The 144,179-nt window shown below is 46.9% G+C and overlaps 3 protein-coding genes across 3 annotated transcripts; 2 read left to right on the top strand and 1 right to left on the bottom strand.

Annotated features, from left to right (window-relative positions):
* The first annotated feature begins 28,987 nt into the window (after positions 1-28,987).
* LOC127568705 (interleukin-17A-like) lies at positions 28,988-34,055 on the top strand. Its single transcript, XM_052012764.1, has 3 exons — positions 28,988-29,083; positions 31,156-31,382; positions 32,076-34,055. The coding sequence occupies exons 1-3, from the start codon at positions 29,060-29,062 to the stop codon at positions 32,311-32,313; spliced, it is 489 nt and encodes a 162-aa protein (XP_051868724.1). The 5' UTR covers positions 28,988-29,059; the 3' UTR covers positions 32,314-34,055.
* Positions 34,056-44,003: 9,948 nt separating this feature from the next.
* mcm3 (minichromosome maintenance complex component 3) lies at positions 44,004-106,928 on the bottom strand. The gene is made up of 17 exons (XM_052012666.1): positions 106,819-106,928; positions 105,319-105,431; positions 97,790-97,998; positions 95,511-95,641; positions 92,055-92,293; positions 89,020-89,128; positions 86,270-86,423; positions 81,904-82,035; positions 75,608-75,816; positions 73,648-73,822; positions 72,135-72,261; positions 52,917-53,067; positions 51,882-52,022; positions 49,082-49,176; positions 48,618-48,730; positions 47,783-47,870; positions 44,004-45,302 (listed from the first exon to the last, which is right to left on the bottom strand). Exons 1-17 carry the CDS (start codon positions 106,879-106,881, stop codon positions 45,104-45,106), a joined length of 2,448 nt encoding a protein of 815 aa, XP_051868626.1. The 5' UTR covers positions 106,882-106,928; the 3' UTR covers positions 44,004-45,103.
* Positions 106,929-127,268: 20,340 nt separating this feature from the next.
* Positions 127,269-130,435, top strand: LOC127568689 (membrane progestin receptor beta-like). Its single transcript, XM_052012727.1, has 2 exons — positions 127,269-127,286; positions 129,297-130,435. Exon 2 carries the CDS (start codon positions 129,306-129,308, stop codon positions 130,389-130,391), a length of 1,086 nt encoding a protein of 361 aa, XP_051868687.1. The 5' UTR covers positions 127,269-127,286; positions 129,297-129,305; the 3' UTR covers positions 130,392-130,435.
* Positions 130,436-144,179: the final 13,744 nt, after the last annotated feature.

The following is a 144,179-nucleotide window of genomic DNA, read 5'->3' as shown; positions in this document are numbered from 1 at the left end:
ACTGTGGTTGGCTCTGAGGTTCACCCTTCCCTTCTGAGCCTCAGAGCCAACCACAGTGCTACTGGCCTGGCTGCTGCTGCCTTGCCCAGATAGGTCATCCCCATCAGCAGTATCCAAAGGTGTTGCTGAGAGGAATGGCCACAGGGGGACCCTGCACTGACTTCTTTGTCCCCCTACCGCTTTCAGTGTTCACCCATCCACTACCTGAATCCTGCCCTCTGGGTGTAACCACCTGCTCAAAAGTCCTGTCTTCCAGGAGCTGAAGTTGGCTGCACTTCCCGCAGGTGTAGTCATCAGGGAGACCATCAAGCTCCCTGAATTCCCACATCCCACAGGAGGAGCATTCCACTGCCATATCTGCCACACTGCCTACACTGTCTAAAGCCACAGCAGCAACAATAAAAGGACAAACTTACCCTCCTTACCCTGTTCTTTTGCTTCAGCCTCGTCGAAGCCTCTTGAGTCAAAGCCACCAAACTACCACTCTAACTCTCGCTCATCCCAACCATAGCCGCTCCAAAGACGGCCGCTCTGCTACACACTACCTCCCCTTTATGGTTAAACACTACAAGCTCAATGGGGTAAGAAACAAAAACTCACCAGGTCAGGAGACTCTCCGCTCCCTTCCCGAAAGACACTTGGACAGGTACAGGGATAGGAAAGGTTTAGAGGGATATGGGCCAAACGTGGGCAAATGAGATTAGCTTAGATGGGAATCTTGGTCGGCATGGACTGGTTGGACCGAAGGGCCTGTTTCCGGTCTGAGTGACTCCATGACTCTATGAGAGGGAATGGGACTGTTGGGATTGTGCTGCTGGGAGCCACATGGAGCTGATGGGCTGAATGGCCTCCTTCCACTTCACAAGTAAGTAAGTAAGTTTATCTTGTTCTTTCTTCAATTTCAGCTCTTTCTAGTAAACACCCTTGGTAAGTCTACTGAGCTCAGATTTGAAACCACTGCCACATCGTGCAATTGCAGCACACCTGTTGTCGTAGCCCCACTGTTTCAGGCTGTTCACCAGTGTTTGCCAGTGACGTGCCAGCACTCTGGTTTCACTTGTAAATTACGCAGCTCGCCCTCAGAGGAACATTAAACCGAGCAGTCCCCTCTCAGGACTTCTGTGTAACTGACGCGCATCCTGCCCCCCTGCTCAGCTCGCTTCCCCTCATGGAGCATGTACAGCAAAACCCACACTTCCCCCTCAGCAGTGACTGGTTACAGTGGTTCTACCGGAATCCTCTGGGGTCCATGTCTAGGAAATGTTTTCTCCCTTCCTTCCTCTCTCTCTTCCTTACACCCCTCCCTCTCCTTATGTCTCTCTCTCATTTCTTTTTTCTCTCTCTCTTCTTGCCAAGTCACTGAACAGCTAAAACCTCTCAGTTTTTGTACATCGGTAAGACCATGTGAACTTCCATTCCTCTCGCTGCGAATCCCATCATTTCCTCTGTACTTTGATCTTCTTCCAAGGATCACTGGTCACCCACAGGTCCGAGGAACGGAGCAGTTTTATTGGATCACAGAGTAGTGACGGTTACCGTAGTTAACCTGCTATAACGTTAGAAATCAGGCAGAAGGTTTGTAACAGAGGTGACCACTCCCTCACGCTGGGTGGGTCAGGTGGACAGGGAACAGTGAAGTCCCTCAGAGTCAGTCACAGACAATGCTCTCCACCTTCTCCACTGGTCACGGTGTGAAGCCAAGACCAACGCAGAGAGTCCACTGCACAGCTCGCGGTAACTGCTTGGTTTTTACCCTGCATGTACAAGCTTAAATACACCAGTTCAAGGGTTCCCAGTCCGTTGGTATCCTAATTACCTCAACCCATAGATGAACCAATCACAAGTGATCAGGTACCTGACCTACTCCTCTTTGGGTGGGTCATGCCATAGTCACAGACAGATACAACACAGAAACAACAACTGTGGTGGTTGTGACCCTCTCCATCTTTGGCTTCACTCGGGTGGTCTTGGTGCGTCCAGTGTAGACAACTCCTCCTATAAACCCACGCTGACAGCTCCAACTTCATCGCTGAATGGACATCCAGGTGGGGGCACTGAGACCAGGATCTCACAGAGTCATAGAGAGATACAGCATGGAAACAGGCACTTCGGTCCACCGAGTCTGTGCTGACCATTAAACACTGATTTACATGAATCTCACCCTAACCCATTTTCTTCTGTCCACATTCCCATCAACCTCCACCCAGATTCCACCACTCATCTACATACTAAGGATCATTCACAGTGGCCAATTAATCCACCAGCCAGCATGTCTTTGGGATTTGGGAGGAAACCAGATCACCCGGGGAAACAACACACTGGGAGGACGTGCCAACTCCACAGAGACAGCACTGGAAATCAGGATTGAACCTGAATCACTGGAGCCCACTGGACATCCCATACTAGAGAGGGTTTAGAACCATTGCAGTCCTTCTGGTGAAGAGCTCCCACCATGCTATTGGGCAGGGTGTTCCAGGATTCAGATCCAATGACAATGAAGCAATATACTTCCAAGTCCAGGCGGTGCGCGGCTTGGAGGAGACCTTTAGGTGTTAGCGTTCCCAAGCACCTCTTGCCCTTGATAATAGAGGTGGCAGGTTTGGGAGGTGCTGTCAGAGTAATCTGCAGTGCATTTGTACGGTGCACATGCTGTGGAGGGAGAGGATGTTTAGTGTGGTGGATGGGGTGCCAATTGTCCTGGATGATGTATGGCATCACTCTCCTGACTTGTGCCTTGCTGATGAGGGTGTGAGGAGGTGAGTCACTCACTGAGGGATACCCAGTCTCTGCCTTGTTCTTGCAGCCATGGTATTTATGTGGTTGGTCCAGATATATCTCTGATCAATGGTGCCACCCAGAATATTGATGGTGGGCACTCAGCACATTAATGCCATTGAACATCAAACAACTACAACCATGACCATGAGGTACGATTCCAACCACTGGAGTACTTTCACCCTGATGCCCATTTTCTTCAGTTTTACCACCTTGCTGGTGATTGAAAGTGGACTGATTTGGTGCTAACTGGCTGGATTGGATCTGTCCTACTTTTTGTGAATGGGACATACCTGGGCGATTCTGCACATTGCCCATTGCCGGGTAGATGGCAGTGCCGTAACTGTCCTGGAACAGCTTGGCTAGAGGCATGGCTGGTCCTGGAGCACAGTACAGCTGGGACGTTGTCTAGTCCCCACAGCCGCTGCTGTATCCAGGGTTCTCAGCCATTTTTTGATATCTCCCGTCCAGTGAATCGGATTGGCTGGAGACGGGCTCCTGTGATGGAGGAAGTCGGCTGGGATGGATCACCCTCTCGGCACTTCTGGCTGAACCTGGTTGTGAACACTTCACCTTGTCTGTAGCACTCACATTGTGGACCTCACCATCAGTGAGGATAGGGTTGTTCTCAATGCCTCCTCCCCCCACTTGCTTTCCTAATTGTCCACCACCATCCATGTCTACATTGGATCTGACTGCAAGCTTGTTTGATCTGATCTGCTGGTTGCGAGATCTTTTGGTTCTTCTGCTTAGCTGCACATAGTCCTGTGTTACCCGACAGCACCTCACTTTCAGGTGTCCCTGCTCCTGCCCCCCTCACTGACCCAGGGTGGATCCCCTGCCCTGACAGTAACGGGGAGTGAGGGATACATCGGGACAGGAGGTTACAGGATGTGGGGGGAATGTATCTGCTGCTGCTGATGGTTCACAGTGTTCCACGGAGACCCTGCTCTGAGCTGTGGGATCTGTTCTGAGTCCGTCCCATTCAGCACAACTGTAGAGACTCACAACACGATGGAGGTATCCTCAGTGTGAAGACGGGACTTTGTCTTCTCCAGGATTGTGTGGTGGTCACCTCTACCACTGCTGCCACGGACAGACGCATCTGTCACAGGCAGGTTAGTAAGGATGAGGCCAGGTAGGTTTATCCCAGGTGCAGGTTCACATACTATCTGCTGCATTCTACAGCATGGTAGGCACTTCATTTCTCCAGAGCAATGTGGTCGGGCTTTACCTGATGTGACTGACCCGTGACTGCCTCACCAGTTCATTACCAGTGAGGGATGGACAGCAAATGCTGGCGCCAGCGATGTTGGCATCTCCTGAATGAATTAGGAAGCCACCTAATTCTCCTTTTTTATCCCCCTGTCTACATCAATGGAGCTGAGGTCGAGAGAGTTGAGAGCTTCAAGTTCCTGGCAGTGAACATCACCAACAGCCTGTCCTGGTCAAATCACGTAGAAGCCACGGCCAAGAAAGCTCACCAGCACCTCTACTTCCTCAGGAGGCTGAAGAAATTTGGTTTGTCCCCTTTGACGCTCACCAACTTTTACCGATGCACCATAGAAAGCATCCTATCTGGATGTATCACGGCTCGGTACGGCAACTGCTCTGCCCAGGACCGCAAGAAACTGTAGAGAGTTGTGGACACAGCCCAGCGCATCATGGACACCAGCCTCTCCTCCTTGGACTCTGTCTTTACCTCTCGCTGTCTTGGTGAAGCAGCCAGCATAATCAAAGACCCCACCCACCCGGGACATTCTCTCTTCTCTCCTCTTCCATCGGGTAGAAGATACAGGAGCCTGAGGGCACGTACCACCAGACTTAAGGACAGCTTCTACCCCACTGTGATAAGACTATTGAACGGTTCCCTTATACAATGAGATGGACTATGACCTCACGATCTACCTTGTTGTGACCTTGCGCCTTATTGCACTGCACTTTCTCTGTAGCTGTGACACTTTACTCTGTACTGTTACTGTTTTTACCTGTACTACATCAATGCACTCTGTACTAACTCAATGTAACTGCACTGTGTAATGAATTGACCTGTATGGTTGGTTTGTAAGACAAGCTTTTCACTGTACCTTGGTACAAGTGACAATAATAAACCAATACCAATACCCCTCTCTGTCTCAACTGGGAACCTTGGACCAGGAGCATTAAGGTACCGCTGCTTCTCAGGTTCAGTAACAGCTCCCACAACACACTCCCATGGTTCATCAGGCCAGCCCTGTTCACAGAAGCCAGTGCATTTGGGGAGCACCGCTACACATGGAAGAGACTCTCCTCACCTCCCCTCTATTCCCAAGCCTTCATTTCTCTCCTTTCCAAACCCTCCCGCTGATCCTCTGCCTCCTATTCCAGCTCTGCTCTTTCCCTCCGCCAACCTTTGCTCAGCCTTCCCCTCCCCCAGCTCTTCCTCTCCCTTCCCCCACTTCCCCTCCCCTCGCCCCAGCTGCCCTCCCCATGACCACTCCCCTTGCCTTGCCCGGCCAGTATGAACCCTCCCCACAGCATTGCAAACATTGCTCCCAGCTCTGTTGAGGCATGACTTGTCCACCTGCATGCCCCAGTCCCACTGCCCAGGAATTGCTAGATCTCCCTCCATCTCCCCTGCTACAGCTGGATTACACCATGTCTATACCAACCACCAAGCACCCAGCAACACTAATCCTACCTACCAGCACTTGGCCTGTAATCATCTCTGCCTTGTAAACTGAAGTGCTAATCCAGATCCTTTTTAAACATTGTGAGAGTCTCGGGCAGTGTGCTTCAGATCCCAACCACCCTCTGCACCATGAACACCTCACACTTCTCACCACTGCTCAAGCACCGCATTGGAACTTTCCTCAAAGGAGTGGAACATTGGTAAATTGGTTTATTATTGTCACATGTACCGAGGTACAGTGAAAAACTTGTCTTGCATACTGTTCGTACAGATTAATTCATTGCACAGTGCATTGAGGTAGTCCAGGGTAAAACAATACAGAATGCAGAGTAAAGTGTCACAGCTACAGAGAAAGTGCAGTGCAGGCAGATGATAAGATGCAAGGTCATGACGAGGTAGATTGTGAGGTCACAGTCTTTTTTCCAGGGTAAGGGAGTCTCAGACTAAAGGGCAGAGGTTTAACGTGAGAAGGGAAAGACTTAACCTACCCATACATCTTCAAAAGACGTACGGGTAGGTTAATTTGGGCGTTTAAAATGGGCGGCGCGGACTCGTTGGGCCGAAAGCGCCTGTTACCACGCTGTAAATAAAATTTTTTTAAAAATTTAAAAGAGAGCTGAGGGGCAATTTTTTCACACAGAGGGAATATAGAGCGAGCTGCCAGAGGCCGTGGCAGAGGCGGGCACAATTACATTTAAAAGACATTTAGACAAGTTCACGGATAGGAAATATTTAGGGGGATATGGGCCAAACGCAGGCAAATGGGACTAGCTCACATAGGCAACTTGGTTGGCATGGACAATTTGGGTTGAAGAGCCAGTTTCCTGCTGTACAACTCTATGACTCTAGTAGATAAACATGCAGAGGAATGCATAGAGATTGAGAAAACTAATACACCCATATACACAGAGGTATGCAGATTCATGGATTTACACATGACACACACACACACACACACACAGATAAACACACATGAATATACATCCACACAAATAACACCTATGTGCACACACATACAAGAATACACAAAGACAAACGCATGTATTTTCTCTGCACGCACTCCTACACATGAGACCTTACTCTACCTTTCATGGCTGGATTGGGAACTGCCTGACAGCAAATAGTTTTTAAAATTTTATAAAACTTTATTTATACAGCACGGTAACAGGCCCTTCCGGCTCAATGAGCTCACACCGCCCAATTACACCTGTGTTAACCTACTAACCCGTACATCTTTGAAATGTGGGAGGAAACCGGAGCACCCAGAGGAAACCCACGCAGACACGGGGAGAACGTACAAACTCCTTACAGACAGTGGCTGGAATTGAACCTGGTTCACTGGCGCTGTAATAGTGTTAGGTTAACTGCTACACTACTGTGACGCCCAGTTGCAGATGGATTGGGATCTATTTGGAGAGGTCCCTGGTGGGGATTGGTGTTGGGACAACTGGCCTTTATTCTGTTGTTATTAATCTGTCTGAGGAGACTTGAGTATCAGTGGTACATGTGGAACTCGTGACTCGTGAGGTGCTCAGTGTGGATGTAGGTGTGTTGGGAGGCTGGGCTCTCCATGGTCTATTTTGGAGTATGTTTTGCTGCCAGCGCCCATGATGTATGGCATTAGTACAGGAGTTGGGACATTATGCTGCAGTTGTACAAGTCACTGGTGAGGCTGCACTTGGAGCACTGGGTACAGTTTTGTTCACCCTGTTATAGGAAAGACGTGGTTAAACCAGAAAGAGTGCAGAGATTTACAAGGATGTTGCCAGGACTCGAGGGCCTGAGTTATAGGGAGAGGTTGCCCAGGCTAGAACTTTATTCCTCGGAACGTGGGAAAATTCCCTCCCCTCCTGACCCACCTGGGGACAGAGGCGGAGCAGGGTATCTGTTGGAGAATACAATGTTTGTCACGTCATATTGTAGACTATCCAGGGGGTATCTGAGATGCTATTCCCTTTGTCTGTGTTTAGTCTCAGCCTGGCAGTGGAGGAGGTCGAGGACAGTCGTATCATTGTAGGAATAGGGAAGGGAATTAAAATGGCTAGTAACCAGGGGCTCCAGAAGGCCATCACAGATGGAGCACATGTGTTCAGCAACACACTTGCCTAGTCTGTGCTTGGTCTCACTGATGTAAAGGAGGCCACATCGAGAGCACCAGATGCATTAAACAAGGTTGGAGGAAGTGTATGTGAATGTCTGCCTCACCTGGATGGTGGGGAGGGATGAGGTGTAGGGACAGGTTTTACACCTTCTGCCGGTACAGGGGGAGAGGGATGAACGAACCAGGGAGTTATGGAGGGAATGGTCCCTGCGGAACGCAGAAAGGGGTGGGGAGGGGAAGATGTGGCTGGTGCTGGGGTCATGTCGCTGACAGAAGTTTCAAAGGATGATGTGCTGGATGCGTCGGCTGGTGGGATGAAAGGTGAGGACGGGGAACCTCTGTCCCTGTTCTGTCTGGGGGAGGGGGGGTCAGTGCGGGAAATGGAGGAGGTGTGGGTGAGGGCTCCATCGACCGCAGTGGGGAGGAAGCCCGTTCTCCGGAAAAGGAGGACATCTCAGACGTCCCGGAGTGGAAGGCCTCGTCTTGAGCACAGATGTGGCAGAGACGGAGCAACTGGGAGAAAGGAATGGTGTCCTTACAGGAGACGGGGTGGGAGGAGGCGTAGACTTGGTCGCTGTGGCAGTCAGTGGGTTTGTAACCTGTTCTCCCTCATCAGCCCACCAACTCCCCTCCAGCCCACCGATTCTCCTTCCACCCACCTACATCAGGGGTAGGTGTACCGTGGCCGATTAACTTCCCAACCCACAAGCCTTTGGGATACGGGAGGGCACTGGAGCACTGGGGGGAAATCCACACACTCACAGAGAAAATGTGCCATCACCACACAAACACTGGAGGCTGGGATCAAACTTGGTCACAGGATCAAAGAGGCAGCAACTCTACTTGTGGCACCACTGTGTTCCCACCTCCCACTGATCCCAAACTGGTTCAGGGTCACACTTGTGCTGAGGGAGAAGGGGAAGTAACAAGGCTCCAGTTATCAGATCGACTGACGTCCGCAGGTCTGACCCTTTCTGCAAGGAAGCTGATGGTTTTCGTCACTCGATCCCCTGGGGCTACTCGCTCTGGACCACTGCCTGCCTGCCAGGAAGCTGCTCGCAGGCGAGGGTTGGGCGTATTTCTCAAAAGTTACCTTGACAGCTGCTGCTCGAGGGGCAGGGCCCTGCTGTGTCAGCCCCTGGCCTAGATTCAGGGCCTCGCAAGAAATTACTTCACCACAACCCACAGCTTCCACTGATCAGAAAGTGTTAACCAAGTCAGCACATAAAAACCAGGGCTTGGCCTCTGTCACTACGGCAGCTCAGAGAGTGATTCCCCCCACCCAGCCCCAACTCCCCCCACCAGCCACAACACAACCTCCTCTCTCTCTCTCTCTCTCATTGTTGCTGAACTTGCCAGATTCACAAGGTGAAGTTGCTGGGCTTTCTAGCAGCAAAGAGGTTGTGCTGAGTGGGAATGCCTCATTCCAGGGATGGCACTGTGCTCATAGTCCATGGCCCCAACTCCAGGGGTGGTTCAAACCGTGATGACTTGGTTGGGATTGGTACTTGCATTTATTAATCAGGGTATTGAGTACAGGAGTCAAGAAGTGATGATGCATCTCTACAGAACTCTGGTTAGGCCGCATTTAGAGTATTGCCTGCAATTCTGGTCACCTCACTGTAGGAAGGATGTCGAGGCGTTAAAGAGGGTGCAGAGGAGGTTTACTAGGATGCTGCCTGGATTAGAGGGCATGTGCTATCAGGAGAGGCTGGACAAACTTGGGCTCTTTTCTCTGGAGCGGGGTGAGAGGTAAGGGGTGATCTGTTGGAAGTGTATAAAATAAGATCAGATATCTTTATTAGTCATATGTACATAGAAACACACAGTGAAGTGCATCCTTTTTTGTGTAAAGTGTTCTGGGGGCAGCCCGCAAATGTTGCCACGCTTCCGGTGCCAACATTGATGCCCATAGCTTCCTAACCCGTACGTCTTTGGAATGTGGGAGGAAACCGGAGCACCCGGAGGAAACCCACGCAGACACGGGGAGAATGTACAATCTCCTTACAGACAGTGGTGGGAATTGAACCCAGGTAGCTGGCGCTGTAAAGCGCTACGCTAACCGCTACACTACTGTGCCTGCCCTATGATGATGAGGGGCACAGATAAGGTGGACAAGCAATATCTTTTTCCCATTATTGAGCGATCCAATACCAGAGGGCATGCACTTAAGGTGAGAGGGAGGTAGGTTCAGAACAGACGTGAGTGGTACGTTTTTTACTGAGAGATTGGTGGGTGCCTGGAATGTGTTGCCTGATAGGGTGGTGGAGGCAAATTCATTGGGGGCTTTTAAGAGGGGCTTGGATGGGCACATGAATGAGAGGAAGATGGAGGGATATGGACATTCTGTAGGTAGGGGGGATTAGCTATGTTGGCACAACATTGTGGGCTGAAGGGCCTGTTCTGTGCTGTACTGTTCTGTGTTCTATGTTCTATAAATGGTGATCTCGGTTGGGATTGGTGAGGAGGGAATTGCGATGACTCGGTTGGGATTGGCTCCATTTCCGTTGTGATTTTGACACAACAGAAGATCTACTGTATCTCTAAACACTAAGAATAAAATCAGATGGAAACCTGGAATCAGCCTTTTCACCAGAGTTGGAGAAGCATAGTCAGCCAGGAAGACTCCTCCTCAGGGCAGTCAGGGGCCTGTGGTGATTTGGTCAAACAACAGACTGAGGAAGCTGTACCAAAGCCCAGCATCATCAGCCCAGGGTAACGTCTGCCGCATTGGGCACACATCCCATGGTCCATCGCAACAGGTCAAACATGAGCAAGGAAACCTCCCCCGATTCCCACCTCCTGTCCTCCCTCAGCTCTGCTCCTCCACATTGAATGACACTTGGAAGAAACACTGAGAGCAGCAAGGACACAGGATGTCCCTTGGGTGGGGACCAGTGTCCATCCCTGGGTGAGTTGGTAGCCCCACCACTGACTGATCAGGCCGTGTTCTGAAGGACGGAGCTGCCAGACTGGGTCTACGGCAGGTAGTGAGTGACCAACACCAACTGGACCTTTTCCTCACTGGTCTCCCTGTGACAGATGCATCTGTCCGTGGCAGCAGTGGTAGAGGTGACCACCACACAGTCCCAGAGGAGACAAAGTCCCGTCTTCACACCGAGGACACCCTCCATTGTGTTGTGAGGCTCTACAGTTGTGCTGAATGGGACGGACTCAGAACAGATCCCACAGCTGAAAACTGGTCCTCATGAGGCACTGTGGACCACCAGCAGCAGCAGAAATATTCACCCCCCACAATCTGTAACCTCACAGCCCAGCATAAACCTTATGTGCTGGCAAAGAACATAGAATACAGAACATCAAACAGTACAGCACAGGAACAGGCCCTTCGGCCCACAATATCTGTGCCGAGCACATTGCCAAATTAAACTAAATCTCTTCTGCCTGAACATGATCCATATCACTCCATTCCCTGCATATTCATGTGTCTGTCTAACAGCCTCTTAAAACCCTCTATCGTATCTGCCTCCACCACCACCCCTGGCAGCCCGTTCCAGGTACCCACCGCTCTCTGTGTAAAAAAAACTTGCCCCATACATCTTCCTTAAACTTTCCCCTCTCACTTTAAATGCATGTCCTCTAGTATTTGACATTTCCACCCTGGAAGAAAGATACCAGCTGTCTACCCCATCTATCCCTCTCATAATTTTATAAATTTCTATCAGGTCTCCCCTCAGCCTCCATCACTCCAGAGAAAATAATCCAAGTTTGTCCAGCCTCTCATAGCTCATGCCCTCTAATCCAGGCAGCATCCTGGTGAACCTCTACTGCACCATCTCCACAGTCTCCACATCCTTCCTGTAACGGGACAACCAGAACTGAATGCAATACTCCAAGTGCATCCCGACCAAAGTTTTATACAGCTGCAGCATGACTCTTGTACATGACGCCCCATCCGATCCAGCTAGTGGGAGTCTTTTAACAGTGGGATGTGAGAGTTCAGGGCTAACATGTTCCTGGAAGGGTGAAAGGTAAGGATAGCGAGGTTAGAGAACTCTGGATGACAAGGGATGTTGAGGCATTGCTGAAGAAATCAAAGGAAGCATATGTCAGCATAGGTGACAGAAAATGGGAGAGACCCTTGTCAAGTAAAGAGAGTGCAGGAGAGAACTTAAAAAATAATTGAAGGAAGAGAGGGGCCATGAGATATCACTGGCAGACAAAATTAAGGAGAAAGCCATGGCATTGTGTAAGTATATTGGAGTAAGAGGGTAACCAGGAAATGAGTAGGTCCCTGTAGAGCCAGGGGATGTGAGTGAGGTCTTAGATGAATACTTCTCATCTGTATTCATTAAGAAGAAAGACATGGTCAACGGAGACTTCAGGAAAAGGAACGGTGATATTATAGAGCATGTTAGCATTAAGAAGGAGAAGGTGAGAGATGTTTTGTAGCACATAATAGCAGATAAATCCCCAGGGCCTGATGAGATGTATTCCTGCCTGCTATGGGAGGCAAGGGAGCAGATTGCTGGGGCCCTGACAGAGATTTTAACATCGTCACTGGTGAGGTTCCAGGTGACTAGAAGATAGCAACCGTAGTTCCTTTATTCGAGAAGCTACATCAGGGATATGCCAGGTAACTACAGGCCAGTGAGTCTTGCATCAGTGGCAGGGAAATTATTGGAAAAAATTCTAAGAGACAGGATTTATCCTCACTTGGAAAGGCAGGGATTGACCTGGGGATAACCAGCATGGCTTTGTTCGTGGGAAATCCTGGGAATGAATGGACTGACTTTTTTCCACACAGCAGAGGTTGAAGGGTAACCTGATAGAGGTATTTCAAATTATGGGGTGGATGGACAGGGTGGATAACAGGAATCTTTCTCCCTTGGTGGGAGAGTGTGAGACAAGAGGGAATGGGTAGAGGGTGAGAGGGAGGAGGTTAGAGGGGATCGAAGGGGGAAGATTCTCATTTAGAGAGTGGTTGGAATCTGGAACAGGTCAAATGGTGGTTCATGGGAATTAGTATAGATAAGTACAACAGCTAGCATGAATGTGGTGGGCGAAGGCCCTGTACTGTGCTGTATAACTCTATGTCCCAGCTCTATGTCCTTACATACATACACAGTTCACAACCAGTGGATCAGTTCTCAACAGTGCTGTCAAGGGGCACTTACTTGTCAATAACCTACATACTGAGGCATGGATCGATGTGGAAAATAGCATCTGCATCGCAAGTAATCTTCTCCAACAAGACAAAGGCTACCCTCGACTCTCAATAACATTATCATCACCAGATCTCCTACCATTGATATCCTGGGGATCATCACTGACTAGATAATCAGCTGGACTAATCGCATAAAGACCACGGCTACAAGAGCAGGGTACCATAGAACCATAGAACACCATAGCACAGAAAACAGGCCATTCCGCCCTTCTAGTCTGTGCTGAAACTTTAGTCCCATTGACCTGCACTCAGTCCATAACCCTCCAGACCTCTCTTGTCCATGTATCCAATTTATTCTTAAAACTCAAGAGTGAGCCCGCATTTACCATGTCAGATGGCAGCCCGTTCCACACTCCCACCACTCTCTGAGTGAAGTTCCCCCTAATGTTCCCCCTAAACCTTTCCCCTTTCACCCTAAAGCCATGTCCTCTCGTACTTATCTTTCCTAATCTAAGTGAAAAGAGCCTACTCGCATTTACTCTGTCTATACCCCTCATAATTTTGTAAACCTCTATCAAATCTCCCTTCATTCTTCTACGGTCCAAGGAATAAAGTCATGACCTGTTCAGTCTTTCCCTGTAACTCAACTCCTGAAGACCCGGCAACATTCTGGTAAATCTCCTCTGCACTCTTTCAATCTTACTGACATCCTTCCTATAGTTGGGTGACCAGAACTGCACAAAATACTCCAATTTTGGCCTCACCAATATCTTATACAACCTCACCAATAACATCCCAACTCCTGTACTCAATACTTTGATTTATAAATGCCAGGATGCCAAAAGCCTTCTTTACAACCCTGTCTACCTGTGACGCCACTTTCATGGAATTATGTATCTGAACTCCCAGATCCCTTTGTTCCTCCGCACTCCTCAGTGCCCTACCATTTACTGTGTATGTCCTCCCTTGATTTGTCCTTCCAAAATGCAACACCTCACACTTGTCTGCATTAAATTCCATCTGCCATTTTCTAGCCTATTCTTCCATTTGGTCCAGATCCCTCTGCAAGCTCTGAAAGCCTTCCTCACTGTCCACAACACCTCCAATCTTAGTGCATCCGCAAACTTGCTGATCCAATTTACCACGTTATCGTCCAGATCATTGATATAGACAACAAACAACACTGGCCCCAGCACAGATCCCTGAGGCACACCACTAGTCACAGGCCTCCAGTTTGAGAAACAACCATCCACAACCACTCTCTGTCTTCTCCCACTCAGCCAATTTCGAATCCAGTTTACAACCTCTCCATGGATACCCAGTGACTGAACCTTATGAACTAACCTGCCATGTGGGACCTTGTCAAAAACCTTACTAAAGTCCATGTAGACAACATCCACAGCCTTTCCTTCATCTACTTTCTTGGTAACCTCCTCAAAAAGCTCTACATGATTCGTTAAACACGATCTACCACACACAAAGCCATGCTGACTATCCTTAATCAACCCTTGGCTGTCCAAATACTTGTATATCCGATCTCTCAGAACACCTTCCAATAATTTACCCACTACTGATGTCAGGCTCACTGGCCTGTAATTACCTGGTTTACTTTTAGATCATTTTTTAAATAACAGAACAACATGAGCTACCCTCCAGTCCTCCGGCACCGCACCCGTGGCTAAGGACATTTTAAATATATCTGCCAGGGCCCCTGCAATTTCTACACTCGTCTCTCTCAAGGTCCAGGGGATTTATCTACCTTTATTCACTGTAAGGCAGCAAGCACCTCCTCCTCTTTAATCTCTATATGTTCCATGACACTAGTGCTTGTTTCCCTTCCTTCCATATCCACGATGCCAGTTTCCTGAGTAAATACTGATGCAAAAAAACTGTTTAAGACCTCCCCCATCTCCTGAGGCTCCAAACATAAATGACCACCCTGATCTTCTAGGGGACCAATTTTGTCCCTTACTATCCTTTTATTCTTCATATACTTGTAGAAACCCTTCAGGTTTACCTTCACATTATCTGCCAAAGCAGCCTCATGTCTTCTTTTTGCCTTCCTGATTTCCTTCTTTAGTATTTTCTTACATTTTTTATACTCTTCAAATACCTCATTTGTTCCTAGTTGCCTATACCTGCTATACACCTCTCTCTTTTTCTTACCCAGATCGTCAATATCCCTTGAAAACCAAGGTTCCCTATGCTTGTTAACTTTGTCTTTAATCCTGGCAGGAACATGCAAACTCTGCACTCTCAAAATTTCACCTTTGAAGGCCTTCCACTTATTGAGCACATCCTTGCCAGAAAACAACTTATCCCAATCCACTCTTCCTAGATCCTTTCTCATTTCCACAAAATTGGCCTTTCTCCAATTTAGAACCTCAGCTCGAGGACCAGACCTGTCCTTATCCATAATTAACTTGAAACTAATGACATTATGGTCACTGGACCCAAAATGCTCCCCTACACATACTTCTGTCACCTGACCTGTCTGGTTCCCTAATAGGAGATCAAGTATTGCATTCTCTCTCGTTGGTACTGCTAGATATTTATTTAGAAAACTTTCCTGAACACATTTGACAAACTCCAAGCCATCCAGCCCTTTCACAGTGTGGGAGTCCCAGTCAATATGTGGAAAGTTAAAATCCCCTACTATCACAACTTTCTGTTTCTTACATCGGTCTGCTATCTCCCTACAGATTTGTTCCTCCAATTCTCTCTGACTATTGGGTGGTCTATAATACAACCCTATTAGTGTGATCACACCTTTCCTGTTCCTCAGCTCCACCCATATGGCCTCTGTAGACGAGCCCTCCGGGCTGTCCTGTCTCCGCACAGCCGTGATCTGTTCCCTGACCAGTAATGCCACTCCTCCCCCTTTCATCCCTCCCCCTCTATCACGCCTGAAACAACGGAAGCCCGGAACATTAAGCTGCCAGTCCTGCCCCTCCTGCAACCATGTCTCACTAATAGCAATAACATGGTAATCCCACGTGCCAATCCACGCCCTAAACTCATCTGCTTTACCAACAATATTCCTTGCATTGAAATAGATGCACCTGAGAACATTTCTATCACATACAAACCTTTGATTTCTGTCTTTTCATGCAGTCCTCACATGACCTTTACCCTCCTCCACCTCACTATCTGCTCTAACGCTCTGGTTCCCCTCCCGCTGCAAATCTAGTGGAGGCTGGGTACCACAGCACAGGTGACCCAGCTTATGTTGAGAAGGTTTGTGCCTTCTTTGATGGGGAGGTAACAGACAGAATCTATCTCAAAGTAATCAGCTTACTATCACAGAATATTTTCTGAAATGAGTCAGTCATGGGTTCAGGAGCTCCACCTCAATCCTTTAATCAGTAAATCAGATCTGTAATTTTGATATTTTTATTTTTGCAATAGCAATCATAAAAGCCCTCAACACCTCATCTTCAACTACTAGAACAGGTTAGATATGGAGTGAAGTTCCTTCTACACTGTCCCACATACACAGACAGGACAGCTACAGCACAGGTCAGCCACAGAGTGAAGCTCCCCCTACACCGTCCCATCACACACTCACGGGATCAGACACAGGGTGAAGCTCCCTCCACACCGTCCCATCACACACTCCCAGGCTCAGACACAGGGTGAAGCTCCCTCCACACCGTCCCGTCACACACTCCCAGGCTCAGATACAGGGTGAAGCTCCCTCCGCACCGTCCCGTCACACACTCCCGGGGTCAGACACAGAGTGAAGCTCCCTCCACACCGTCCCATCACACATTCCCAGGCTCAGACACAGGGTGAAGCTCCCTCCGCACCGTCCCGTCACACACTCCAGGCTCAGACACAGGGTGAAGCTCCCTCCGCACCGTCCCGTCACACACTCACGGGGTCAGACACAGGGTGAAACTCCCTCTACACCGTCCCATCACACACTCCCAGGCTCAGACGCAGGGTGAAGCTCCCTCCACACCGTCCCGTCACACACTCCCAGGCTCAGACACAGGGTGAAGCTCCCTCCACACCGTCCCGTCACACACTCCCAGGCTCAGACACAGGGTGAAGCTCCCTCCACACCGTCCCATCACACACTCCCAGGCTCAGACACAGGGTGAAGCTCACTCTACACTGTCCCATCACACACTCCCGGGGTCAGACACAAAGTGAAGCTCCCTCCACACCGTCCCATCACACACTCACGGGGTCAGACACAGGGTGAGGCTCCCTCCACACCGTCCCATCACACACTCCCGGGGTCAGACACGGGGTGAAGCTCGCTCTACACCGTCCCATCACACACTCCTGGGGTCAGACACAGGGTGAAGCTCCCTCTGCACCATCCCATCACACACTCCCGGGGTCAGACACAGGGTGAAGCTCCCTCTACACCGTCCCATCACACACTCCTGGGGTCAGACACAGGGTGAAGCTCACTCTACACTGTCCCATCACACACTCCCAGGATGGAAACAGTACAGGGAAGATACAGATTAAAGTTCCTTCCACACTCTTGCATTACACACAGACAGAGACAGTATGGTTAGAATTCAGCTCTTTGGTCCATGCTTGGACCCAGGCTGTGATGAAGTTTGGAACCGAATGACCCTGGTGAATCCCAAGCTTGGCGTCAAGGAGCAGGTTACTGGTGAGGAAGCGCCTCGAAATAGCACTGACGATGACAGCTTCCATTGCCTGGCTGATGATTCAGAGAAGACTGATTATGCGGTTATTAGTTGGATTGGATTTTACCTGTAGTTTGTGAACAGGTCACACCCAGTCAATTCTCCACTTTGTCATGTAGATAGCAGTGTTGTAAATGTTTTGAGACAGCTTGGCTAGAGGCACAGCTAGTTCTGGAGCACAGGTCTTCAGTACTATAGCTGGGATGCTGTCTGGTCCCGGAGCTGAACACACCGTGTTACTGAATCTGTCTGCACTGTCCCCGACAATCCATTCCAGGTTCACCCAAAACATCTATTTCCCTCCACAGATGCTGCCTGACCCGCTGAGTTCCTCCAGCATCTTGTTTTTTTGCTCCAGATTCGGCAGGTCTGGCAGGCATCAATTTCAGGACAGACTGTTCACTCAAAGTAATGCTTCCTCTACAGTTTGCTGGAGCAGGCAACCAATCTCCCTGTGTGGCCACTACCAATCTCCCTTGCCCAAAGCGATGTGTTGAAGGCAATAACTGTTTTTCTATTGTTGGTAATGCCATCTCTATTACATAATTGGGGGTGGTGGTGCATGAGTAACTGATACCGATTATCAAAGCATCCACTTCACTGACTGAGGCGGGCTTGTTTAATGTGATTGCCAACTGGTCCCTTCAACCTTCCCCCCTGCTCTGAGTATTCAAGAATGGGCTTGTTATTGGCTTCTGCAAGGTGGTCACCCATCCTCCGCACTGTGTCAGGCAGCCTCCAGCTTGGTATGAGAAGCTGGGGTCTGAGGGGAAGCAGGGGCAGGCTGGCCCACATCTTGCACCAGTCCTCATCATCTGATACGATCTGATGCTTTACCTCTTGATAGCAGCTCTGAAGTAAACCCATTGGCTTATCTTCACCCGAACACAGGTTACAGAATGACTCATTCGGCAGTTAGATAAATGTGAGGTGAGTGTTTCTCATTGGTGGAAAAACCTGCCGCAGCCTTGGACAAGTTAATAGCGACAGGCTTGACCTGGTTGGCAGGAAGATGTTGTGAACAAAGAACATTTGTTGTCTATAATCCTGAGGTCCTTCTAAAACACTGACCTCCATGTCCAAACTCCCCCTTCATTCCCGATGGCTGCTGACTACCAGGCTCCTAGATAAGAAGCACCTTAACTTTAAAATTCTTAACTTGGTTTTGAAATTTCTCAGTGACTGCCTCGCACTATCTGTGAACCCTTCTTTGCACCCACAAGGTCTCTATCATTCCCCATCTCTGGTTCCCTCTTCACCTGTCATTTGTGGCCATGCCCTCAGCTACCAAGTCCCCAAGCTCTGGAATTTCTTCCATAAAGTGCTCCACACTTTCCTCCTCCTTTAGGATGATTCAGAAAGCCTACCACTTTGACCAATCTTCTGAAAATTAACTTGTTTTCTCATTCCACAAGTAACAACCCACTGGATAATATCAAATTCAACAACTTTAGATAACTTGTATCTCGGTGTGTATCAGAACTGGCCATTTCTGCTGTAAGTTGTCTGTCTGTGATAATGGTTCAGTCTCTTTCTCTCTCTCTCTCTCTCTCTCTCTCTCTCTCTCGCTCTCTCCCTCTCTCTCTCTCTCTCTCGCTCTCTCTCTCTCTCTCGCTCTCTCTCTCTCTCTCTCTCTCTCTCTCTGTCTCTCTCTGTACAGCCCAACCTCCTGCATAGGTCCACTGGCCATGCACTTCACAACGTTTGTCTTCCTTTGTTTGTAGTCTCTCTAAGTGCCCTCATTTCATACCTCTTGTTCATCTTCACTCTCTGTGACTGCCTCCATTAACCTATTGACAGGATGGACTCTACAACTTATCCCCAGGGCAACCTTGGCCTCACCCTATCAGAGATATTCCCTTTGCCTTGCTCTAGCTACATGTTGGTTTCCAGTGACCGGTGTCCATTGACACCCTTTGTATATCCACACTTCCCAATCTATCACCATTTAAATCATATTTAAATGACCATGCTGAAGGGCTCACTTCTGTGCTGTATGACTCCATGACTCCAATACTTTGTCTTTCTATTTTATCTGCCAGAGTGAATAACATCATATTTATGATACACTTGCCATGTTTTGCCCGCTTGCTCAATCTCTAAGTCGCCTCCTCATACTCACAATTTTACTCTGTTTAGAGCCAGCAGCAAACTTCTGAACATTACGTCTGGTTCCCTCATCCAAGGCATTAATGGTTATTGTGAGCAGCTGAGGCACAAGCACTGATCCCTGCAGTACCCCACTGCCACACAGAAAAGACCATTTATTCTTGTTCTCTGTTTCTTATCAGTCAACTAAACTTCAACCCATGCCAGTATATTACCTGCAACCCCATGTTCTTTAATTTTACAAACAACTTTTACGTGAAACTGGGCCTCTTCAAAACCTGGGCCTCTGTACCTCCCTCTGCAAGTGGATCCTTGACTTGCTAATCGGGAGACCACAGTCAGCTTGGATCGATAGTAACATCTCCTCCTCGCTGACAATCAACACAAACACACCTCAAGGATGCATGCTTAGCCCACTGCTCTACTCTCTCTACACTCATGATTGTGTGGGTAGGCACAGCTCAAACGCCATCTATAAATTCACTGATGACACCACTGTGGTTGGTAGAATCTCAGATAGCAATGAGGAGGCGTACAGGAGTGAGATAGATCGGCTGGTTGAGTGGTGTCGCAACAACAACCTCGCACTCAACATCAGCAAGACCAAGGAATGGACTGTGGACTTAGGGGAAGTCGGGAGAACGCACACCAGTCCTCACTGAGGGGTCAGTGGTGGAAAGGGTGAGCAGCTTCAAGTTCCTGGGCATCAACATCTTGGAAGATCTATCCTGGGCCCAACACACTGATGCAATCATGAAGAAGGCACGTCAGTGGCTCTACTTCGTTAGGAGTTTGAGGAGATTCGGTGTATCACCAAAGACTCTTGCAAATTTCTACAGATGTACGGTGGAGAGCATTCTGACTGGTTGCATCACCGCCTGGTATGGAGGCACCAATGCACAGGATCACAAGAGGCTGCAGAGTGTTGTAGACTCAGCCAGCTCCATCACGGGCACAACCCCCCCCCCCACCATCGAGGACATCTTCAAGAGGCTGTGCCAAAGAAGGCGGCATCCATCACTGAGGACACTCATCATCCGGGACATGCCCTCTTCTCGCTACTACCATCAGGGAGGAGGTATTGGAGCTTGAAGACCCACACTCAGCAATTCAGAAACAGCTTCTCCCCTCCGCCATCAGATTTCTGAATGGTCCATGAATCCATGAACACTGCCTCGTTACCCCTTTATTTTTTGTACTATTTATTATTTTTGTAATTTATAGTAATTTTATGTCTTTGCACTGTACTGCTGCCACCAAACAAATTTCATGTCATATAAGTCAGTGACAATAAATCTGATTCTGAAACTTAATCAAAGCTTTCTTGACAATCCTTACCTATTCTACATTCCACCTCCCAGGTACCAAACATACTGAGTCTGGGTGGGGCCCTTACAGCACACGTAAAGGAGGAAATAGGGACCATAGTGTCATAATCACAGAGCTCTATGGCACAGAAACAGCCCTTTGGGATGTGGGAAGAAACCAGAGCACCCGGGGGAAACCCACGCGGTCACAGGGAAAACATGCAAACTCCACACAGACAGCGCTGGAGATCGGGATCGAACCCGGCTCTCTGGAGCTGGGAGGCAGCAGCTCTACCAGCTGCGCCACTGAGCCATAAATAATCAATACATATCGGTGAGTACATAAACTGGGTGCACCTTTCATTTTGCCAGGAAGGTTTCGATTTACTCACATTTTGAAAATTTCTAGGAATTTACAAGTGACATTACGAATGCCCTGCAAAACCCACAGAGCGAAACAGGTGGTGGGAGGAATCAAAGCAACACACAACATAGCAAGCCTGAAACCTGCTATAATAACACCAAAAATAGGAACAGAAAATGCTAGAAACTCTCCGCAGGTCAGGCAGTGACTGCGGAACGAGAAACAGGATTAACTTTTCAAGTTGCTCCCAGCATTTGCTGGTTTTATTTCAATATTCCAACATCTGCAGTTGTTGATTTCCACGGTAATCTGGAGCTGTGAGTCTAGCAATGGAACAGCCAGAAACAATCAAGTGCAACCGGCTAACTGCTGCAGATGTGCTATAGGAAGTACCCTGACGGGTCGCATCTCAGCCTGGTACAGTAACTGCTCTGGACCGACAGACCCTGCAGAGACTGGTAAACACTGCCCCTTCTGTCACAGGATCCTCACCTCCTTTCATCCAGTCCACCCTCACCGTGCGTTGCTTCAGGAGGGCTGACAGTGTCGTCAGGGATACCTGCCCCCCTGGCCATTCCCTTTTCTCTCTTCTACTTCTGGGAGAAGATACAGGAGATTGAAAGCCCGGATGTCCAGACTCAGGAACAGCTTCTTCCTCACTGCTGTCAGACTCCAGAATCAATCACCTCTGTCACATCCTCTTCTCGGTGGTGCTGCTGTGTTCTCGGACTCTGAACTCTCCCTCTTCCGTTATTGTCACTTTAGTATTTTTTTGTTGCACTAATTCAGATTGCACTACAATCCGTGCACATTCTGTTGTATTTGCACTCGTTTTATTGTCATATTTACTATCACCATGTTTACTGTTCAAGCTGTGAGCTTCATGCGAGCAAGGAATTTCATTGCACCCTGGTGTTTATGACAATAAACTTATCTAATAGAACACAGAAACAGAACAGTACAGAACAGAACAGGCCCCTTGGCCCACGATGTTGTGCTGAATTAAATTAGTAATCAAAGTCTAATTAAACTAATCCCTTCTGCCTGCACAATGTCCATTATCTCTCCATTTCCTGCACATTCATGGGCCTGTCTAAGAGCTTTTTGAATGCCTCTATCATATCTGCCTCCACCAGCACCCCTGGCAGCACATTCCAGGCACCCATCACTCTCTGTGTAAAAAAACTTGCCCCACACATCTCCTTTGAACTTAGTCCCTCTCACCTTAAATGCATGCCCTCTGGTATTAGACATTTCAACCCTAGGAAAAAGATACTGGCTGTCTACTCTATCTGTGCCTCTCATAATATTATAAACCTCTCTCTCAGATCTGATCTAATCTAATCTAACACGGGTGAACGCGGGGCTCACATAGGCAGAGACTGGCAGACTCCAGGCCCTAGCAGTCAGACTGCTATACAAACTCATAAGCCCAATGCCCAGTCCAGGGAACCACACAACACCCTTGCCACACCCGTGAAGGTGCCATCTGCCAAATGGAGATGAGTTTGCACCATCCCTCAGGAACCCCAAGGTAATGATCACAATGACAACACATGCAGAATGTGCAAACAGGCCAACAGATACAAAAGGCACCTCCTCCCTCCACTCTCCCCACACAGGGCGACAATGGCTAACATGAGGGGACATAATTTTAAAGTGATTGGAGGAAGGTATTAGGGGGATGTCAGGGGTAAGTATTTTTTTACACAGAGAGTGGTGGGTGTGTGGAACGCACTGCCGGCAGAGGTTGTGGGGGCAGATACATTAGGGAGATTTAAGAAACTCTTAGATAGGCACATGAATGATAGAGAAATGGGGGGCTATGTGGGAGGGAAGGGTTAGATGGAGCAGGATAAAATGTTGGCACAACATTGTGGGCTGAAGGGCCTGTACTGTGCTGTAATGTTCTATGTTCTATACTATAGCTGCCTCACCCATACACTAACACAGACCCCTCCTGTAAGTGCACTGACCTCTGAATTCCAGGGACGAAGTCAGCATGTGCTGTTAACCAACATCACCAAAAACACTGGTCTCCATATTGGATAAGTCCACTTCTGGTGCCCGAAATGGACCCTGCATTGTCCTCATGCCAAGTGGCAGGAGGGATCACCAAAACGACGAGTGAGCCGGGACATCCACTGCTGAGCAATGTGCCGCTGTGTACCTCCCCCAGTGTGAAAGTGAGAAGCTGGCCTGTGTACCCACCCTCAGCAGCTACAGCTGGTTCCTCACTCGCTCTGGCCTGCACACACCGCTGGCACTACGTTTATCCCCCCTCACCGCACTGGTTCCACATTCATAGCTTCCTCCTGTGACTGGTCCTGTGCTGGGGTCAGACCCCGTGATTGGGCGGTGAGAAGTGGCTGTGCCCCGTGAATGATCACAGTCTTCTCCCCAGGGCAGGGCAGTATAAAACCAGAGGGCATAGATTTAAGGTGAGAGGGGAAAGATTTAAAGGGGACCTGAGGGGCAGGTTTTTCACACAGAGGGTGGTGGGTGTGTGGGATGAGCTGCCAGAGGAAGTGGTAGAGGTGGGTACATTTACAGCGTTTAAGAGGCATTTGGGAAGGTACGTGGATAGGAAAGGTTTAGAGGGATAGGGGTCAAAAGCAGGCAAATGGACATAGCTCAAGTAGACACTTATTTGGCATGGACGAGTTGGGCTGTTTCCGTGATGTGTAATCAACATGATACATGATGAACATGTGATCTTCATACAAAGGATCTACTCATGATTAGCAATGGATTTTAAATAAAGATCATCAGTTCCATGTGCGGACACACTACATTACGTGATATGTGGGTGCTTCTGCTTTCTGGGCATGGTAGAGCGATTCAGCACTGAGAGCCTGCGGAGGATCTGTATCTCAATATGAGGTGTAGGAATTTCTTTGATGCGGTGAGCTGTGATGTTGGAGGAGGTTGGCAGAGCTGGGCCGGACATTGGGGTCAGACCATTGAGCAATCCTGCACACCACCCCATTCTCACCTCTCAAGATTACGCTTCATTCCTTTCTTTAACTGGTTAATGAAAAAGGAATCCAGCCCCTGTACAACGTCGAGGCTGCTGGTCTACTGAATCTCTCTCACTGCCATGAGCTTGCTCCACCTACAGGACTGTCAGCCGGATGTGCTCCTGCATTGGTCTACTTTTGATGCATTGTCATCAGCCTCTTTCTAGCTGATGCAGCTGTCTAAATGCAGCGGTGGCCTATGCTGAGTTACCTTCCTTCCCCCGGCACAGAGGTGATGAGCTGAAACACTGAGGGAGGGGTCACTACAACAACAACTGTGAGAGGGTGCAACAGAAGAGAGTTGATATGAGACATGATGACCATGAGAGCAAGGCTGGATGAACCTGGAACAGCAGAACCTGGTCCAGCAGCCAGTATCTGATACAGCACCTGAACTTGTTGTACTCAGTGAAGAGGCTGGAAGGCACAATGTGTCATTGAAAGCTGAAAATAGATGAGATGTTGTTCCTCGAGTTTATGCTGAGTTTCATTGTGTGGGAGGCTGAGGTCAGGTGGAGGTAATGTGCTTGTTGGAAGGCAGGGAGTTCGACAGCGTTGTAGTGTTGTACACCCTGTCCAGGGAAAGCCCCAGACATTCCATCTGAGTGCAGCTTGATCAAACTGCTGACAGCAACTGAAGGACAACACTCGGCAGCCACCAAATCAATGTTCACAGGAACAAGCCGTTCTGCTTCTTGCACTTGTTCTGCCATTGGATAGCAAGAGAACACTGGGAGAAGGGTTTCTATTCTTCTTGTAGTGTCAGCAGCTCATTTACATTCAACTCAGAGAACAAAGGGACTGTAGTTTAAGGTCTCCTCCAAAAGTTGGTCCCCAATGGTGCAACACTGAAGGTATGATGCATTGTTAGGGTGTCTGACAGGACTAGTACCTGGAGTGGGCTTTGAATGTGTCTCAGAGGCAAGGGTGGTAGCACTGAGCTGAGCTTGACATTGGCACCAATCCACCAATGGTAACAAGCAGCGCACACCTTCCACTCAGTAGCTGTGGGGTCCATTGGTGAGGGGTCTCACCAATCCTGTCCAGATCATCAATCAGTTGAATATCATGGATGGAATTTTTCATTTGCCCACAATGTGTACCTACAGGAGGCACTGCCTCAAGAAGGCAACATCCATCACCAAAGATTCCCACCATCCAGGCTGTGCCATCTCCTCGCAGCTGCCATCGGGCAGGAGGTATAGAAGCCTGAAGGCCCACACCACCAGGTTCAGGAACAGCTCCTTCTCTGCAACCATTCAGTTCTTGAACCAACCAGCAAAACCCTAATCACTACAGTTTAGCAACACTATGACCACTTTGCACTGAAATGGACATTGATTTTTTTTGTTCTAATGGCGTACTTTCTGGTAAAAACTGTATAATTTACATTTATGTTTTTTTGTGAATGCTGCTTCTGCCATGTGTCTGTGATGCTGCTGCAAGTAAGTTTTTCATTGCACCTGTGCACACATGGACTTGTGCAGATGACAATAAACTTGACTTTGACAAGATTCATTGTCCCTGTAATTCTGCAGACATCTCCCTCCCATATCTGAACCTTGTTCTGTGCACAAAACCTTGGCTGATCCCAATGCTTAAACCCTTTACACTGAATAGCTAATATATTGTAGCCACACAGCAGAGAAGGTCTATTAACTGTCACTGGTTACAGAGTCTGCTCAACCAGGAGCTGAGACACCAAAGACCTGCTCTCTCATCGTGTCTCTGTGATCCCTGATCCCTGACAGACGGTGCAAGTGTTTGACCACATTACCGACACAGTGATCGGTTGTTCAACTGTCATAACTACCAGTGACTAATGCAGCTGACAGTGTAAGTTAAGAGTTCCCTCGAGAGCAGACACTGAACAAAGCACCATCCTGCAGATTCCCAGCCATTCATCAGCCTACAGGTTATTCTGTATGACAGTTTCTCTTCTGCTAAACACAGCCCGAGGTTTCCTCAGCTCTGCTTGATCCTTTGATCATTTTTACATCCAACGGACATGCAACTGCGATGGGACATTGATACTATGGTGGGATGGATCACAAGGATCAATGTCCATGTTGATTAACATCAGACACTCAAGGTGGGAACCAACCACAGCCCAGAACAGTCCATTTGCTAAGAGTTGGGTTCTAACCATTGGGCATAGACAAGACCATTTAGATTCCTGCTGAGATTGTCAGATGCTGAGGGTGGTTGATGGGGAAGAGGGGAGGGGGGGGGCGGGAAGCAGTGACTGGAATATGGAACCGGGAGAATGATCACCTCCCACAGTTTCAGCATAGAGTCAGTGAAGTGCGCAAACTTTCCGTAGAGGGGACCCTCTCACAGCCCTGTTAAAGCTCCTGTTTTGCCTGAAGAAACTGACTGTATAATTAACTGAATATGATGGGCTCAATTGTCAACAGCTTGTATTTATGTAGTGAACTTTGCACAGTAAAGTGTTTCATGGCACTTTGCAGAAGCATTACAAAACACACGACACCAAAGACTCTTGGAAGTTTCTAAAGATATACAGTGGAGAGCATTCTGACTGGTTGCATCACCGCCTAGTATGGAGGCTCCAATGTGTAGGATCGCAAGAGGCTGCAGAGTGTTGTAGACTCAGCCAGCTCCACCACGGGCACAACCCTCCCTACCATTGAGAACATCTTCAATAGGCTGTGCCTCAGGAAGGCAGCATCCATCACTAAGTACCCTCACCACCCAGGACATAACCTCTTCATGTTACTACCATCGGGGGGATGGGGGGGGGGGGGTGGTGGGGTCGGAAGGTACAGGAGCCTGGAGGCCCACACTCAACGATTCAGGAACAGCTTCTTCCCCTCCGGCATCAGATTTCTGAACAGCCCATGAACCCCTAACTGCCTCGTTATTCCTCTTTTGCACTATTTATTTATTTTTGTAACTTAAAGTAATTTTACATCTTGTACTGTGCTGCTGCCACAAAACAACACGTTTCACAACATATGTCAGTGAGGATAAACCTGATTCTGATAAATGCTTGGACAAAGGAGGAGGCTTTAAGGAACATCTTAAAGGAGGAGAAGCCAGATGCAGAGGTCTAAGGCGAGGAGTAAGAAGGTTAGAGGGGATCTGAGGAAAAACTTGCAATCTGGTTGGGTGGCAGAGGAAAAGACTCTCACAACTTTTAAAAAGTATCTGGATGAGCACTTGAATCACCAAGGCAGAGATGGATACGGACCAAGGGCTGGTAAATGGGATTAACGTAGATCGGTACCTGATGGGTAGCATGGACATGGTGGGTCAAAGGGCCTGTTTCTGAACTGTTAGACTCTATGACTGAGAGAGATAGTCAAAAGGTGTAGGGAGGGAATTCCTGAGCTTGAGGCCCAGGCAGCTGAAGGCACATCAAGCAACAGGGAGAGTGATGAGGTCAGAGTTAAAGCAGTACCGAGATCCTGAAGGTTTTTGGCCTGGATTAAGCTGCAAAGGTAGAAAGAAGCAAGCCATGAAATGATTTGCAAAACAAGAGTTTTAAAATTGAAATGTTGCTTGACCAGGAACTGATTAGCTCAGCAAGCAGAGTGATAGTGGTGAAGTGGTGAGTTTTGTCAAGGGGCTGATGCCCAGCTCCAGCACACACAGGGAGGATCCTTAACCAGTAGCTAGGTCGGAGAGAAGCAGACACACTGGAACCTCTGCTTTACCTCATTAATGGAGCACAGTAACACAGAGGTAACATGAAGTGGTTGCTGAAGTCACATTAAGATCATTGTGAAGGTTTCTGGGCATCTTCCCCTCTGCGAAGGTACAGGCCACAAAAGGGTTACATGGTGAAGGGTTTGGGGATGTGAAGTGTATAGAGACCTCATCGAGATGCTCAAGTGATTTGACTACATAAATGAGGAAAGATCACTCAGTGCAACTATTAGTTCGTCAATAAATGCAGGGAATCCAGGTGCACAGATGGGACGTAGAACACTGAGCGCAGCAGCGGTAGATGCAGAACCCATGGTAGGTTTTAAAAGGGAAGTGTATGAAGGTTTGGCAAAGTGTAGAAGGGGCTGAGGAAAGCACAAAGTTTGTGGAAGTTCTTCCAGAGGTGTTGTTAGATTTGAGCACAGCAAGCTCCTACATTGAGATAATGACAAGATCATCTTTTCTCATGACGTTAAGGGAATACTGACCAACTCCACTGCTCTTCTTCAAAACACTTCCAAGGGATCTTTCATGTCCTCCTGAAGGGACAGACGGGCCCAGGATTAACAACTCTTCTGAGAAACAGCAGCTCTGAGTCAGTACCTCTTGAGTTGTGCCTCGACAACGAGGCTTCTCGCCGAGTGCTGAGACTCCATCCATTCCCACCGTCTCTTCCTATGCTTCTCCGCAGCCCGGATGCTGGATGGGGATTAGGATTGGGAGCTTCGACCAACCTGCCTCTGCTGTTGAGTGTACCTCAATGATCCCTGAAGCTGAGGGCCGTGTCCCTATGTTCAATGTACACCCCAACAAGCAGTGAACTGTACCTAAGTAGCCATCTGCCAAAAAGTAAGGCACTCATTAGAAAGACCACAGAGAGTTAATCGGTTTGTTCTTTCACGCAGTGCAGGTCGCCGCTTTGATCCTGACTTTAAACTAGGTTAGATGTGGTTTTCAGATTAATTGTTTTTTAAATTATTAGTGGAGGAAAGTCCAGGAGTTTGGAGTGTCTGCATCTCAACCCCTGACTCAGTTAGCTCGTGATATCATTTTCCATGTGAAGCGGTACAAACCCCTCCACCTCTGCCAGTAACCTGCAGCAAGCCACGTGGATGCTGCCCTCTATAAAAAAAGGGTGTAGCAAGCATTCAAACAACCAGACTCAAGGCAGACCTCAGAGCATTCACTGCCTAGCGCAAGGAGACCAACCTCACAAGGCAATCCAGAAGAGGCTTCAAGATGTTTTGCAAGGACAGACTTGTGGTGAGTAACGGGCTTTTTAAGACAAGGAAGGGAAATGTATGCAGACACGAGACTGTAGATACTAGAACCTGGAGCAAAAAGCAAACTGCTGGAGGAACTCAGTGGGTCAGGCAGCATCTTTGGAGGCAGAGGGATGGTTGATGCATCTGGTCGAGACCCAGCATCAGGACATCGGGACAAATATGTGCAGCAAATTGAGGCAGCAAAGTACAGGTTTGGGTGTAACCCCTGAACAGGAGAGTTCCAAGGTAAGACCATAAGCCAAACCCTGTCTATCTTTAGCTTGGTTGAATTCTCAATGAATAGTCAGTAAACTGTAACACTGTAAAACTGTGGGCTGAGGATTACCTCCAACTGCAGAGTGCAGGCATTAACATGGCTCTCCGAAACAAAGCTACACTCCCAACTACATTTTTGTTTGCCCTGAATGCTCAGCTATTGAGGACAGCATTCACATAGTGAGAGAATTTTAGGACAGATTTTCCTGGATGTGTACAGACTACGGTAGAGCTGATGGTGTCAGCCCTGAACGTCGACCATCCCTCTGCCTCCACAGGTGCTGCCTGACCCATCGAGTTCCTCCAGCCATTTGTTTTTTTACTCCAGATTACAGCATCTGTAGTCTCTTGTATCTAGAATTTAAGGCAGGTTACTGTGTACAAGGAAAGATGTTAAATGCCCCAATTGTCAATGTAATAATAACCAGATTAACTGTTTATTGTGATGCTGGTTGAGGGTCAAACAATGGCCATGATACCAGGAGAGCTCTCCTGTCCTCTTTGAAACAATGCCATGGGATTTGGCAGGTCTAACTGGGAGAGCAGATGGGGCCCTGTTTAAGCGAACACTGCAAAGCTCCCCTCAGTAGCATCAGCCCGGATTTTGTGCTCACCTCCTTGGCATGTTTCTAAGTGCCAGAGTGAGGCAGAAGATAACTCCGATTTCAGCGCTGAGCACACGCTGAGTTAATGCGGAAGACGAGAGCTGACCAGTGGGTGTTCTGCAGTGGGAGGTGTGTGTGTGTGTGTGTGTGTGTGTGTGTGTGTGTGTGCCAGGGATGGTATCAGACACAGAGGGAGGTGAATCTCTGGAAATTCTCTGCCCCGGTGGGTGGTGGAAGCTGGATGATTAGAAGTGTTTAAAGTGGAGGTGGATAAATGTTTGATGGAGGAATAGAGGGATACAGAGAGAAGGCACAGATCAGCCACCATCTGATGGGGCAGGCTTGAAGGGACTGGCGGCCTACTCCTGCTCCTATCTTCCTGTGCCCTGTAAAAAGACCATGTTTGTCAGACTTGCCTGTAGTTTATGGCAGTTGGTTCAGTCAAGGACAGAGGAACCTGAAGATCAACCATTCTCTCTTGGTTAATGTATTATGTCTTTTCTGGCAGATATGGCCTTATGAATGATTAGACCTCTCACCACTCAACATGTTTCATTTCAGAGACCACAGAGAAACTGATCCTTGCAATAGAAAACAGTTGTGTTCTGCCCAATGCTTGAAAGTTGCCTTGCAGACTGTTGTTGCTGGCTCAGTAACTGTGCTACCCTGCCCTGTCAGAACTGAACTGTGATAATAAAGTGAGATACCACATAGGCTTCAGGGAGAGGGGAAAGAGCACATGGAGATAAATAAAGCAACATAGCAAGACCAGTTAAATGAGAGACAGCGGCCTGGATACAGGTTGATGGTAAAAGTGAGATGTTTCTTGTAGTGCTGCTTTAGTGACTAATACTGGAATAGCATCAAAGGAAAAATTCTCTAGACCTCCAGAAAAGTGCTGGAGAGTGGAATTAACTGGAAAGCCAAGAGCTAGCACTACACAATGGATTGAATGGCCTCTTAAAGTGTTACAAAATTCATTGATTTGGAAAGAAAGCTAGAAGATACTGTTAAAGAAGTCAATGGGCCCAAAATTGTAGAGAAGCACAAATAATGGTTATTTCTGCATGGGAAGCCGGGGGATAAATGCCCTCTCCACACACACAGATAGGTTACCAGCACCGACTAATTCACAGCCACTGACTGTCATCTGACTGGATGTGTTAACTGACACTGGGCTTTTCCTCAGGCATCTGCTGTACTGGTCATTTTGCTGTTCGCCACCATGACAGAACCTGCCACTGCGGCAAAAGGCAAGAACAACAGAAGGAAGGGGGAACATATGCGCTTAAGGAGGACCACAAAGTACACGCTGGAGCTGGGAAGCTTAAAGCTGCTCGCCGACTTCCCAACACACAGCAGGCACTTCCATGATGCTTCCTTCAGGAACCGCTCTCTGTCCCCTTGGATTTACAAGTAAGTTGCATTGCATATCCCCCCTCCATTATAAACCCACCATCTCCCCATAGCTAGCTAAACCTGCAATAAGTAACACCAGGTGCTCTGTCCATGTCTCCATCACTCCCTCCCTCCGTCACACTGCGGGCTGCCCATCACTGCAGGCTCTCTGTAACTGGGGGTTCTCCATCACTCTCTTCTTCAGCTTGGGCTGTGTGTCACACTCCTCACCACTCACTCCATCACTTACGATCTCCATCGCTCCAGCTCCCCATCTCTCCAGGTTCCCCAGCACTGCCATCTCTCTGTCACCGTGGTACCTCCCTCACTCTCTCCATCGCTGTGGGCTGTCGGTCTCTTCACCACACTAGGATCTCTATCACTCCTGGCTGCCTGTCACTGACAGCTCTCTGTCACCACAGGACCTCCGTCCCGGTCACTGTGGGCTCTTCATTGCTCTCTCTCTCTGTCACACCCCTCACTTCACATCTCTTCATCATCACTCCACCAGCCACCGGGCACGTACAATAGGTTTGCCACGTCCAGGGTGTTTCCCATCCCCTTCTACCACAGGACATAAGGGCACCGGCAGACCCTGTACATCCCCGGTTCAGGGCCAGTGACTGTTCCACTGCACTAACGGACAACGACAAAGGAAAGCAGAGCTGTCCCGACGACAATGTGATGTTTTACCCATTTCTCCTCTTGCAGGGAGGACTCTGACGCCAATCGCTACCCTTCTTCCATCTTTAAGGCAGAGTGTGTGAGCACACATTGCCTCAACAGTCGAGGTTTCCTGGATCCAGGTCTGAACACTCGTCTAGTCAAGCAGGAGATGCTCGTCCTCAGGAAGAAGAAGACACCTGGTGACAAGATTACTTTCCATGTGGAGAAACTCTTGGTCCCTGTCGCTTGTGTCTGTGTTCGCCCAGACATTCTGGGTGCCTGAGGGAGCCAGCTGTAGATGCGTCAAAGGATAAAGTCATGTTAAGCCAAGTCCAAATCAATTAGTAGCACGTCCTTTAGCATGTTAAACTAGAACCACAGTGAGGAAGGCAGTATTTGAATCGGAAGCCAGCCAAAAGTATTGCTTTAAAGCACCCACTCCTCTGCCAGTCCCAGGGTAACAGGAGGCACCATCACCTCAGCATTTAAATGACCACCAACCATCCTTTGTGTGAGTAGAACCCCACCCAGGAGATCCAGGAGCCTGTGTGGTTAGGATTTGGGACATCACAAAGAGCTTGGACGTCCCTTCCCTGTGCGGTCAGGAAATGCTGTGAAAACCCCAAGTTCTCCCAAGGTATAAATCAAATGGTTTCAAGTCCTCTTTGTAGCAAGCTGCCAGTCAAAAAACATGATGAACACCTGTACCTCCCCCCTCACTCCCTCCGCTTCTCACTCCTAAATGACTGCCGTAGGTATCAATCGTGCAACAAACAGACAGGGAAAATTACAGCAGGCTATTCAGCCCTTCCACCCTACCCCACCATTTAACATGGTCATGGCTGACTCTCAGTCTCAATACCACCTTCCCCGCCCCTTGATCTCCCTCAGTCTCCCAATCTCCACCATAATCCCTGGCGTTGCCTGAACCTTGCCTCAGGAAGAGCCTGGTGGCTCCTGTCATGTTGCTGGGCAGGAACACCTTTCTCCCTGTGGAATGGCTCTGCTCCAGATGGACTCACGCCCAGCCCCTTTCACCAGATACCAATTTCAGTCACACTGGGTGCCTGGGATCTTGCCATGTACAGCCTATTGTAGGTACCAGTCTCAGAAGTCTAGATCTCTGGCAGTTGGGTCATGCGCATTGGACTCGGGACTGGGTCGTTCCCTCAAGAGTGCAGACTATACACAGCAGGTATGTGTTGGAGCAAGTCAATCCTCGCTCTCCAACACCACAGCGTCACACGTCATTTGGTGCTGCTGTGCCCTGGTGTAAGAATGACAAGCAACATTCTGCAAATGAAACTCAAGGCAGAGGTACACTGGAATTTCCACACACTCTCCATGGGTCAGTGTTGCATCGAAGTGTTTGCTTCGGTTATTCTGTTTATGGCTGTGCCTTGGAATCTCCCAGTAACTAGACCGGGTCTGTGAATTCACACAGAACAATTTCAATGCAGCATATTCTGATCATTTGCTCCCTCTGCCTTTCTCCTCCTTGGTCTTCCAGCTGGGCCAGGGAACACAATGGCCTTAAGATTCCAGCACTCCCTGTACTGCAATAGAAGTCACAACCCATCAGTTGCTTGCCGGCAAATGCAGTCAACTGAATGTTCGCTTAGCAAGGCTTTGTTTTTTGCACCGTTTTACTGGTACTTTAGACTGAAAGGCGACTCTTGCCCAGATCAGTGAGACAGTATAATCTAAAGGCCTGATAACTGTAAGCCAAGATCGAGTGCATCACACCAGCGATAGAGCCAGCTGTTGTCCAGCGCTGACTTGGTACCAGCTGGAGTTGGGTACATTGGTCAAAGACATCAGCCCCAAGTCTGAGCTGACACAATCCTGGCTCATATCTGCTGATCAATGTGGCCTGCACTCTCCGATGTATCAGGGTGGGGAGCCAAGCAGGGTAGGGAAAACCTGAAGCAGGCCACTCGTGATCTGGGAAAGTGAAGCAAAGAGAAGTATGAGAATGTATTAATTATTAATTTATTAAGTTATTTTTAATATTTATATATAATGTTTCTGACTAAAGAGCCTCACTGTACCACTTAGTTTTAAAATAAAGATTCATGTGTTGAGCATCTGTGGCTTCCAGTTTGAATGTTTAATCTGGTTTCATGAGCACAGTAAATAGTGCACACTCTGGGAAAGGACAGATACAGCAGTCCAATCCCATCACTGGTCCAACCAGCGAAGAGTTCTGATTCTGATACCAGACACTGCAGGGAGCACAAGGACTCCCATTATTCACTTCACTTTTTAAGCACCCGAGACTCAAAGAACTGTGAAAGGAAGGGCCATTCAGCCTATCAAGTGACTAGTAGTGTTCCACGGGGATGCATACTGGGACTCTGCTGTTTGTGATATATGACTTGGATGAAAACGTGGATGGATAGGTTTGTTCATGACAAAGATTGGTGGTGATGTGGATAGTGTAGAAAGTTGCCAAATGATACAGTAGGAAAAAGATCAGTTGCAGAAAAAGGTGAAGAAATAGCAGATGAATTTTTAATCCAGCCAGAATCAGAATCAGGTTTACTGTCACTGACACGTTATGAAATTTGTTTTGCAGCAGCAGTACAGTGCAAGACATAAAAATTACTGTAAGTTACAAAATAAACAAGCAGTGCAAAATGAGGAATGACGAGGCAGTGTTCATGGACTATTCAGAAATCTGATGGCGGAGGGGAAGAAGCTGTTCCTGAAACATTGAGTGTAGGTCTTCAGGCTCCTCTACCTTCTACCTGATGGTAGTAACTGGAAGAGGGCATGTACCTGATGGTGAGGACCCTTAATGATGGATGCCACCTTCTTGAGGCACCACCTGGTGAAGATGTCTCAATGGTGGGGAGGGTTGTGCCCGTGATGGAGCTGGCTGAGTCTACAACACTCTGCAGCCTCTTGCGATCCTGTGCTTTGGAGCGTCCGTACCAGGTGGTGATGCAACCAGTCAGAAGAATGCTCTCCATCGTACATCTGTAGAAATTTGCAAGAGTTTTTGGTGACATACCAAATCTCTTCAAACTCCTAACAAAGTAGAGCCACTGGCGTGCCTCCTTTGTGATTGCATCAATGTGTTGTGCCCAAGATAGATCCGTAGAGATGTTGACACCCAGGAACTTGAAGCTGCTCATCCTTTCCACCGCTGACCCCTCAATGAGGACTGGTGTGTGTTCTCCGGACTTCCCCTTCCTGAAGTCCGCAATCAGTTCCCTGGTCTTGCTGACGTTGAGTGCGAGGTTGTTGTTGTGACACCACTCAACCAGCTGATCTATCTCACTCCTGTACGCCTCCTCATCGCCATCTGAGATTTTGCCAACAACAGTGGTGTCATTGGTGAATTTATAGATGGCGTTTGAGCTGTGCCTAGCCACACAGTCATGAGTGTAGAGAGAGCAGAGCAGTGGGCTAAGCACGCATCCTTGAGGTGTGTCTGTGTTGATTGTCAGCAAGGAGATGTTACTACTGATCTGTGCTGACTGTGGTCTCCCAATAAGGTAGGATCATGTGTCGTTAGAACTCTTTTCCTCAAAGGGCAGCAGAAGCAGAGTCTCTGATATTTTTTTGTTCTAAGCCTATGTTGGCTCCAGCAATGATGCCCAATAAACCTACAAGGGATTATCTCACCAATGCCTATCTAATTGCTCTGGTAAAGTCCTGATCATTTGCTTCACCACCCCGACAGATAGTGAGTGCCAGTTCCTCACCACACACTACTGAAACTCTTCCTCACCAGCTCCCCTACCCTCCACTCCACAAATATGGCTTTAGCTCTCCACTTCAAATCTATGCCCCTGGTCCGTGAAAGGGAACAACCTCCTCTGATCTCCCCTCTCGAAACTCCCCACGATTTTGCCCACGCCTTTTAAGCCTCCTGTCAACCTTCTTTGGTGCAAGTGAAATAACACAGCTTCCTTCTGCAGACTGATCCTGTCGCTGAAACCCTCATCCCAGGAACCCTTCCGGTAATTCAGGAGTTGAGGGGCAATCTGGTCACAGCAAATGAATCATAAAAAGATTCAGCAGAGGAACTAATTACACAGGTGGGTGCTTAAAAACAGGAAGTGTAATCTTAAACAGAGGTCAACAATGTCATAGTCATAGCACCACACAGCGCATTGGCCACCATGTCCATGCCAACCATCGTACCCATCCACACTAACCCTGTCACCAGCACTTCGTCTGTACCTTCGAGTCCTTGGCAATTCAAGTGCTCACCTGAACATCAAGAATCTCTGTCTCCAGAACCCCCTCAGGCAGCGAGTTCCAGATACCACCAATCCTCTGGGTGAAAATTTCTTCCTCAGATCGCCTCCAAACCTCTTACCCCTTATGCCAGCTAGTTTCAGATCCCTCTGCTAAGGGGGAAATGTTTCCTGCTATCTACTGAGTATGATTCAAATCCATATAAAGCAGGACAGCCATGTTTTCATAGAATCATAGAACAGTACAGCACAATACAGGCCCTTCGGCCCACAATGTTGTGCCGAACTTTAAACCTCACCTAAGACTATCTAACCCCTTCCTCCCACATATCCCTCTATATTAAATTCCTCCTTATGCTTATCTAGCAATCTCTTGAATTTGACCAATGTACCTGCATCCACCACCACACTAGGAAGCGGATTCCATGCACCAACCACTCTCTGGGTAAAAAACCTTCCTCTGATATCTCCTTTGAACTTCCCACCCATTACTTTAAAGCCATGCCCTCTTGTATTGAGCACTGGTGCCCTGGGAAAGAGGCGCTAGCTGTCCACTCTATCTATTCCTCTTAACATTTTGTATACCTCTACATCTTAATATTTTGTTCACCTCTTTTCCTCATTAACTCTCTCATTATTAAAAGCCCTACCAAATTAATTAAATGGACTTGATTTGCCTTTAACAAATTCACATTGTCTTTCTTTAATTAATCCACCTTGTCCAAGTGACTGTTAATTCTACCCTTTACTGTCATTTCTAGAACTTTCATTTACAGAACTAAGTTGCTGGGTTTTTTCTACAGATTTATGATCATGGGAGTAATGCATGCAATTTTCCAGTCCTCAGGTACCACATCAAGTCTATAGATCATGGCCAGGGCCTCTGTAATTTCCTTCCTTCCTATAATGCAACCCATCTGGCCCTGGTGGTTTATCCACATTAAGTTTAGTACCACTCTATTGCATTCTCTCTATTGATTTTTAGCCAATCCAGAATCTCAAGCACATCTTCTTTTGCTGAGTGTCTAGTAACATCACCTATAGTGGCAGTATTTTGTCCCACACATGCCCTCTGTCATCATGAGTACATTTCCCTTTCAGTCTCCGATCTCTTGCAGCCCTCTTCCCGTTCATGGGTGTATTTTTGTTTGCTGCCAGTTTCCTTTCAAGTTTCAAATATTTATTAATGACTTAGATGGGGGGGGGAGGGTGGGTTAGCAAGTTTGCAGATGACACAAAGATCGGTGGTGTTGTGGATAATGTGGAGGGCTGTAGAAGTTTGCAGAGGGATATTGATAGGATGCAGAGCTGGGCTGACAAGTGGCAGATAGAGTTCAATCCAGAGAAGTGTGAGGTGGTACACTTTGGAAGGACAAACTCCAAGGTGGAGTACAAGGTAAATGGCAGGATTCTGGGCAGTGTAGAGGAGCAGAGGGATCTGGGGGTTCATTTCCACAGATCACTGGAAGTTGCCACACAGGTGGATAGGGTAGTTAAGAAAGCTTATGGGATAGAACCATACGGCACAATACAGGCCCTTCAGCCCACCATGTTGTCCGGCCCTTCAAACCACACCTATGACTATCTAACCCCTTCCGCCCACATATCCCTTTTATCTTAAATTCCTCCATGTGCTTATCTAACAATCTCTTGAACAGCCCTCCACACTACCCACACCACCGATCTTTGTGTCATCTGCAAACTTGCTAACTCACCCTTCCACACCCTCATCTAAGTTGTTAATAAATATCACAAAAAGCAGAGGTCCCAGAACCGATCCCTGCAGGACACCACTAGTCACAGCCCTCCAATCTGAATGCACTCTCTCCACCACAACCCTCTGTTTTCCACAGGCTAGCCAATTTTGAATCCACACGGCCAAGCTTCCCTGGATCCCTTGGCTTTCATAAGTCGTGGGATCGAGTTTAAGAGCCACAAGGTAATGATGCAGCTTTACAAAACTCTGGTTAGACCACACTTAGAGTACTGTGTCCAGTTCTGATCGCCTCATTATAGGAAGGATGTGGAGGCATTGGAAAGGGTGCACAGGAGATTTACCAGGATGCTGCCTTGATTAGAGAGTATGGATTATGAAGAGAGACTAAAGGAGCTAGGGCTTTACTCATTGGAGAGGAGGAGGATGAGGGGAGACATGATAGAGGTATACAAAATATTAAGAGGAATAGAGTGGACAGCCAGCGCCTCTTTCCCAGGGCACCAATGCTCAATACAAGAGGGCATGGCTTTAAGGTATTGGGTGGGAAGTTCAAGGGAGATGTCAGTGGGAGGTTTTTCACCCAGAGAGTGGTTGGTGCATGGAATGCGCTGCCTGGGGTGTTGGTGGAGGCTGATACATTGGACAAGTTCAAGAGATTGTTAGATAAGCATATGGAGGAATTTAAGATAGGGGGATATGTGGGAGGAAGGGGTTAGTCTTAGGTGTGGTTTGAAGGTCGGCACAACATGGTGGGCCGAAGGGCCTGTATTGTTCTGTGGTTCTCTCTCTGGCTTTCTTACTTCCTCTCAGAACATTGTGATCAGCGGAGTTCTCACCGGCATTCACAACTCCATCGATGTGCTCTCTTATTCCCCACTTTAATTTTCTTTCTACTTTTTTTGTCACACATTGAGTGTGAGTTTCCCTAACATCTTCCGTCATGGCAATATACATAGACTATAAGTGAAACAGCTCTCCTATAACTGTACTTGTTCAATTACATCTGTGTGTGGAGAGTATAGATTCCAACTTACCTAGGCCCTATTTCTTCTCATCTCATTAAAATTCACCTTCCTCAGTTGACCATTTGTACCTTGGAGTGGTCCATTCTTCCCCATTGCTATTCCCTCAATGTTTCTCCATTGATATTTGCACCACTTGGTTTGGCTAAATACCCTGAGTCAGCTAATACTTCCATGTAGAAAGGATGCTGATAATCTGAAACACTCCCCACAAAAGAGTGGGGAGGGTCAACTGAACTGTGAGGTAAAAACAATGTATTTCAGGGAAATGGAGAAGAATTCAGAGACGAGGATGGTGAAGCCACAGTAGTATTTAAACAGGAGGGTAAGAATTTTAATCAAAGTGGTTGGGTGACCAAGAGGCAAAGTGGATTCCCAAGCAAGAGGATATGGGGGAGTGGGATGTGATGTCAGATACAGCTGAGTTCTGGGTGAGTTGAAGAGAAAGGGCAAGATAGTAGAACACTGGAATAGTTGAATGTGCAAGTGATGAAAGGCTGATAAAGCTCAGGTTTAAACAGATTGCCAAAACTACAAACAGGTTGGTTTAAGCCCAGGGAGAAGGGATGAAGTTAACTGCAGGACTATAGGGAAACAGTTGGATAATGGGATGGAATAGATTGTTTTACAAGGAGCCAGCATGGACCCCATGGTCCAAATATCCACCTGCTGGGCTGTAATCATTGTAGGAGTTTGTACATAACTGGAAGAAATGGCAGCTCTTCTAGGTCTGGATGCTTTTCAGTCTGACATCATCTCTGAATAATTGAACGCAAATCATCGAACCAGCAATGTAGAGGTTAAGTGACAGGACAAGCATGCAGAATTCCAGACCACTGCTGCATACACGTTCAAATCTCACACAGCAATGCAGAATTCAAAACTTAAAAACCTTCAAAATGTAATTTCTTAAGGTCTCAGTAATGGTGACCCACCTGGTTCACTTCATGGAAGGAGATCTGCTCAGCATACCTGGTCTGACTGACATGAGAGCTGTGGTGGAGTCTGAAATACCAGCATTGCCAGTGATGGCCACCTCCAATAAACAAACACATTGGAAGACTGGTGAGTAGCTGGTGTTGTGCCCTTGTTAAGGGCTGCAGGAACAAGCTCGGGAACTACAAGCTGCTGAGCCTGACATTAGCAGTGGGCAAGATACCAGAGGGGACCCTGAGAATAGGATCAAACTGCATTTGGAACGACAAAGACTGATGAGAGATAGTCAGCATAACTTTGTGTGTAGGAAATCAAGGCAGAGTTGTGGTAGTGAAGGGTTGTTATTCAAATTGGAGGCCTGTGACCAGTGGTGTGCTGCAGGGATTGGTGCTGGATCCACTATTGTCACCTATATTGACTTGGATGACAACATTGTTAATGTGGTTAGCAAGTTTGAGGATGACACCAGAATTGGTGGCACAGTGAAGGTTATCTGTAAGATTACAAGAGGATCTGGATGAACTGGGGAAGTTGTCAAGGAAAGGCAGATGGAATTTAACTCAAACAAGTGCAAAGTTAAACCAAGGCAGGACTTGCACAGTAAATGGTAGGGCCCTTGAGAGTAGAACAGAGACCTGAGATACTGTGGGGATACAGGTCGACAGGGTGGTGAATGTGGTGTTTGGCATGATTGCCTTCAGTCAGGGCAGTGAATACAGGAACTGAAACATGTTACAGCAGTACAAGTGATTTGGCCAGCAATACGAAGCTGGAAAGGTGCCGAAAAGGTTCACAAGGACGTTACCGAGACTGAAGGACTTGGGTTACAAGGAGAGGCTGAGGCTACCCCCCACCCCACAGCATAGGAGGTGGAGGGGTGACCTTACAGATGTTCATAAAATGAGGGGGATAGACAAGGTGGAGAGTCACATCTTTTCCCCAGGGTAGGGGAGTCAAACTAGAGAGCAAAAGTTTTAAGATTGAAAGGGGGAAGATTCAAAGGGGTCCTGACGGGCAAGTTTTTCCAGAGGGGGGAGCCAAAGGACCTGTCACATGCTGATTAACTTCATGACTTGACAGAATTGTTACAGCCCAGAAAGTCATTTGCTTGATTGAACCTATCCTGCAGCTTTCTTCTTAACAGGTATTCTCTTTGGATTTACACAATTCTACTGGAAAGTCAAAGCAGAATCTGCTTCCACTACAGTTTCAGGTAACGTGTGTTTACAATCAGTTTTCTTTCTTGTCACCTTTGTCAGAACCAATTACATTAAACTGTGCTATCTGATCCTCACCATTGTACCAACAGGAATAGTTTCTCTTCATTTTGTCTAGACCCTTAACCACTTGGTCACACAACCTCTCAATCTTTCTGCTTTAAGCTGCACATCTATCAAGAAATGAACCTGTGAGAACCTGCAATTCTCCTTTCTGCTGGGATCCAAACACAGATTATAGACAGCATCCATAATTATTTCTGCAGTATAAATGAAAGATATCTCCAAGATCATGTACTCTTCAGATCATTGACCTTACAATGGGTGGTGTGTAGTGGTGTAGATTCAATCTACAAAATAGTACACACACCCATGCTTCACCCCCAACTACACACTTACCCACACAAGGTCAATGGGAGCCGTCACACCCTCATGGGCTTGCTTTTTACATTTTCCCTACATTATGCTTCTTGTTAGTTCTATGCCCACTGACTTCACCCATCTATATCCGGTACTGGATGAGATGTACCCCAGGCTGCTGTGGGAGGTGAGGGAAGAGATTTTGGAGCCTCTGACGACGATCTTTGCATCATCAATGGAGACGGGAGAGGTCCCAGAAGATTGGAGAGTTGCGGATGTTGTTCCCTTACTCAAGAAAGGGAGTAGAGATAGCCCAGGGAATTATAGATCAGTGAGTCTTACTTCAGTGGTTGGTAAACTGATGGAGAAGATCCTGAGAGGCAGGATTTATGAACATTTGGAGAGGTATAATATGATTAGGAATAGTCAGCATGGCTTTGTTGAGGGCAGGGCCTGTCTTACGAGCCTGATTGAATTTTTTTGAGGATGTGACTAAGCACATCGATGAAGGGAGAGCAGTAGATGTAGTGTATATGGATTTCAGCAAGGCATTTGATAAGGTACCCCATGCAAGGCTTATTGAGAAAGTAAGGAGGCATGGAATCCAAGGGGACATTGCAGTGTGGATCCAGAACTGGCTGGCCCACAGAAGGCAAAGAGCAGTTGTTGAGGGGTCATATTCTGAGTGGAGGTCGGTGACCAGTGGTGGACCTCAGGGATCTGTACTGGGACCCTTACTCTTTGTGACTTTTATAAACGACCTGAATGAGGAAGTGGAGGGGTGCGTTAGTAAGTTTGCGGATGACATGAAGGTTGGGGGTGTTGTGGATAGTTTGGAGGGCTGTCAGAGGTTACAGAGGGACATAGAGAAGTGGCAGATGCAGTTCAACCGAGATAAGTGTGAAGTGGTTCATTTTGGTAGGTCAAATGTGATGGTATTGGTGTATTATCCTTCATCAATCAGGGAATTGAATTTAGGAGCCGTGAGGTAATGTTGCAGCTATATAGGTCCCTGGTCAGACCCCACTTGGAGTACTGTGCTCAGTTCTGGTCGCCTCACTACAGGAAGGATGTGGAAGCCATAGAGAGGGTGCAGAGGAGATTTACAAGCTGCCTGGATTGCAGGGTACACCTTATGAAAACAGGTTGAAGGAACTCGGCCTTTTCTCCTTGGAGCGACAGAGAATTGGGGGGGGGGAAAGAACCTGATAGAGATGTATAAGATGATGAGAGACATTGATCAGATAGAGGCTTTTCCCCAGGGCTGAAATGATTACCACAAGAGGACAGGTTTAAGGTGCTGGGGAATAGGTATAGAGGAGACGTCAAGGGTAAGTTTTTTTTACTCAGAGTGGTGAATGCGTTGAACGGGCTGCTGGCAACGGTGGTGGAGGCAGATACGATAGGGTCTTTTAAGAGACTTTTGGCTAGGTACACGGAGCTGAGAAAAATAGAGGGCTATGGGTAAGCCTAGTAATTTCAGAGGTAGGGACATGTTCGGCACAGCTTTGTGGGCCGAAGGGCCTGAATTGTGCTATAGGTTTTCTATATCCACTTCATACCCTAGTGACTTGATGTCAGCTTTTTGACGTTTAATATTCCCAAGCAATGCCAAAGGCCGCATTATTACATCATTACTTTGTCCAGCTCAAGCTCTTAAATTTGACTGTGAGCAACATAAACCTTCACCTCTCCGAGAGCAGCTGCTGTCTCATACCAAGACACATGCTGCCTTGATCTGGTGCGCCAGTCTCTACATGAGCACTGCATGCAAAGTCATTTCCAAAGTTGTTGTGATGCATGAAACTGCCGCTCAAGATTGTGTTAATTTGGTGCAATATTGATTACAAACACCATCTTTACACTGGTACTACAGCTGCTCAAAATGAAGGAATATTTGAGGAATCTGTAGAAAGTGTACTGAGATTGGGAGCCAAGGGTAGTTGGTGAGAAAAGCAGTGTGTTGTCAAATTGCATGTACAAGAACTTTTTCTTTCTGTACTTTCATTTACCTTATATTTGAGTGCAGATTTGGAAATAACAGTGCTTAACTTGGCATTGTGTCTGTACAATAGCTGAAGCAGGGATCTCAACTATTTTGAAAAAAAACATGGTTTACAAAGCAAAGATGAATCAAGATACAGCAAGGGTAATTTTCCACCTCAGCCTGAGATTTTTCTCCTTTAAACAAACTGGTGGAAAATCTCAGCCAATGTTCCTGGTTGACATTAGTGGCTGCAATGAAACTATGACTTCAGTACAGAAACTGCAACATGAAAACCCTGCCTCAAAAACCACATAATACAGAAGAAGTGAGACTAAGCTATTACAAATTAGCATAACGCAAGCAGAATGTAGAAAGTAGAACAAAAAAACAAGGTCAAATGCATGCTTGGTATTGGAAAATAAATGCCTCTTGTTCTACATTTCCATATCTAGCTTCATCTGTAGTTTGAATACCTCATACTGAAACTGAAGACAAGGGCTCCTTTGGTGAAGAATGGGCGCGATGAGAAAACAAATTCAATTTTATTACAAAAAATCTTTTCACAAGCAGTAACGCAATTCAACATGATGCAACTTCACTCAGCTGTTCATCCATTTCAGTGGAAATCAGGTTTACAGTGTGCTTGTAATTAACCTCCGCAGGTAGTCAACAAGGGAGGACCCAACGGTTTGCACCATCAGGTCAGAGGTCAGAGCCTTGACCTGCAGTGACTGCTGCAAGGCCACTCTTGCAATGTCAGGCCTAACCATTCTGAAGTCAAAAGGTGCTGCCATAAACTGGCATACAGCTTTCAGCAAAGTCCAATCACATGGGCAAAGTGTAGCACCAGACTGCTTCACTGAACCCCGATCTTCACACCAATGGAATGATTGATCATTGGCTGATGCAGCATTTGCCTTGGATGTCAAGGGGCCCTGAATTAGTGGGATACTGGGAAGGGTAAGAACAACCATGCCCAACCTATCCTGAGGTACAGCTTGGGTGCAAGACAAGGGAAACCAAAGTATGATGCAGCTCCTTCTGAATCTTCAGAAGGAAGAAGTGCCACTTTGCTCATCTACCTCAATCCAACCCTTTTAAACACTTCAACCACCTCTGGGACTTGCACAAGTGTAAAATCCAGAGTTTAGCCCTTCCATTTCGAAGAAAGATCCAAACCTACCCCTCAAAACAAACAGCAGCCCAGCTCTTCCTGCGCTGCTGGAAGTTCTGTCCTCACCAACATATCCCTGGATGTTGATCAGCAGCATTTGCAATGTCAACAGGACCTCAAACCCCATTTGAGCTGAACATAACCAGCTTCAACCATACCTGACAATAAGCAGCTGTGTAACCCTAAAGAAATTAGCTTGTGTACATATGATGATGTGCTTTCCTTCTTCAACCACCACTGGCAACCCCTCCCTGCAGTCTACCTACATGGCTACCTACATGGAACTCAAGCTCTTGAAGTGAATCGAAAATGATTGCGTGAAGCAGGGTCAGGAAAATCTAATTTATTTAAAATTTGGCTATATTTAAGCTATCAGAATGTCCCTCAGTCACACCCCACTGTGCCTTTAATTCTGTTTGATGCAGAGGTGGACATTGAAGCCCTCTGCTTTAGATTAGGAAGATGATGTGATCCGACACCATGATCTGGTTGTCTTCCTGCATCTTGTCAAGAGCAGTCTGCACCTCCTCCTCAGAGAATGGAACCTCATTTCCTTTGTTGATTGAAGCCATCAGAGTTTGCATTCCAAGGGACTGAGCATGTGCAGCCTTGAAAGCATCTAACAGGGCACTTTTGAATGCTTTGAACCTGTGCCAGGATTAAAGATAGGATTAGAACCACAAAACAGTGCAGTCATCCACAGGTGTGTACCCCAGGTCCAAACAAAATTACTTTAGCACCAGCTACAACCAATGCCAAGGCACGCAGCACTGTGATGCAATCAAATGTTTGACCACTGCACTAGTTCCCTGCCCCACCAGTCTTCAATCCAAGGATTAAAGGGGCCAACAATAAACTTCCAGCAAAGCAGCTGCTCTCTTTTAAAGTGTTGCAGTCTAAATTCTCATTCCAATCAATTCTGCACGAGCTTCTAACTAATTCTGCATCCAAATCAATCTTCTCCAACACAGTGCAAAATGGACTTGAAGCTCCTTAAATTAAAAAATCTGGAAACCTGATTTTTTTTTAAAAAAAGATAGCACTAGCTTCCCATTTTTAATATTTATCTAGTTTGCAAGTTGCATTCATTCCCACCCTAGGAATCTAACCCCAAATACACCAACAGGTTTAATTGGATATCATACCTTGTCACACTTCATTATATACGATGTTAACCATCATACCAATCCCTACATTTAAACCCAGCAAACATCTAGATCTTATGGCACTGATCAGCAAATGTTAAATCTTAGGTAACTCAGTAGCAGCCTAGGACACAGTGAAAGTGTACATCATATTAAAGTAATTTATGAAGTTAAAGATGGTGCAACTTTCAGTGGACAGATAACTATAGTATATAACAGTCTTGTACATTGACCTTAAATCAAAAGGAGAAATATGACCCACTGCTGACCGTGAACGCAACCTCCAGCACTCCCTGTATGGCCCGAGCTGCGGAAACAGCCACGCTGCTGCTAGCACAGCTCATGCCTCACTGGAAAAGAAAATTCCAAAAACCGTCCTGTTGCTGTGGCAACCTCTGCACCACGAAGTGACGGGGCTTGCAGTCACTGGGCCAAAGGACCATTGGCTATGCAGAGACCAGCCTAGGTCCACTTCATCCATGGGATACGCGGAGACAATGGGGATTGTCGTCAGCTGACTGGAAGGGGAAGGTTCAGGTGTTTGTTCACCCCGACCTCTGGGATCAGCAGGTGGGAGCCCATTGCGCAGGGTGAAGTGGTTGCAGTGAGCAACCTGGTTGTGTTCCCGCGTCCCACCTGCCTGGTGCTGCGTTTACACGCTCCGAATTCCTTTGGCTGAAGGAAGCAAGTCTTCCTGTCGTCATACCGGCACTGGCTTCCCCATGGCCTTGGCACTGGGCCAGTTCAGGGGGTGGTGGGGCACAGTCTGTCATCCTGTGTGCCGTTCTGTCACCTCATTACAGGAAGGATGTGGAGGCTTTGGAGAAGGTGCAGAAGAGGTTCACCAGGATGCTGCCTGGATTAGAGAGCATGTGCTATAAGGAGAGGTTGGACAAACTTGGGTTGTTTTCTCTGGACAGTGGAGGCTGAGGGGAGACCTGATAGAAATTTACAAGATTTTGAGAGGCAGAGATAGACAGCCGCTATCTTTTTTCCCCAGGGTGGAAATGTCTAATACTAGAGGACATGGGTTGACTGGCCTTCATCAGTCAGGGCATTGAGTATAAGAGTTGGGACGTTGTGTTACAGTTGTGTAAGTCGATGGTGAGGCAGCACTTGGAGCGCTCTACGGTTTTGGTTGCCCTATTAGAGAAAAGATGTGGTTAAACTGGGAAGAGTGCAGAAAAGATTTATGGGGATGTTGCCAGGATTCGAGGGCCTGAGTTACAGGGAGAGGTTGGCCAGGCTGGGTCTTTACTCCTTGGAACGTAGGAGAATGAGGGGCGACCTTATAGAGCATAAAATTGAGAGGTACACGTAAGGTGGACGGTAACAGTCTTTTCCCCAGGGTAGGGGAATCCAAAACTAGGGGGCACAGGTTTAGGGTGAGGGGAAAGATTTAGAAGGGACCTGAGGGGCAACTTTTTCCACACAGGGTGGTGAGTGTGTGGAACGAGCTGCCAGAGGAAGTGGGTGAAGCAGGTCCAACAGGATCATTTAAGAAGCACTTGGATAGGTACATGGAGGGGTGAGGCTTGGAGGGATATGGGCCGAATGCAGGAAATTGGGACTAGCTGGGTGGGTGGACACCATGGTTGGCATGGACTGGTTGGGCCGAAGGGCCTGTATCCATGCAGTATTGCTCTCTGGCTATCCACAGTACGAATGAAGGTGAAATGGGTTTAGTTTAAGGGAGATTTACGAGGCGAGGGAGGTGGCGTAGGGCCAGGTGTAGCACTGAGTGCGGTTACAGAGATAATTGCTGGGAGGGACAAGTGGACAAGGGATTCAAGGAGAGACTCCTGTGGAGGAGGGGGGTGGGGAGGGGAAGATGTGCCTGGTGCTCGAAGCCCGTTGTACATGCTGCTCCAGATTCCAGCATCTGCAGAATCTTTTGCACCATCAAACATCCTCTGTGCTTAGCATGAAAGTAAAAGCACATTTGTGAATTTGAGGGTGGTCTCAAGACACTGACAGACTGACCTTTGTTCACTCAGCATAGTCTTGGCAGTTCCGTCACTGGTGTCCACATGCTCGCCAGCTTCTGGGGTCTTTGGAGTGCGTGGCTGCACTGAGGAAAATCACATCAGATTGTTTTACCAACTTGGTTGCACATGTTGACTTTCTACATCCAAACTAAAGCAGCAGGCCTCAACGCAGATCCAGTCCTACGTATACCACTATAATAGCCTGAAGCTTCAAATCATCCAGCTCCCAAGTTCCCATTAAATATTTCCCCTCTGATCTTAAACCCATGCCCTCTAGTTCTAGATTCCCCAAATCTGGGGGAAAAAGACCAAGCGCTATGCCCCTCATGATTTTATACATCACTACAAGATCACCCCTCAATCTCGTATGCTCCAAGGAATAAAGTCTCAGCCTGCCCAACCTCTCCCCATGACTCAGTCCTTCAAGTCCTGGCAGCATCCTTGTAAATCTTTTCTGCACTCTTTCCAGTTTAATAACATCTTTCCTATAGCAAGGTGACCATTTGTGGGAACTTGCTGTGCAATGAGCCAACATTTCCCAGACCACAGTGAGTGTTAATCATGCATCTCTAGGGGAGATAAATGATGCCAAATAAATAGACGTCTTCATTTCCAAGGTGCATCAGGCTGCACTGTCTACCTAGACTTTCAATAAGCAACAGGATGTCCTAATTTCATGCATCGGCTAACTAAACTTAAACACCCAACTCTAGAGTCTGTGGCACTACAATGGCAACCCACTCACTGTCTGGAGTCGGTCTTTCTCAAGGCATGTTCTCCTACGCAGTCTTGAGATGTAACAGTAGTTCAAGACAAAAATGAGAACTTACTGTCTGGAGTCTCTTCCTCAGCATCGCTGAAGTCGTAGGGGTCATACTGTTCACCCTCCACCAGCTCCCGTCTCCGCTTCCTGCCTTCACCATGCTTCGCTTGAGGCTTCCTTCTGAGGATGCAAAGAAGAGTAAATAAAGGAGATTGCTCTTTTCCTGTCTCACTAACAGGGGCAAACATTTGATTGTTCAGTTGGGTTTGGGGGCAGGGGGCTGGAACAGCAGAGGCAAAAGTTCACAATGACCCTTCACCAGCAATTTCTCAAAGCACAATGTGGTTATAAACATGACGTGGCTATAGATGATTGATGTGGTGTGGATTTGGTTCTTCAAAGTTTCCAAGAAAAGAGAACTCTGCAATATCTGGAATGAGTCAAGAATAAAGAAGATCTTGCCCAGCAATCACGACATGCGCCAGTGACAAGTAAATGCACAATTCTGTACACTTACCACAAGGTTCTTACCTCTTCTTGCTGTCGCCACCTTCCTGGCTAACCTCCTCCTCCTCCGTCTCCATGTCACTCTCATCTTTGCGTGGCTTCTTCTGTCTCTCCAACACCTGCAGACAACAAGCCAACATTACCTTCACGGGGGATGGAGCAGCTTTGGTATTCATTGAATGTTTGAACAATGAGGTGTAAACTTGAGACATTAAAGATCCCAGGAGGCATGGCAAGGTAGACATTGAACGTCTCCACTCACGGGAGAGTCCCGAACGAGAGGATGTAGCTACAAGATGAGGGGGCAGACAATCAAAACTGAGGTGTGCAGCAATTTCCTCTTGCAGAGGGTGGTGAATCTCAGGAGGGTTGCAGAGGCTGGATCACTGGAGGTATTTAAAGAGAAGGAACTGGCACAGGGGTTGAGGGCTGGGGCAGATCACCCATCAGGTCACAGTAATACAGCATGGAAGCAGGCCTTTTGGCTCACCACGTCCTCCCCAACCAGTAAGGACCAATCTCTAATTAATCCCAACACAGTGAATGGCAGGGCAAGCTTGAAGGGTCGAGGGACCTATTCCTAATTTTTTTGTGCCTTTAAAGTAGTGTTTCTTCACGGATATGGTGAGCCTAAAAGGCCAGCATGAGACAGGACTGCCAGGCTAATGATGCTGATATTTGTGGCAGCATTCCAGACATGGGAGACTACACGCCCTTTTCCCAGCAAGTTAAGAGCAGATATGAATATAGGGAAGTTAGTCTAACAGACTAATTATACAGGAAAGAGTACCTGTGTCTTTCATTACTTTGGTACTTATTGCTCTATGAAGCCCACATCCCTTGAATGAATATATTTTAGAGGCTGAGGGAGCACTTAATTATTAAGGCAACAAGAGGTAGGAAAGCAGAGGGTGGTAGTAGATGAAGTGTATTCTGCCTGGTCAGTGACCAGTGGTGTTCTGCAGGGATCTGTTCTGGGACCACTGCTCTGTGAATTGTTATAAACGACTTGGATGAGAAAGTGGAGGAGTGGGTTAGTAAGTTGACAGATGACAAACATTGAAGGTGTTGTCGATAGTGTTCAAGGTTGTCATAAGTTACAACAGGATATAGACAGGATGCAGAGTTAGGCAAAGAAGTGACAGATGGAGTTCAATCTGGGAAAGTGTGAAGTGATACACTTTGGAACAAACATGAAGGCAGAGTACAAGGTTAATGGCAGGATTCTGAGCAGTGTGGAGGAACAGAGTGACCTTGGGGTCCATGTCCATATATCCCTCAAAGCTGCTGCACAAGTTAATAGGGTTGTTAAGAAGGCATATGGTGTGCTGGCCTTCATTAGTCAGGATATTGAGTTCGAGCCACGAGGTGATGTTGCAGCTCTATAGAACTCTGGTTAGACCACACTTGATTGTGTTCAGTTCTGGTCACCTCATTATAGGAAGATGTGGAAGCTTCAGAGAGGGTGCAGAGGAGATTTACCAGGACGTTGCCTGGATTAGAGAATACATGAGGATAGGTTGAATGATCTAGGGCTTTTCTTTTTGGAGCAACAGGAGGAGGAGAGGAGTCTTGATAGAGGTGTACATGATTGAGGAGCATAGATAGGACAGTGGATATGCCAGCACCTTTCCCCAGGGTGGCAATGGCCAATACCAGAGGACATCAATTTAAGGTCAGAGGAGGATGGTTTAAGGGAGCCATCAGAGGTAGGTGTTTTTTTTAAAAAAAAGCAGTGGTGGGTGTCTGGAACACACTGCCGGGGGTGGTGATAGAAGCTGATACAACAGCAACAATAAAAAAAACTCAGATAGGCACATGGATGTAAGAAAAATGGAGGGTTATGGGCTGCGTAGGAGGGGTTAGATTGATCGTAGAGTAGGTTTATATAGGTCAGCACATTGTGGGCCGAAGGTCCCGTACTGTTCTGTTCTCTGTTATGTTCTATGAAAGTGCACAACAGTACTCGTGGTATACAGCCACCCCAGATCCAATCAAGCTCCCTGCAGGATACCAAGATCAGAATTCCACAGGGATATTTAGATCTCTGCCAAGAATCACCCTAGTTACAAGTTAGCAACAGGAGCCAATTGTGGGAAGAGATTTCCTCCACTGGGATTTTCCTCAATAGCAACGCCAGACGCTCATGCTGCATACTAAATCAAACGATACATAAACTAACAGCAGAAGCCATTGCTTTAAAAGATGTAGGTGCTGTCTGCTGGAGGTGACACATTATGGATGGAAGCAGGCAGGAAGCCCCAGAGTAATAGAAATTAAATTTTAGGCAACTTCAGCAGTTTCCGTCCAAGGCATTCTGAAAAGGTACCTTTAGCTTTCAGGTCCCCCCCCTCCCCCCAATTATATGAGAGAGGTTATGGCACTGAAAGTTTAAATTCTGCTTGTCAGAGGCTGCCTACCTCCCCATCTCCATCACCAATACCAAAATGTGCAGCTGTTCTTGGAACCACTGTTTCTGGTTGCAATGGTGAATGTGGCATTCGATCGCATTAGACAGCATTAGCTAACAATTGTATATAACCACAGCCATTTAGGAATTGAGATTCACTTGATTAGTATAACCAGGTCCTCACTCAAGGCATGCAGCAAAATGGAAACCAGAATGAGAGTGTTTGTACCAGTGGTTTGCTTCCCCAGTGAAGCTGCCAGTGGTTCCTTCAGCAAGCACAGGTTTAGGGCACACATTGTGCTGGGTCCATAAAAGGCTTTTCCACCATCAGTGGATGGCCATAACGGGGGTTAAGCCCAGAGTACATCAGAGGAATACATTTGGAGGAACAGACAGATGCTCACAAGCACTTACCTTCTTAAAGTAAGCAAACTGAACCAGCTCAACTGCTGCTTCGGCATCCTGGAGGTCGATGGTCTTGCTCATCCGGGCTTTTGCATGAGCAGTTGACAGTCTGATCAAGGTCTCCAGAGTTCGGGCAGTGACAGGTGAAGTCTAAGTGGAAGGTGTGGTGGGAGAGGGAAGAGTAGGTTAGTTACTAAATCCTCAGCCTCCATGAGAAATCGACATCAAATCAAGATCAGTGCACCCAGTCTGACTAACATGACAAGCACAAAATGAACCGCCTCTCACTCCACAATATAGAGTGCTAGTTGTGGGAGGAAACAGCTCTGCTCACTTTCGGATGGGACCACTTCATCTTCACTTAGTGGAAGGCAAGGCTAAAACTTAGACTGTCATCACCAATCTGTTGCCAACATGTCAAAGGTAACAGAAGTAAGGAGCACAAATGGAAGACACTGGAAAGTTTCCTCCATGAAGAACTCCTTCCTTAGAACGCAATCTTAAACCATCGCTTGTGTTAGTGACCCTCTAACATCCACCAGAGTCTTGTAAAGAGCAAGGTACAATATGTAGCCAAATCAACTAGACAATGACCCTCCTTGCAGCTTGACTGTCAACAAGACCTAACATCAGAGTCCTAACAGAGGTTGGAGGGCTGGACAGGGTAAATCTGAGATGTTCCCATTCATGGGAGAGTACTGGACCAGGCAGTGTAGTGTCAGAATAAAAAATAAAATTGAGGATTGCAAGTCTTTCATACACCTAGCCACAGAGAACAGGGAGAGAGGGAGGCCTTGTGTATATGACATGGGTAGCTTTCTAATTAGAAAAAGGGTACGAAAGCAGAAAAGGGACTTTGGATCAGCAATGATCTGACTAAATGGCAGATCAGGCTTGAGGGGCTGAGTGTCCTCCTCCTGTTCCTACTGTACAATCAACACTAGAGCTACCAGAATCTCCCAGAGGAAACAGTCACATCAGGCAACAGCGATCAGAATGGGCATGAGAAAACCTGGTAGAAGAATTTCTACAAAGTCCACACACCCGAGCAACATCAGAACTCATCTGGTCCTGACTGCGCAGACTGGAATACTCCTCTGCAATGTAGTTCGCTGCCTCTGAGGTAAGTACAGGTTTGACGATCTTCGCAACGTGGATGTACTTGCGCATAAATTCCATACTAACGATCTTCTCCCTGAAACACAGGATAGTAGGTGGTCATTTGATAATCAGCTGGTGACTTTCATTTATTCTCAGAATAAGTGACACTGGCAAAGCAGCATTTATTACCCAACCTTTGTTGCTGAGTACTGGGAGACAATGGTCAATTCTGGGCTGGAATTGTATACCAACCATACTGGATGGAGGTGTCAGGTTCTTAGTGTCCTAATCAGAGCAATCCAGCAGATTTCATGGCCATGTTTCTGTGGCAGCCCGTGAATGACCAGAGTGGAATGGGTGATGCACGGAATGAAGTGTGAGGCAGAGATCTGTAGCAACTTCAGAAACCAGGGGTCAATCCTCACCTCCGGCCTGTGTGGAATGTGTACATTCTCTTTGACTGTGGGGGTTACTGCCAGGTGGACACTCCATTTCCCTTGATTGTTTTAACACCCAGAGATCTATTGATCTTTGTCACTGAGTCTATTCAAGAGTTTCCAAAGCCATCTAGGTAGAGAATACCAGAAGTTCAGTGCACCGTGTGAAGAAACTTCTGTCTGAATGGGCTTATGCTGACGTGGTGATCTTTGGTTCCGTTTCTTTGGCATTAAGATTCTAGAGAAGTGCCTCAATCTGTACAGTCTTTGCTGAAAGAACCCAAATTCTTGTAGCATTTTTAAATAAAAAGCAGCTCACCCCATATCCCCTTCATTCAATAGTGACCAGAAAATGCATGAAAATCAAAAACAAAACTGCAGATGCCTGAAGTCAAACAACAGAAAATGCTGTAAGATTCAGCAAGTCGGGCAGCATCTGTGCAGGGCAATGGTTAGTGCTTCAGGTCTGGGACCCTTTGTCAGAACAGTTCTGATCAAGGGTCTTCCACCTGACATCACCCATTTCTCTTTCCAGTGATGCTGCCTGACCCGAGTGTTTAGCCTTTTCGGTTGTTGAACAGAAAGTACAGTCTTTCAAATCTGTCATGCATGCATTCATTGACAACTTTGTGCAATATTCTTTAGGTTCTGTGCAATTCCCACAAGTAAATCAGAGCGCTAGTTCCATTGTCAGCACTGTTTGACTAACAGAGGGTAAATCAGCAACTTGTTGCGTAACTGCAAGTAAAATTCAGTATAGGCATGAGAGATGAACAGAGATAAGAACAGAACAGTACAGCACAGGAACAGGCCCTTCAGCCCATAATATTGTGCCAAACTAGTAATTAAACACTTAACTAAAGTAATCCTTACTGCTTACAGTGTCCATCTCCCTCCATTCTCTGCACATTCATGTGCCTGTCTAAGAGCCTCTTAAACACTTTTATTGTATTTGCTTCGACCACCTGCTCCAGCAGCACATTCCAGGCACCCACCACTAAAACTTGTCCTGCACATCTCCTTTGAACTTACCCCCCACACCTTAAATGCATACCCTCTGGTATTAGACATTTTGACCCTGGGAAAAAGATACCAGTTATGTACTCTATCTATGCATCTCAGTCTTATAAACTTCTATCAGGTCTCCCCTCAGCCTCTGCTGCTCCAGAGAAAACCAAGTTCATCCAACCTCTCTTTATAACACATACTCTCTAATCCAAGCAGCATCCTGGTAAACCTCTTCTGCACCCTCTCCAAAGCCTCCATATCTTTCCTATAATGGGGAGATCAGAATTGAATGCAACACTCCAGGTGTGGAGTAACCAGAGTTTTAAAGCTGCAACATAACTTCCTGACTCTTAACTTGAAGCCGACTAAGGCAAGCATGTCTTGCATCTTCTTTACCACCCTATCAACCTGTGCAGGAAGCTATCGACTTGGACCCCAAGATCTCTCTGAACAACACTGTTAAGGGTCCTGTTTTTGTCTGTGTACTGTCCCTTCACATTTGATCTCCCAAAGTGCAACACCTCACACTTGGCTGGATTAACTCCATCTGCCATATCTCCACCCATATCTACAATTAATCTAAATCCCGCTGCATCCTTTGGTAATCTTCCATGCAATGCACAATGCCACCAGTGCTTCTATCGTCTGCAAACTTACTAACACACCCATCACACTCATCCAGGTCATTTATATACATCACAAGCAGCAGAGGTCCCAGTGCAGATCCCTGTGGAACACTAGTCACAGGCCTCCAGCCAGAATAAATCCCATTGATCACTACCCTCAGTCTTCTACGAGAGAGTCAATTCTGAATCCAAATGGTCAAGTCACCATTGATCCTATACAGCGATCTTTTGGATGAGCCTCCTATGAGGGACCTTGTCAAATGCAACAAGGATTCCAGGAGACTATTTACAGTTTGGCCAAATTTAGCAGGCCTGAGGTTAAAAAAAATTCTTCGCACAAACACCAAATCATCTACACTCAAATCTGATGGATCTCTGGAGATCAGCTGGGAGATATAGAAGTTATTTCCACTTGCAAAGGCCAGAAGTAGACAATAATACAAGACAGTTATTAATATATCCAGTAAAGAATTTAGAAAAAACTTTACTCAGTGGGAAAAATATGGAACCTGCAGCATCAGCGAACTGAGACTAAGTGGCAGATGACTGAGGGACAACAGAACAAAGTGTCAATGGATTATGTCAACCACAAGCACCAGTGAAGTCAAATGGTATGTTTCTACACTGTAAATAATTCAGTGGTTTTGTCAAGACATTTGGAAAGGACAGCAAGTATTCTGGACTAAACCCTTGTCTGAACTTGAAGAGATGGATCTGGGCAAACTGGACCAAAACAGCACCAAGAAATCATTAAGAGCAGGTAGAAAACTTACTGATACACCCAAGATTGATAATCTCAACTAACCTTAGAGTCTTACGTACAGCACAGAAACAGGCTCCTGAGACAGTTCATGCCAACCATCAAGTACATTTACACTAATCCTACTTTTGTTCTCTCTGCATTCCCACCAAACCACCTGCACCAACCCCCCCCCCTACTTTTCACTTACACACTAGGGGTAACGTAAGGCATCCAATTAACCTATCAGCAGGTTTTGAGATGCAAGAGGAAAACAGAGCACCCATAAAAGACAACTTCACAGCACCGGAGGTCAGGACTGAACTTGTGTCATTGGAGCAGAGGCAGCAGCTCTCCTTGGCTACTGGGCTCTCCTCATCAAGAGGAGAATTCATACAATCAGTGCAGCCATTCAGCCCATCATGTCTATGCCAGCTCTCTACCAGTTTCACCCACCAGGCCTTTCCCTGCAGCCTTTTAAACTTTTCTCCAACCATACATTTATCCAATTCCTGCTTGAAGGCCAGAACAGATCCTGGCTCCACCACATCTAAAGGCAGTGCATGCCAAGTTCCAACCACAGCTTGTATAAAAAAAGTTAATTCTCTTCCCCCTTTTTCTTTAAACCTGTGACCCCCTCTACCAAAGAGCCTCCCACTATCCACTGTCCCAACCCCTCATTTTACATACTTCTGCAAATCTCCTCCAAGAAAAACTCCTCCTGCCTCCCTAATCTATTCCTCACCCCAGGAAACATTTGCACAAGTTTCTTCTGGACCCTCCCTTAGCCTACGTGTCCATTCTATAATGGGGCACCAGAAATGAACATAAGCCTGCAGTTGATGCTGAACACCACATCTGAAGTGCAGTTGACGCACTTCATTCCCTAGAACCAGCAACATCCTCTTCTTCACTGGACAAGAGGCATCCTGCTCTAGAAAGTTATCCCACACACATTCATCCTTTCTGCCCTTTACACCATTATCCAACTTTATATTAGGATCGAAGCTCCCCATTTGAACTACCCCATCTTTTGCACTTCTGTAACTTTCCTATTTGATCCACCACCTCGCCAACTCTTGGGTGATCTAAAGAACACCACCAATATTGGGTTATGTTCCCTCTATTGTTTCCTAGCAGGTTGTCCTTGATCTCTTTGCACCATCCTCCTTCCAGCACTGCAACATCCTCTTCAATACTGCTACCTCTCCTCCTCACTTCTTCCCTGCCCTTCCTGAACATCTGTATCAAGGGATGTCTTAATGCCCAACCCTGCACCAATTTGAGCTAGATTGCTGTCATCACCACATCATATTTCACATACGTCTGTGCATTAACTTTTCCATGGCCACTGACTCCACTAAAATTCTTAAACTGGCATAATCTAGCTTCTGCACTCGTTTGCCTAAATAGAAAAAACATGAAACAATTTTGATAGAATAAAGAGAGCTTCCAATACCTAGATAGTTAATAACCAAAGGGTAGAGATTTGAGGGGGTGGGCAAATAGGAAAACCAGTATCCAATGTTTGGAAATCACTGTTTGATAGGGCAGTGGACAGTGATTCAGACAACTCCAAAGGCGAACTGGAGAAAATGCAGGGACATAGGGAAAGAGTTGGAGACCAAGACATGAACAAGTGGTGGGTCAAATAGCCCCGTCCTGTTCTAATCTAGCACTCCGCTTACTCTTGCTGATAATCACCTGTTAGTGCCCTCCATCTCTCCACTTCAGTGGCTGCTAGACACTGCAGATATTTTGAATCATTCTTTTTGAAGGATGATGAGTTTTCATTGTGCATTCAAAGCTCCATTCTCAGATGGTGATTCAGTCCAAGAATTGACGAATAACTGTTGAAAGTCCGTGTGCGCCAGCATAACTCGCTGCCCAGAACATGAAGTGATTCAGTTTGTGCTGCTGGCCCAGAGGATGTATGGTTATCTGCTCAGCAATTTATGATCTGATAAAGAGCTGCTACACAGAAGTGGATGCAGCCAATGCTGACATCTAACCACATTAGATCAGGGACTCAGATTTCACTGCTGATACCATTTGTTTCAAGTTAATTGCACTAAAACTAGTCAAGATTTCATTCCTCTTTTGTGCAGTAACACTATACTCAAATTTCAAAATCACCCCTTAGATAGGCTGGACCTAGATCTGAGCACTGGAATTAATCTAAATAGCTGTTTTTTTTTTGAAAGCTAAAATGAAAATAAGCTGAATGGCCTCCTGTCTTCCAGCTTACCCATCTGTACATTAAAGTTCACAGTTGTTACAGTTTACACATCTGTACAACCTGGTTGGCATGGACTTGTTGGGCTGAAGGGCCTATATCCGTGCTGTATTTGCACTAGGACTAAGACACAACTACATGTCAAAATGCAGCAATCACATTACAGTCAAAAGTATAGTGAAATACCTCGCATGGGAGTAAAAATAATTGATCAACACTTTCACAGGCATGTTGGTTGATTAACACTCTCTCACAGACCAGCCTTTTGGTTCAAAAGTTGACAAATTTCAAGATGAAGATAAATAGCACTTCCATCAGACTGGAGTTACACTGCAACTCTATCAGATCGTAACCAATTACTCAAAGATTTGAGGGCAAGCTATCTTTGTCAAAGAATCCAGAGATGAAAGGGAGTGCAGGAGATGCAGCAGATATGGATTTTCAGAATGCTCTGTAAGTAGGTAGCAGCTGTTATGAACTGGAGGCAGTGTTGAGATCAATGGGAGGGTCAGACTGGGGAGGGTCTGCAGGTGTTGTGCTCTGTCGCATGAGGTTTATGCACAAGATTTTCCACAATATTTTAGGACCTTCTCAGCACTCAGAGTGGGTTCCCAATGGCACCAATGGAATCCCCATGGTAACACCCCCGAAGTAGGTCAATGGCCATTGAACCAGCTGGAGTGCAGAGCTGAACAGACACACTTTGCCCCAGGCCAGCTCAACAAGTCCTCACTGGCAGCCTCTGCACAATGGCGTGGTGGTTCACTCCACAGACTCCAGGGTGGAGACATCAGCTTCAATGCCACAGGAACACCAGTGAAGGAGGTTCTCAGCACAGCAGCTTGTTTTTAAAAATATAGAGTTATGTATCTGTGAGCGTTCAAACTCCAGGACCAAAATCACCACAATAAATCAGCGCTTTGCAGTGTCCAGAAGTTACACGAGTAAATAACACAGGCTAGAGTAACCAGAGGGAGACGAGACAGGAGCACACAACACGGTAAGTCTGATTTTCCTTTGCAAGGTGTCTCAGGGGAACAGTTATGATGCTAATAAACGCAGTTACATCATCCAGTTCCAAGAAGCAATTCAATTGTGCCTATCCTCCCACACTGTCAACACTTGGCAGTTATCCATTACCTTTAAGCAGAAGAATCTAACGGTCCAGTGTGACGTACAACAAACAGAATGCAGCCAGGAAGTCCAACTTGGTAAATTCCACCACCGACCCCCCCCCCCCCCCCCCACACACAAGAACGCCTGGGTCCGATTCTGCTATTTCCATTCAGTTCCCATACTGTTCAGTATTCATCTTCAAACTGCATGACAATAACATCACTGCCAACTCTCAAACACTCAGTGGACCAGGCTGACACTCGGTTTACTGGTACCACCTTGTTTAAACAGTGACCACCCGGCATCAACCTAGGCATTGGGTTGGGACTGCCCTGTGTCAAACATGGCAACGTCATTCCAAACCAGTCTGCCTTGCAAAGTCCTCTTCAAACATCTGGGGACTGTTATCGAGATTGAGAGTGCTGCCCCACACCCTGAGCCAATAGCCCGAAATGGTCACATGCACAGAATCGTACTGTACAGACAAATGTGGCAGACTGGTCATCACCCCTGCCTTGTCCACCCAACAGGACAGTCCCACCGAGGTGTCAGCACAGGCGAGAGGGAGTACCCCTCAGAGTCCCAAACTTCAACTCCAGACCGATTCGATTAACTCCACATGACATAAAGAAACAGAGCACTGGATACAGCAAAGGCTATGGGACCAGACAACATCCCAGTTGCAGTAATGAAGCCCTGTGTTTCTGAATTAGTGGCTCCTCTAGCTGAGCTGCTCCAGTACAGTCCAAACACTGGCATCTCTCAATGGGAGAAATTATCCTGACATCCTGTTCAATGCCCACTCACCAATAATCTGTGGACCAATGACATTTGGATTCCACCAGGACCACTCAGCTCTGGTCCAAATTATGGCCAGAGAGCCAAATCCCAGAGGTATAGAGGGACTGCCATTGATATCAAGACTGTATTTTGACCGGGTGTGACACAATGTTCTATTCTATTCCCAACTCCTCAGCAAGCAGGATATGCTGGCAGACAGCAGGACCTGGACAACATGCAGGCAGGGGCTGGGAAGTGGCAAGTCACCCTTGCACCACAAAGTGCCAAATATTGGGCATCCCCAACCACTTGCCCTTACTGTTCAATGGCATTACCATCACCATGTTCCCTACCATAAGAGACACAGATCAAGTGGACAGCCAGAGACTTTTTCCCCAGGATGAAAATGCCTAACATGAGAGGGCATAATTTTAAGGTGATTAGAGGAAGGTATTTTGGGGTTTGGGGGGGGGGGGGGGGGGGGGGGGGTGGTGGGGTGGTGGTGAAGAAAAGAGAAGAATGTCAGAGTTAAGTTTTTTCTTTAAATACAGTGGTGGGTGCATGGAACTCACTGCTGGCAGAGGTTGTAGGGGCAGATACATTAGGGACATTTAAGAGACTCTTAGACAGATACATGAATGATATAGAAATGGAGGGCTATGTGGGAGGGAAGCATTAGATAGATCTCAGAGCAGGATAAAATGCCAGCACATCATAGGCTGAAGGGCCTGTACTATGCTATAACGTTCTAACAATATCCCAGGTCGCCATTGACCAGAAACTCAACTGGTCCAGCCACATAAATATCTGGCTACAAGAGTAGATTACAACTGGCTATCCAATGCCAAGTGGCTCACCATTTCACACCCAAGGCTTTTCCACCATCTACCAGTTTGTTGGAAGACACTCCACTTGCCCACGAGTGCAATAACTCTCAGGAAACACCACACTATCCAGGAGAAAGAAGCCCACTTGATTGGCACTGTATTATTCATTACCCTAAACATTTACTCACTCCACACTCAGTACCAGGTGGCTGTCGTATCCCCATCTACAAAATGTACTGCATTTACTCACCTTGGCTTGTTAACACATCCCAAACCCCCACAAGCTCTACCACCAATAGGAAACAGGTGCATGGGAACACCACCTGCAGGTTCTCCACCAAGTCACACACTAGACTCACTTGGAAATATATCGCCATTCCTTCACTGGGTCGAAATCCTGGAACTCCCTCCTCACAGCACTTTGGGAGCCCCTTCACAAGAGGGACTGCAGGGGTTCACTATCACCTTCAAGGGCAATTTGGGATAGACAATAAATGCTGGCTTTGCCAGTGATTCCCTGATCCTAAAACCAAATAAAAACTACTGCAATCAGTGAGGATAGGCAGCAATACCTCCGGCACAATACCTCCGGCACGATTATTCTCAACACTGGTGCCCCACAAGGCTGTGTCCTCAGCCCCCTATTCTACTCCCTGTACACTCATGACTGTGTGGCCAGATTCTACTCTAACTCCATCCACAAGTTTGCAGATAATACCACCGTTGTAGGCTGTATCTCAAACAGCAATGAGTCAGAGTACAGGAGGGAGAGAGCACTTCATGGAATGGTGTCATGACAACAACCTTTTCCTCAATGTCAGCAGAACTAAAGAGCTGGTCATTGACTTCAGGAAAGGGGGCGGTGTACATATACCTATCTACATCAATGATGCTGAGGTCGAGAGGGTTGAGAGCTTCAAGATGCCAGGAGTGAACCCCACCAATAGCCTGTCCTGGTCCAATCACGTAGACACCATGGCAAGAAAGCCCATCAGCACCTCGACTTCCTCTGGAGGCTAAAGAAATTTGGCATGTCCCCTTAGACACTCACCAACTTTTATCGATGCACCATAGAAAGCATCCTATCTGGATGCATCTCGGCTTGCACCTCTCTACATCAGTGGTGCTGAGATTGAGAGCTTCAAGTTCCTGGGAGTGAACATCACCAACAGCCTGTCCTGGTCAATTCACGTAGAAGCCACAGCCAAGAAAGCTCACCAGAGCCTCTACTTCCTCAGGAGGCTGAAGAAATTTGGTTTGTCCCCTTTGACTCTCACCAACTTTTACCAATGCACCATAGAAAGCATCCTATCGGGATATAGCACGGCTTGGTACGGCAACTGCTCTGCCCAGGACTGCAAGAAACTGCAGAGAGTTGGGGACACAGCCCAGCGCATCACGGACACCAGCCTCCCCTCCTTGGACTCTCATTGTCTTGGTGAAGCAGCCAGCATAATCAAAGACTCCACTCACCCAGGACATTCTCTCTTCTCTCCTCTTCCATCGGGTAGAAGATACAGGAGCCTAAGGGCACGTACCACCAGACTTAAGGACAGCTTCTACCCCACTGTGATAAGACTATTGAACGGTTCCCTTATACAATGAGATGGACTCTGACCTCACGATCTACCTTGTTGTGACCTTGCACCTTATTGCACTGCACTTTCTCTGTAACTGTGGCACTTTACTCTGTACTGTTACTGTTTTTACCTGTACTGCATCAATGCACTCTGTACTAACTCAATGTAACTGCACTGTGTAATGAATTGACCTGTATGATTAGTTTGCAGGACAAGCTTTTCACTGTACCTTGGTACAAGTGACAATAATAAACCAACACCAATGAAGCAACAGACAATCTGCTGGAGGAACTCAGTGGGTCGAGCAGCATCTGTGGGGAGATGTTGTGTCAAAACCCTGCTGCTGGACTGAGGGGGGTGATGGCCAGTATCAAGAGGAGAGTTTCAATACCACCCTCTCCTCTCCATCCTGATGCAGGTTAAAACCCAAAATGTCGACAAATCCACACCCACCCCCACCCCCCCCCCCACCAACAGATGCTGCTCAACCCTGAGTTCCTCCAGCAGATTGTTTATGCTCCAGATTCCAGCATCTGCAGTCTCGTGTCTCCTGAAGATTACTGAAATTCTCTACAGAGACAGGACAATACTAAAATCCAGCAGAATTTAAAAATAGAATGAGCAGAGAAGCAACAGGAGTGCAGTTACAGCAGCAAATACAGAGAGGCACTGCAGATGGAAGATACAGTCATGAGGATACTGAAACAAAGATCTGTGCTGGGGTTGTGCTTGAGAGCATCCTTGGAACCAAAGATGGGTCAGAAGCATTTGGAAAATCACAGGAGAGGGGGGAATGCAATGAACAGATCAATGACAGCAGACAAAAACAAAAAACATCCCAGCTGCACTGACAGGATTTTGGTTAAAAACTGTTAAAAACAACAGAATTGAAAACTTGTAAACAAGGGTGTTAAATTCAAGTGGAAATGTTGGAACTGGGGGCCAAGTCATTAAAATGGATGCCAAGATCGGAGAGCTGCAGTGCACTAAAGGATGAGAGGATTGCACAGCATCCATTAGGTTTCATTATCATTAGGTTTGAACATGAAATTTAACACTTACTGCTTTATAGATGAGCAGTTAACCAGGACCTTTGCAAGAACATAGAACAGTACAGCACCAGACAGGCTACGTGGCCCATGACATTGTGCCAATCTTGATGCCAATTTATACTAAACGTCCTCCTCCTGTGCATCACCCATATCCCTCCATATTCATGGCTGTCTAAAAACCTCAAACTCCAGCATAAAGCAGAATATGCTGGCATATCCTACAAGGTTCATGAAGCAGAGAGGAGATGATCAAGCATTGAAAAAAGCAGGAGACCACCATTTGATGTTTCGACCCTGCACCATTCACCATGATCAGAGGCATAGAGAGGTACGTCACAGAGACACCATTCACTACGATCAGAGGCATAGAGGGGTACGTCACGGAGACAGGCTCTTCAACCCATGCCAACCATCAATCACCCATTGACATCAACCTGACACTCATCTTATTCTCCACATTAGCATCAACTCCTCCAGACTCTACCACTCACCTGCACACGAGACAAATTTACAGCAGCCAATTAACCTACCAGCCCACACGTCTTTGAGGTGTGGGAGGAAACTCGAGAACCTGGGGAAACCCAGTCACGGAGAACATGCAAACTCCACACACAGAATGGAAGTAGGGTCACTGGAGCTGTGAGGGAGCAACTGTGTCACTGATCATATTAGACAATAACATATTCCTGCTCTCTCCCCTTATTCTGATGCCTGTTATGTCTACAAATTGCCAAGAGACCAAACATTCAATAATCATGTTCACGTCTTGCATGATAGACAGTGCAGTGCACTTCCTCAGTACCACATCGAGACCAACAGCCTGGATCATGTTACGATATCCATCAACAGCATGGTTATCTGGGTAATCTCAAAGATTGCAAAGTGAAACTCACTGCTTCCTCTGGCAGGCAAGACTGAAGTACAATACAAAGATCAGAAACACTGCAAGGGGACTGGAGTGTAACAGTGGCAAAGCCTTGCTCCAACTACATGGGGACTTGGGCAGACAACAGTGAGTCAGTTATAGAGCACTGAAACAGGCCCTTCGGCTCAACTCGTCTGTGCCGACCAAGGCGCTTTCCTGAGCTAGTCACATTTGCCTGCATTTTGGCCCACATCCCACGATACCTTTCCTATACACTGATCTGTCCAAATGTCTTTTAAATATTGTAATTGTACCCGCTGTTCCACACACCCCATGTGGAAAAAACCTGCCCCTCAGATCCCCTTCAAATATTTCCCCCCTCACAAACCCAAGCCCTCTAGTTTTAGACTCCCCCACCCTGGTGAAAAGACAGTGCCCATCATGATTTTAGACACCTCTATAAGGCTACCCTTCAGACTCCTTTGCTCCACAGAATACAGTCCCAGCCTATCCAGTCTCTCCTTGAACTCAGGCCCTCCCGTCCCAGCAACATCCTTGTGAACCTTTTCTGCACCCTCCCCACCTTAATCACAGCCTTGCTCTGGTATGGTGACCAGAACTGCACACAATACTCTGGGTGCAGACTCAACAACATCCTGTACAGCTGAAACATGTCCCAACTCTTGTACTGAGTGGCCTAGCCAATGAAGGCAAGCCTGCTACACATCATCTTCACTACCTTGTCTACCTGTGTTGTCACTTTCAGGGAACTATGTACTTGTACCCCTAGACTTCTCTGTTCTCCAACACTCCCCAGAGCCCTGTCATTTACCGTGCAAGTCCTGCCCTGGTTTCTCTTCCCAAAATGCATCACCTCACCTTTGTCAGAGTTAAAGTCCATCTGCTGTTCCTTGGCCCACTTCCCCCAGTTGATCCAGATCCTGCTGTAACCCTAGACAAGCTTCACGGTCCACCACACCACCAACTTTGGTGTCATCTGCAAACTTACTAATCATATCACCTAACACTATCATCCACATAATTAACATACATGACAAACAGAAGGAGATCCAGCACCAATCCCTGCAGCACACCTCTGGTCACAGGCCTCCAGTCTGAAAAACAACCCTGCACAACCACCTTTAACTCCTTCCACCAAACCAATTTTGTATCCAGTTGGAGAGCTCACCCTGGATCCCATGTGATCTCACCTTCTGGACCAGTCTACCATGCAGGTTCTTGTCAAAAGCCCTGCTAAAGTTATTCAGCATGGAAACAGGCCTTTGACCCAACTCATCCATGCCAACCAAGATACCCATCTAAGCTTATCCCATTTGCCCATGTTTGGCCCATACCCTTCTATACCTTTTCTATCTTTCATCATTGAAAACACCTTCTCTGGCAGCTTGTCCCTACTCCCCACTCAGAACACTGCGCAGCTCTGATCTGTCTGCTGAGGAAGGAGATACTTGAGAAGGATGACAAGTTACTACTTGGAGAGTTTAGGCAGACCAAATCTATACTGTCCACAGTTTAGAACAATGAAAGGTCATCTCACTGCACTGTGTAGAACCCCTGTGGGACTTGATAGTGTAGATGCTATATTGCTGTGTGCCCTGGCTGAGGTGTCTGGAGCTCAAAATAAAATCAGCCAACAACATGCATGACCTTGATAACCCTGCAGGGTATTCCCTCTGTTCTCTCCAGTTCTTCCCCCTCCCTGCAACTTTCACCTTTCCCAGTTCTGAAGGATCATCGACTTGAAAGATTGGCCATTTCTCTTTCCACTGATGCAGTCTGATCTGCAGAGTTTCATCTGGCACATTGTTTTATTTCAGATTTCCAACATTTGCCCTATTACCGGAGCATTGCAAGATCTCTTTATTAGTCACATGTACATCGAAACAGTGAAATGCATCTTTTGCATAGTGTTCTGAGGGCAGCCCACAAGTGTCACCACGCTTCTGGCACCAACATAGCATGCCCACAACTTCCTGACCTGTACATCTTTGGAATGCGGGAGGAAACCAGAGCACTCGGGGAAACCCACGCAGACACGGGGAGAACATACAAACTTCTTACAGAAAGTGTGCCAGGATTGAACTGGGTCGCTGGCGCTGTAGTGTCATGGTAACCACTACACTACCATGCTTCCCTAAAAAAAAAAGCATTGTCTATAATGACTTGCATAAAACCTGCTAAATTTAACAAAACCTAGTCAGGACTCAAGGAAGACAAGCAAATACACCATCTTTGCAGCAGCTTGTGTCCTTGCCTTCTTTCAAACCCACCCTCAATGAACTCCATAAATGTAGCATCCACTACATTTAGCACGCCCCGCAGCACCACCAAGCTTGCTGCCCATACAACATCTCCCACTTCTCTTTGGGATTCCTAGCTTTGCACCTACCCACGTTTACACCCCACCAGTATTCCATTCCTCCAACTCCAGCCACTTTGTGCAATACCCTCTTCATGCCAAGGCTAGCAGCTATTTTCAGCCATCTTGCCACAATCTGAAGCAGGTTTACTATCACTGACTTTTCTGACGTGAAATGTTTTGCAGCAGCAGTGCAGTGCAAGACAAATTACTCAAAGTTACAAGAATAAATTAGTGCAAAAAAGTAATAATAAGGTACTGCTTATGGGTTCATGGACTGTTCAGAAATCTGATGGGGAGGAAGAAGCTGTTCCCAAATCGTTGAGGGTGAGTGTTCATTCTGTTCCTCCTCCCCAATGGTAGTGAGGGCATGCTGCAATCTTGAGGCACCACCTCCTGAAGATATCATCGATAGTTGGAAGGGTTATGTCTGTGATGGAGCTGGCTGAGTCTACAACCGTCTGTAGCATCTTCTGATCCTGTGCATTGGAGCCTCTGTACCAGGTGGTGATGCAAACAGTCAGAATAGTCTCCACTGTACGTCTATTGATATTTGCAAGAGTCTTTGGTGTCATACCAATCTCCTCAAACTCCCAATGAAGTAGCACAGCTGGTGTGCCTTCTTCATGACTGCATCAATGTGTTTGGACCTTGATCGATCCTCAGATGTTGGCACCCAGGAACTTGAAGCTGCTCACCCTTTCACCATTGACCCCTCAGTGAGGACTAGAATGTTCTCCCGACTTCTCCTTCCTGAAGTCGTCAATTCCTTGGTCTTTGCTGATGTTTGAGTGCGAGGTTGTTGTTGCGACACCACTCAACCAGCCGACCTCTCTCACTCCTGCACACCTCCGCGTCACCATCCAAGTTTGGCTCAACTACCTGACATTTCACAGCTGCTGATATTTGGCCCAATTCACCCTGGAACTATTCTGGGGCATTTTCCAATGTTAAAGACACTTTGTGCTTTTGGCTTTAAACAGCCTACATTTTATAAAGTTGAACCAAAGACCCCTCACCACAACTGACCTGGGGCTTGGAAGTCTGGCTAATGAACAAATCCAAGACCATCCATTACAGATCCCCTTAAATCATTATTGCTTCACAAGTCAATGCTCTGCAAAAACCTGCCCTTCAGCACCTTCACCAGGAGGACTGCACTAATTCAAGGCAGCAGCTCACCACCCACCATCCCGAGAGCAACAAGCTATGGACAATAATCGCTGACCCAACCTGCCTACCCTCACCCCACAAGAGAATTAAAAAAAGTGCTGTGCTGTATGAAGATGCCATGCAGCAAACTTTGCAAATCACGGCAAACTGGGCAAATCATTTTGCTTTTCAGAAAGAGCCGAGAGTTGTGGTACATCAGTATTACAAAGCCCTTTGTGGTTTCATTAGAAAGTATCATTTCATTAGAGACAACGGGACATTCACTTATCTCCCGGAAGTTCAGGCAATAGTGTACCCTTTGTATTTTCACAACAAGTGGAAACATGACACACTCTCCGCTTGATAAACAGCAGAACTGATCATCTAATTCTGGACAGTTGCTTCATGCAGATGCAGGAAGTAAACAACTTCGATACATTCAGATAACATTTGTAAAATGAGTGATTAAACCAGCCCAGACATTCAGCCCATTTTAATACAATATTAACATGAAACAGTGAAGTCACAACCCAATTAAACCTTGTTTCTCCAAACAGGTGTAATATGATTAGGAATAGTCAGCATGGCTTTGTCAAGGGCAGGTCCTGCCTTACGAGCCCGATTGAATTTTTTGAGGATGTGACTAAACACATCAATGAAGGGAGAGCAGTAGATGTAGTGTATATGGATTTCAGCAAGGCATTTGATAAGGTACCCCATGCAAGGCTTATTGAGAAAGTAAGGAAGCATGGGATCCAAGGACATACTGCAGTGTGGATCCAGAACTGGCTGGCCGACAGAAGGCAAAGAGTGGTTGTTGAAGGGTCGTATTCTGCATGGAGGTCGGTGACCGGTGGTGTAACTCAGGGATCTGTACTGGGACCCTTGCTTTTTGTGACTTTTATAAACTACCTGGATGAGGAAGTGGAGGGGTGGGTTAGTAAGTTTGTGGATGACACAAAGATTGGGGGTGTTGTGGATAGTTTGGAGGGCTGTCAGAGGTTACAGAGGGACATAGATAGGATGCAGAGTTGGGCTGAGAAGTGGCAGATGCAGTTCAACCCAGATAAGTGTGGAGTGGTTCATTTTGGTAGGTCAAATATGATGGCAGAATATAGTATTAATGGTAGGACTCTTGGCAGTGTGGAGGATCAGAGGGATCTTGGGGTCCGAGTCCACAGGATGCTCAAAGCGGCTGCGCAGGTTGACTGTGGTTAAGAAGGCATATGGTGTATTGTCCTTCATCAATCGGGGAATTGAATTTAGGAGTCAAGTGGTATTGTTGCAGCTATATAGGTCCCTGGTCAGACCCCACTTGGAGTACTGTGCTCAGTTCTGGTCACCTCACGACAGGAAGGATGTGGAAGCCATAGAGAGGGTGCAGAGGAGATTTACAAGGATGCTGCCTGGGATGAGGAGCATGCCTTATGAAAGCAGGTTGAGGGAACTCGGCCTTTTCTCCTTGGAGCAACAGAGGATGAGGGGGGACCTGATAGAGGTATATAAGATGATGAGAGGCATTGATCAGGTAGATAGTCAGAGGCTTTTTGCTAGGGCTGAAATTGTTGCCACAAGAGGACATAGGTTTAAGGTGCTGGGGAGTAGGTATAGGGGAGATGTCAGGGGGAAGTTTTTTTTTTACTCAGAGTGGTGAGTGCATGGAATGGGCTACTGGCAACGGTGGTGGAGGCGGATACGACAGGGTCTTTTAAGAGACTTTTGGATAGGTATGAGTAGCTGAGAAAAAGAAGGCTATGGGTCTCTAAGGTAGGGACATGTTCCGCACAGCTTTGTGGTCTGAAGGGCCTGAATTGTGCTGTAGATTTTCTATGTTTCTGGTTCAAAATCTCAAAGCCACGCACCTCCATCCAACTGGTACCTTAATCACCCCCCGACACAGACAGGAGGCAGAACAATTAAAGGCAGTTATGGTCAGCACAAAATTGTGTAAACCCCACTCCCAATACCATTCTCAACTCAGTAAGCCTCCAGCTCCTTCGTAGAAGCAACACAGATACATTCAGAGAACGAGTGTCCCCAGGCAGAGTCTGCTCACACTCAACATTCACACAGTGCTGGTTGCACACTTGAATTCAACCAACATTCATTTCAAACCCCACCCCTCAGCCAATCAAACCTTCCCCTCTTGTTCCAGAGGCACATTCCTTGGCCCAGAGGTACACTGGGCAAAATAATGTCAAACATTCCAAAGCTCTGCCCTGCCAGCCTTGTGTCCAAGATCAGATGTCACAGAACATAACAGCACAGTACAGGCCCTTCAGCCCACAATGTGGTGCTGACATTTTAACCTGCTCTAAGATCTATCTAACCCTTCCCTCCCACATAGATAGATACATGAAGGAGAGAAATGGAGGGCTAAGAGTCCGAATGTATCTACCCCCACAACATCTGCTAGCAGTGCACTCCATGAACCCACCACTCTTTAAAAAAAAAACAAGCCTGACATGCATCTTCTCCAATCACCTTAAAATTATGCCCCCTCATGTTAGCCATTTTCATCCTCAGAAAAAGTCTGAGTGCCCACTCGATCTATGCCTCTTATCATCTTGTACACCTCTATCAAGTCACCTCTCATCCTCCTTCTCTCCAAAGAGAAAAGCCCCAGCTCACTCAACCTATCCTCATTAGACATGCTGCCTGGATTAGAGAGCATCCTGGTAAATCTCCTCTGCACCCTCTCTAAAGCTTCCACATCCTTCCTATAATGAGGTGACCAGAACTGAACATAATACTCCCAAGTATGGTCTAACCAGAGTTCTATAAAGCTGCAACATTACCTCATGACTGTTGAGCTCAATACCCTGACCAATGAAGGCCAACACACCATACGTCTTAACAACCCTATCGACTTGCGCAGCAACCTTGAGGGATCTAGGGATGTGGACCCCAAGAACCCTCTGTTCCTCCACACTGCTAACCATTAATCCTGTATTTTGCCTTCAGATTTGATCTCCCAAAGTGCATCACTTCACACCTTTCTGGGCTGAACTCCATCTGCCACTTCTCAGCCCAGGTCTGCATTCTACCAATATCCTGTTGTAATCTACAGCAACCTTCTACACTATCCACAACACCACCATGTGTCCTGATGAATAATGAAATGATTCTGAAAATGGATGAAGGGATTGCTGTAAATCAAGGGGAACCAGTGAGAAGGGGGAAGATGAAGGACCAGCTGCAATCTTACTGAATGGATCAGAATCAGGTTTATTATCAGTGATGTATGCTGTGAAGTGTGTTGTTTTGCAGCAACCATACAGTGCAAGATATAATTACTATGAATTACAAAAATAAATTAGTGCAAAAGAAGAACAACAAGGTAGTGTTCATGGGCTGTTCAGAAATCTGACGGTGGAGGGAAAAAAGCTGTTCCTGAATCATTGAGTTTGAGTCTTTAGGCTCCTGTACCTCCTCCCCAGTGGTGGTAACGTGAAGAGAGCACCATCTCTTGAAGGCACAAGGAGCCACATGACCAATGCACACGTTATGAGCCCAGGTCTACAGACAAGAGGTCAGTGTTTAATCCAGTGAGCTGACTGAAAAGCAAACCATCCTGAGACAACAGCAAATACAACCCCCAGAGGCAGATCATATAAAGTGCCACACTGCAGGCTGTCCATGTGAAGGGCTCACACCCTTTGTAGCTCTCACTTCCAGTTTAACAGTACAGCACAGGAACATGCCCTTCAGCCCATAAGGCCTGTGCTGACCATGATGCCCATTTCAAGTAATCCTATCTGCCTCCACATAATCCATATCCCTCCATGCACCTGTTTAAATGCCTCACATCACCATCACGTTTCCACCACTTCCCCTGGAAGTGCGTTACAGGCACCTACTAGTTTTAAAAACCTTTCCTTGTAAATCTCTTCAAACTTTCTCCCTCTCACCTCAAAGCTAGCCCCACCCCCTCTCCAGTATCTAACATTTCCACTCCAGAGAAAAGAATCTGCCCAACGACCCTCTCCACGTCTCTCAAATTTTATAAATCTCTATCAGATCTCCCCTCAGCCTCCAACACTCCAGAGAAAACAAATTTGTCCAATTTCTGCTCATGGTAAATAATCTAATCCCAGCAACATCCCAGTGAAAATACTACAATTCTGACCAAATCCCAGCAATATTTTATCTGCAGGCACATTCAACACCAAGACTACTGTGTGCAGAGTCATGGCATAGAGGTCACTAGGGAGAGAGTTCAGCAAGAAGGTGGAGGGAAGAATTAACATCCAAGTAAAGTTGGTTACGTGATGCTTAGCTCCTAACTGGATCGCACACATGGACACTGGGAGCCATTTGACCACAATTACTCTACATTCCTTCATGTAACTGGCAGACTTACTTTCGTCTCCTGGCTCCATGAAGAAGGTTGTCGTGCTTCTCATAAACCTGGAGCTCCTGTTCCTCCTCCTGCAAGGCATCAGGATCCTCTGTCGCCAGGATGTCAACAGCACTGCCCAGGGGCAAGGCTAAAAAGATATCACACTTGTCAATGAGTGGTGGCAATACCAGCACTTCAGCCAAAACCAATCAAATCCACATTACCCATGAAAAGGGAGCCCACACACCCTCCAGCTCCAGTTACTGACAGGCAGACAACATACTGCAGACGCCACAAGTCTGAAAAAGGAACAAATGCCATAAGTACCCAGGTCAGGCAGCATCTGTGGAGAAAGAAAGTCATCTCACTGATTGATGACTCCGCATCAGAACGAGCTAGTTCTGATACAAACTTGCCCTGGTCCAACCACGTAGACGCCACGGTAAAAAACACACTAGCACCTCTACTGAAGATATTTGGCATGTCCCCTTTGACACTCAATTTTTATTGATGCACCACAGAAAGCATCCTATCTGGATGTAGCACGGCTTGGTACGGCAACTGCTCTGCCTGAGACCGCAAGAAACTGCAGAGAGTTGTGGACACAGCCCAGCACATCACTGAAACCAGCCTCCCCTCCATGGACTCTGTCTACACTACCCGCTGCCTTGATAAAGCAGACAGCATAATCAAAGACCCCTCCCACCCCGGACATTCTCTCTTCTCCCTGGATTGTTTTTCCCTCCCTCCAAGTATTTTTAGCATTCTGCACTTTTACACCAATGCAGCATCTGCAATGTTTGGCTTCTCCATAACTTTGCACCTGTCCTAGCATAGTTTTCCCTCCTTTTTCTCTTCCCTCCACTACCATATACATCTCTCAGATTTACTGAGAATAATGAACCCTCACCACCCACCTCATTTAGTCTCCCCTTATCTCCATCCTACCCCTCCCACTTCCCGACATCTAAAATCCTTTGATTTCTAAACTCTCAGTTCTGAGGAAAATTCATCAACTGGTAACTAGTTCTCTTTATAGAAGCTGCCTGACTTGCATATCATTCCAGCATTCCCAATTTCTAACGAGAGAGGAGATGACTGAAGCACAAGATCCTGAGTGGTCCGAACAGGATGGAAATGGAGGACATTTTCTCTTGTTGGAGAATCTAGAACTGGGTCACTGGTTTAAAGTGAAGGGGTTGCCCTTTCAAGGCACACGAGAGAAAATTCTCTTTTAAGTTGTCAATTCATTGAGCTCTTCCTTAAAGGAAGCAGAACCTGTGTATATTTAAGGCAGTGGTAGACCGATACTTGATAAACAAGGAGGTAAAAGGTTACTGGGGGAGGTAGTGACATGACGTTACGATTAATCAGCTACATATTATTAAATGGCAGAGCAGATTCGAAGCACCGAGTGGCCAGCTCCTCGTTCACACACTTGCATTACTGACAGATGGAATGGGGAGTACACCAGAAATAAGCCCTTCATCCCATCACGCACTCACAACTTCACCCTGCAGATCCGGGAACTTACCATCACCGTCCTGCTCGCCTGCAGCTCTGTACCTGTGCATTCGCAGCACGTGTTCAGAAACAGCCCGGTCCTGCTCTGGGTCCATCTGGTCCAGCATGATGAACAGCAGGTCAAAGCGGGACAGCAGCGAATCCTGCAGACCGATGTTCTCCATCGGGGTTTTATACTGGTTGTACTGGGAGAAAAAGGGAGGCACAGTTCAACAGGAGGAGAATGAGTCCACCCACTGAGAGCAGCAAGCACTAATGTAACTCGACAAGAGGGAAACCGATTCATTACAGAACAGCAGCGGCCTCACTACACCAGACGAGCCCAACACAAGGAATACCTCCCTGCCGTGCTTCCCACTGGATCCCAGATTTATTGGGCACCACAGGAGACTTTCAGCAAGCTTCCCGCCCACCACCATGACAAATGATCAATCTGGTTCAGTAACATTCGTACTGTGGATAGCCAGAGAGCAATACTGCATGGATACGGGCCCTTCGGCCCAACCAGTCCGTGCCAACCATGGTGTCCACCCACCCAGCTAGTCCCAATTTCCTGCATTCGGCCCATATCCCTCCAAGCCTCACCCCTCCATGTACCTATACGAGTGCTTCTTAAATGATCCTGTTGGACCTGCCTCACCCACTTCCTCTGGCAGCTCGTTCCACACACTCACCACCCTGTGTGAAAAAGCTGCCCCTCAGGTCCCTTCTAAATCTTTCCCCTCACCCTAAACCTGTGCCCCCTAGTTTTGGATTCCCCTTCCCTGGGGAAAAGGCTGGTACCGTCCACCTTACGTGTACCTCTCAACTTTATGCTCTATAAGGTCGCCCCTCATTCTCTTATGTTCCAAGGAGTAAAGACCCAGCCTGGCCAACCTCTCCCTGTAACTCAGGCCCTCGAATCCTGGCAACATCCCCATAAATCTTTTCTGCACTCTTCCCAGTTTAACCACATCTTTTCTCTAATAGGGCAATCAAAACCGTAGAGCGCTCCAAGTGCTGCCTCACCATCGACTTACACAACTGTAACACAACGTCCCAACTCCTATATTCAATGCCCCAACTGATGAAGGCCAGCATGCAAAACACCTCCACCACCCTGTCTACCCGTGATGCTGCTTTCAATGAGCTATGCACTTGTATCCCTAGGTCCCTGTTCAATTACACTCCCTAGTGCCCTACCATTCATAGTACAAGTCCTGCACTGGTTGCCCAACTTGTTGAATGTCTGTTTCATTTCAAACTTCTGGCATTTGTGCATTATCGGGATACGTTTATCAATAATGTCAATTTTAATCAAATAAGATAGGAAAGACTGCCATGTCATAACAACACTAATGCAATTATCCAAAGGTACACAAACAAGCAATTTTAGCCAATTCATTCCATGTTTTTCCCACAGGCCTCCAATCCCAATATGATATGCAGTTGAGCATTCGAACCAACATCACAGGTAACCGTGCATGCAACACAAGCTACAAGTACAGCACCCTATTCACTCCATGCAACACCATCCAGTGACAAGGCAGACATCTCAGCATACTTAGTGGTTAGCACAATGCTTTACAGCGCCAGCGACCCGGGTTCAAATCCGCCCACTGTAAGGAGTTTGTACGTTCTCCCCATGTCAGTGCGGGTTTCCTCCGGGTGCTCCGGTTTCCTCCCACATTCCAAAGACGTACAGGTTAGGAAGTTGTGGGCATGCTATGTTGGCGCCAGAAGTGTGGCGACACTTGCGGGCTGCCCCCCAAAAATCACTACGCAAAAGATGTATTTCACTGTGTTTCGATGTACATGTGACTAGTAAAGATCTTCTATCTTACACTTCTTGCTGAAACATTCCATATGCAGTGAGAATGTCAACAACTAAAACAAAACAGATGAAGGGATTAGATACCCTAACTGATGGACAAATGAACTTAAGCAGAGAAGTGGGATTGATCTTCTCCAATCCCCGGTCACACCCTCACCTTTCCATAGACAGGGTTAGCTGCAGCCAGCACACTGCACCTGGCATTGAGCCTGGCATGAATGCCAGCTTTAGCAATAGTCACTCGTCCTTGCTCCATCACTTCATGGATAGCGGTGCGGTCCAGGTCAGACATCTTGTCAAACTCATCTATACAGACGACACCTCGGTCAGCTAAAACCATGGCACCAGCCTCAAGGCGTCGCTCTCCTGGGAGACAGACAGAGAGCAGGCTGTCAGAACTTCACATCTAATTAACAGGCACAAACCAGAGAGGATGCAGCTCTGCTGCAGCTCTAACAGTTGGCAAATCACCAAGGATAAACAAATGAACCACCCACAGACACATTATAAATCACAATTAATAAATTACTCCAATAGTGTCAACAGGGTAATAAATGTCAGCCTTGCCAGTGATACCCATGTCGTATAAATGGATTAGGGGGAAAAAATCTCTTCTACGTAGCTTTTCTACAGCAACAGCAGAAACTCCAAACCCACCTCCACAACACAGAATATAAAACATCTTTAAACTTTCCTCCTCTCACCCTATGCCCTCTAGTATTTGACATTTCCACCCTGGGAAAAAGATTGACTGTCTACCCTATCTATGCCTCTCAATTTTATAAACCTCTATCAGGTCTCCCCTCAGCCTCCAATGCTCCAGAGATAACAACCCAAGTTTGACCAACCTCCCCTTGGAGTCATTATCCAGAAAACAAATAACCCATTAGACTGACTATTTTCCCTTACTGCAGAGAGTACTAAAAGCAACACTTTTCTTTCATTCCCCTTTGTTGGACCTTGGCAGAACCAGAGCTGTAACAAGTGGCTGAAGCATCTATGAATGGGGCCTCACGAGATATTTTTAAATAACCATCTTCAATACCTACTGCATACACAGGGGTTTGGGGGGAGGAGAAGTAGGTTTGCTATAAATAGGATGTTTTGATCAGCTGAGACAGTGGCTACACCCTGCCCCCACCCCTCAGCCACAAGGAAAGGCTCCGGCACAGTGGGCTCCTTATCACGGCAGGCAGCTTCCTTTAGATTTATTTTTATTCAATCAAGGGATGTGGCTTTGCAGGCCAAGCTAGCATTTAACTGTATCCCCAATTGCCTGAGGTGGTGAGCCACTTTCTTGAACCGCTGCAGTCCTTGAGATGTGGGTAAATCCACAATGCTGTTAGGGAAGAAGTTCAGTTTATCAAAAAGTAAATAATCCTGTTTGAAATTGTCCCCTCAGAAGTTGAGCTGTCCATTGAAATCCTGCTACACAGCTTTCATTGCTGCCCCAATGTGTTGCGATGCAGAAGCTCTATACAGGAACAGACCGAATCAACACACAAAATATCACAGAGCAATGGTGATAGTGCTATGAAATAACTGGGCACACTGCACCCTTGTGTGGCAGAAATAAACACTGCAAGCAAGCAGCAGAGACCCAAATAAACTGCCTCAGGTTCTGGCTTATTTCAGAGTGACACTCTAAAAGGGAGACTCCTCCAGCAAAAATACAAGGACTAGATCTATAGGGAACATTAGTATTGAAGTTTCTTCTGAACCAAACTCAACCATGATTCAGAGACGCGCATGTAGAAGACTGGTAGCCGAATTTAAGGCTCAGGAGCTGAAGGCAATTATTGGCCTCACTGAACTGGAGAAGACATCAGGAAGAACGGACCTCAACCCTACTGGTCAAATCACTTAGATGCCACAGCCAAGAAAGCTCACCAGCACCTCTACTTCCTCAGGAGGCTAAAGAAATTTGGTTTGTCCCCTTTGACTCTCACCAACTTTTACCAATGCACCATAGAAAGCATCCTATCTGGATGTATCACGGCTTGGTACGGCAACTGCTCTGCCCAGGACTGCAAGAAGCTGCAGAGAGTTGTGGACACAGCCCAGTGCATCACTGACACCAGACTCCCCTCCTTGTTCCAACGGGACGGTTTACACCTGAACTGGAGGGGTACTGACATTCTTGCAGGAAGGTTTGCTAATGCTGCTCGGTGGGGGGGGGGGGGGGGGGGGGGGTGTTTAAACTAAATTTGCAGGGGGAGGGGATCCAGAATGAGAGAGAAGATAGCGAGATGAAGGGTAGAGAACAGGTAGGAACTACACAATTTCGGAACATTAATACAATTGGAGAGAGGAGAAATGGGTTAAAAATCCTATATCTGAATGCACGGAGTGTCAGGAATAAGGTAGCTCAGATACGAATGGGTAAGTATCATGTTGTTGGGATAACAGAGACATGGCTGCAGGGAGATCAGACCTGGGAAATGAATTTTCAAGGGTATACATGCTATCGTAAGGACAGGAAGGTGGGCAGAGGGGGTGGGGTGACCCTGTTGGTGAGGAATGAGATTCAGTCCTTTGCAAGGGGGGACATTGAATCAGGAGAAGTAGAGTCAGTGTGGATAGAACTGAGGAACTGTAATGCTGGCATGTGGCAAGGGTAATGTCACAGTAGTTATGGGGGATTTCAATATGCAAGTGGACTGGGAAAATCAGGCTGGTACTGGACCCCAGGAAAGGGAGTTTATAGAGTGCCTGCGGGATGTGTTCTAGGAGCAGCTGGTATGACAGCTGACCAGGGAGAGGGCTATTCTGGATTTAGTGCTGTGTAATGAGCAGGATTTGATAAGAGAACTCGAAGTAAAGGAGCCATTGGGAGGTAGTGACCATAACATAAGTTTTTATCTGCAATTGGAGAGGGAAAAGGGCAAATCAGAAGGGTCAATTTTTCAGTTGAACAAAGGAGACGATGGAGCCATGAGGGAGGAGCTGGCTAAAGTTGACTGGGCGGGCATCCTAGCAGAATTGTCAGTGGAACAGCAATGGCAGGTATTCTTGGGAATAATGCACAAGGTGCAGGATCAGTTTATTCCCCAGAGAAGGAAAGACTCAGAGGGGAAAGGGGCCACCGTGGCTGAGAAAGGAAGTCAGAAATAGCATTGTGTTAAAAAGGAAGAGGTATGGCAGAGCCAAGCTGAGTGGGAAGATAGAAGATTGGGAAATTTTTAAGGTGCAGCAGAATTTAACTAAAAAGGTAATTCGGGAAGAAAAAATGAGGTACGAAGGCAAGCTAGCCAGGAATATTAAGGAGGATAGCAAAAGCTTTTTTTTTAAAAAGGTATGTGAAGGGAAAGAAGTTAGTTAGGAACAATGTTGGGCCCTTGAAGACCGAATCGGGTGAAATTATTACAGGAAACAGGGAGATGGCAGTCGAATTTAATAAGTACTTTGGATCTGTCTTCACGGGGGAAGACTTAAGAAATCTCCCAGAGGTAAGGATGGACAAAAGGCAGAGGGTGACAGAGGAACTGAAGTGGATTGACATTAGGAAAGAAATGGTGATGGGTAGACTAATGGGGCTGAAGACTGACAAATCCCCAGGTCCAGATGGTCTGCATCCCAGGGTACTAAAGGAGGTGGCTCTAGAAATTGTGGATGCATTGGTGATCATTTTCCGATGTTCCTTAGATTTGGGGTCAGTTCCTGAGGATTGGAGGATGGCCAATGTTATCCCACTTTTTAAGAAAGGAGGGAGGGAGAAACGGGGAACTATCGTCCAGTTAGCCTAACATCTGTGGTGGGGAAGATGCTAGAGTCCATTATTAAGGATGAAATAGCGGCATATTTGGATAGCAATGATAGGATTGGGTCGAGTCAACATGGATTTACCAAGAGCAAATCATGCTTGACTAATCTACTGGAGTTTTTTTTTGAGGGTGTAACCAGGAAAATAGACGAGGGAGATCAGTGGATGTTGTATACCTCGACTTTCAGAAGGCATTTGATAAAGTGCTGCACAAGAGATTGGTGGGTAAAATTAGGGCTCATGGAATTGGGGGCGGGTATTAACATGGATAGAAAACTGGTTGGCGGGTAGGAAACAAAGGGTAGGGGTGAATGGATGTTTCTCAGAATGGCAGGCCGTGACTAGTGGGGTGCCACAGGGCTCGGTGCTGGGACTGCAGCTGTTTACGATCTATGTTGATGATTTAGATGAAGGCATTGTGAATAACATTAGCAAGTTTGCTGATGATACAAAGTTGGGTGGCAGTGCGACATGTGTAGAGGAAGTTAGGAGAATTCAGGGTGATTTGGATAGGTTGGGTAAGTGGGCAGGTACTTGGCAGATGAAGTTTAATGTGGATAAGTGTGAGGTCATCCACTTTGGGAGCAGGAACAGGAAGGCGGATTATTATCTGAATGGTGTGGGGTTAGGTAAGGGGGAAATACAAAGGGATCTAGGAGTCCTTGTTCATCAGTCACTGAAAGTGAATGAGCAAGTGCAGCAGGCAGTGATGAAGGCTAATGGAATGTTGGCCTGTATTACAAGGGGAATTGAGTACAAAAGCAAGGAGGTTCTTTTGCATTTGTACAGGGCCCTGGTGAGACCACTCCTGGAGTATTGTGTACAGTTTTGGTCTCCAGAGTTAAGGAAGGATATCCTGGCTATAGAGGGTGTGCAGCGTAGGTTTACGAGGTTAATTCCGGGGATGTCGGGACTGTCTTATTGGAGGTTGGAGAGACTGGGATTGTACACACTGGAATTGAGAAGATTGAGAGGGAATCTGATTGAAACATACAGGATTATTAAGGGATTGGACAGGATAGAGACTGGAAATATGTTCCAGATGTTGGGGAAGTCCAGGACCAGGGGGCATGATCTAAGAATAAGGGCTAGGCCATTTAGGACAGAGGTGAGGAAAAACTTCTTCTCCCAGAGGGTTGAATTTGTGGAATGCACTGCCTCAGAGGGCAGCAGAGGCCAATTCTCTGGACACTTTCAAGAGGGAGCTAGATAGGTTTCTTGTAGATAGGGGAATCAAGGGATATGGGGACAAGGCAGGAACAGGATATTGATTGTTGAGGATCAGCCATGATCTCAAAATGGCGGTGCAGACTCGAAGGGCCAAATGGTCTACTTCTGCTCCTATTGTCTATTGACTCTGTCTTTACCTCTCATTTGTCTTGGTGAAACAGCCAGCATAATCAAAGACCCCACCCACCCAGGTCACTCTCTCTTCTCTCCTCTTCCATCGGGTAGAAGATACAGGTGCCTGAGGGCATGTACCACCAGACTTAGACAGTTTCTTCCCCACTGTGATAAGACTGTTGAACGGTTCCCTTATACAAGAAGATGGACTGACCTCACGATCTACCTCGTTGTGACCTTGCACCTTATTGCACTGCACTTTCTCTGTAGCTGTGACACTTCACTCTGTACTGTTATTGTTTTTACCTGTACTACCCTAACATAACTGCACTGTGTAATGAATTGATCTGTACGATTGGTATGCAAGACAAGTTTTTCACTGTACCTCTGTACAAGTGACAATAATAAACCAATACTGATAGCTGCAGGGCTTGCATCTTTATCATGAAATCACAAAGGGATGAACAGTTGAATGAATGGTCAAAAATTGTGGCAAACAAATGTCAAAATAGGCAAGTAAAAGTTACCCACTTTGGGCATAGAAAAGGAAAGTTTCCTAAATAGTAAAAGCAGTAGATATTCAAAAATACCTGGGAGTTCACATGCATAAATTAAAATATCACACAGGTGCAGAAAGTAACCTAGATTTCACACCTACTGGGCAGAAGTCATGTTGTAACTACACAAAGTCTGGCTGCAACTTAGACCAAACAGAACAGGCAGGAATGATGGGAGAAGGTGCCATATCTGTAACTTACAAGGCCACCATGACTTGGGTGTAACCAGCCAAGATGGTACAAGTCATGGTCCCAGGAAAGAACACCACACATTCACAGGAGATGGCATTGATCCTAGCAGCTCAGAGTTTGGAGAGGTGATGAGGCAAGTGGGTACACCAGAATGAGAACAGCCATGGAAAAGGAACACGTGGCCAGGAGCCGTGTGTGTGTGACCTTCTCCCAATACTTCAGCCTTTTCTAGTTTGTCCATGTCCAAAAATCAGTCACGCCTTCCAGAACAAGGTTCTTGGGGTTGATGGGGGGTGGGGGGGGGGGGGGGGGGTTGTTGTGGCAGCAAGCAGACATGTGGGGGAATGCTGATATAGGGAAAAGTAGGAATGTGGAATGTCTGAGAATATCCAGGGATGGCCCAACAGTCTGCAGGGTTTAGATAGTCTGCCCTGAAGTTCCCTCTCTTCTTAAACGTCCTTGAGCAACTGTTCAGGCCCCAATCATGCTTCAATCAACTCCAGCCAACTGAATCACCCTGTCCAACTGCCTGTTTAACAGTCACACTTTCAATATTCCCTCCCATGATATCAGTACATAGTCCAAACAATAACTTACCGGTTTCTTGGTCAGTGGTGACTGCTGCAGTTAAACCCACCCCAGTGGAACCACGGCCAGTGGTTGGGATAGCACGTGGAGCACTGAACAGCACGTAACGCAGGAGCTGCGATTTCGCCACTGACGGGTCACCTACAGAAGGAACACATGGGACAGCAAGTTGTACATACAGAAAGATGCTGCACAATCCGTTGAGTACTTCTAACATTTCCCAATTTAATCCAATGTTTACACAAGACTTGGTACCTGAATGAAAACGCACTATGCCACTACAGGCACACAGACCACACACCACAGACACAGTTACCCACCCAGCCTGGATTCACAATGGTGGTGTTGGAACCCAAGTCTGCAGATTCATTTACAAACAAGGCAACGCTACACTTGCCAAGTTCAAGGGTCATCAACCTTGAACAAGTCTACATCTCCAATGGAGATGTCAACTCGTTGAATGTTTTCTTTATTTTGAACTTCTAGCATTTGTGCATTATCAGTGTACTACAACTGCAGGAGTTGCAAGATACAATGTCACTGGCAACCCAGCTCCCTTTCCATTCATCTTACAGGATTTTGGTGCCTTGGTTTGCATTAACTACCCACAGAGCAGCAGTGAACCACTGAACACCTCTTGGCACTCTCAAGGTATTCCCACAGTCCAGTAGGCATTGAAGTTCAACAATTTATATCTAACAGTGATTAACAAGCAGGAATATATTTGCTGGTGTGCAACTTAGATGGGAAACTGCAATACTGCCTTGCCCTCCCTGGTGGTAGATAATATTAGACAAATATCACTGAGATAATCTGGGCAAGTAACTACAATGCAGTTTGTAGATGGTGCATATTAGAGCCAGTGGAGGAGGGAATGAATGTGTAGCCAGGCAGATGGGTGCCAAATTACTTTGCCCTAACAAATGTTAAGCTGCTTCAAGGAGCTGCACTCATCCAAGCAAGAGCATCCCATCACACTGCCGATTTGCATCTCGCAAAGGCTCGGGAGAAGCAGCATATCACTCTGATAGACACAGTGTGCTTGGGCCTGGTCCAACTGAGGTTTTGGTCAACATTGATCCCAAGGATATTGATGGTGAGCCAATTGGGGGGGGGGGGGGGGGGGAAAGAAGGAGGTGGCAGCTAGTGGAAAGGAGGCACAGGGAAGGTATCTCGGCAGTGGCAATGGCACTTAATATCAAGTATAGGTGGTTACATTCCACTGTGTTGGAGATGGTACATCAACGATGCTGAGGTGGAGATGGTTGACAGCTTAAATTCCAAGGACTAAGTATCACCAATAGCCTGTCCTGGTCCAAGTGCAGACACCATAGCCAAGAAAGCTCACCAGCTCCTCCATTTCCTCAGGAGGCTAAAGAAATTCAGCATGTCCCCCCCCCCCCCCACCCCCCCCGTTGATCCTCACCCTTCTTTTTTTTTTTAAAATCGATGCATCATAGAAAGCATTCTATCCAGATGCATCATGGTTTGGTATGCCAACTGCTCTGCCCGTGACCAAATGAAACTGCAGAGTTGTGGACACAGCTCAGCACATCACAGAAACTAGCCTCCCCTCTGTGGACTGTCAACACTTCTGACTGCCTCAGTAAAGCAGCCAGCATAATCAAAGACCTCACCCACCCCAGGCATTCTCTCTTCTCCCCTCTCCCATCAGGCAGAAGATACAAAAGCCTGAAAGCACATACCACCAGGCTCAGGGACAGCTTCTAACCTGCTGTTACAAGACTATTGAATGGTCCCCTAGTATAAGATGGACTTAACCTCACAATCTACCTCATTACAGCCTTGCACCTTATTGTCTGCCTGCACTGCACTCTCTCTGTGACTGTTGCACTTTATTCTGCCTTCTGTTATTGTTTTCCTTTGTACTGCCTCGATGCACTATGTAATGAATTGATCTGTACCTTGGTACATTTGATAATAAATGAAGTTACCAATTTGCTTGGCAGTTTAGTGGTGTGAATGTTACTTGACACATCAGGCCATGCCTGGTTGTTCTGTCTTGCTGCACGCACACACACTCAAGAGTTGTGTATTGAACATTGTTCAATAATCAATGAACATCCCCACTTCTAACATTATAATGGAAGAAAAGTCATTGATGAAGTAGCTGAAGATATGGATTATTTACAGGCAGAAGAGATTTAGTTTAATTCAGCACAGACAGTGGGTTGAAGAGCCTGCTCCTGTGCTGTGTTCTGTGGTTGGGCCTAGAACACTACCCTGGGAACTCCTGCAAATGCCTTGCAGTTGGGTCGAGTGACCTCCAACAACGACCACCTTCCTCTGCACAAGGTGCAACTCCAACTGGGTGTCTTGCCTTTAATGCCCATTGACCTCATTCATACCAGGGCACCTCGATACCACACTCAGTAAAATGCTCCTTTTATTTCAAGGCCATTGTTCTCTTTACCCCTTTGGTCCACATTTGAACCAAGGCTGTGATGAGGTCTGGAATCACACCAAGATCGACGAGTTAAGGATGGCAAATTTCCTGAAGGACAATTGCGAAACAGCCACTCTTATGACAATCCAGAGTTTTGTGGTCAGAAACCATTCCTTTAAATTTTCTATATTAATCCAAATTCCACAGCTCCTACAATGCATATTTAACTTCCATGTCAGGATTGCTAACCTGATAACTCAACCACTGCTTGCACAGCATACCTTTACAGTTAAGGATGCACCAACTCTTGCAGGGGCCTGGTGTTGAAGCCACTTCCCTGGGATACATTTATAGCACTGATCTACCTCCCAACTTCTACAAACATACAAACAGGGAATTATAGACGAGTAAGTCTTACCTCAGTGGTTGGTAAGCTAATGGAGAAGATCCCAAGAGGCAGGATTTATGAACATTTGGAGAGGTATAATATGATTAGGAATAGTCAGCATGGCTTTGTCAAGGGCAGGTCCTGCCTTACGAGCCTGATTGAATTTTGAGGATGTGACTAAACACATCGATGAAGGGAGAGCAGTAGATGTAGTGTATATGGATTTCAGCAAGGCATTTGATAAGGTACCCCATGCAAGGCTTATTGAGAGAGTAAGGAGGCATGGGATCCAAGGGGACATTGCAGTGTGGATCCAGAACTGATGGCCCACAGAAGGCAAAGAGTAGTTGTTGAAGGGTCGTATTCTGCGTGGAGGTCGGTGACCAGTGGTGTACCTCAGGGATCTGTACTGGGACCCTTACTATTTGTGATTTTTATAAATGACTTGGATGAGGAAGTGGAGGGATGGGTTAGTAAGTTTGTGGATGACACAAGGTTGGGGGTGTTGTGGATAGTTTGGAGGGCTGTCAGAGGTTAGAGAGGGACATTGATAGGATGCAAAGTTGGGCTGAGAAGTGGCAGATGCAGTTCAACCCAGATAAGTGTGAAGTGGTTCATTTTGGTATGTCAAATATGTTGGCGGAATATAGTATTAATGGTAGGACTCTTGGCAGTGTGGAGGATCAGAGGGATCTCGGGGTCCAAGTCCATAGGATGCTCAAAGCGGCTGTACAGGTTGACTCTGGTTAAGGCGGCATACGGTGTATTGTCCTTCATCAATCGTGGAATTGAATTTAGGAGCCGAGAGGTATTGTTGCAGCTATATAGGTCCCTGGTCAGACCCCACTTGGAGTACTGTGCTCAGTTCTGGTCACCTCACTACAGGAAGGATGTGGAAGCCATAGAAAGGGTGCAGAGGAGATTTACAAGGATGCTGCCTGCAATGCAGAGCATACCTTATGAAAGCAGATTGAGGGAACTCTGCCTTCTCTCCTTGGAGCGACGGAGGATGAGGGGGCGACCTGATAGAGGTATATAAGATGAGAGGTATTGATTGGGTAGATATTCAGAGGCTTTTCCCCAGGGCCGAAATGGTGGCCACAAGAGGACATAGGTTTAAGGTGCTGGGGAGTAGGTATAGGGGAGATGTCAGGGGTAAGTTTTTTTACTCAGTGGTGAGTGCGTGGAATGGGCTGCTGGCAATGGTGGTGGAGGTGGATGTGATAGGGTCTTTTAAGAGACAGTTGGATAGGTACATGGAGCTGAGAAAAATAGAGGGCTATGGGTAAGCCTAGTAATTTCTGGGGTAGGGACATGTTCGGCACAGCTTTGTGGGCTGAAGGGCCTGAATTGTGCTGTAGTTTTTCTATGTTCTAGGTTCTAACATAATCTCTCCAATATAAACTGCAAAGATCCAACCAAATGCTATGTGGGGAAACTCTCATCATCCAAGTACTTCCAATGACCCTACTGGGGGTGGGGCAAGAAATGAAATAAATTAACCTTAGGAGTCAATTTCAGATCAGTCAAGATTAGACAGAAATAAAATCCAAGAATACAATTACACATGCATACCGCACCTATTAATAGGATGTTGATATCACCGCGAATCCGGCTTCCGTTCTCCAGGAGTTTCTCTGAACCCCCCAGCAGCAGGCAGAGAATAGCCTTCTTGATGTATTCATGTCCATGAATACTAGGGGCCAAGGACCTGGCCAGCTGCTCAAAGATGTCCTAGAATAGAGCAGAGACCCTTGTGACTGAGGCAGAAACCAAGTCCACAACAAGAGTTGAAAGATGTCGTCAGAGCAAATAAGTACAGCAGAACCAAACCAAACCCAAAAGTTCACAAGAAACTTGGTCAATTCCCACTTTGATTGAGGCTTCAGCATTGACAATGTTCTGACTGGTACAAAGGTTGCCACCAAAACCCAAGGGAAGCATCATACATGAATGTGTCCAGGAACTGTCACACGCAGGGCACTGAACTAACTCTCAATAGGATGATATTACACGCTTAAGACAATGTACTTTGGGTCCATTGATGGGGCAGGTAGGTGGTTCAAGTTGGACCAATTACATCTTATCAGGAATAGAACCAATACTTGCACAGGGGAAGAGGGAGATGAAAAGTCAAGGGGAGTGTCAGAATCAAGAAAAACGTGTAGGAAATTGAAAATAGAAATGTACAAATAAAATAGAAACAAAATCAAAGGAAGCAGCCAAGAGGCAGAGTATGAAAATGATTAAAGGCCACATTTGAAGACATTTAAATGCAGCTGATCTACAAATGGATGAACTAGCAGCACATATGGGGTAAGAGCTAATTGTCATTACAGGAACGCAACAGCAGAGTTAACCAAAGCTGGGAACTAAATATTCCAGGGTATTCAACGTTTAGAAAGGAGGGCGGGTTAACAGAAGGGGGAGGGTAGCTGGATTAATGTGGGACAACATCAGTACAGTAGCTCAAAAGGATCTTGACATGTCCTTTTGTTTCTTTTCTGTCCAAATGCTCTCATTAATCTCTCAACCAGACAGCTTCGCAAACAATATCACCATGGCAATCGTGGCCTCACCCCATCAGACATTTTCTCCCTCCTCCCCATCTCTCCCCCACTCTCTGCAACTTAACACTAACTTTTCATCTCACTTTCCCAGTTCTCATGAGGGGTCTTTAACCTATTGCTCTTTCCACAGATGCTGGATGACTTGTATTTCTAGAACTTTGTATTTACTTCAGATTTCTCCAATTTGATTTTCAATTAGGGAAAATGTCTGACCAATCGATTTTTTTTTTGAAAATGAAGAGCAGTGAGGAACCAGTGAACTGGTATATTTAGATTTCTAGAAGCCTCCTGCATATAGTCCTGTTTCAAAGATGAGTAAGATTAGTCCACATGGAATAGAGGATAATAAACTAGTGTCGATCGAGAAGATTAAAGTAAAACAAAGGAATAAACTTTACTTTAATGGGAGGCTTTGACAGGCAGGATCAGGGCTTAGGTACAACCTCAAACTATAACAATTTGGTTGAGGGACCAAAATGTAAATTTCCAAATTTACCAATGATACAAAACTAAGTGGGAATGCGAGTAGTGACAGGGATTGAAGAGGATACAGGCACATTGAGCAAGTGGACAGATGAGGCACAACATGGAAACACAAGAGGCTACGTACAGCAGGGAAACAAATGCCGTGTATTTGGTAAATGGTGGAAGATGGGGAAATTCTTTCACTCTCCAGAAACAGGTGTCAGCAGTAAGACCAGCATTTATTGCCCATCCCTAACTGCCCTCGAGGTGGTGGTGAGTACTACCTTGAACCACTGCAGTCCCTCTATTGTAGGTACTCCCACATTGCTGCTAAAGAGTATGTTCCAGCATAGAGACTGAGCAATGAAGGAGAGGTGATATACTTCCAAATCAGGATGGTATGCAACACGAGGGGAACCTGTGGATGGTGGTGTTCCATGGATCACGCCCTTGTTCTTCCTGCTAGTCGGGGACTTTGGTTTGGGGGGTGCTGTTGGGATAGTCTTGCAAGGAACTGCAATGCATCTTGTATGTGGTACACATTACAGCCATGGTGTGCTGGTGCTGGACAGAATCAATGTTTAGAGTGGTAGATGGGGTGCCAATTGAGTGGGCTACTTTGTAGAATGTGGGTTTACAGGAGGACCAGAGTCTGTTCACAAGTTACTGAAGCATGTAGCAGGTAATTAGGAGAGCAAATGATTTGTTGGTTATTATTGAAAGAGGATTTGGGTACAAGGGTAGGGACTTTTTCTGACTGTTACAGAGGGCTTTGGTGAGACTATGCCTGGAGCACTATGGACAATTCTGGTCTCCTTACCCCACCAAAAAAAAAGTCCTATAGGAGGGTGTGAAGCAAAGGTTCACCAGTAAGTTCCTGGGATGATGTGTCCATCATATGAAGGAGGATCAAGAAGTCCAGGTCTGTGTTTTCCCGAAGTTTAGAATAATGAGGGGTGACAAAGAAATGTACAAAATTCATAGAGAACTTGATGCAATAGATGTGGGGAGGATGTTTCCCCTGGCCAAGTCATCTGGAACTCAGGAATTCTCAAAATAAGGGGCAGAACACAGAATTGAGGAGAAATCTCTCCACTCAGAAGATGGTGACTTTTGGAATTCTCCAGAGGACTGTGGAGTTTCATTCATTAATACATCGAGTATTAGAGTACTCCTGCTATTTTGTGTTCTTGTCATTTGTCCTATTCCTTTGTTGAAGAGCATCTTCATGGGATTATTGTACCTACATTAAACTTGTTACCAATTCGCCTCCACTACCCCACAGTCCCCCCTACCTTTGAACGTGACTTGCTGAATTTCTTGATCTTGGCCACATCATCTGCAGAAAACATGGGGGATACCTCCTTGCTCATCATCTTGACATGGCACGCAATCAGAATCGTTCTAAGGACGACAAACCAGTCACAGTTATACGTGGTCCATCCTTCTTAGTTACCCAAAGATTAGCATTCATTTGCCAGGGAGGTGACGAACACAGCAAAGTTCATCTCACTGAACAGCCAGCTTAGCAAAGAATTCCTGCCCACCAGTCAGGGACTCGGTGCCACAATCTCATCACCCACTGTTCTGATAAGGCACTATAGGAAGCTTCATGGAGACCTTTCCGGTACATTGAAGAACATTGAACAGTACAGCACAGGAATAGGCCCTTCGGCCCACGATGTCTGTACCAATCATGATGCCAATCAAATCTAATCCCATCTGCCTGCATATAACCCATATCCCTCCATTCCCTGCCTGTTTATGTTCCTGTCTAAATGCCTCTTAACACTGCCATCGTATCTGCTTCCACCATCTTTCCTGGTAGCATGTTATAGGCACCTACCACTTAAAAAAAAACTTGCCTCAAATCTCCCTTAAACCTATGCCCTCTAGTATTTAACATTTCCACCCTAGGAAAAACACAATATCTCCCCCATCTATGCCTCAATTTTATACACTTGTCCCTTCAGCCACTCCTCAGAAAACAATCCAAGTTTGTCCAACCTCTCCTCATAGCCAGTATCTCTAACCCAGACAACATCCTGGTGAACAACTTCTGTACCCTCTCAAAAACCTCCACATCCTTCCTAGCATGCAGTGACCAGAATTGCAAACAATACTCCAAATGTGGCCTAACCAAAGGTTTAAACAACAGCAACATCACTCCTGACTTTTATACTCAGTGCCCCAAACTCTGAAGGCAAGCATGCCGTATTCCACCTCTACTACCCTATCCACTTGTGTGCCCACTTTCAGAGCACTATGGACTTGCGCCCAACATCCCTGATTTAAGACATGGAAGCAGATGGAGAGGCTATATTCATTGATATTTAACATTCTAGGAGCAGTGAGGCTTATCTGACAGAAAGTTGCCCTGCATGTCATTTCAACCGGTGCTTGTTAACCAGTGAATCAAATATTTAATAACTTAACAAAACCCAAGAGAAATTCTGTGCTGCTCCCAGCCACATACAAGATCCTAAAAACCAGACTCACTTCAGTAAATAAGGTGCTCCAGAAAACAGAGGATGATGGAAAGGTGCAGACTAAGTAAGCAATCAGGGAATGGAGCAGTAAACTGGCAGGGGCAACATAGTGGAAACATAGACCACTAACCAAGAGAAGCTCAAACCCCATCATGCTGCTGGACAGTTCAAATAATTAAGCAAACATACAACATATTGAAATGGTGCAAGACTTTAATTGATACTGGCAAAAAGCAGAACTGGAAATACAAAATGATTACTGAAAGTTTAATGAAAGTGAAAAAATGACTGGGCGATAGATCAAAAGTCTGGCTTCTCTTAAATGGGTCTGTATGAACAGTATACAAAGCATTTTTCCACTGTACCTCGGTACATGTGACAATGATAAACAAATTAATGGTATATACCCACAGACAAGTAGTTAAAGAGCCAGGCAGCAGGTTTCTAACTGGAGCTTGTTAACAGAAATGTTAAGTTGCCATTAACGATCGAGAGTTTAGAAGAATGAGCGGTAATCTTTTTCTCGAAACAGTCCGAGGGGATTGACAGGTCAGAAGCTGTGATGTTTTTCCTGGTAGGAGTATCTAGAACTAGAGGACATAATTTCAAAGTAAAGGGGTTATCCATTTCAGACAGAAGTGAGAAGGAATAATTTACTCCTGCTCCTTTCTTATGAAAACAGTTTCAACATTAGTCAGACCACAACGCGAGTACTGTGAGCAATTCTAGTCACTACAGGAAAGAGGTGATTGAATGAAGAGGGTGCAGAGGAAACTTAGGAAGCCATTGCCAGGTCCTTAAAACTGTGGCCCTCAGGCAAAATTGAATAAGCTAGTGTTGTCTTCTTTGGATCAAAACTGAAGGGAGACTTAACTGAGATATATAAAAAAACGAGGGGGTCAGAGAAGAAATTAGAAAGGCTGTATGTTTACAAGACCCATTTCCCCAAGCAAAGGGGTCAAAAACCAAGTGGTTTAGACTGAAAGAAATTGATAAGACTTGAGGGTAGAGGGGGGCAAAAAACTTCCACCCAACACTCAGCAAGTCTGGAACAGATTGCCCGAGGGAGTGACGGGAGCAGAAATCCTCATTACATTTAAGCAGCATTTGGACAGGTGGCTGAAGAACGTGATATGCAGAGCTGGAAAGCTGGACAGTACCATTTCTGACACACGGACTGAATGGTCTTAGAGCCAGAGAGGTACAGCACAGAAACAGGCCCCTCGGCCCACCACATCCATGCCAATCTTTCTCTTCATCTACACCAACCCCATTTGCCCACATTCGGACCATATTCTTCTATGCCTTGCCTGTTCAAGTGTCTATCTAGATGCCTCTTAAACAAAGTGCCTGTATCTGATTCCACCTCCTCTGGCAGCATGTTCCAGATACCAACCATTCAGTGTCAAAATAAAAAAAACTTTCTCCTTCCATCTCAGAATAGTACAGCACAGAACATGCCCTTCGGTCCACGATGTTGTGCCAACATAGCTAATCCCTCCTACCTACAGAATACCCATATCCCTCCATCTTCCTCTCATTCATGTGCCCATCCAAGCCCCTCTTAAAAGCCCCCAATGAATTTGCCTCCACCACCCTATCAGGCAATGCATTCCAGGCATCCACCAGTCTCTCTGTACCCCTCATGTCTCTTCTGAACCTACCCCCTCACCTTAAATGCAACTTCTTTAGAGTTCTCACCATGAACGTGTGCCCTCTTGTTTTTGACACCCCTACCAAAGTAAATAACCTCGTGTTGTAAATTTTATACGAATACCAACGACCTCCACCGAGGGCAAGCAGCGCTCCCAGCTGTAACTAAAGCATTAACATTGCAGTACCTGAATGTCCCAGAGGTATAGCCATTCTTCTTGCCTGGCAGGCAGCGGTAGGTACCAACAACCTGTACCCGGTCACCAGGCTTGACCACATCCACCAGATCGTTGTCCAGAATAATGTCAACTGAGCGAGGGAGCTGGCCAGCAGGAGCCTTCTCTGGCATTTCCTGAATGGTGATGGTCTGGTGGTCCTTGTACAATGATAGTCCAAACTCTGTCTCTAGGGGATTATTCTCCTCATCCTGGAGAGATCAGTAAGCACACATTTACCCGTCAGAAGTCTAACTGGGTGTTTAACCTGCCTCCAATATTCCTTTCACAAGCCATAACTCCAACACCCCTACAACAACCAGACTTTTACAGCAACAAACAAGATGCTGAAGGAACTCAGCCGGTCAGGCAGCATCTGTGGAGGGAAGTGGATAGTCAACACTGAGTCAAGACTCCTACAGCAGGAAGTAACACTGCATGTGATAATGCTCTACATCAGAAAAGCCAAGGAAAGATCAATTTCACAACAAGCATCAGTAAGATCTTAAGATATCTTTAAGAGTCACACGTACATCAAAACACAGTGAAACGCATCTTTTGCATAGTGTTCTGGGGGCAGCCAGCAAGTGTCGCCACACTTCCGGCACCAACATAGCATGCCCACAACTTCCTAAAGTAACATAGGACTGCAGATGCTGGAATCTAGATGATAAACACAACGATGCTGGAGGAACTCAGCAGGCCAGGCAGCATCAGTGGAGAAAAGCAGGCAGTCAACGTTTCGTGTCAGGACCCTTCTTCAGGACTGAAGATAGGAAAAGGGGAAGCCCAATATATAGAGGGAAAAGCAGAGCAGTGATAGGTGGACAAGAGGGGAGGCAGGGTGGGCACAAGGAGGTGATATGTAGATTCAGGTAAGAGATAGTGATAGACAGGTGCAGGGGAGGGGAGAGCAGAGCCACTGGGGGATGGGTCAAAGGTAAGAGGAGAAAGGATAAAAGGGCTAGGAGAGGGAAGGGAAGCGAAGCATGGGGAAGGTTTTTGGGGAAGGGCGGTGGGGAACTTCCCAACCTGTATGTCCTTGGAATGTGGGTGGAAACCGGAGCACCCGGAGGAAACCCATGCAGACACGGGGAGAACGTACAAACTCCTTACAGACAGCAGCCGGAATTGTACCAGGTCGCTGGTGCTGTAATAGCGTTACGATAACTGCTACACTACCGTGCCTGCCAGTAAAATGCTCAGCCCTGCCCCACCCCACAAGGTCAAGGGAAGGTTGACACACCATACTGGCTCAGTTATTCTGCAAGCTCTCAATTTATGGACTTTTGATTGGCTGAAGAGTCAGGAAAGAAAGAAAACACTCCAATGTAAACCTGTGTCCAAGGTTTCCCATGTAAATAAGCTGGCTCTGAGTCAGCAAGCTGAAGTGAATCCCTCTTTAATACTGGAGGTGGTGACAGATCGCTGTAACTTCCAAGGTTGCAAAATTGTTTACTGCATTATGAAAACAGGTTGTGTGAACTCAACTTTTTCTCCCTAGAGCACCAGAGGATGAGAGGTGACCTGATAGAGGTGTATAAAAGATGATGAGAGGTATTGATCGGGTAGATAGTCAGAGGCTTTTCCCCAGGGCTGAAATGCTGGCCACAAGAGGACATAGGTTTAAGGTGCTGGGGAGCAGATATAGAGGAGATGTCAGGGGTGTTTTTTTTACTCAGAGAGTGGTGAGTGCGTGGAATGGGCTGCCGACAACAGTGGTGGAGGCGGGTATGATGGGGTCTTTTAAGAGACTTTTGGATAGGTACATGGAGCTGAGAAAAATAGAGGGCTATGGGCAAGCCTAGTAATTTCTAAGGTAGGGACATGTTCGGTAGGTTTTCTATGTATTCAGGGATCTGAAAGCACAAGACCTGCAGAAATTTAACACACTGAGCCACACTGGTGTCAAACCCAGTAAACATGGTAGGGCTGAGCCTGTCCTGACAGTGACTAATTACAGTCGGCTCTGGCTTGGTATCTGGCATTCTCACTGCAGTTAGAAAGCCCCAATTGAAGTCCCACTGCAGAGAACCAGCACAGAAAGCCACGACAATACTCCTGTGCTGTTTGAGCTCTATTGCTCAGATTAAACTTTAAAAGCAACACCCCATTTGCTCTCAGATGAGTCAAAGATCCCAACAAATTTTTGGCAATGTTCTTATCAGGGCTGTTAATTACCCCTCAACCAACATCACCAAAACAGCTCGTGACCAGCAGCATATTTTTGCCGTGTACAGCTTGGCTGCCAGATTCCCCATATTTCAAAGTGTGGTCACTGTAAAGAGTACTTCATTGGCCGCAACACTCAAGGATATGCTGAAAGAGTCACTGAAAACACTCTACAAATGCAACCATCTGATGAGGCGATGTTTGCTTCAGTAGGTCAGGATGAAATACCAACCCTGCATTCCTTAAACATAGGGGCACTGAACTAACCGAGGCAGAAGTCCTTCCCCAGAAATAAGCACATGAAGAAATGTCAATAACATCGATAGAGCTGTCAAAAAGGCACATACAGCATCATCAGTTCAGGGAAAAATAGTCCTGCAGTTCAGGACAAATTGTCACGAAATCTCTTCATTCTCCAGAAAACAACCTTTTCACCTCAAGTATTGACATTTCCACTGAAGGAGCTGGTGAAGAGGTCTAGAGTCAGTGTCAAACAGCACAGAAATAGGTATTTCGGCCCACCACATCCATGTTACAGATCTGCACAATAGTGTAGTGGTTAGTGTAATGCAATTACAGCGCCAGCGACCCAGGTTCAATTCCACCACTGCAAGGTTTGTTTTATGTTCTCCGTGTCTGCGTGGGTTTCCTCCAGGTGCTCTGGTTTCCTCCCACATTCCAAAGACATACAGGTTAGGAGTTGTGGGCATGCTACGTTGGCGCTGGAAGAGTGGCGACACTTGCGGGCTGCCCCCAGCACATTCTCAGTAATGCAAGAAGATGCATTTCACTGTTTCAATGTGCATGTGACTAATAAATAGATATCTTAAATACCAGCCCCATTTACCAGCAGTACGTCCATAGCCTCTAATAAATCCAAAATGTTTAATGCTGACAATATAACCCTCGGTTACAGGCTGTGTGGGAAAGTCTCAAATGTACTCTACAATGAAGGGCTGGGGCATGGCAGCTCTGTCCTACCCTGCATACAAAATTGTTAGATTTCAGCAGAAAGGTAATTCTTAATTTTGTGACATTCACACAAACCTACCTGATCAGAGCAGAGCAACTATCTGAATTTTCTACCAGAAATACTCACAATTGAGCTGTCAACTTATTGAAACATGCAAGGTTATTTCAGGCCAACCATCCAACTCCTCCACAGAATTTATAACGGGGAAATTGAATCACAAAGGCCAAGAGTTCTTAATGTTGAAAACCGGACGACCCCTCCACACAGTTCTTCAGGAGGCTCACCTTAGTTGGGTAGATGGCACTGGAAGGAAAAGCTTCAAGGGAAGTCATGTCCGTATACTTGCGTTCGATGGTTTTCTTTGTGGCAGGACAATAGTGGACACTTCGGACAACTTTTGGACGTACCAATGAACCTACGAGACACCAACAGTAAATTACAAAATATAACAGGGGTTTACACAGGAACATTTGAAGCAAGGTCACCCATTTCACCATGGGGTTTAAACATTCACATTCCTTTAATACACTATCTCTCAGAAGCAAGCAAAGTGGCACAAAACATTCAACGAGCTTTCACCATCACTGTGGTGGTCATTGACCAGTACCCCGTGACATTATAAATCGTAACATCCCCCAGAACCCTTGGGACAACTGATTCCGTTCTCAGGATGTGGGCATCACTCAAGGCCACCATTTATTAACCATCCTCAACTGCCTTGTGTAGGGGTGGTAGTGAGAGAGTTCTGAACAGCTACAACCCTTATAACAAAGCTGTAACCACGATGCAAATGAGCAGGAGCTTCCAGGATTCAGATCCAAAAAAAAAATGGAGATATGTTCCCATCAGCGTGGGAAGCAGAACCTGGGAGGACAGGTAGTGGTGTTCCCAGGCACCTGCTGCCCCTTCCCTTCTTGGTGGTAGAGGTCATGGTTTTAGGTGGTGCTGTTGGAGCAGCCCAGGGGATTAACTGCAGTGCATTTTGTAGATGGTGGGATAGTGGTCAAGGTCATTAATGCTTAGGGTGGGGAGCTGATCAACAGGCTGCTTTGTCTTGAATGGTGTCAAGCTTCATTTATCCAACAATGTGGCAAGTATTTTCTTATGCATCTTGTTGATGACAGAAAGGTGGCATCAGGAGAGTCACCTGCCTCTGACCTGTTCTCGTAGCTACTATTTTTGAGGCTAACCAATTGAGATTCTCATCATCGGTGATCCCCTGAATGTTGAGGAAACCTTGGCAATGGTAAAACCACTGGTTGTTTTGCCATTTTTTGACTCATGCTGAATGTTGCTGCATACTGGCATCAGCTATTTCATTTGTTGAGGAGCTGCAAATTAAATTGTACATTGACGACTGCATCACAAACACTGGCTCTTCTGAACTAACGATGGAAAGGATTTATTGAAGCAGCTGAAGACAGTTGGGCCGAGGACACTACCTCGAGGAACTCCTGCAATGAGGGGGCAGAGACGACCACAACCATCTGTGCAAGGTACAATTCCAACCACTGGAATGTTTTCCCCTTTACCAGTGCTCTTAATACTAAATCCTATTAAATGTTGCCTTGACGTCAAGGGCAGACACTCTCACCTCACTTCTGGAATTCAGCTCTTTGGACCATGAACAAACCAAGGTTGTGAATGAGGTCTAAAGTCATGTGTCCCTGGCACTGGTAATTTATGTCCGTAGTGTACTGTGCTGCAGTTGCAAAAAGGTCATTTTCATGCCACTTCTACCCTGGTTACGTATGTCCATGACAATAAACTTGAATGGGTGAGCAGATTACAGGAGCGAGTAGCAGGACTTTATATTTTTACACATGGAGCCTAACGTTAGATTAATTCCTCAGTGGAAGCCACCAGTCCCACACTAAACCAAGCAGGAACACAATGACTTGATACTTTTTTTAAAATTAAAAAAATCCCAAAAGACTGGCAAACTGAAAGAAAGCTTTACCCACCAATATAAGTCCATGTCAACAGCAAAAAGCAACCATACAGAATACCCAACTTTCAGAATACTCCTCATGGTTGTCAAAATGTGCATAAAGAACAATCCAACTCAGTGGAACGAACTGGCAAGTGACGGAGTGCGAAAAGCCAAGATAAAATCATGGACACAAATGGACCAAAAAAAGCTATGCCTGTCAAAAGGAAATAAATATTATGCATCAGTTGTTCCATTGAGGAATTTTGTTCCAGTCAGTGTCATTAAGCAGGTTTTGCAAATGGTTTCCAAGTTGCCAATAGCCTTAGTAAACAAAAACAGGAAACTGATGAACAGAATCACTTTGTGCTGAACCTTTCACAGATCCATGCAGGTCAAATGCAACCCCAAGTCAAGCACCAATGTGGAAACCATTCACTTCTTTAATCAAACCTTGATCACCATGTGTAACATAGAAGAGACCCTATAAATGTCCCTCTCAAGTCAGGGTAGATTGCAAATCACAGAAGAGCTTCACCATGCAGGCTGTAGTCAGTGCACAGATATATCACATTTCACACCATGAGGCATTCAGACTTCGCATACATGCTTCCATCAAGAACAAGGACTCACATTTGATTACAATTCCCTCCACACAGACAATATTGCTGAGGAAACGCGAGGTCAAGGTTCTTGGGCTGACATGCTTGGACCCAAAGCTGCCTTCCAGACCAATGTAGAAGTCCTCAAACTGTTTGGCATACGTGGCATCAATGGAGGCAACAAAGTCCTTCAAGGCTCGCTGGAAGGCCAAGAGCTCTTCAAACGAGTTGTTCAGTAGCCTGTGAGAGGAGGATTTAACAGAAGTAGTTACTTTGCATATCACCATCTGAACTTGGAGAAGGAACACCAGTTCTTGTACAAAATATCTATTAAATGGCGCAGATGGTAGTCTCACACCATTTAACACCCTGCTTTTCCATTCTCATACCAAGCGATAACCTCACTTTTCCATATATTTCATCTGCAAAAAGCTCAATCCCCAGCACTGACTCAGTCAGCTTCCTGCTACACAAAAGATAACCAATCAAAAATTGTCCATTTACAAACTCTCCCCACCACCCTTCTGCACAAATTATCCTTTATCCACAAGGTCACAGCTGATTGTCAGAGGCATACAGCATAGAAACAGGCCCTTCAGCCCACCACGTCTATGCCAACCATCAAGTACTGATCTATATTGATCCCATTTACCAGTACTTGGTTCAAAGTCTACTATTCCTTGGCAATTCAAGTGCTCATTCAAATGCATCTTAAATGTTATCCTATCTACACCAGTCCCACAGGCAGTGCATTCCAGATTCCAACCACCCTCTGAAAATACCATTTTCCTGCCATATCCCCCTTATCCTTTCATATTCAGATATCCATCTCAATTTTGAAGATTGAGTGAACTGCCACAACCCACCCCATGGAAGAGAATTCCGAAGATTCACCACCCTTCAATTTCTCGTGTCAGTCCCAAATAATGTATCCCTCAATTGGAAGCTGTGACTCACTAGTTCTAGATTCCTCAGCTAATGGAAACATATTCCCCAAACCTACCCTGTCTCGCACTCCAAGAATCTTGTATGCTTCAATGAGATCATTCTTCATTCCTCTAAATTCTGCAGAATAGTGGCTAATGTACTCTCTCTCCCCTCATATGACAGACCCACCTGCCCAGGAACCAGACCAGTCAATCTTCACTGCATTCCATCTACAGCAAATATATTCATAATTGTACACAATACTGAGCATGGACTTACTTAAACCCAATCGAACTGTAGGGAGACACCTTTAATCTTGTACTCAGATCTTCTTAGACTAAGGGCCAATTTAACATCCGATTTCCCAAATGTCTCAGCTGGACCTATGAGCAAACCTTCAGTGACTTGCGTCCAAGGACACCCAGTCCCTTTGAATGTCAACATTTCCCAATCTTTCACCATTTTTTTAAAAAATGGCATTTTTGTTTTTCTCCTGGAGTGGATAACCTCATTCTTCTCCCCTCCATGAGCCTCCACCTGCCACTCTGTAGCCCACTAACTCTGTAAGAGAAGATATAGGAGCAGAATTAGGCCATTTGGCCCATCGAATCTGCTCCACCATTCAATCATGCTTGATTTTTTTCTTCAACCCCATTCTCTCCATAACCCTTAACCCCCTTACTAGTTAAGAACCCATCAATCCCTGCCTTAAATACACCCAATGACTTGGCCTCCACAGCCCCATGGCAACAAATTCCACAACTTCACCACATTCTGGCTGAAGAAATTCCTCCTCTCAGTTTTAAAGGGACACCCCTTTATTCTGAGGCTGTGCCCTCAGATCCTGGACTCTTACTGAAGGAAACATCCTCTCCACATCCACTCTATCCAGGCCTTTCAGTAACCAAACTCTGCTTATCCAAATCCCCTGAAACCAGTGTCCTCATCTGTTATGAGAAAGGTTCTTTTGGTATCTTAAAGATAAAGGTATCTGGACACAGTCTGTACTTTAAGAGGAGGATTTTATTCACAAAGACCAACCCGGGAACAGAATGTGAAAGAACAAATGCACTGTCGCACACTCACACTAGGATGACCGTGAAACGTGGGGGAGTTGCAACAGGGGTGAGGTGCACATGCTCACACACACAACGAACTAGTACAACGATCAGGGAACAAACAAATACGTTGTCTGGATCCCCTGAACTGGGACAAACAATGGCTCTATGCTACTGGGAAACTACTCAGGACGCTCCTAGACCCCTGTGGAAGTGCACCCTCTCACCTGTGGTCTCGACCCCAGCAGCAATCAGAAAAGACAAAGAGAGCCTACATGTACCATCTTTTATAGGACTGTAGCAGGGTGGAGCCCGCTCAGGTGAAACAAGCCAATGATTCACGGTCAAGAACAAAGGTGGGTTACGAGCCAATCCTCAGGTGTGCTCTTTAATGGGTGGGGCAGAGCCGGACCCTTGATTGACAGTGTAGCAGCTTCCGACTTGATAGGCAATGCTATCATCCAACCATGGGGGTCAGTAGTGTTGTCACTGTCATCTGACCCCTGGCCTTTCATACTACATCATCACAACTCACATTCCCAGAGATTCACGTCAGCAGTAAACTTAGAAGTGTTACTTTTGGTCCTCTCAGCCAAATCATTGATACAGATTGTGAATGTGGAGTCCAAACACTGATCCCTGCAGTGTCACGCTGGTTACAGCCTGCAAATCAAGGCTGCATGTATTCCTACTGTTACCTTTCTGTTAACCAATTCTCAATCCCCTCTGGTATAGTACCTGCCCCTTTCCACATGCACCAAATTCTGGTGTGGGTTATACAAACGCAACAGTTAGGAGCAAGAAAAGCCACTTTGCCCTTCAACTCGTTCCCTCATAACAGGTTCATGGTTGATCTGACATTTTCCACAGATCCACATTCCCAACTGAACCCAGTAACTTGTCACTCCCTTGCTTACCTGCCCATCTTAAAATGTCTCAAGGATTTTACATCCATGTGAGGGAGAGTTTCAAAGCCTCTCAGACCTGGTCAGGCCGCACTAGCATTGAACATAGAACAGTTAAGGCCCTTCAGCCCACAACGTTGTGCCGACCTTTACACCTCACCTAAGACTATCTAACCCCTTCCTCCCACATATCCCTCTATTTTAAATTCCTCCATATGCTTATCTAGTAATCTCTTGAATTTGACCAATGTACCTGCCTCCACCACCACCCCAGGCAGCGCATGCCATGGACAACCACGCTCTGGGTGAAAAACCTCCCTCTGACATCTCCCTTGAACTTCCTACCCATTACTTTAAAGCCATGCCTTCTTGTACTGAGCAGTGGTGCCCCGGGAAAGAGGTGCTGGCTGTCCACTCTATCTATTCCTCTTAATATTTTGTACACCTTTATCATGTCTCCTCTCATCCTCCTCTCCCTAGCTCCCTTAGTCTCTCCTCATAATGCATACGCTCTAAACCAGGCAGCATCCTAGTAAATCTCCTCTGCACCCTTTCCAACACTCCCCAATCCTTCCTGTAATGAGGCAACCAGAACTGGACACAGTACTAAGTGTGGTCTAACCAGAGTTTTATAGAGCTGCATTATTACCGTGCAGCTCTTAAACTCGATCCCTCAACTGCATGCAGAACTGTGCGCGGTTCTGGTCACCCCATTGCAGGAAGGGTGCAGAGGCTTTGGAGAGAGTGCAGAAGAGGTTCACCAGGATGCTGCCTGGATTACAGAACACGTGCTATAAGGAGAGGTTGAACAAACTTGGATTTTCTGCTCTGGAACGTCAGACGCGGAGGGGCAACCTGACAGAAGTTTATAAAATTATGACAAGATATCCTTATTAGTCACATGTACAGTGAAATCCATCTTTTGTGTAGTGTGTTCTGGAGGCAGCCTGCAAGTGTCACCACGCTTCCGGCGCCAACATAACATGCCCACAACTTCCTAACCCGTATGTCTTTGGAATGTGGGAGGAAACCGGAGCACCCGGAGGAAACCCACACAGACACGGGGAGAATGTACAAACACTCCTTACAGACAGCAATGGGAATTGACCCCGGGTCGCTGGCACTGTAATATCATTACGCTAACCACTACACTGCCGTGAGAGGCATAAATAGACAACCAGTATCTTTTGGCTGGGGTCAAAATGTCAAATACTAGAGGCCATGCATTTAAGGTGGGGGGGGTGGGGGGGGGGGGGGTGGGGTGGAGTTCAAAAGGAGATGTGCAAGGCAAGTGTTTTTTGTTGTTTTTCTTTTAAAAAGCACAGAGTGGTTGGACTGCCAGGACTGGGTGATGGAGGCAGATAGGACAGAGGCATTTAAAGAGTCTCTTAGAAAGGCACAGGAACACAATAGAGAAATGTGGACAATGTGCACGCAGAAGGGATTAGTTTAATTTGGTGTTGTTAGCTTAATTAGTTCAGCACAACATCACAGGCCAAAGGGCCCAGTTTTGTGCTGTACTGTTCTATGTTCTAAATTTCACTATCCGTCTTAAATGCAGACACCTTACTTTTAAGCAGCGACTCCCAGTTCCAGATTCTCAGCAGCAAACAGCCTCTCCACATCCACCCTGTCAGAATCTATGTTTTAATCAAGTCCCCTCATTTTTCTAAACTCCTGTGAAGACAGCTCATCATTAGCAAACCTGCCCATTCCAGTTATCGCTGTTACGACTATTTACATCTCTCCTTAAAAAAAGCCAATATGGTACACAGTATTCCAGACACTTGCAAGTGCAACAGGTTATCAAGGCAAATGCTTCATTGGTTGGCCTTCATTGCTAGAAGGATTGAATTTAAGAGCAGGGAGGTTATGCTGCAGCTGTGCAGGATACTGTGAGGCTGCACCTGGAGTACTGCGTGCAGTTCTGGTCTCCTCACTTGAGGAAGGATATACTGGCTTTGGAGGCGGTGCAGAGGAGGTTCACCAGGTTGATTCCAGAGATGAGGGGGTTAGCCTATGAGGAGAGATTGAGTCACCTGGGACTATACTCGCTGGGCTTCAGAAGAATGAGGGGATCTTATAGAAATATGTAAAATTATGAAAGATAGATAAGAGGCAAGAAAGTTGTTTCCACTGGTAGGTGAGACTAGAACTAGGGGACATAGCCTCAGGATTTGGGGGAGTAGATTTAGGACAGATGAGAAGAAACTCACCCCCCCCCCCCCCCCCCCCCAAGAGCAGTGAATCTGTGGAATTCTCTGCCCAGGAAAGCAGTAGAGGCTACCTCATTAAGACACAGTTAGATAGATTTTTGCATAATAGGGGATTTAAGGATTACAGGGAAATGGCAGGTAGGTGGATCTGAGTCCACGGCCAGATCAGCCATGATCTCACTGAATGGCGGAGCAGGCTCAACGGGCCAGATGGCCTCCTCCTGCTCCTATTTCTTATGTTCTGATGTGATCTAAGGCACCATAACTGAAACACATCTGCTTCACTTTTGTATTCAATTTCCTCAGCAACAAGCAATAATTGTTAACTTTACTAATTACTCACTGTACCTGCGTACTAGCCTTTTGTGAATCATGAACTAGGACATGCAGATCCCTCTGCATCACACACTCTGCAATCTCTTACATGATAATATTTATAGTTTTCCTGCCAAAATGGCCAATTTGACATCTCCCACATTATATTCCACTGGATTTCCCACTCACTTTATCCATGTCCCTTGGTAACCTCATATCCTTTTCACACATGGTTAATTAGAACATTGAAAAGTACAGCACATGAACAAGCCCTTCAGCCCATCACGTAAATTGATAGGAACTTATTAAATGGCCAAGCGACTCCTAATTCATATACTCTGTCATCATCAAATCTGATCCTTCACCCCAGTCATCGATAGCACAACCCCGTATTACAGAAGGGTTGTGTTCCAAGAAAATCATCTGTATCACAATTTTCCATCACACAAACCCCTGACAAAATTAGAGGTTTCTTTCACATTTTGTTGAATGTTCAGTTATCTTTTCCTCAAAGTCTGCAGAAGTTTTATTCTGCACCTCAAATTTTTTTTGGTATGGATTTGCCAATTCCACAAGTGCAGATTTCAGTTAAGTGGACTGCTGTAATGCAGGGGTACAGTGTATATAAATTGTAAAAGGTTGATGCCTTAGCACCGATCCCTGTGACACACCACTCGTTACATCTTTCCAAACAAGACTTGTTTATACTTTGTGTTCCCAGTTAATCTGCCATCTACAATAACCTTCGATGCTGCACCTTGTTAAATGCCTTCTGAAAATAAGTAGTGTGTGGTAGAATTTATTTGGGGGGGGGGGGGGGGGGAGGGAAGGGGGGTTTAAAAAGAGTTGATGGCAAGGCGAGAGCAGGTTACAGATCAAAAAGGTGGAGTAATACGATTACTGTGAACCAGGATAGGACTCAATAGGCTGAAATGGCCTCCCTCTATGTCATAAGGATACACAGAGATAAGGAAAGGTTTTCACATGATAAATATACCTTTGTGTGTAAGGGATGCACATTTTCCTTCACTGACTCCCAGCTTCTTTCCTCATTCCCACTCTCCCCCTCCCTCACCTGCCTATCACCCCTCTCAGCTTCTGAGATCATTCCCACTTTGACCCTCCCTCACCTGCCTTTCCTATTGCACAACACTAGATCTCAAGTAGCCTCTCCCCAACAATATATATTCTTCAATATATTGATCTGGAAATCCATCACATTATACATTTGTGAAATTCAGCCTCTACACAGCTAATGACAATTGACGGTATCAGTCCACGTTTGAAGTTTCACCTTCACTGCACCCACTTCATTCTTACCATCTCAGCATGCTTTGAGAGAACTCTACTGTGATTTGTTTTGTTAACCCTTCAATTCCAAGGAAGTTCTCTCTTGCTCACATACTTGTATGCTCTCACAATGTTCTTACAACCTTTGCCATTTTGCTCCTATCTAGATTCTTAATTTTTCAGACATCCTTTGATACCGACGGACCCTACAGAGAGGGATAAACACTGCCCAGTCCACCACAGGCTCGTCACTTCCTTCCATCCAGTCCAGCTTCACCGTGCGTTGCCTCAGGAAGGCTGACAGTGTCGTCAAGGACACCTGCCACCCTGGCCATTCTCTTTTCTCTCTACCTCTGGGAGAAGATTCAGGAGCTTGAAAGTATGGACAACCAGACTCAAGAATAGCTTATTCCCTGCTGCTATCAGACTTCTGAACCAATCACCTCTTTAAAGTCACCTTCCAGGTGGTGCTGCTACCTTAATTCTACCTCTCCTGTTATTGTCACCTGAGCATTTTTTCTTTTTGCACTACTATACTCTGCACTATTCCATTGTTGTGCACCAATCATTGTCTATATTACCTTGTAACCATTTATTCTGAGGTTTACACGAGTAAGGAATTTTGTGGCACCCTGGTGTATACAATATTAAACAAATCTGAATCTAAGGTACAAGGCCAGTGATTGAACAACGTAGCCTTAATTCAGTTTCCCAATTTATCAGCCAACCAGCCATGTAGTCTAACCTGATATCTAACATAACTTGTAAAGAGCAGTCTCTGTGGTCAAAGAAAGTTGACTGAGAGAGGATAAGATTCAGACAAGGTATTTACTGCATGCGGATACTTACTGGTGTGCTCTTTTCTCATTCTTTCGCCGCAGATCATTAATGTTGACAATCAGCCGGTACAAGTTTTGATTGATCATATCGCTCACTTTGCTCTGGTAAATCCCCTGATCTTGCTGCAAGAATATTTAAAAACTAATTACTTTTGCATCCATAAGCTCAGCTCCAGTTTAGAGAGCCAGAGAGACCGATGTCAGCCTTGTTAGGCACATATCCATCTCCTGCTCCAAGGCAACGACGATGTACACCCGGCCACGTTATTGACCAAGAGATGGGAAACACAATCTTCCAACTGTATCCACACTGCCCAATGCGATGCGAGTGGTGGGACCTGAGGGGAACACCAGGGACCCCCCGAACCGGCATCACCCGAGCCCGGGGTGACCCCCCCCTCCCGAACCGGCATCACCCGAGCCCGGGGAGACCCCCCCCCCCCGAACCGGCATCACCCGAGCCCGGGGAGACCCCCCCTCCCGAACCGGCATCACCCGAGCCCGGGGAGACCCCCCCCCCCGAACCGGCATCACACCCGAGCCCGGGGTGACCCCCCCGAACCGGCATCACCCGAGCCCTGGGGAGGGCATCACCCGAGCCCGGGGTGACCCCACCCCCCCGAACCGGCATCACCCGAGCCCGGGGTGACCCCCCCCAACCGGCTCACCGAAGCCCGGTGTGAACCCCCCCGAACCGGGCATCACCCGAGCCCGGGGTGACCCCCCCCGAACCGGGCATCACCCGAGCCCGGGTGACCGCCCCCCGAACCGGCATCACCCGAGCCCGGGTGACCCCCCCCCCCCGAACCGGCATCACCCGAGCCCGTGGTGACCCCCCCCCCCACCCGAACCGGCAATCACCCGAGCCCGGGGGATGACCCCCCCCCCCCCCCGAACCGGCATCACCCGAGCCCGGGGTGACCCCCCCCCGAACCGGCAATCACCCGAGCCCGGGGGTGACCCCCCCCCCGAACCGGCATCACCCGAGCCCGGGGTGACCCCCCCCCCCCGAACCGGCACATCACCCGAGCCCGGGGTGACCCCCCCCCCCCCGAACCGGCATCACCCGAGCCCGGGGTGACCCCCCCCCCCCCCCCCCCCGAACCGGCATCACCCGAGCCCGGGGTGACCCCCCCCCCGAACCGGCATCACCCGAGCCCGGGGAGACCCCCCCCCCCCCCCGAACCGGCATCACCCGAGCCCGGGGAGACCCCCCCGAACCGGCATCACCCGAGCCCGGGGGGACCCCCCCCCCGAACCGGCATCACCCGAGCCCGGGGTGACCCCCCCCCCGAACCGGCATCACCCGAGCCCGGGGTGACCCCCCCCCGAACCGGCATCACCCGAGCCCGGGGAGACCCCCCCCCCCCGAACCGGCATCACCCGAGCCCGGGGAGAGCCCCCCCCCGAACCCCGACCCCCGGGCCTCCAGCGGCGGGGCCCAGGGACCCCAGCCCCGGGCCCACAGCTCGGACACGGGGCGCCCCGGGCCCCCGGCCCCGGCGCCCACCTCATCGTCCAGGAAGTCGAGGTACTCCCGCTGCGCCTCCCTCAGCGCCGGCTCGTCCGCCATCCTCCTCCTTCCACCTTCAGCTTTTCGCGCCAAACGTCAGGTCACGTGGGGCCGGCGTCCGCCGCTCATTAACATATCTGGCGCGGAGCGCGCTGCACCAATCGCAGCGCCGCCCCGGGGAACGCCCACTGCCGACGTCGCTGCGCGTCACCTGCGGACCGCCAAAAGGCCGTTCAGCCCATCGAGGCTGCTGCCCCATTCCAGCATGGCTGATCTCGCTTTCCCTCTCAACCCCATTCCCCTGCCTCTCCCCCTAACCTCTGACACCCTGACCTTGACATCCTATCGGGATGTATCACGGCTTGGTACGGCAGCTGCTCTGCCCGGGACTGCGAGAAGCTGCAGAGAGTTGTGGACACAGCCCAGCGCATCACGGACACCAGCCTCCCCTCCTTGGACTCTGTCTTTACCTCTCACTGTCTCGGTGAAGCAACCGGCATAATCAAAGACCCCACCCACCCGGGTCATTCTCTCTTCTCTCCTCTTCCATCGGGCAGAAGATACAGGAGCCTGAGGGCACGTACCACCAGACTTAAGGACAGCTTCTACCCCACTGTGATAAGACTATTGAACGGTTCCCTTATACGATGAGATGGACTCTGACCTCACGATCTACCTTGTTGTGACCTTGCACCTTATTGCACTGCACTTTCTCTGTAGCTGTGACACTTTACTCTGTACTGTTACTGTTTTTACCTGCACTACATCAATGCACTCTGTACTAACTCAATGTAACTGCGCTGTGTAATGAATTGACCTGTACGATTAGTTTGCAAGACAAGTTTTTCACTGTACCTCAGTACAAGTGACAATAATAAACCAATATACCTTACTAATATTCCTTACTAATCAAGAACCTGTCAACCTCCAATTTAATGGTAAGCATGCTTTAAAATGAGCGCAGAGCGGGGACTCAGGACAGTGTGATCGCAGGACCGTTGCAGCAGGAGGAGGAGCAGGGGGCTTGGGAGAACGCTAATTGCTGTGGAGCTGAGGTGAGCGTGCTTTAAGAGGAGCGCAGAGTAGGGACTCAGGACAGTGTGATCACGGGACCGTCGGCATCGTGGCAACTGAATGGTTAAACTGTTGATTGGATGATTAGAGGGAGTGAGTACTTGAGATAATTGGCAGGGAAAAATATAAGAAGGGGTAACTGAAGAGGAGTAGCTCGTGTGTGAGTGGCTCAGGGTTGGAGTGGAGTTCTGAGGCTTTGATTTGAGAGGCTTTGGTGAGCAGAGGATGAGCTTGCTCCCAGTGAGATAAGGCTGGATAAGTTCCTTTAATTAATTTAATCAATTTAGGAATAGGAAATGAAGGCAGCAGTTGTGTGCTCCGAATGCAGTATGTGAGAAGTCAGGCACAGCACACTTATCCCTGATAAATACACCTGTAAAAGGTGCATCCAGCTGCAGCTCCTGACAAACTGAGTTTGGCCAGTGGAACTTTAGATCATTTGTGAGGCAGAAATAGACAAGGGCTTCAGGGAGATAGTCACCCCTAAAAGTCAGGAGGCAGTTAGCTGGGTGACTGTCAGGAAAGGGAAGGGGATAGACAGAAAGAGCAGAGCACCCCTGTGGCCATTTCCATCAACAATAAGTATACTGTTTTGGATACTGCTGGTGGGAACAAACTACTAGGGTAAGTTGTAGTGGTCACATCTCTGGCACTGAGATGGGACCCTTGGCTCAGAAAGGAAAGAGGGAAAAGAGGAGAGTAGTAGTGATAGGGGATTTGATAGTTAGGGGGACAGATAGGAGGTTCTGTGGGTGAGATCGAGAATCCCGGCTGGCCTGGTGCCAGGGTCTGTGATATCTTGGATCGAGCTCTTGATATTCTCAGGAGGGAGGGTGAGCAGCCAGATGTTGTGGTCCATGTAGGGACTAATGATGTGGATAGGAGGGAGGTGGAGGTTCTGCAAAGAGAGTTAGGTGCAAAGTTGAAGGACAGGACCTCCAAGGTTTAATCTCGGGATTGCTACCTGTGCCACAAGCTAGTGAGGCTAGAAATAGGAAGATAATGTAGCTAACTATGTGGCTAAGGAGATGGTGCAGGAGGGAGGGCTTCATGTTTCTAGACAATTGGGCTTCCTTCCAGGGAAGGCGGGACCTGTTCCAATGGGATAGTTTGCAGGTTAGGCAGATGAGTTTAGGGTGTGGATTGGTATGTGGGATTATGACATTATTGTTATTAGTAAGACTTGGTTACAGGAGGGGCAGGACTGGCAGTTTAATGTTCTGGGGTTATGTTGTTTCAGATGTGATAGAGGGGGAGGGATGAAAGGGGGAGGAGTGGCATTACTGGTCAGGGAAAATATCACAGCTGTGTGTAGATAGGACTGCCCAGAGGGCTCATCTACAGAGGCCATATGGGTGGAGCTGAGGAACAGGAAAGGTGTGGCCACACTAATAGGGTTGTATTATAGACCGCCCAATAGTCAGAGAATTGGAGGAACAAATCTGTAGGGAGATAGCAGACCGATGTAAGAAACAGAAAGTTGTGATAGTAGGGGATTTTAACTTTCCACATATTGACTGGGACTCCCACACTGTGAAAGGGCTGGATGGCTTGGAGTTTGTCAAATGTGTTCAGGAAAGTTTTCTAAATCAATATAGAGGTACCAACAATAGAGAATGCAATATTTGATCTCCTATTAGGGAACCAGACAAGTCAGGTGACAGAAGTATGTAGGTGAGCATTTTGGGTCCAGTGACCATAATGTCATTAGTTTCAAGTTCCTTATGGATAAGGATAGGTCTGGTCCTCGAGTTGAGGTTCTAAATTGGAGAAAGGATCTAGGAAAAGTGGATTGGGATAAGTTGTTTTCTGGCAAGGATGTGCTCAGTAAGTGGAAGGCCTTCAAAGGTGAAATTTTGAGAGTGCAGAGTTTGCACGTTCCTGCCAGGATTAAAGGCAAAGTTAACAAGCATAGGGAACCTTGGTTTTCAAGGGATATTGGTGATCTGGTTAAGAAAGAGAGGTGTATAGCAGGTAGAGGCAACTAGGAACAAATGAGGTACTTGAAGAGTATAGAAAATGTAAGAAAATACTAAAGGACATCAGGAAGGCAAAAAGACACGAGGTTGCTCTGGCAGATAATGTGAAGGTAAACCTGAAGGGTTTCTACAATATATTAAAAAGACAGTAAGGGACAAAATTGGTCCCCTAGAAGATGAGTGGTGGGTTATGTGTGGAGCCTCAGGAGACGGGGGAGATCTTAAACAGTTTTTTTGCATCAGTATTTATTCGGGAAACTGGCATAGTGTACATGGAAGGAAGGAAAACAGGCAATAGTGTCATGGAACATAGAGATTAAAGAGGAGGAGGTGCTTGCTGCCTTACAGTGAATAAAGGTAGATAAATCCCTGGGCCTGACAGGATATTTCCTTGGACCTTGAGAGAGTCTAGTGTAGAAATTGCAGGGGCCCAGGCAGATAAATTAAAAATGTCCTTAGCCATGGGTGTAGTGCCAGAGGACTGGAGGGTAGCTCATGTTGTTCTGTTTTTTTTGAAAAAGGCTCTTAAAAAGTAAACCAGGTAATTATGGGCCGGTGAGCCTGACATCAGTAGCAGGTAAATTATTGGAAGGTGTTCTGAGAGGTTGGATATACAAGTATTTGGATAACCAAGGGCTGATTAAGGATAGTCAGCATGGCTTTGTGTGTGGTAGATAGTGTTTAACGAATCTTGTAGAGTTTTTTTGAGGTTACCAAGAAAGTAGATGAAGGAAAGGCTGTGGATGTTGTCTACATGGACTTCAGTAAGGCCTTTGACAAGGTCCCACATGGGAGGTTAGTTCAGAAGGTTCAGACACTAGGTATCCATGGAGAGGTTGTAAACTGGATTCAAAATTGGCTGTGTGGGAGAAGACAGTGGTTGTGGATGATTGTTTCTCAGACTGGAGGCCTGTGACTAGTGGTGTGCCTCAGGGATCTATGCTGGGACGCTTGTTGTTTGTTGTCTATATCAATGATCTAGATCAGTGGTTTTCAACCTTTTTCATGCTGCAGACCCCCAGAACATGTCCTTGTTAGATGGCAGACCCCCCAAAGCCCACAAAATCAAACAAATAATTCATGCATACAACACATAAATTACTGCACATAGGACCTATTGAAATAGTAATTATTTCAATCACCGATAATTACCAGCAGCGTCTTTCAGTGTTCAGTTCAATGTGAAGGTTGTGCCTGTCTTGCACTGTAGAGTTTGTTCAAATGTGGTGGTATTTGTGACAAACATATGCGTATGTCATCCTCAATATTCAGTCTTGATCTGTATTTGGTTTTCACGGCAATGACTGCAGAAAATGCTATTTTGCACAAGTGTTTGCAAATGGTAACAGAACATTGATGGCTATGTTGGACAGCAGTGGATACTCCTGGGAACATGCTATCCAGAACGACAACAGTGACATTTGGTTGAACTACAAGCACAGTCCTGTCAGATGACAGTTCAGCCAATTCTTCTTGTTCATGTCCAGTTAAATCAGTAAGCATACATTCAAACGGATTTCGAATCTAATCAAACATGCTTGTGTCATCGTCGCCAAAATACTCATGGAAATAATGTGACAGCTGTTGAATATGGTTCAAAACGGTGCTCGCAATGGCCTCTGTCTTAGTCTCGTTCTCTGTCAGAAAGTCAGCCAGCAGTGGAAACATATCATAAATGCCTTGCTCACATTTTCCCTTCTAGATATGATGTTTTTTCTGGAAGGCATTGATCTTGTCATACGTTTTCAGAACGTTTGAGCCAGGTCCTTGCAATGATAGATTTAAGCTGTTCAAAATGTTGAAAATATCTGCAAGATAAGCTAATCTGGCAACCCACATCTCATCTGTCAAGAACTGTGCCAATGATCTGTTATGCTCATTCAAAATAATGAGCAGTTCATCTCTCAATTCATATACACGCTGCACAATGTGGCCTCATGACAGCCATCTGACTTCTGTATGTAGTAACATGCTTATGCTCTGCTTCCATTTCACGTCATATGTTTTCAAACAAATGATGATTGAGTGTCCTGGCTTTGATAAAGTTAACAGTTTTAATGCACGTGGAAAACACATCCGCAAGATTTTCATCCATATCCTTTGCAGCCAAAGCCTCACAGTGAATCATGCAGTCGGTTGCTACTACATATGGAGCTACTTCTTTCACTCGTGCAACTAGACCTGACTTCTGTCCCATCATTGCAGCAGCACCATCCGTGCATACTCCAACACACTGTGTCCACGCCGATTGTAGAAAAAAAAGTGTCAAGCACATGGTAAAGTTCTTCACTGGTTGTACGCCCTGGGAGCACCTTGCAAAACAAAGTCTTCCAAAGCCTCTCCTTCCCAGCAATAGCAAACATAAGCCAACAACTGTGCAGCACTGGCAACATCAGTACTTTCATCGAGCTGAATCGCAAATCTGACTTGCTGAAGACGAGCTATCAGCTGGCTCTGTATATCTTCCGCCATATCACCAATTCTTCTGTTTACTGTTATCAGACAGTGGAATAGCTTTCAGTTTTTGACTGGATTCTTTTCCCAGTACAACTTCGCACATATCTACTGCTGCAGGCAGTATAAGCTCTTCTCCAATTGTGTGAGGCTTTCTGAAATGTGCTATTCGTAATGCTACCAAATATGATGCATGAAGAGCCTTCTCATTTACAGTGGCGCAGGCTGTCATTTTGCCTTTCTGCTTGAGGTACAGCTTTTGCCGCTCAAAATATTCATTTGGCTTACTGGCAATATCTGGATGCACTGTTGTTAAATGGCGCTTCAATTTCGCTGGTTTCATTGCATCGTTGGACAGTGTTTGCAAACACAACACAGAGAGGTTGGTCTGCATTTGTCTCCACTGTGATGAAGCCATATGAAGTGTATTCTGGATCATACTTGCGTTGTTTTCTCTTTCGGTCACCCTTATCCCCTTCGTCATCAGAATCTTCCTGTTTCTGGTCAGCTTTTCTCTTTAGAAATTTCTCCATACTCAGCAATACACGCTGGACAGTTTAATTACTATTACTGATAAACAAAATTATTAAAACTAATCTCAAATTTACACGCTTGCGCACTTTTCATTTAACAGTGACGTCACTGTGGCATAAATGCACGTTAAGTAAGCAATATTATTAAGGCACACCAACAACGTCACTCAGTCTCGCTAACACAACAGTGCACAACAGAATAATAGTGAGTAGTGAATACTACTGACTACCCTGACTACACAAATCGAATATTAAGCAGCAGCCTACCAGGAGGGAACACCGTATAAGTCTGAGATTGTCACCTATAACAGATAGAATAGATGTGGCTGATTTTCTGAATAGTGGAAAACTGAAGCAAGTAAGCTACGTCTTTGTAACAGGTCGCTTTTCCATTTTTTTTCTTGGCTTGCTCGTGGACCCCCGGCAACCCGCCACGGACCCCCAGGTTGAAAACCTCTGATCTAGATGATAATGTGGTAAATTGGATCAGCAGGTTTGCTGATGACACTAAGATTGGAGGCGTTGTGAACAGTGAGGAAGGCTTTCAAAGCTTGCAGAGGGATCTGGACCAAATGGAAAAATGGTCCAGAAAATGGCAGATGGAATTTAATGCAGACAAGTGTGAGGTGTTGCATTTTGGAAGGACAAATCAAGGTAGGACATTCACAGTAAATGGTAGGGCACTGAGGAGTGCGGAGGAACAAAGGGATCTGGGAGTTCAGACACACAATTCCATGAAAGTGGTGTCACAGGTAGACAGGGTTGTAAAGGCGGCTTTTGGCATCCTGGCATTCATAAATCAAAGTATTGAGTATAGGAGTTGGGATGTTATGCTGAGGTTGTATAAGTCATTGGTGAGACCAAATTTGGAGTATTGTGTGCAGTTCTGGTCACCTAACTATAGGAAGGATATCAGTAAGATTGAAAGAGTGCAGAGGAGATTTACTAGAATGTTGCCGGGTCTTCAGGAGTTGAGTTACAGGGAAAGACTTAACAGGTTAGGACTTTATTCCTAGGAGTGAAGAAGAATGAGGGGAGATTTGATAGAAGTTTACAAAATTGAAGGGCATAGACGGGAAAGATCCTACTCGCATTCTCACCTAGATTAGGTGAGATAAGTACAAGGGGACATGGCTTTAGGGTGAAAGGGGAAAGGTTTAGGGGGAACTTCAGGGGGAACTTCTTCACTCAGTGGTGGGAGTGTGGAACGGGCTGCCATCTGATGTGGTAAATGCAAGTTAACTCAAGTTCTAAGAATAAATTGGATGGATACATGGACGGGAGTGGTCTGGAGGGTTATGGACTGGGTGCAGGTAAGTGGGACTAGCGGAATAAATCTTTGGCACAGATGAGAAGGGCTGAATGGCCTGTGCTGTAGTTTTCTATGGTCCTATGCTGCCTGCATTCTAACTTGCACAAGGAACCATTTCCTGTGCCTTTCCAGACCAAGCCCAGCTCCTGATTAAGCAACAGCATGATCATATAATTCTTACTCTTGTTGTCCGATCCCTCCGTGGCACCAACCATCCCCATTTCTATAATCTTCTAAAATCTTTCCAACTATCTGAGATGCCAGTACTCCTCCAGTTATGACCCTTGATCCTTCCCACACTGATAGCTCCATTAGCTGCCTGCTTCTGAAATTCCCTCTCTGAATTTCTGAGTCTTCTCTTTTGGCAGGACTCTCCTTAAATCCAATCTTTTGGTCAGCAGTACTGATTCCTCGTGGTTCAATGAAGGATTTTATCTGAATACACTCTTGTGAAATGACTAGAGACATTAATAATGTCTTAACAGATCCATAATAATGGACTCTAACATCTTACCAACCACTGAAGTCAAGCTGACCAGCCTAGAACTTCCTGTCTTGTACCTCCCTAAAAGAGTGGAGTGACATTACGATTTTGCAATTGTCTGGAACCATTCCTGACTCTAGTGATTCTTGAAAGATCACAAGTAATGCCTCTACAATCTCTTCAGCTACCTCTTACAGAACCCTAGGGTGTAGTCCATCTGGTCCAGGTGACTTTATCCACCTTCAGACCTTTCATTTTCCCAAGCACCTTCTCCTGAGTAATAGCGACGACACTCACTTCTGTCCCCTGACTCTCTTGAATTTCTGGCACGTCGCTGGTGTCTCCCACAGTGAAGACTGACACAAAATACTTATTCAGTTCATCCACCATTTCTTAGTTCCCCATTACTTCGTCTCCAGCGTCATTTCATGGGGGGTCCGATGTCCACTCTTGCCTCTCTTATACTCTTTACATATCTGAAAAACTTTTGGTATCCTCTGTTATATTATTGGGCAGCTTACCTTCATATTTCATCTTTTCTCCCCTTATTGCTTTTTTAGTTGCCTTCTGTTGGTTTTTGAAAGCTTCCCAATTCGCTAGCTTCCTGCTGGTTTTTGTAATATTGTATGGCCTCTCTTTTGCTTTAATGCTGTCTTCAACTTCCCTTGTCAGCCGCGGTTGCCTCATCCTCCCTTTAGAACGCTGCTGCTTCTTTGGGATGAACTGATCCTGCGTCTTCCAAATTACTCCCAGAAACTCCTGACATTGCTGCTCTATCATCCCTGCTGGGGTCCCCTTCCAATCAACTTCGGCCAGCTCCCCTCTCATGCCTCTGTAGTTACCTTTACTCAACTGTAATACCAATACATCTGGTTTTAGCTTCTCCTCAAACTGCAGGGTGAATCCTATCATATTATGATCAGTGCCTCCTAAGAGTTCCTTTACCTTAAACTCCCTGATCAGATCTGGTTCATTGCGCAAGACCAAATCCAGAACCAACCTGATTTTCCCAACCCACCTACATATTAGAATCCTCCATGACCACTGTAGCATTGCCCTTTTTACATGCTTTTCTATCTCCTGTTGTCATCTGTACCCCACATCCTGGCTACTATTTTGGAGGCCTGTATATAACTCCCATCAGGGTCTTTTTACCCTTGCAGTTTCTTAACTCTACCCACAAGGATTCGACATCTTCTGATCCTATGTCACTTCTTGCTAAGGATTTGATTTCACTCTTCACCAACAGAGCCACCTGCCTGTCTTTTCAATAGGATGTGTCCCTGAATGTTTCTCTCCCAGCTGTGATCTTTCAGCCATGAGTTTGATGGCCACGTCATACCTGCCAATTTCTAACTACTCTATGAGCTCATCTACCTTATTTCATATACTGTGCGTATTCAAATATAACACCTTCAGTCCTGTATTCACCACCCTTCTCAAATTTGTCTACATGTTGCCTGAAGTTAAATCCTTATCCCCTGCTAAAGTTTGTCTTATTCTTTATTCTGGAGACTTCAGTGACCTCTCCCGCACTCTCCTTCCCTTTTACTTTATCCATACTTTTACAATCTGTTGAACCCACCCTGTACTATTTAGTTTAAAGCCCTATCCACAGCCCCAGTTATGCAATTTGTCAGGACCCTGGTCCCAGCGTGATTCAGGTGGAGCCCGTCCCATCAGCACAGCTCCCTCCTTCCCCGATACTGGTGCCAATGTCCCACGAATTCAAACCCACTTCTCCCACACCAATCACTGAGCCATGCATTTAACTCTCTGATCTCATTGACCCTGTGCCAATTTGCATGTGGCTCTGGTAGCAATCCAGAGATGATTACCTTGTTGGAACTGCTTTTTAATTCAGTTCCTAGCTGCTCAAATTCCTTCAGCAGAACCTCTCTCCTTGTTCTACCTACATTGTTGGTACCCACATATGACAGTGGGCTCAGTATGTCATGGTGCCTACTGGAGTAAAGCGCCTTTAAAGGTGGTGGGTGAAGTGGAAGGAGCCATTGGTGCCAGCAGAGGGAGTGGTGCCAGGTCTCAGGGCTTTGTCTGCTGATACCTCATGGCACACAGGCTCTGTGGAAGGGAATTCACTGTTAATATCGTCCTTAAGTCAGCAGGAGCTCTGAGTGGAATGGGAACTGGTCCAGGATCTCCCCCAGAGCCCTGTGTCACTGACTGTATCCCCACTGACATCCCTCTCCCTCACACCATCCCTCAGTAGCCCCACCCCCAGCACCCTGTGTCGCTGACTGTATCCCCACTGGTTAATTCCCCCTCCCTCACACTGTACCTCAGTAACCCCTCCCTCCAGCGCCCTGTGTCACTGACTGTATCCCCACTGGTTTTAGCCCAACTCCGTCACACTCTCCCTCAGTAACCCCTCTCCCCAGTGCCCTGCAATAAACATTGAGCAGACTGTGTGTATTAAGACATGGCTGCACAGAATTTCAATCTTTTATTTGGGAAGAAGGTGGGAGAGTAGGTGTGCTTTGGAATGGTGGGGTGTGAAGATGATAAAGGCATGGATGGGGCTTCCACAGCAGACCTTTGAGGTGAGGTGGCTTTGCACAACAGTCTTAATCCTGCTAACAATGTGAGGACCAGATGTTACACTGAGCTGTGGGTATCCTGGTTCCATCTCGGGCAGGTTCCGAGGATGGCGATGGTTTGGAAATGGACCTGATGTAAGGGATTGATGCCAATAGCTTCATTCCTCCCAACATTTCATCATGGAGTTCTACAGCACAGAAACAGGCCCTTCATGTTCGTGACAACTATTAAGCACCCATCTTTCCTGATCCCATTTAGAGTCATACATGCCGACCAAGATGCCCATCCAAGTTTATGTCATTTGCCTACATTTGGCCCATATCCCTCCAAACCTTTCCCATCCACATACCTGTACAAGTACCTTTTAAATGTTGTTATTGTACCTGCCTCAACCACTTCCTCTGGCAGCTCGTTCCACATACAAACCACCCTCTGTGTGTATATATAAAAAAAAGTTGCCCCGAGTTCCTATTCAGTCTTTCCCCTCCCTCTTTAAACCTATGCCCTCTAGTTCTTGATTCCCCAACCCTGGGGAAGAGACCAGCACTTGGTCTGTGGCCTACTATGTCTTGGTGATTCAAGTGCTTGTACAGATATTTCTGAGATACTTTGGCTGGAGGATTCCTGTTTCTCCATTGCCGGATATCAGAGCAGCAGTCTGACAGCTGAGAGACAGTGGAGGGGTCAGGGGTGAAACTGGTGTCACCAGCATACACGTGAAAAATGATGCCGTGTTATGTCGGGGCAGACTGGGGATGAGAAATGGAAGGTCCCAAGGTTCGATCCTCAAGATGTCAGGAGGAGCAGCCCAGGAAGAGAAGTCATTCCCTTGATTCACCTGGATGCAAGCAGGTGGGTGGAGCACACTTGGCTGGATGGAGGAGGTTGATGTGCCCATGTCAAGGTTTGCAGGCAGGTTGGGAAGGGAGGGGGATGGTTTACTCCTCCCCATTGTCATACAGGATGTCACTACTGCCTTTGATCAAAGACACATTACTACTGCGGCCAGCACAGAAACCTGATTAGAGGGAAAGATGGAAATGAATTTGGGAGTCTGCAATAGGTTTGTGGACTGATATGGGTCCCATCCTGAATCTGGTGTCAATGGATTGGATCTGATGCCTCTTTACTCTATGCATTAGTCGGTTCTACCCTGAGCTCCAGAGTTTAAGATCTAATGAGCTTGGAGGAACCCTCACCACAGGTCAGGTTGGGAAAATCTCCCAGTTATGCTCCATGGTTTTGATTTTAAAATATTGTGATTGTAAAGAGTTTTTAAGGTGAGATTTTGTACCCAGGGACAGCAGCTGTAGTTGTTTTGTGAAGTCAGCTTGTGACTGTGATGTCAGCTGTCAGGAAAAGGGTGTCTGTTGAAGCTGCTCTGTCTTTATATCTCCATAATAACTTTTTATCAACGTGCATGTGTCCACATACTCCTGCAAGCAACAGCCTGACCCCAACTCTAAGTTTTTCAGTCGTGGGGGTGTGCCCCACCCATTGAACAAGTGAGCTTAACTCTCCTGGTGTTGGTGGCCTGGTCAGTACACAGCAGCTGGGCTGGTGGCAAGCTTGTTGGCTGGGGAATGACCTCAGCTTTATACTGTGTGTGAACATGAGGTTGAGGTTGCGGTTGTGTGTGAGGCAATGCTGATGTGTTGAGAGTCAACTACAAAGGAGGTAGGTCTTGGGATATTGATTTCACTCAGCAGGAGACGTGACTCAGAGTGAGAGGCTGAAGTCTCAAGCAGGTAAGTCTCGGGACTTGTTGATTACACTCAACAGGACCCTACAATTGGTACATCTGAAAATTGTTAGTTAATGGCTGATTAGCTAATTGACTTCTTTTTATTGGCTGTGTCAGGGACAAGTGGAGTGTTTATTGTGTGAGTGGGTCAGTGTTATTGTGGGGGAGCTGAGGCTTTGGTGTGAAGAAGTGGAGTAAATAGCTCATGTTTGGAGAGTGAGGCAGCTCTCCAGGAGCAAAGGCTTCAGAGGAAAGACAGTAGTAAGAACAGGTAAGGGTTTTATTTTGTATTCTTGTTATCATTGATTCAGCTTTGGTTCAGGAGGCTTTGGGAGTGGAGGCTAAGGTGAGGTTCAGATAAGATTTTTACTTTCTTATTTCATAGTAGAGCAGTGAAATGGCAGTCAGGGCAGTGGTGTGGTCCTCTAGGATGTGGGAAGTCAGGGAGACCTCCAGTGTCCCTGAGGATGGCACCTGTGAGAAGTGCATCTGGCTGCGGGTCCTTGCCAGAGGAAAGCCATGGTGACCAGGTCTCTGGCACTGAGTCTCCCTCTGGCTCAGAAGGGAATGGGGTGCAGTAGTGGTAGAGGATTTATTGGTCAGGGGAACAGACAGGAGGTTCTGTGGATGAGAACAAGATTCCTGAATAGAATGTTGCCTCCCAGGTGTTGGGGTCAGATGTCTCGGATCCAGTCCACAGCATTCTTAAGGGGGAGGGTGAGCAGCCAGCAGTCGTGATCCACATCGGTACCAATGACATAGGCAGGACCTCGTCACTTTTCCTGCAAAGTGAGTTCAGGGAGTTAGGTGCCAAGTTAAAAGATGGGACCTCCAGGGTGGTGATTTCAGGATTGCTACCCCTGCCATGTGCTAGTGAGGCAAGAAATAGGAAGATAGTGCAGTTTAACATGTGGCTAAGTAGATGGTGCAGCAGGGAGGGTGTCAGATTTTTGGATCATTGGGCTCTCTTCCAGGGCAAGTGCGATCTGTACAAATGGGATGGTTTCCTCCTGAACTGGAGGGGACCAAAATCCTTGTGGGAAGGTTTGCTAGTGCTTTTTGGGGGGTGGGGTTTAATCTAAGAGTTGCAGGGAGGTGGGAACCAGAGTGGCAGGACAACGTGGAGAGGCTGTGGGGAAAGTAGATCGAAAGCCTACAAGTAAAGACAAGTCAACAGATTGATGAACATGGTGGGACTAGTGTTCTGAGATGCATCTATTTCAATGCAAGGAGTATTGTAGGTAAGGCAGATAAACTTAGAGCACGGATCAGCACATGGAGTTATGATGTTGTAGCCATTAGTGAGACTTGGTTGCAAGAGGGGCAGGACTGGCAGCTCAATGTTCCAGAGTTCTGATGTTTTAGATGTGATAAAGGGGGAGGGGTGGCATTACACGGCAGTGCTCAGAGGCCATACTGGAGGGTTCAACTACCGAGACAATATGGGTGGAGCTGAGGAACAAGAAGAGGATGACCATGTTAATGGGACTATATAGACCTCCCAATAGTCGGTGGGATCTAGAGGAACAAATTTGTAGAGAAATAGCAGACAGTTGCAAGAAAAATAAAGTTGTGATGGTAAGTGATTTTAACTTTCCACATATTGACTGGGACTCCCATTCTGTAAAGGGATTGGATGGGACAGAGTTTGTCAAATGTTGAGGAAAGTTTCCTTAATCGATATGTGGAGGTCCCAACTGGAGAGAGCGTGATACTAGATCTCCTCTTGGGGAACGAGACAGGGCAGGTGACAGAAGTGAGTGTAGGGGAACACTTTGGATCTGGTGATCATAATTCACAAAATTGGTCCTCTTGATCAGCGTGGCCATCTATTCATGGAGCTGAAAGAGATGGAGGAGATCTCCAATCAATTTTTTGCATTGTATTTACTCTGGAGACAGACACAGACTTTTGAACGGAGGCAAATATGTAGTGAGGTCATGGACCATATCTGGATTACTGAAGAGGATGTGTTGGCTGCCTTGAGGTTAATTAAAGTGGATAAATCCCCAGGGCCTGACAAGATGCCCTCTCGAACCATGTGGGAGGCTAGTGCAGAAATTGCAAGAGCCCTGGCAGGGATATTTAAAACGTCCCTAGTCATGGGTGAGGTGTTGGAGGATATCTAATCTTGGTCTATTGTTCAAGAAAAACTCTAAGATTAAGCTGGGAAATTGGAGGCTGGTGACCCTGACGTCAGTCGTGGGTAAATTATTGGAAGGTATTCTCAGAGACAGGATATGAGTATTTGGATTGACAGGGCCTGATTAGGGATAGTCAACGTGGCTTTGTGCATGGCAGGTCATGTCCAACCAACCTTAGTTTTTTGAGGAAGTTACCAAGAAGGTTGAGGAAAAGGCAGTAGATGTTGTCTACGTGGACTTTAGCAAGGCCTTTGACAAAGTCCTGCATGGGAGGCTGCTCCAGGAGGTTAAGTCACTTGGCATTCAGGGTGAAGTAGCCAATTGGATTCAATATTGATTTAGCAGGAGCCAGAGTGTAGTAGATATCGTCTCTCTGACCGGTAGCCTGTGACTAGCGGTGTGTTGCCGGGATCAGTCATGGCTCCATTGTTGTTTTCATCTATATTAATGATTTAGATGATAATGTGGTAAACTGGATCAGCAGATTTGCAGATGACACCAAAATTGGGGGTGCAGTGGACAAAGAGGCTAACAAAGCTTGCAGTGTCATCTGAACCAGCTGGGAAAATGGGCTGAAAAATGGCAGATGTAATTTAATGAAGACAAGTGTGAGGTGTAGTACTTTGGGAGGACAAAAGATGGCAAGACTTGCTCAATGAATGGTAGGTCACTGAGGTGTGCAGTAGGACAAAGACCTGAGAATACGGATCCATAGTTTCTTGAAAGTGGCATCACAGGTAGATAGGGTCATAAAGAGAGCTTTTGGAACATTGGCCTTCATAAATCAGGGCACTGAGTACAGGAGTTGGGATGTTATGTTGAACTTGTACAAGACATTGGTGAGGCCAAATTTAGAGTATTGTGTGCAGTTCTAGTCACCTACCTACAGGAAAGATATCAAGAAGCTTGAAAGAGTGCAGAGAACATTGGAGAGGTACCACCAACTGTCCCCATCGTCACTGAAAGAATAAGTGAAGCTACACTGGAAGAATAAGTGAAGCAAGCAGACAATAAGGTGCAAGGCCATAACAAGGTAGACTGAGGTCAAGAGTCCATCTTGGTGTACTAGGGAACTGTCCAATAGTGTTATAACTGGATCAAAGCTATCCTTGAGCCTGGTAGTACATGCTTTAAGGATTTTGGATCTTCTGCCCAATGGGAGGTATTGGTTTATTATTGTCACTTGTACCGAGGTACAGTGGAAAAACCTGTCTTGCATACTGATCGTACAGGTCAATTCATTACACAGTTCAGTTACATTGAGTTAGTACAGAGTGCATTGATGTAGTACAGGTAAAAACAATAACAGTACAGAGTGAAGTGTCACAGCTACAGAGAAAGTGCAGTGCAATAAGGTGCAAGGTCACAACAAGGTAGATCGTGAGGTCAGAGTCCATCTCATTGTAGAAGAGAACCGTTCAATAGTCTTATCACAGTGGGATAGAAGCTGTCCTTGAGCCTGGTGGTATGTGCCCTCAGACTCCTGTATCTTCTACCTGATGGAAGAGGAGAGAAGAGAGAATGACCCGGGTGGGTGGGGTCTTTCATTATGCTGGCTGCTTCACCAAGGCAGCGAGAGGTAAGGAGGCGAGGCTTGTTGTCCTGGGCAGAGCAGTTGCTGTACCAAGCTGTGATGCATCCAGATAGGATGCTTTCTATGGTGAATTGATAAAAGTTGGTGTCAAAGGGGACATGCCAAATTTCTTTAGCCTCCTGAGGATGTAGAGGCACCGGTGAGCTTTCTTGGCCGTGGCATCTACGTGATTTGTCCAGGACAGGTTGGTGATGTTCACTCCCAGGAACTAGAAGCTCTCAGCCCTCTCGACCTCAGCACCATTGATGTAGACAGGTGTATGTGCCATCACCCCCCTTCCTGATGTCTGACCAACTCATTTGTTTTACTGACATTGAAGGAAAGGTTGTTGTCATGAGTTCATGTCACTAAGCTCTCTCCTTCCTGTACTGCAACTCGTCATTATTTGAGATACGGCCTACAATGGTGGTATCATCTGCAAACTTGTAGATGAAGTTAGAGCAGATTCTGGCCACACAGTCGTGTGTATAGGGAGTAGAGTCAGGGGTTGAGGACGCAGCCTTGTGGGGCACCAGTGTTGAGAATAATCGTGTCGAAGGTATTGCTGCCTATCCTCACTGATTGCGGTCTGTTGGTTAGAAAGTCAAGGATCCAGTTGCAGAGGGAGGTGTTGAGTCCCAGGTCTCGGAGTTTGGTGATGAGTTTGCTTGGAATTATAGTATTGAAGGCAGAGCTGTAGCCAATAAACAATAGTCTAACGTTGGTGTCTTTACTGTCCAGATGCTCCAGAGCTGAGTGTAGGGCCAGGGAGATGGTGTACACTATAGACCTGTTTTGGCAGTTGGCAAATTGTAGTGTGTTGAGGTTGTCTGGGAGGCTGGAGTTGATGTGTGCCATGACCAACCTCTCAAAGCACTATGATGGTGGATGTCAGAGCCACTGGGCGGTAGTCATTAAAGCACATTACCTTGTTTTTCTTAGGTACCAGGATGATAGTGTCTTTAAACAGGTGGGAACCTCAGATTGAAGCAGGAAGAGGTTAAAAATTTCTGCAAATACTCCTGCCAGCTGATCGGCACAGGATCTGAACGCATGGCCAGGGACACCATCCAGGCCAGATGCTTTCCACAGGTTCACTCTCCAGAAAACTGATTTTTGCATCCTCAATGTTGACTATGGGTTCAAGTTCATTGGAGGCTGGAGGGGTGGGTGGTGACAATTCACTGCTCTTTGGTTCAAAATGTGCATAAAATGCATTATACTCATGGGGAAGGGATATGTTGTTGACTATGCTGTCTGACTTTGTTTTGTACCCCATTACAGCATTTAAGCCCTGTCACAACTGATGGCTGGTCTAGGACTCTTTTGGATTGGTATAGTCTGTTGGCATTTGATAGCTTTTTGGAGGTTGTATCTCAATTTCTTGGTGAGGCCAAATTTGGAGTATTGTGTGCAGTTCTGGTCACCTAACTATAGGAAGGATATCAGTAAGATTGCAAGAGTGCAGAGGAGATTTACTAGAATGTTGCTGGGTCTTCAGGAGTTGAGTTACAGGGAAAGATTGAACAGGTTAGGACTTTATTCCTTGGAGTGTAGAAGAATGAGCAGAGATTTGATAGAGGTTTACAAAATGATGAGGGGTATAGACAGAGTTAATGCGAGTAGGCTCTTCCCACCGAGATTAGGAGAGATAAGTACTAGAGGACATGGCTTTAGGGTGAAAGGGGAAAGGTTTAGGGGAAACTTCTTCGCTCAGTGGTGGGAGTGTGGAACAAGCTGCCATCTGACATGGTAAATGCAGGCTCACTTAAATTTTAACAATAAATTGGATAGATACATGGATGGGAGAGCTCTGGAGGGTTATGGACTGGGTGCAGGTAAATGGGACTAGCAGAATAAAGTTTAGGCACAGACTAGAAGGGCTTAATGGCCTGTTTCTGTGCTGTAGTGTTCTGTGGCTCTAAAGGTCAGGTTCACCTGATTTGAATGCTGCAGTTCTGGACTTCACTAAGGATGGGATCTCCTGGTTCATCCATGGTTTCCCGTTTGGGAACACCCGTATTGTCCTCTTTGGTACACAGTCCTCCACACACACTTGCTGATAAAGTCTGTGATGGTGGTGACATACTCATCAAGGCTGGCAGCTGAGTCTTTGAACATGGACCAGTCCACTGACTCAAAGCAGTCACGTAGGAGCTCATCTGCTTCCTCAGACCAGCACTGCACGACTCTCTGTACCGGATCCTCCCGTTTCATTTCCTGTTTGTATGCAGGGAGAAGGAGCAGAGCCTGGTGCTCTGACTTGCCAAAGTGTATGTTGGGGGGTGGGCAGGTGGTGGTGGTGGTGGTGGCGGCGGCGGCTCGGTAGGTATCTTTGGTTGTGTAGCAATGGTCAAGGGTGTTTGGGGAGCCCTGGTGGGACAGGGGATGTGCTGGTAGTATTTTGGTAACACTTGTGAAGTTGGCCTGGTTGAAGTCACCTGAAGTGATAGAGGGCCTCTGGGTATCAAGGGACTTGAGGGGCAAGTTTTTCCATGGAGGGTGGTGCTTTAGAAGTTTAGACAGCTGCATAGATAGCAAAGGTTCAGAGGGAAATGGGCCAAACACGGGGAAGTGAGACTAACTTGGGTCAGCAACTTGGCTAGCATGGATGAGATGGGCTGAAGGGGCTGTTGCCCTGCTCCATTATTCTGACTAGCTTTGCTCGACATCATGATTGTGGGCAAGTTGGGCCAAAGGGCCTCTTTCTATGCTGCAATTGTGGTATGAATCCAGTTCGTATTAGGACAGAACTGGTGCTGCTTCCCCATTGGGGAAGCCGCTGGCTGCAAAGTTGATGAGATGAAAGTTCCCCAGCCCCATCCCGCTCCATGCCACGTTCAAACATAGCCTGACTCTGGGTTTACTGAGTAATTTTGGCAAAAGGCCTGGTCCCAGCCCAGTAGTTTCTGCTGTCAGGCACAGATAGAACTGGGTGTGGACTTCTGATACCACACTGAAATTGGGACTAGCATTCTTAAGAGAGAGGGCAACCCCCAAGGGCCTGTTGCTTTAAGAGGGTTAGGGAGGGAAGTGTAGAATGTACACAGGCACCAGCCCTCTCACACTCACAGCAACCGCTTTGTCACTCGTGGTTTCCATGGAGACACTCTGACAGAGTTGGGATTTGCGCAGTCTCAGGAAGCCAGGCCATCACCCGTGGTTACTGATTGGGAGACTCCTTGCATTCACCAAGCATGAAACCCCCTCCCTCCAGGAAACACCGGCACCCCTGTAATCTGCCTGCTTCACAGTGGTTTGGTGGCATAGTTTGATTTAGAAACTTTCCTCATGATTTGTCACTGGGAAATTGGCCAATATCCTGACTTTTCAGTTCTCCTTTGCTCTGAGTAAGGTGTAGGTTCGGGAGTTTTATAAAGTTTTCTCTTCATTAGTTGTTTAATTCTCACCCAGGAGACGTTTGAATGCGGAGAATGCTGTCTGCCCTGTAGCTGTGGCTGGCGGTGGAGACGGATTAGTTGAAGAGGATTGGACAGCCTGAGAAGGACTGGACACTGGTCTACACCAGGTCAGTGACTCCAACGAGCAGTGATGAACACGGAGCTCAGTGAGGCAGCCGAGGGGGTTCAGTGTGCCTGGGAGTGGAGGGGGGGGGATGTACACCAGAGGAGGTTCAGTGTGTGAGAGGGTTGGGGGGGGGAGACCAGAGGAGGTTCAGTGTGTGAGGGGGTGGGGGGAGATATGAGAGGGGGTTCAGTGTGTGGGGGGCGGGGGCGGTGGGAGGGAAACCAGAGGGGGTTCAGTGTGCCTGGGAGTGGAGGGGGGGGGGGATGTACACCAGAGGAGGTTCAGTGTTTGAGGGGGTGGGGGGAAATATGAGAGGGGGTTCAGTGTGTGGGGGGGGCGGTGGGAGGGAAACCAGAGGGGGTTCAGTGTGCCTGGGAGTGGAGGGGGGGGGGGATGTACACCAGAGGAGGTTCAGTGTTTGAGGGGTGGGGGGAGATATGAGAGGGGGTTGTGTGTGGGGGGGGGGGCGGTGGGAGGGAAACCAGAGGGGGTTCAGTGTGCCTGGGGGTGGGGGGAGAGATGAGAGGGGGTTGGGGGGGGGGAGACCAGAGGGGGTTCAGTGTGCCTGGGGGTGGAGGGGGGAGGGAGATGAAAGGGGTTTCAGTGTGCCTGGCTGGGGGAGGTTTGTGGGGAGAGAGGTTGACGAGAGGGGATTCAGTGTGCCTGCGGGGGGAAGAGGGAGACGAGGGGGTTCAGTGTGCCTGGGGGTGGGGAGATGAGAGGGGGTTCAGTGTGCCTGGGGGTGGGGGGGGTGGGGAGAGGGAGACGAGAGGGGGTTCAGTGTGCCTGGGGGTGGGGGGGTGGGGAGAGGGAGACGAGAGGGGGTTCAGTGTGCCTGGGGGTGGGGGGGAAGAGGGAGATGAGAGGGGGTTTAGTGTGCTTGGGGGTGGGGGGGAAGAGGGAGACCAGAGGGGGTTCAGTCCACCTGGGGGTGGGGGGGGGTAGATGAGAGGGGGTTCAGTGTGGGAGGGAGTTGTGTGTTTGGTGGGGTGGGGGGAGGTGGTGGGGGACTGAGGAGGTTCAGTGTGCCGGGGGGCCCAGGGCGAGAGGAGCAGCATGTCAGTGTGCTGGCGGACACGAGGTACTTACTGACTATCAAGCCCTTAAGTTTGGGGTGGGGGATGTCTCAGCATCTGGAGGCTGGGGAAGAGGGGGCTGTCGGACGATTGGTGTGAATTGGTCTGGAGGGTCAATGTGGGTAGTGGTCGGCGGGATTGTGGGGGTCAGTCTGGGGCGGTGTGATGGCTCAGTGCTGGGGATTGTTCAGTCTGGCAGTGTCGGGGTCAGTGTCGGTGGGACCTGGTCCTGTCAGGGCTTAGAGGTTGGGACTTCTGGTGGGTCACTGAGGTGGAATTGTAGGGCCAGTGTGTGGAGACAGTATGGAAGGATCTGGAAGGTGGCTGTGGGGTAGGTACACATGTTCCCAACTGCTGGACTATTCCAGAGTTGTTACTGCCTGCAACCTACACCTCATAAACCAAGGCCTGCCTTGAAGTTCTCCTCTGTCTGAAGGGACATCCTTCAGTCTTTCACCCTCAGTGGGTGAAACTATCTCATTGAAGATGAGAGGTTTAGGAGTGATGTACTGAGAACCAGCCACCACTGATTTTGGTTGGGGGGGAGGGGTTGCGGGGGGCTCACCTATCAAAGAAGCAGAACCTTAGAGATACAAATGCTGGAAATCTGGAGCAACGTAACAGAGCTGGGGAAACCCACTGGGTCAGGGAGGGAAATGGACAGTCAATGTTTCAGGTTTTCATCTGGATTCGAGCCCTAATGAAGAGTCTCAACCTGAAACATTGACTGTCCGCTTCCCTCCACAGATGCTGCCTGACCCACTGGGTTCCTCCAGCTGTGTTGGAGCTCTGGGTGTTGGAAGCACCTCTGACCCCACAGAGCAGTGGGAATCTGGAACTTTTCCCACAAAACTTGTGGATACTGGAGGTCAGCAGAAAATTCCACTTTCAAAGTTGTGGAGCAATGGTGGTGACTTGATTTGAACAACTTCCAGTTCCATCGTGCCTTTGAGTTTGTGAAACACCCTGAGGTCACCAAATAAAACTGAACACCCAACCACAAGTGACTGACTTTGGCCATTCGGTCGAGAGTTGGTCAAGTAGGCAGATCTTGGTCAATGACAAGAAAGAGAGATGAGTTGGCAATGCAGGGGAGAGGGTTCGGGAGGGATTCCTCAGCCCAATCCCGCCTGGTCTCGACCGCTGGGGAAGCAACATTTGGAGTGGGAATGATCAAGAGAAATGTCACACAAAGTGGTGGTCTGGGCTTCTGGGACTGAATGTCCCCCTGTTGCTCCATGGGACTGGAAGGAGCTGCCGGGAGGGCAGTTAGATGGGACTTGAATTAACGCTTCTGTCAGGATGTTGGATAAAAGATGAGAAACGTGGGATGACATGTTGGCCCATTGGTTCCAGCAGAACAAACCCTTGAGTCCCAGTTGCCTGCCCCCTCCCCATTTCCCTGTCGCTATGTAAATGTTTCTATCTTGGGTTCATCAAACCCCCCTTTTGGTGCTTTTGACACTTTACCTATACGGAGTAATTTTACAGTAGACAGTTAATTTACCAGAGCAAAACAAAAGGAGCTCAGTGGGTCAGGCAGCATCTGTAGTGAGAAATCGACAGTTATGTTTCAGGTCGAGACCCTTCATGTCAACTGCCCACTTTCCCCACAGATGCTGCCTGATCCACTCAGTTCCTCCAGCAATTTTTGTTGCTTCCAGATTCCAGCATCTGCAGTCCCATGTCTCTGGTTAACCTACCAGCACATCCTTGGGATGTGGGAGGAAGCTGGAGCATCTGGAGGAAACTCGTGTGGTCACAGAATGTACAAACTCCACACAGGCATGATCGGAGATTAGGATTGATCCTGAGTGTCAAGATTCATGAGGCTGTGCTCACTGTGCTGCCCAGATGGGAAAGTCTCAGAGGCAGGGACCTGGCTTGTGGTTTGTGGTCATGGTTGGACGGTCAGTAAGGAAAGGCCCAAATGTCCTCTGCAAGGACTGTGATGGTGGAGCTGGGGCCTGTCTCCCTGGTCACTATTTAAACCCTGTGTTTCTCCTCTCCTCCAGGTGGTCCAGATGGTTTGTGAAATGAAACTCAGGGGCTCCTTTGGTGCCAATGCGGCTGGCAGCATCCTGCAGCGGTTCGGTGCTATCGCCATCTACCCGCAGCAGATCCTGGAGGATGTCCTGCCCAAGGTGCCCAGCACTGTGAGGGAGTCTGACGTCCCCAAGCTGTTCCGGGAGCCATACATCCACAGCGGTTACCGGCCGGTGGAGCAGGACTGGAAGTATTACCTGCTCAGCCTCTTCCAGCCCCACAACGAGGCTCTCAACGTCTGGACCCACCTGCTGGCAGCCCTCGTGCTCCTGACCCGCTTCGTTGTCTTCCTGGAGACCGCCTCTCCTTTCCCCACTGTCTACAGCCTTCCGCTCTGCTGCTTCGTCCTGGCCTGCGTGATCTACCTGTCCTGCAGCGTGCTGGCCCACCTTTTCCAGTCCAAGTCCGAGCTGGCGCACTACTCCTTCTACTTCCTGGACTACGTGGGGGTGGGCACCTACCAGTATGGAAGTGCCCTGGCACACTACTACTACTGCACGGAGCTGGACTGGCTGTGGGTGATCCAGCCCTTCTTCCTGCCCCTGGCTGCCCTCCTTGGCTGGCTCTCCTGCATCGGCTGCTGCTTCTCTAAGATCCACTTCCAGCGGCCTTACCCCATCCGCCGCAAGGTGTTCCAGGTGGTGCCCGCCTTCCTGGCCTACGTGCTGGACATCAGCCCCATTGTGCACCGTATCACCAGCTGCTGGGCGACGGGCTGCACCGACGACGCCGTCTGGTATCACAGCCTGCAGATCCTCCTCTTCGTGGTGGCCTCCGGCTTCTTCTCCTGCCCAGTGCCAGAGAAGTACTTCCCTGGGAGCTGTGACATCGTCGGCCACGGCCACCAGATCTTCCATGTCTTCTTGGCTCTGTGCACACTGGCCCAGCTGGAGGCTGTGCTGCTCGACTACAGGAGCCGGCGGGAGGTGTTCACTGCCCGAGGCGACGAGGGCACGGTCTACGCCGCTTGCAACCTCTTCATGCTGCTGCTGATGTGCAGCAGCTGCTCAGCGCTCTACCTGCGCGGTGTCATTAAGCGCAGACTACGGAAGCGAGGGGACTGAGGGCCGGCTGGGCTCCCAGTCTTGGTCCCGGCTTTATCTGAGGATTTGCCTGTGCTCTAACAGCTTAACGTTGTGTGTGAATAGATACGGATCTCACCAGGGCCTGGCCAACTGCTGGCTTCAGTTCACGTTTATTGGTTGCCTCAAGGGACGGGATGAGTCTGTCCCCCTTGTTGAGGGCCCAGCGCTGCTGGTGATTGGGGCTGGGGTGGGCCAGACTGTGGAGTGGGTGGCTGATGCTACTGTGGGAGCCAGTCCACTAATCCATGGGTCAGGGGCCTGGCACAGAGGCTAGCAAAGTCTCCTCGGAGAGCTGCTTGAACAGCTGTACTCCAAGGAGTTCAGACAGGAGGGTCCAAGGTCCTACTGGGGGAAGCTGTGCTGTATCTGCTCTGGGAGTGTGATGGGATGGTGTAGAGAGAGCTTCACTCTGTGTCTGACCCTAAGAGTGTGTGATGGGACAGTGGAGAGGGAGCTTCACCCTGTGTCTGACCCTGAGAGTGTGTGATGGGACAGTGTGGAGGGAGCTTCACTGATTAACCCATGCTGTCTGTACCTTGAGTGTCATGGGGACAGTCTGGAGGGTGTTTTACCATATCTGACCCATGCTGTCCCTGTGTAGGATCGTGTGGTGAGACAGTGAGAGACCATCACTTTGTACCTAATCCATGCTGTAGAATCATAGTATTGTTGAAAATGTACAATTTAGGAAAATGCCTTGCTCTGGACAATAGATCACCCCAGCTAATCCCATCCAACCTTTCATCTCTTGGTCTATGGCTCCGCACATCCAAGTACCGTTTGTGGTGAGTGTCTCTGCTACCACCACCTTTATCAGGCAGTCAGTTCCAGACTCTAACAACCCTCTGGGTGGGGAAAATATCACCTCACCTCCCCTTTAATCCTCCTCCCACTTGCTTTTTATCTACAGCCCTGAGCTTTGTCATCCCCAGCTTGTGAACTATTGGATGTGATTTCAAGAGGAATGGTTACTAAGTTTGCAGGTGACACAATGTGATGGTGTTGTGGATAGTGAAAGTTGCCTGAGGTCACAGTAGGATGGAGATCAGATGGAAATTTGGGTGGAGTGTTGGCAGATGGAACTTAATCCCAATAAGGGCAAGATGATTCAGTTTGGGAAGTCTAATAAGGGTAGGACATGTACAGTGAATGGTTGAGTGCTGAGGAATGCTGGTGAATAGTGGGATCGATGGATCCTAGTCCATACTTAAGTGGCAACACGGGTTACTAGGGTGGTGAAGAAGTCATATGGCATGTTTGCCTTCATGGGTCAAGGCACAGAATATGAATTGGGAAGGAGGCCGTGGGGGTGACCTGACACAAGATTGAGAGGCTTGGTGGGGGTACCAAAAATGAGAGGACCTAGGTTTATGCAAAATCACAAGACAAAGGAGCAGAAGTAGGCCATTCGGCCTATCGGCTCTGCTCCGCCACTTCATGAGCTAAACTATTCTCCCATCTAGCCCCAGTTCCTGGCATTTTTCCCCATAACCCTTGATACCCTGACTAATTAGATACCTATCAATCTCCTCCTTAAACACCCCCAATGATCGGCCTCCACAGCTGTACGTGGCAACAAATTCCATAAATCCATGACCCTCTGGCTAAAGAAATTTCTCCGAATCTGTTCAAAATGGATACCCTCTAATTCTAAGACTGTGCCCTCTTGTCCTGGACTCACCCACCATGGAAAACAACTTAGCCACATCTACTCTGTCCAGTCCCTTCAACATAGAACAATACAGGCCCTTCGGCCCACCATGTTGTGCCAACCTTCAAACCACTCCTAAGACTATCTAACCCCTTCCTCCCACTTATCCCTCTCTTAAATTCCTCCATATGCTTATGTAAGAACATAACTTGACCAACATATCAGCCTCCACCACCACCCCAGGCAGTGCATTCCATGCACCAACCACTCTCTGGGTGAAAAACCTCCCTCTGACATCTCCCTTGAACTTCCCACCCATTAAGTTAAAGCCATGTCCTCTTGTATTGAGCATTGGTGCCCTGGAAAAGAGGTGCTGGCTGTCCACTCTATCTATTCCTCTTAATATTTTGTATATCATATCTCCTCTCATCCTCCTCTCCAATGAGTAAAGCCCTATAGTCTCTCCTCATAATCCATACTCTAATCCAGGCAGCATCCTGGTAAATCTCCTCTGCCCCCTTTCTAACACCTCCACATCCTTCCTATAATGAGGAGACCAGAACTGGACACAGTACTCCAAGTGTGGTCTAACCAGAGTTTTGTAAAGCTGCATCATTACTTCACGGCTCTTAAACTCGATCCCCTGATTTATGAAAGCTAACATCCCATAAGCTTTCTTAACTACCCTATCCACCTGTGAGGCAACTTTCAGTGATCTGTGGATATGAACCCCCAGATCCCTCTGCTCCTCCACACTGCCCAGAATCCTGCCATTTACCTTGTACTCCACCTCCACAAACTCCTTGTCCTTCCAAAGTGTACCACCTCACACTTCTCCAGATTGAACTCCATCTGCCATTTGTCAGCCCAGCTCTGCATCCTATCAATGTCCCTCTGTAAGCTTCGACAACCCTCCACACAATCCACAACACCACCGATCTTAGTGCCATCCGCAAACTTACTAACCCAGCCTTCCACCCCCTCATCTAAGTCATCTGTAAATATCACAAATAGTAGAGGTCCCAGAACCGCTCCCTGTGGGACACCACTAGTCACAGCCCTCCAATCTGAATGCATTCCCTCCACCACAACCCTCTGCCTTCTATAGGCAAGCCAATTCTGAATCCACATGGCCAAGCCTCCCTGGATCCTTTGGACTCTAACCTTCTGAAGAAGTCTACCATGCGAAACCTTGTCAAACGCCTTACTAAAATCCATATACACCACATCCACTGCACTACCCTCATCAATCTTCCTGGTCACCTCCTCAAAGAACCCTATCAGGCTTGTGAGGCAAGATCTTCCCTTCACAAAGCCATGCTGGCTATCCCTAATCAGTCCATGATTCTCTAAATGCTCATAGATCCTATCTCTTAGAACCCCTTCTAACAGCTTACCCACCACAGACGTAAGGCTCACCGGCCTGTAATTCCCTGGACTATCCCTACTACCTCTTTTGAATAAGGGGACAACATTCGCCACCCTCCAATCCTCCTGTACCATCCCTGTGGACAATGAGGACTCAAAGATCCTAACCAATGGTTCAGCAATCTCCTCCCTCGCCTCGCGAAGCAGCCTGGGGAATATTCCGTCAGGCCCCGGGGACTTATCTGTCCTAATATTTTCTAACAACTCCAACACACCCTCTCTCTTGATATCTACATAATCTAGAACATTAACCTCACCAACACTGTCCTCAGCATCATCAAGACCCCTCTCCTTGGTGAATACTGAAGAGAAGTATTCATTGAGAACCTCACCCACTTCCACAGCTTCCAGGCACATCCTCCCACCTTTGTCTTTAATCGGACCTACCTTTACTCTAGCCATCCTTCTGCTCTTCACGTACGAGAAAAAAGCCTTAGGATCCTCCCTAACCCTACTTACCAAAGCCTTTTCATGTCCCCTTCTCACTTTCATCAGCCCCTTCTTAAGTTCCTTCCTGCTACTCTATATTCCTCACGAGCCCTGTCCGATCCTTGCTGCTTACACCTTATGTATGCTGCCGCCTTCTTCCTAACTAGTCGTTCCACCTCTCTCGTCACCCATGGTTCCTTCATCCTGCCATTCCTTCTCTGCCTCACCGAAATGTTTCTGAGGTCCCCTCTCATTCTTCTGTACTCCAATGAATATGGTCTAAGAACCAACAAACGCTCCTCAGTTGTCAGCCCTTTCATTCTGTGATTCATCCTTGTAAATCTTCTCTGAACCCTCTCCGGCGTCAGTACATCCTTTTGAAGATCAGGGGCCCAAAACTGCACACACTATTCCAAATGAGGTCTCACCAGTGCCCCATCCTTATTTTGATACACTATTCCTCTTGAAATGAATGCCAACATAGCATTTGCTTTCTTTACCACTGACACAACCTGGAGGTTAACCTTTAGGGTATCCTGCATGAGGACCCCCAAGTCTATTTGCATTTCTGAATTTTGAATTTTCTCCCCATCTAGATAATCTGCCCACTTGTTTCTTCAAAGTGTACAAAGGCACATTTCTCAACATTGTATTTCATCTGCCGGTCTTTGCCCATTCTCCTAAACTGTCCAAGTCTCTCTGCAGCCTTTTTGTTTCTTCAACATTTCCTGCTCCTCCACCTATCTTGGTGTCATCTGCAAACTTAGCCACAAAACCATTTATTTCATAATCTAAATCATTGATATGCAGTGTGAAAAGAAGTGGCCCCAACACTGACCCTTGCAGAACACTGCCAGTAACTGGCAGCCAACCAGAACAGGATGCCTTTATTCCTGACCTTTGCTTTCTGTCCATCAGCCAATGCTCTACCCATTCTAATATCCTTCCTGTAATTCCAATGACACTCTCGTGTGGCACCTTATTGAAGGCTTTTTGAAAATCCAAATACACAACATCCTCTGTTTTCCCTCTTGTCCATCCTACTTGAGATTGCCTCAAAAAATTCCAATAGGCAGGGTCTTCCCTTCATGAAACCATGCTGGCTTGGACCTACCTTGTCACGCACCTCTAGGTATTACATAACCTCGTCCTTGAGGATCCATCCAATAACTTTCCGACCACCGATGTCAGAGTAATAGGCCTGTAATTTCCCTTTTGCTACCTCCCTCCTTTCTTAAACAGCGGAACTACACTTGTGACCTTCTCCTCCAGAACAATGCCAGAGTCTATTGATTCCTGGAAAATCATCTCCAATGCCTCCACAATCTCTAAAGCCACTTTCAGAACCCATGGGTGCACTTCATCCAGTCTGGGAGACTTGTCTGTCCTTAGTCCATTTAGCTTACCGAGTGCCTTCTCTTGTAATCTTGATTGTACTCCATTCTATTCCCTGAGACCCCTGACTATCCGGTATACTGCTGATGCCTTCCACAGTGAAGACTGATGCAAAATACTCATTTAGTTCCTCTGCCATCTTTGTTACCCATTATAATCTCTCCAGCATCGTTTTCAATCAGTCCTATATCTACCAGTGTCTCTCTTACTCTTCATATATTTAAAAAAAACTCTTAGTATCCTTTTGTATATTTGCCAACTTCCTTTCATAATTCATCTTTTCTTTCCTAATGACCTTAGTTTCTTTCTGTAAGTTGGTTTCCCAGTCTTCTGTTTTCCCACTAACTTTTGCTTCCTTGTATGCCCTTCCTTTAGCTTTTATTTTAGCCTTAACTTCTCGTTAGCCACATTTGTGCCTTTTTCATTCATAATTTTCTTCTTTCTTGGAATGTACCTATCCTGCACTTTCCACATTTCTTGTAGAAATTTCATCCATTTCTGCTCTGCCGTCCCTCCAACTAGCTTACTTTTCCAATCATTGGGCCAGTTCCTCTCTCATGCCACCGTAATTTCCTTTGTTCCACTGAAATATCGACACCTGATATCAGCTTCTTTTCAAATTTGAAACTGAACTCAATCATATCATGATCACTAGTTCCTAAGGGTTCCTTTACCTTTAGTTCCCTAATCACAGGTTCATTACACAGCATCCAATCCAAAACAGCTGATCCCCTTGTGGGGTCATCAACAAGCTGCTCCAAAAAGCAATCCTGTAGGCAATCCACAATATTTGCTCTCCTTCCTGACTTTCCCAATTCACCTTCATGTTAAAATCCCCCATAATTATTCTTGATGTTGTCTTTCTGATGTGCTTTTTCTATTTCCAGCTGTAATTTGTAGCCCACATCCCAGCTACTGTTTGGGGGGGGGGGGGGGCTGTAATATAACTGCTATTTGGGTCCTTTTACCCTTGCCATTTCTTAACTCAACCCATAAGGATTCCACCTCTTCTGACCCTATGTCCCTTCTAGTAATTTAATATCGTTGCTTACCATCAGGGCCACGCCACCCGCTCTACCTACCTGCCTATTTTTCTGAAACACTGGACATTCAGCTCCCAATCACATCTATCTTTAAGCCATGACTCAGTGATGGCCACAACATCATATCTTTTAATCTGTAGCTGTACTAAAAGGTCATCCACCTTATTTCTAATGCTATGTACATTTAAGTACAGTACATTCAGACCAGTATCTGCTACTGATTTTGCTGTGCTTCTATTGCACTGAACATTATCCTGTCTCTTCAGCTGCCCGTCCTTCTTGCCATCTGTGCTGCACACTATCTTTGACTTGTTTCTATTTTCCTCTTCCTCGACCCTAACACCCTGGTTTCCTTCCCCCTGACAAATTAACTTAAACCCTCCCTAACAGCTATATTAAACATAATATGCCGGGATATTGGTACCTTTTTGGGTTCAGGTGTAACCCATCCTTTTTGTACAGATCATACCTCCCCCAGAATAGATCTCAATGATCCAAGATTTGAAGCCCTGCTCCCTGCACCAGTTACTCAACCACACATTCATCTGCCTGATTCTGCTATTCTTGCCTTCCACAACATGTGGCACAGGCAGTAACCCTGAGATTACTACCCTGGAGGTCTTGCTTCTCAACTTTCTTCCTAACTCCCTGTAATCTTCCTTCAGGACCTCATCCCTTTTTCTGTGTCATTGGTACCAACATGTACCAAGACTTCTGGCTGCTTGCCCTCTCACCTCAATACTCTGGACCCGATCTGAGACATCCTATACCCTAGCACCAGGGAGGCAACACACCATCCAGGTATCCTTATCAGGCTCACAGAATCTCATGTTTGTTCCCCTCACTATGGAATCCCCTATAACTACTGCATTCCTCCTTGCTCTCCGGAACACAGTGAGAGGTACGTGATTTAAAGGGGTTCTTGGGAGTAAGTTTTTAAGAGTGATCTGATATCTGGAACGTGCTGCCAGAAGAGGTGGAGTGGTACAGTCACAAGTCAGTCATAGAGTACTACAGGATAGAAAAAGGCCCTTCTGCCCGTCTAAGCCATCCTGGCCTGACCTTCTGCCTAGTCCCATCTACCTGCATCATATCCCTCCCATCCATGTACCTCTTTCAAATGTTACAATGAACCCACATCCACCACTTCCGCTGGCAGCTCGTTCCACACTCGCACCACCCTCTGAGTGAAGAAGTTTCCCCTCAGATTCCCCTTAAATATTTCACCTTTCACCCTAAACCTATGACCTCTAGTTCTAGTCTCACCCAACCTGAGGGGGAAAAGCCTGCATGCATTCACCCTATCTATACCCATCAGAATTTTGTATACTCTATAAGATCTCCCCTCCTTCTGCACTCCAGGGAATAAAGTCCTAACTTATTCAACCTTTTCCTGTAACTCATCCTCAAGTCCTGGCAACATCCTTGTAAATTTTCTCTGCACTCTTTCAAGCTTATTGATACCTTTCCTGTAGGTAGGTGACCAGAACTGCACACAATACTCCAAATTCGGCCTCACCAACATCTTGTACAACTTCAACATAACATTCCAACTCCTGTACTCAATGCCCTGATTTATGAAGGCCAATGTTCCAAGAGCTCTCTTTACAACCCTATCTACCTGTGACACCACTTTCAAGGAACTATGGATCTGTATTCCCAGGTCCCTTTGTTCTACTGGACACCTTAGAGCCCTACCATTCACTGTGTAAATCTTACCTAAGTTTGTTCTCCCAAAGTACAACACCTCACACTTAAATTCCATCTGCCATTTATCAGCCCATTTTCCCAGCTGGTCTAGATCATGATGCAAGTGTTGATAGCCTTCCTCACTGTCCACTACACCCCCAATCTTGGTGTCATCTGCTAATCCGGTTTACCACACTATCATCAAGCTCATTAATATAGATAAACAACAGAGCCAACACTGATCCCTGTGACACACCACAGGCCTCCAGTCAGAGAACCATCTACCACTTTCTGGCTTCTGCAAAACCATTATTGAATCCAATTGACTACTTCATCCTGAATGCCAAGCAACTTAACCTTCTGGAGCAGCCTCCCTTGCAGGACTCTGTCAAAGGCCTTGCTAAAGTCCATGTAGACAACATCCACCGCCTTTCCCTCATCAACCTTCCTGGTAACCTCAAAACTAAGATTAGTTAGACATGACCTACCACACACAGCCATGTTGACTGTCCCTAATCAGGCCCTGTCTATCCAAATACTTGTATCCAATCCCTTAGAATACTTTTCAATAATTTACCCACAACTGATGTCAGGCTCTCTGGCCTATAATTTCCCATCTTATTCTTAAAGCCCTTATTGGACAACATTAGCAGTCCTCCAGCACCTCACCCATTTTAAATATCTCTGCCAGGACCCCTGCAATTTCTGCACTAGCCTCCCACAAGGTCCAAGGGGACACCTCGTCAGACCCTGGGGATTTATCTACCATTCACCAAGTCAGCCAGCACCTCTTCTATGATCTGGATACAGTCCATGATTTCACTGCTCTTGCCTCAGTTCTATAGTCTGTGTCCACCTCCAGAGTAAGTACAGATGCAAAAAATTCATTTGCAATCTCCCCCATCTCTTTCAGCTCCATGCATAGATGACCACACTGATCTTCAAGAGGTCCAATTTTGTCCATTGCTATCCTTTTGCTCTTAATATAGCTATAGAAACCCTTGGGATTCTCTTTCCCCCTGTCTGCCAGAGCACCTTCAGGTCCTCTTTTTGCCCTCCTGATTCCTCTCTTCAGCATTCTCTTGCATTTCTTATACTCAGGTGCCTCATTTGATCCTAACTGCCTGTACCTGTTGTGCACCTCCTTTTTCTTTACCAGGTCCTCAATAACCAAGGTTCCCTAAACTTGCCTTTTATTCTAACAGGAACATACAGATTCTGTACTCAATACTTCACTTTTGAAGGCCTCCCACTTACCAAGCACCTCTGCTGGAAAACAGCCCATCCCAACCCACGCCTGCCCGATCCCTTCTGATACCATCAAAACTGGCCTTTCTCCAATTTAGAATCTGACCCTGAGGACCAGTCCTGCCCTTCTCCTTGAAACTAATGGAATTATGGTCACTAGATCCAAAGTGTTCCCCTACACTCACTTCTGTCACTTGCCTGTCTTGTTCCCTAAGAGTATCACATTCTCTCTTGTTGGAACCTCCACATACTGATTAAGGAAACTTTCCTAAACACATTTGACAAACTATCACATCCAATCTGTTCACAGCATGGGAGTTCTAGTCAATGTGGAAAGTTAAAATCACCCACTATCACAACCTTATTTTTCTTGCAACTGTCTGTTATCTCTCCAAATTTGTTCGTCTGAATCCTGCTGACTATTGGGAGGTCTATAATATTGTCCCATTACATGGTCATCCCTTTCTTATTCCTCAGTTCCACCCATATTGCCTCAGTTGACAAGCCCGCCAGTATGTCCTCTCTGAGCACTGCTGTGACATTTTCCCTGATCAGTAGTGCGACCCTCTCCCCATCATATCTAAAACATCAGAATCCCAGAACACAAAAACACAAGAAATAAGCACAGGGGTGGGCCATCGAGCCTGCTCTGCCATTCAATAAGGTCATGGCTGATCTGGCTGTGGACTCAGATCCACCTACCTGCCTTTTCCCTATAATCCTTAATTCCCCAACTATGCAAAAATCTATCTAACTGTCTTAAATATATTAAATTAACTGCCACTGCTTCCTTAATGATGGCTTCAAGCATCTTCCCAACTACAGATGTTAAGTGGCCTATAGTTACCCATCTTTTGCCTACATCCTTTTTTAAACGGTGGCATGACATTTGCTGCCTTCCAATCTGCTGGGACCTGCCCAGAGACCAGAGAATTTTGGTAAATTATCAGAATCGCCTCTACTATAACTTCTGCCATTTCTTTCAGTACCCTGGGATGCATCCCATCAGGACCAGGGGATTTGTCTACCTTTAGGCCCACTAGTTTGCTCATCACTACCTCTTTAGTGACAGTGATTGTATCAAGGTCCTCACCTCCCATCGTGTCCATAACATCTCTCTTTGGCATGTTAGACGTGTCCTCCACCGTGAAGACTGATGCAAAATTCAAGGCCTCGGCCATTTCCACATTACCCAAAATTAATTCCCCCTTCTCATCTTCCAAGGGACCTATGTTCACTTTAACCACCCTTTTCTGCTTTACATAATTATAAAAACTTTTATTATGTTTTTTATATTTCATGCTAGTTTACTTTCATAATCTATCTTCCCTTTCCTTATTGCTTGCTAAGTGATTCTTTGGTGCTTTTCCCAATCTTCCAGTTTCCCACTACTCTTGGCGACATTGTATGCATAAGCTTTTAGCTTGATGCCTTTTATTTCCTTAGTTATCAGCGGCTGGCTCTCCCCACCCTTACACCCCTTGCTTTTAACTGGAATATACTTCTGAGCATCGTGAAAAATCATTGCACAGGAGGAGCATGACACGGGTCTGAGCTCACCTGCCATGACGAGAAAGCTTTGAGGGGGAAAATAAAGAGATGGGGGGGGGGGGGGAGAGAAAGAATAATCTACCCTCACCTTAGTGTTACTCATCTTCCTCACTGAAGCCTGGTATTCACTCTCAAAATGGCTGCTCTGCTTGTCCCTAACTTTATTCTTTCTTTCTTTGTCATTGTACTGTTGCAACAACAACACAATGAGATTACGATGGCACGCCCTTGCCTAATAAAAACCAAAACAGTACATTGATGAGCAATTATAACTATAAAATAAAACAAACATACTTACACAAATATAAAGTATTAAAAAAAAATAGACATTGTGAAAATGAACCATGATAATAATAACGATAATCAGCAGCATATCAATATATTAAATAACACCGTAATGAGTCCAGCTAGTAAAAGGGGGAGACATAGTACGTGTATGTATGTATAGGAGGTGTCAGTCCATGTTCAACAACTTAACAGCTTTGGGATAAAAGTTGTGTTTCATTCTTGTAGTGTGTGCATGTATTGTCCTGTATCGCCTACCAGAGGGGAATAGTTTAAAAAGGTAGTGAGCAGGGTGAGCTGGTTCTCAAATGATGTTTAAAGCCCTGCCCCAACACCGAGCCTGATAGATGTCTTCCATCGCTGGTAACTGAGTTCCAATGATGTTTTGGACTGTCTTAATGACCCTCTGCAGAGCCTTCTGCTCCTTCCTAGTGCAGCTGGCATAGCAAGCAGTAATGCTGTATGTCAGGATACTCTCCACTGCACACCAGTAGAAGTTCACCAGAATGTTCTGAGACAGTCTGGCTCTCCTCAATTTCCTCAAAAAAAAATGGAGGCATTGCTGTGCCTTCCTCATGACAGCTGAGGTGTGTATTGCCTAGGAAAAGTCCTCGGTGATGTATGCCCCCAGGAATTTAAAACTGGAGACTCTCTCCACAACCTCGCCACCAATGAACACTGGACCAAGATCTATCTTCCTTGACTTCCTGAAATCCACCACAATCTCTTTAGTCTTTTGGGTGTTGAGGATGAGATTGTTGGCGGAACACCAGGCTGTCAGGTTTTGTACCTCATCCCTGTATGCCAATTCATTATTGTTCACGATCAGGCCAATGACTGTCGTGTCGTCTGCAAACTTTATGATGGTGTTTGTTTCACAGACGGATGAACAGTCATGAGTAAAAAGAGCATACAGGAAGGGACTCAGCACACACCCCTGGGGAACACCAGTATTCAGGGTGAGGGTGGAAGATTTGTGCCCTCCTAACCTGACAGTCTGCGGACAATTGGTCAGAAAGTCCATAATCCAGTTACAGATTGTTGTATTCAGGCCCAGGCTGTGGAGTTTGGACACAAGTCTGCTGGGAATAACTGTGTTAAAGGCTGAACTGAAGTCCAAAAAGAGCATCCTGACATACGTGTCCGGTCTTTCCAGGTGCGCCAGAGCAGTATGGAGGGCGAGACTAATTGCATCCTCCGTTGATCTATTTGCCCAGTAGGCAAACTGATGCTGGTCCACGGTGGCAGGGATAGCACGTTTAATGTGCTTCAAAATCAGTCTCTCAAAGCATTTGACTATGATCGGTGTAAGTGTAACCGGGCGATAATCATTCAGGCAGCACGCATTTTTTTGCTTAGGAATGGGCACAATGATAGTTGATTTAAAACACATAGGGACAACAGCGTATGTCAGGGAGACGTTGACGATGTTAGTGAAAGCCCCAGCTAATTGTTTAGCGCATGCCTGAAGCACACGCCCTGGGACACCATCAGGTCCGGCTGCTTTCCTTGCATTGACACTGTGTAGTATCCTACTGACCTCATTAGTATCAAGTACCAGTCCATAAGGATCTTGAGGCAGTCTAACCACTTCCTTGCTGTAGTTCTCCCTGTCAAAGCGGGCAAAGAACTTAAGGTCCTCTGCCAGTGAGATGTTACTGTTTACAGGCTGGGTGTCTTTCATTTTATAATCAGCGAAAGCCTGTACTCCTTGCCACGTGCGACGGGGATTATTATTGTTAAAACTGTCCTCGATCCTAAGTTTGTCGTCGTGTTTTGCTGTTTAACTTATTAGCTGCTGCTAATTAGCCAATCACCTATTAACTAACAATTAGCTGATTTACCCCTTAAATTCCTGCAAATGAAACTCACAAGCAAGAAGACTTGCTTCTTTTCAAATTTCCCACTCTCGTTCCAAGTCACCAACTCCTTTGCCTCTGCCTCTTCTCGCCAAAACCTCAGCGCCCCACTCCAACACTGGCCCACTCAAATGGCCGCTCTGGTTGACCCTTACTGCTTTTTATTGGCTGCGGTTAACTAGCCAATGAGCCCAATCAACTATTATCAACTTGAAAATATGCTTCTTTTGACACCTGCAAGGTGAAACTCCCAAATGCGCAGACTCGCTCCTTTTCAAATCTCCCACTCCAAGTCCTGACTCCTGCAAGGTGAAACATTTGAGCTGCCAGTCCTGCCCCTCCTGTAACCAAGTCTCACCAATGGCTACAACATAATTCCGAGTGCCAATCCATGCTCCAAGTTCATCTGCCTTACCTACAATGCTCCTCACATTGAAATAGATGCATCTCACAACATTAGTCCCACCACGCTCATCAACCAGTCGATTTCTGTCTGCTTGTAAGCTGAACATCTACTTTCCCCACAGCCCCTCCGCTTGCTGCCCTGCCACTCCAGTTCCCACCCCCTGCAACTCTAGTTTTACACACACACAACACGCACCACCCCACCAACCCCCGCCCCCCCCCCCCCCCCCCCCCCCCCCCCCCCCCCCCCCCCCCCCCCCCCCCCCCCCCCCCCCCCCCCCAGCAGCACCAGCAAACCTTCCCACAAGAATATTGATTAGTACCCTTACAGTTCAGGTGCAAACCATCCCATTTGTACAGATCCCACCTGCCCCAGAAGTGAGCCCAATGATCCAAAAAATCTGACACCCTGCTGCACCATCTGCTTAGCCACGTGTTAAACTGCACTATCTTCCTATTTCATGCCTCACTAGCACATGGCATGGGTAGCAATCCTCAGATCACCACCCTGGAGGTCCTGCCTTTTAACTTGGCACCTAACTCCCTGAACTCACTTTGCAGGAAAAGTGACGAGGTCCTGCCTATTGTCATTGGTACCGATGTGGACCACGACTTCTGGCTGCTCACCCTCCCCCTTAAGAGTGCTGTGGACTCAATCCGAGACATCTTTGACCTCAACACCTGGGAGGCAACATTCTATTCAGGAATCTTATTCTCATCCACAGAACCTCCTGTCTGTTCCCCTGACCAATGAATCCCCTCTCACTATTGCACTCTTCTTCCC

The sequence above is a fragment of the Pristis pectinata genome, chromosome 3 (assembly GCF_009764475.1).
Source record: "Pristis pectinata isolate sPriPec2 chromosome 3, sPriPec2.1.pri, whole genome shotgun sequence".
NCBI lineage: Eukaryota > Metazoa > Chordata > Chondrichthyes > Rhinopristiformes > Pristidae > Pristis > Pristis pectinata.
Note: the sequence above shows the minus strand (reverse complement) of the source record. Positions and strands in the feature narration are given on the sequence as shown.

Excerpts from the sequence above, each read along its gene's own strand:
- LOC127568689 (XM_052012727.1), top strand. The coding sequence starts at position 129,306 with ATGGTTTGTGAAATGAAACTCAGGGGCTCCTTTGGTGCCAATGCGGCT.
- LOC127568705 (XM_052012764.1), top strand. The coding sequence starts at position 29,060 with ATGTTTTGCAAGGACAGACTTGTG. Across the intron at positions 29,084-31,155 it reads TTTGCAAGGACAGACTTGTG|GCATCTGCTGTACTGGTCAT; the intron begins GTGAGTAACGGG and ends GCTTTTCCTCAG. Across the intron at positions 31,383-32,075 it reads CTGTCCCCTTGGATTTACAA|GGAGGACTCTGACGCCAATC; the intron begins GTAAGTTGCATT and ends CTCCTCTTGCAG.
- mcm3 (XM_052012666.1), bottom strand. The coding sequence starts at position 106,881 with ATGGCGGACGAGCCGGCGCTGAGGGAGGCGCAGCGGGAGTACCTCGAC. Across the intron at positions 52,023-52,916 it reads TGAGTTCTGATGTTGCTCGG|ACTTCACCTGTCACTGCCCG; the intron begins GTGTGTGGACTT and ends CCTTCCACTTAG. Across the intron at positions 48,731-49,081 it reads GGTGGCGACAGCAAGAAGAG|AAGGAAGCCTCAAGCGAAGC; the intron begins GTAAGAACCTTG and ends TTGCATCCTCAG.